The sequence below is a fragment of the Schistocerca piceifrons genome, chromosome X (genome assembly GCF_021461385.2).
Source record: "Schistocerca piceifrons isolate TAMUIC-IGC-003096 chromosome X, iqSchPice1.1, whole genome shotgun sequence".
NCBI lineage: Eukaryota > Metazoa > Arthropoda > Insecta > Orthoptera > Acrididae > Schistocerca > Schistocerca piceifrons.
Window position 1 is genome coordinate 4,897,443 of NC_060149.1, and position 144,179 is coordinate 5,041,621.

A 144,179-nucleotide genomic window follows, 5' to 3' on the forward strand; every position below is an offset into this window, starting at 1 on the left:
TAAACGGCGTTGTTTGCTGTTTATTGTATTTATGTATTTTTTTTTAAATTTGGGATGTGTTAATATGTTATTTGTTTGCGTGTGACGAAATTAAGTGCAGGCCACGTCCAATTTGTGTTCTTATTCAGTCACGTAATCGTGTGCTCTCTTGATTAGGGGACGGGTGTGTTATTTTTGTATTGTGTGGATTTTTTCTTGAACTATAAAACTATGGATATGTGCAGCCGTGTAAAAAATAGTAGTCGGGATAATCAGGACGACAGTAGCAACAGGATGAATGCAAATGATGAGCCCGTAGAACACATGGAAAACACGATGCTGAACTCAGTCGAACAAATGGAAGCAGTAAAAAGTCACGTTGATCCATATTGTCACCAATTACAAGACATGGAGGATCTAAATAGCAAACAGAATAAATCCAGTATGGAGAAGGAAGGTAATGAACCAACCAATAACCAGTTTAATAGTATGGGAGTAGACATGGGGGTGCTCTTACAAAATATCATGGGGCAATTAGCCAAGATCGACGAGATTCATATATCTACGATAGAGGCTAATCAACAGACACAAAATCGATTGGAGGTGAATGAGAAACGATTTGAGAAACTTGAAAATAATGTCGTGAATAATGTAAAGGAATTTCAGACTACATTACGTGAAGAAATAGCCGCAGAGATATGGAATACGGTCACTGTTGTGGAGCAACATATCGGGCATGTGCAAAATTAACAACTAAGACTGAATAACGTGGTCGAACAGCAGGCGCTAATCATAACGGAGAAATTCCAGGCTTTGGAAATTCAGGTGCAAAGGGACCGCGCGGAGCTATTGTCTATGATGCAGGTAGTGGAACCGCAGTGGCCAGAGGCCATTAAGACCCAAGTGGACCTCAATAGCAGCACGATTAGTGCTCTGCAAGACGAGTTGGAGAAAAGCAAACAGGGAAACGCTTCTGAAACCGAGGATATAAGAAATGAGATCGCGAATGTTGCAGAAATGGTAGGGAACTGTTCGGCGGCAGGTGCTAGCGAAAACACAGAAGAGGTGCGATGCTTGCTGAAGTTCCAACATGGACAATATTTAATAAACCAACAGCAAGCAGGAATAACCCGTGATTTAGTTGAACGTATAGGGGACCTCGAAACACGTGTTGAACGTAGTCGAAAGGTCCCCGGACGTAATAAACACACGAAAGTGCGGACAAAGACTCCGAGCACGAGGACGTGTGGAACAGAAGCGAAAACGAGGACGCAGGAAACTCATGGGGGCGAGCAATGAATCTACACGGGCGTTCTCCACGAAAAGAAAGGGAGCATGTGGATTTCAAACCCTTTCTTTCGATGAGAAAGTTCGATGTGTTTAGCAACGCAAGTGATGGGATCCACCCCGTTGCATGGACGCACCAATTTGTGTTTGTGTTGCCTCCATCGTGGCCCACCTCACACAAAAGGGAATTTATGTGCAATTTTCTAGTAGGGGAACCCGCCACAAGAATGAGAACCGTGGCGCGTAGTTGTGGCACGGTACGCGAATTCACGGCAGCTTTCCTTTCGGCCTACTGGTTAGAAGCCAGACAGGACAGGATAAAACATAAAATATTCATGATACCTTTCCTAAGAAACTCTGGTTTCACGAGCACAGCTCGGCTTTTTGATCATATGGTATAGGCGAATCAGTATCTGTATGAACCGTTCGGACCAGCAGAGCTGATCTGGGTTTGGTTAACTAAACTGCCTGCACGTATGCGCCACATCGTCCTTGCTGCAAGATGCAAAGATGATGTGGAGGCTTTCAAAGGAATTCATCAGGAACTTGAGGACGACTCGGAAGCGTATACATCTAATTATGCGGGTGAACCCTGTAGTGAACAAGTACAAAAGACGAACTGGGGCGCGAACGGAACCGACCACGGATTGATGATCGACGTAGCAGAAACAATAATAACGGGTTGCAAAACCGTGGGGATAACTGGAAGAATGGGTTCAATAGGAACCGACAATTTGGTAATGAACGAGTATAAGGAAATCACGTTACGAATCCCAGAAACGGTGGAAATCGTGATCAAGAATCCAGAAATCAACCAGGCAGAGAACGCAATGCGAATAGGAACAGGGGTGCGCGAGTACCACCAGGGGTGCAAATTAGGCCGCCGAATCCCGCACACAATCACCAAATTGAAAATGAGAGGCAAGAACTTTGACGCAAGCCTGGCGTGGAACGGAGCGAAACTGCAAATAGCACGGACACAAGTATTTTGTACTTGGGGAACGAAGACATACTGGACGATTTATTACGGGAGGCTCCAGGTAGAGAATTGGCGGTAATTACGCCCGTTGTAACGATTTGAATTGGTGAATTGAAATTAAGATGCATTCTGGACACAGGGAGTCCATATTCAATTATTGACGAAGACACATTCACGCAGTGCGAGGAGAGGGGAAATTGGTCTATTCTTCCGGTGCGAGGGACAAGAGTAAGGGGAGCGATTCACGGGAAAAGCGTGGAAATCAAACGACGAGCTCGGATTAACTTCACACGAAGGTTACGAGTTTGAATTGAATTTTTATATTGTACCGCTCATGCGGGTGGCGGTCATTCTGGGTGTAATGCTATTGTAAATATAATACTGCCATTAATCTGTATATTTAAAAAAAATTTTTTTTGTTCCATAATAATTTTGAAAAATTAAGCAAATACCATAACAAGAGTAAGCTTTTGTTAAGTGTAGTTTATCTGTTTAAAATAACCTCTTTGACGTACGTGGAATAAATGTATTAAAATATATTTTGTAAATAATTATGTAATATTTCAAGCACAACTGTAATTAATTAGGTCAATCTTGTATGTTATGTTGTCATGCAATTGTAGATGATTCATACATAGGCTTTCTGTAAGCAGAAGTGTAAATTGAAAAGGTGTAGGGATCATAGGCAGAACGGAACTCCGCTCTGTAGTGGTGGAATGGAAAAGGTGCTGTGGTGCGCGAGTGAGAATTGGCGCGCGAGTAGCATACAGTCGGTAGCTGCCCTGCAAGTGGGGGAACACGCATTACGTAGGTCAAGCACTAGACGCCGCGAATTTACCTGCAAGACTGGGTTTTGGCCTCGGACGTGTTCTACGTGATTGGCGCAGTACGGCAATAAATTAATAGCTCAGAAATTTGCAATTTTATCGTCGCCACCAATAGGAAGACAGAGCTATGTACATCAAGAGCCGTATCGGCGCAATGTTACTACGCAGCACCGTCTCACTCCACCTTCGACATCAGTAACAGGCAAAGTACTTTATTTAGAAGTGTATCACAGTATGAACCATCCATCAGCAATCAGTAGAATATGAGTGTTAAATGTACCTTTGTGTTTAACCGTGATGTTCCTATGTCATTTACCTCAGTAGGATCCTTACCTAAACGAATTTGTTCCGAGTATGCTGATGTTTATTGAAGCCTGAATAATAGTAAATTACTGGCAATGGTACTGTTTTGCTAGTAAATTCTGAAAATCATTATTAAATACTAAAGTTTGCACGTATCAGTTTAAGGGCCACCGCCTTGCGTGACCATGAGGATTAGTAGCATTTCTGAAAGTAAAGTACCATAATTGTTTAACTGTAACAATCTTAACAGTTATTGTTCGTGTTGTTTCTCCATGTCAAAGGAAGCCAGACAAATATTGGTGTTAGTAAAATGTTAACAAATAACAGTCCTAAAGAACTGAAATTTAGTCGTGCTAAATAATAGTTCTGGTCATGTGAATTATAGGTATAAGTTAAATATTTTTTTGCATCCTTGCTGAAACATATGTGTGTCTTCTTTTAAATAATTACTGAAGTGTAGTGATAAATTCGATAAGTAACAGGAAGTCGGATTAATAGTACTTACTGCCAAGTGACCGTAGTAAATGGAAATTAAGTGGTTGTGTTTAAATTACGTAGGAAGTGTGACTTCATCTTTTTGTGTAGACACTGTGCCCGATTTGGGCTGGCGGCCGTTTTATTAAGCGAAACAGTTTATTGTTATAGCAGGCTTTGTCTGATAAAAAGTTTCCAAACGTAATTATTCTCACTGCTTTTCCCACAAACTCTATGATTCGGAGAAAAATAGTTCGATACTTTACCATTGCGTTGAACACGGTTAAAATCTCTCTCCGAGAGTCGATGGTTTGGTGTGTTAGTGTTGCGTGATTTTGTGGTGGTGTTCCTGCTGCTACTTGCTACACAGTTCTGACATTCCGAATCGCGGATCTTCCGTCTTTACAGTGGTAGAACTTAAACGTTCTGGTACCGTATTGACGAGAGCGCGAAAGTACCTTCGCATAGGGACCGATTTTTTGTGTGCACGTGATGTAAGAATTAATGTTAGTGGTGGATTTATGACGGCGGAGGTTCATGGTAACCCCGTCAGTTTAAATTTTGATGAGCGCGTGCTGCGCAATGAGAGTGAAACGAGCTGCCTGATATTTTCCGTTTGTACCGAATCGCAATCCGAACTCGAGTTCAACGTTACCCTGGTGGATGCACCGGTTTCGATGTTCTCTGAGCCACGTCAGGATGTTAGTTTTGGCAATAATCTGAACGAAAGGATCTCCTGTTCCGAAAATGCGGATAGGGACTGTGAAGCTTTGCGTCGGATTATATCAAACCACGCAAGTGTATTTGTTGAAACACCAGGTGCAATAGAGAGTTTCAAATCATTTTGAGGTAATGAAGAAGTGCTGTATATAAAAATGTAGCTGTATATGTAATTGTTGTTTCTATCTAAAACTTGTGTTAAAGGTAGCTTTTCTACTAGCAGACTGTCGAGGCAGCAAGTGATACGGCAAGTAATGAGAAGAGGGGACAGGAGACTGCTATCCATGGTGACAGAGAGTTACAAATTTAAACTTGTTTTGTTTTATTAGTATGCCAAACAACAGTTTATTGCAAATGAGTAAATGAATGTAGTAGCTTTAGAGAATATATAAATGAGTTAAAATAATGACATGTGGTAATAACAATCTTTCTTTTTTTGAACAGGAAGTTTTTTATGTAAGATTTACCAGTGAAATAGTGTAGCACTTAGATTTATGTTTAAAGAAGCGCAAATCAACAATGTCACTCGATACCAGGAACCAGTGTCACCATGCCCATAGGGAAAGGGCACACCACGAGCCTGGATAGTGGTGGTATTCAGAATCTTGCATGTAGCGCAAATGTAGTAGATTAGTAGAAGTGTTCTGTGTAATTACAAGTAGACTTTGATTGTGCTTTGATGAAGATAGTAGTTAAAAGTGACTTGGATAGTAGTTAAAAGTAGGTAGTAGATGCTGGAATATCACTAATCAATTTCCTTGTGTTGTCTACACCTCTTCAAAAAAGGTGATCACAACCATATTGACAGAGCTCAAATATTTCTCTTTTAGATTGTTGTTTTGTTTGTGAATCTACATCTACATCTCCATTTATACTCCGCAAGCCACCCAACGGTGTGTGGCGGAGGGCACTTTACGTGCCACTGTCATTACCTCCCTTTTCTGTTTCAGTCGCGTATGGTTCGTGGGAAGAACGACTGTCTGAAATCCTCCGTGCGCGCTCTAATCTCTCTAATTTTACATTCGTGATCTCCTCGGGAGGTATAAGTAGGGGGAAGCAATATATTCGATACCTCATCCAGAAACGCACCCTCTCGAAACCTGGACAGCAAGCTACACCGCGATGCAGAGCGCCTCTCTTGCAGAGTCTGCCACTTGAGTTTGCTAAACATCTCCGTAACGCTATCACGGTTACCAAATAACCCTGTGACGAAACGCGCCGCTCTTCTTTGGATCTTCTCTATCTCCTCCGTCAACCCAATCTGGTACGGATCCCACACTGATGAGCAATACTCAAGTATAGGTCGAACGAGTGTTTTGTAAGCCACCTCCTTTGTTGATGGACTACATTTTCTAAGGACTCTCCCAATGAATCTCAACCTGGTACCCGCCTTACAAACAATTAATTTTATGTGATCATTCCACTTCAAATCGTTCCGCACGTATACTCCCAGATATTTTACAGAAGTAACTGCTACCAGTGTTTGTTCCACTATCATATAATCATACAATAAAGGATCCTTCTTTCTATGTATTCGCAATACATTACATTTATCTACGTTAAGGGTCAGTTGCCACTCCCTGCACCAAGTGCCTATCCGCTGCAGATCTTCCTGAATTTCGCTACAATTTTCTAATGCTGCAACTTCTCTGTATACTACAGCATCATCCGCGAAAAACCGCATGGAACTTCCGACACTATCTACTAGGTCATTTATATATTGTGAAAAGCAGTGGTCCCATATCACTCCCCTGTGGCACGTCAGAGGTTACCTTAACGTCTGTAGGCGTCTCTCGATTGATAACAAAATGCTGTGTTCTGTTTCCTAAAAACTCTTCAATCCAGCCACACAGCTGGTCTGATATTCCGTAGGCTCTTAATTTGTTTATCAGGCGACAATGCAGAACTGTATCGAACGCCTTCCGGAAGGCAAGGAAAATAGCATCTACCTGGGAGCCTGTATCTAATATTTTCTGGGTCTCATGAACAAATAAAGCGAGTTGGGTCTCACACGATCGCTCTTTCCGGAATCCATGTTGATTCCTACAGAGCAAATTCTGTGTTTCCAAAAACGACATGATACGCGAGCAAAAAACATGTTCTAAAATTCTACAACAGATCGACGTCAGAGATATAGGTCTATAGTTTTGCGCATCTGCTCGACGACCCTTCTTGAAGACTGGGACTACCTGTGCTCTTTTCCAATCATTTGGAACCTTCCGTTCCTCTAGAGACTTGCGGTACACGGCTGTTAGAAAGGGGGCTAGTTCTTTTGCGTACTCTGTGTAGAATCGAATTGGTATCCCGTCAGGTCCAGTGGACTTTCCTCTGCTGAGTGATTCCAGTTGCTTTTCTATTCCTTGGACACTTATTTCGATGTCAGCCATAAACTTGGAATGAAGCTCTCTTTGCTTTCGCAGTAGTTTCCTAATTTTGATGTTGAATCACGGTGGGTTTTTCCCATCCCTCACAGTTTTACTCGGCACGTACCTGTCTAAAACGCATTTTACGATTGCCTTGAACTTTTTCCATAAACACTCAACATTGTCAGTGTCGGAACAGAAATTTTCGTTTTGATCTGTTAGGTAGTCTGAAATCTGCCTTCTATTACTCTTGCTAAACAGATAAACCTTTCTCCCTTTTTTTTATATTTCTATTAACTTCCATATTCAGGGATGCTGCAACGGCTTTATGATCACTGATTCCCTCTTCTACACTTACAGAGTCGAAAAGTTCGGGTCTGTTTGTCATCAGTAGGTCCAAGATGTTATCTCCACGAGTCGGTTCTCTGTTTAATTGCTCGAGGTAATTTTCGGATAGTGCACTCAGTATAATGTCACTCAATGCTCTGTCCCTACCACCTGTCCTAAACATCTGAGTGTCCCAGTCTATATCTGGTAAATTGAAATCTCCACCTAAGACTATAACATGCTGAGAAAATTTATGTGAAATGTATTCCAAATTTTCTCTCAGTTGTTCTGCCACTAATGCTGCTGAGTCGGGAGGTCGGTAAAAGGAGCCAATTATTAACCTAGCTCGGTTGTTGAGTGTAACCTCCACCCATAATAATTCACAGGAACTCTCCACTTCTACCTCACTACAGGATAAACTACTACTAACAGCGACAAACACGCCACCACCGGTTGCATGCAATCTATCCTTTCTAAACACCGTCTGTGCCTTTGTAAAAATTTCGGCAGAATTTATCTCTGGCTTCAGCCACCTTTCTGTACCTAGAACGATTTCAGCTTCGGTGCTTTCTATCAGCGCTTGAAGTTCCGGTACTTTACCAATGCAGATTCGACAGTTTACAATTACAATACCGATTGCTGCTTGGTCCCCGCATGTCCTGACTTTGCCCCGCACCCTTTGAGGCTGTTGCCCTTTTTGAACTTGCCCGAGGCCATCTAACCTAAAAAACCGCCCAGTCCACGCCACACAACCCCTGCTACCCGTGTAGCCGTTTGCTGCGTGTAGTGGACTCCTGACCTATCCAGCGGAATCCCAAACCCCACCACCCTATGGCGAAAGTCGAGGAATCTGCAGCCCACACGGTCGCAGAACCGTCTCAGCCTCTGATTCAGACCCTCCACTTGGCTCTGTGCCAAAGGTCCGCAGTCAGTCCTGTATATTTACTGAGATCGTGGAGTAAGACTCAATTGATGTGTGAGCACAAGCTCATGTGTGATTCACATTGTATAATTCACCTTATCTCTGATGAGGTACTCGTGTTTAAGCAAATCAGTGCATTACACACTTGACAAAATTTCTTTACTGGGAGCACTGAATAATTGGTTAACAACAAAAAAAAGTTTTAACGTGATAAATTTTAGACTTGTTATAAGATTTTTTTGTGCTTCGAGCTAGTAAACATCAAACTTCTAGTACATTAGAATCCTATATCATTATATTTGTATTTCCGACGGAATTGACAATCAGGGATCAAGACTTTATTGGAGTAGTTACTTGATAAATGTTACTATATGAAATCCTACTGGACCACTCAAGTTTCATATTTTAATGATGTTGGTAAGGAACAATGTGAAATGATGGAGTTTCGAGACGGGAGTTATTGTATAAACATTTTACTGTTTGCCCAAATTTTTGTCAGTGCAGAATTGTTTGGGTGTAGCATCCAGACGTGGAAAGTGACAGTGGGAGCCCAGCAACAGAAGACAGCAGGGCCAGAGAACTTCCAGTCTGGCCAGCTGGTGGCCCGGCGCGCATAGAGGAAGAGGGGCAGTTACCACTACCTTCCCCTCCTTCCGCACACCGGGCCGGTGAATCAACCAGATGCAGTCCGCGCGCGCGCCATCCGCATAGCCGGACCAATGCAGCCTGTCCGGTGGCGTACACACAAATAGTGGATGACAGGCGCTGTGGAAAGATGGGGATGGTGCAAAATAGCCGATGACCTCTGCTGCCTAGGATGGCGTGCAGAAGACCCATTTAGCGCCATCCTTGCGCGAGGACATCTTACTCACCACAATGTCACCTCGTAGTTCAGGAGTAGCCGCTCCTAGACTTTCGTGGCACAACATACTGGTCGGTGCTGTGTGCTGCAGAGGGTGGCACAAACGAGAGCCAATCAGTGTCGCTCTCTTGTCAGAGCATCCACATGACCAAAACCAGCTGTAGCCACAAGAAAATTACCTAACAATGCCAATACAGAGGACGATATAACCGTCACAGGCGGAAGCTGCGACAACAAATTACCACTCGACGTTTCTCGTAGACGATAGAAGCTGGGCGAATTCTCACGGATGTTGCTCTGTAAGGAGAACAATTAAAGTCGTTGGAGTAACAGACAGTTGGATACACCACTGCGAGTTAGTTCGACAAGTTGCCTCCATCTCCGTGTAAACACAAAGAAATGTGATTGTGCAGTGCAAATATCCGTATTGCGGCGGCGCGTTTCTTTCCGTCCCTTTACAACGGAACTGCACCTACCTGTGAACATTGTCCCAGCAGATCATCAGTAGGAAAGCCGAGGGAAACCTACTGTACTTCGACGTGAACCAGGCTGCAATTTAAGTCACTAATCTACGTATCGGGAGAAAGTTTTTACACAAATGAAGGTTTGGAAATTTTGTCCTCAATTAATATATTCTGAAACTTAGGTGAACAAGTATCACTGCCAAGCTTTGGACACAGTTACTCATAATCCCTTTCACTCACGTTAGCAAGTTTATGGTGTTGCATTTCCCGAAAACGTGATAGCTACAAAAATACTGATTGTTTTTGATTGATAATGATCGTCAAATATTAAGTCTGTCGGTACCAAATTCAGTCAGTTTTTAGCCACCGACCTGCTAAATACGCCACGTGGAATATATGTCTTTTCTCGTCACAAAATTCACTTAAAAATTCCGAAATTTCTACACACACATCGGAATAATTATACCGTCACTTTCCAACACTTTTGATGTATGAAACACTGCTAGATCCGGCAACTTATCGCTTACATCGAAACTACTACTACACACGTCCGATCTGGTTCATGGCTAGCCTTCAACTCTTCTCTAGAATACCCTCAGTCTTCTCTACCAGCAGAGAAAGGCGCGCGGAGAATATTGCTTTACCATTGGTCAGTTTACTCAACAGCCAATAGCAAAGCAACATTCTCCCGTGTCAGTCCGCGCTTTTCATCAATAACCAATCGCAAAATATTAAACCTAACGACTGCACTTTTTTCCGACATCATTATCTAATATGCTGAAGTTTTGTTTATGCACAAAGCTATTTACTACTGTTATTTATACTTGAATTAACTTTCCCTTTACCATAAACTTACTTTGCAAATCTATTCTACAAAAATCCCCTTTGTCCATATCATACTTCTTCGAAATGTTCCCACACTAAATCCCACTACATAATTCGTTAAACAATTATCTTCATATTAACCTTAAACCATACTCACGCATAATTCATACTGCTAAAACATATTTATAACATTTTACATACACAAATAAAACATCATAACTCTTTATGAAAATACTAGAAAAGTTTATGAAAAACATTCTATAACTTTAGTGCACTCTAGTGGGCACAATCGAAACTAAAATCACAGTCCCCCTATCCTATATTGTCCTCCATCAGCTGATACATCGACTACTTGCGCTTCCAGTCTCATGTCACCATCTGCCACTATCCAGCTATGAGACACATCTCCCACTTAACCGCCTCCAAGGCAGGATCGTTATACGGCGCTACGCCTCAGTATGACAAGTAATTTTTGTAAACATGTGTGCAATTTGTTTAGCATTTTCTGTCTCATCCATCGTTCTGATGAAAGAAAGACAGAGTACTTTCACAAATTATTACTTAAACATATTTTAGGAGTTTCCTTTTTAAGGAACCAAGGTTTCAAATAATGTATTTTACAAAGACACATTGTAATGTTGTTGCATTAATTTGTTCTGAAAGCGGTGATGATATTCAAGACCATAAAAGTGGGTTAAAAGCTGTGAGCTATCAGAGGAAGTTAACCTTGCATTACAGAGCAGCTGTTTCACCAGGTATCCAGTCTAGCTTACCAAATTCCCAACCAGACTAACATTAATTATAATCTTTTAATCGTCATACAACAACCAGTGATATATATATATATATATATATATATATATATATATATATATATATATATATATATATATATATATAAAGAGAATTTAAACAAAAAGAAATAATCAGTTTATATTTGGAAATTTATTTTAACATTGATCACTGAAATTTCAGCATATTAAACTTGATTCATAACTAAACTGGTGCCTTATTTAGGATTGTGCAGATGTGAGTTTGTAATCTTACGGAACACATCTAATAGGGAGCCAAGATTGGGATACTACATACAACACTGCATTCATAAAATAACACACGAAGAACGTTGAAACTTATGCAAGAGGAAATTAACCACAACCAACCGATTCAATTTTCAGCCAAAGAAGTTGCGTTCGTAGCGCAATCCTGTCCATCATGTAATTACCACACAATGATATACTAAATTCATACTAACTCTCTGTGAAATCTTCCCAAAAAGAATAGCTGAGGGCTACTTTGATGATTACACCACATGCTTCACGTGGTGAACTTGCTTTACACAAAGAGTGTAACTCCACAATAATTTTGATAATTAAAATAAATTACATCGAAAAACAATTTACAAAAAAAAACCTCGAACTGGTTACTATCGTCTTACTGTTAACCTGATGGGTCAAACAATTGTGTAAGCACATGGTACTGGTCTCACAAAGTACAAAAATGGTTCAAATGGCTCTGAGCACTATGGGACTTAACATCTATGGTCATCAGTCCCCTAGAACTTAGAACTAATTAAACTTAACTAACCTAAGGACAGCACACAACACCCAGCCATCACGAGGCAGAGAAAATCCCTGACCCCGCCGGGAATCGAACCCGGGAACCCGGGCGTGGGAAGCGAGAACGGTACCGCACGACCACGAGATGCGGGCTCACAAAGTACACCCCACGTGGGTTGAACATAAAGAAAAGTTGCTATATTGAAAAATACTTTCAAGACAAGACGTTATAACCTCACGCACATTTGCATTGAAGATTGATGATCTTAGTTAGAGTTACTGATCAACACGTGGTTCCACTTTACTCAAAAAGTAGTGACATTGCAACTATCGGAAGATATTCTGAACTTGACAGTCTAATTACACTGTATTCCAATTTAAGACAACATTAGATATTTTACAGCTAAACCTGAAATATAGGTGATTAAATTTTCAGTTAGGCTGAACTTAAGAAATCCATCGTCCTATGGACTTAGGAGACACGTGCTTAGCCGGAGATTTTACCACTTCAGACGCTCGCCGTGGACAGACTGACCTGGGCTCCTACCGAGCGTGCTTAACAGATACAAACGGAAGTGACCAGAGAGGCAGCTTCCTATACCAACATGACGAGGGACGGACAGGACCATACTGAGAATAGAAACCTCTCTGCTTTTAGAAAGCGTAGCTACCTGTTCCGTCGTTGGTCCTACTGTTATCAAGCAGACAGGCTTGTCTGCTACCATCTAGAAATACATTTGCTCATTCATCCTCTCACACAGAAGGGAAGGGGGATGACAGTATCTTATCATATACAGTTTATAAAAGAAAGTGGATGTAGTTCCCGTATGAGACTGTGTGACATGAATTACATATAAACTGTGTTTTAAAGGGTAGTAGTGTGACAGATCGTTCTTGTTTATGTGTAAAAGTAACACGTTTCACTGCTCAATCTCCTCCCAGATAGTCAGAAACACCACAGTAAATTTAGAAGAGGAATTTATGCCATAAATGACAACAGATTTAAGAAATTAACATGAAAGGAATCCAACAGAGACCCTTCATAACGCCAACGCTCCGGGAAAAGACTGTGCAAGGAATTTTCTGGCCATGCTAGGACATTCCCAAGCAGGCTTCTCACACCCAAGTTAAACCAGAAATGTAAAGAAAAGGCAAAAGGTCACCAGCTACTTGCTAAAACACAATAATTTCAACACATCTTTAGAATCTACAAATTTCACAGAGAAAAAAAACAATCTGTGACACCTATTTAAAAGATATTGTAGACCTAATTCGGTCAGCAAGTAAAAACAATGGTCCTTGTGACATAAATATGAAAACAATTTCTGGTTGTTACTCTTATGGAGTTCACCAGTATTTGCTCATTGTTAGAGCCAACAGATCACAGGAAATTTTATGGCTATTTATTAACAAGTAAAATTGATGAAAATAGCAAAGGTGCCACAGAAATTTTAAAAAATGAAAAAAACATCGGTATTATAAAGCAGAACATTACAATGCACAATCCGCAAAAGCAAAAAAAAAAAAATTATAAGAGAGAGAAACATGTTTTACAAAGTGGTTATCGCAAAAAAATTTATATCTTATAAAACTAATAATTTGTAGAATTAAAATAATTTTGTGGCACTAATTAATTCATTCTACTATATTTCAGTTAGTTAGCAAACAATGACCACTGAAACTACAATTAATTATGTGATTGTTACCCTTATGGGGTTCCTCACTATAATTATGCCCCATGAAAAGGCTAATCGATCACAGTCCAATGAGAATGAATAGCTGTCTGACTGATAAACGAAGCAATGCCACAGGAATGAATTTACGAAACAAAATATCATAAATCTAACACATTACACAAGAATAAACATTGATCAATAAAACAGCTCTGAAAGTGCAATAGTCAACATCTAAAAAAACACCAATAAATAAAACACCTGCAAAATACAAGAGTCAAAGTGTAAAAAAAAAACAATAAATAGAATACCTGCAAAATACAAGAGTCAGTCTAATAAACACCAATAAATCGAACCCCTGCAAAACACGACTCAAACTTTCTCTGATAGTATCACACGTATATGCATTGGACTAAGAACCGCATAATCACTGTTCACTGGCACACTCAGTAGTTCCACTGTTCCGAGGCACAATATAAGAGTGGGGGGGGGGGGGGGGTTCATCGCCGCAGCTGTCAATAGGGATTTCTGTCCATCTGTTGTGTGGAATCCCGCTGTCTCTCCCCTCTCATGAAGTTTCTCTTCGTGGCCCGTGTCACGTACATCTGGATTTGGTTCCAGGTTGATATTCCTGGGCAAGGATAACACTTAATGGCTCTTCTTTGTGCCACCCTTAGCTACCAGAGAACACCGAACTATGATTTACTGTCACTTGACAGTGGGCATCCGCCAGGAAATGTTGATAGGCGTCGTTGAAGTCTGCCAGTTTCTCTGGACAGTATGAGTCAAAAGACTCCAAGCCCCTTGTGTTGTTACATTCTTGACTTGTCCTCAATTGGCTCACCGGTTTCATATTCCTGGACGAGTATGACACCTAATGGCTCGTGATTTCCCTAAATCACTCCAGGCAAATGCCGGGATGGTTCCTCTGAAAGGGCACGGCCGACTTCCTTCCCCATCCTTCCCTAATCCGATGAGACCGATGACCACACTGTCTGGTCTCCTTCCCCAAACCACCAAACCAACCAACCAACCTAATGGCTCTTCTTTGTGCCACCCTTAGCGACCAGAGAACATCGAACTATGATTTACTGTCGCTTGACAGTGGGCATCCGCCAGGAAATGTTGATAGGCGGCGTTGAAGTCTGCCAGTTTCTCTGGACGGTATGAGTCAAAAGACTCCACGCCTCTTGTGTTGTTACATTCTTGAGTTGTCCTCAATTGGCTCGCCGGTTTGATATTCCTGGGCGAGTATGACACCTAATGGCTCTTCTTTGTGCCACCCTTAGCGACCAGAGAACATCGAACCATGATTTACTGTCGCTTGACAGTGGGCATGTGTCAGGATATGTTGATAGGCGTCGTTGAAGTCTGCCAATTTCTCTGGACAGTATGACTCAAAAGACTCCACGCCCCTTGTGTTGTTACATTCTTGAGTTATCCTCAATTGGCTCTCCGGTTTTATATTCCTGGGCAAGGATGACACTTAGTGGCTCTTCTTTGTGCCACCCTTAGCAACCAGAGAACACCAAACCACGATTTACTGTCGCTTAACAATGGGCTTTCGCAAAGAAATGTTGATAGTCGTCGTTGACGTCTGCAAGTTTCTCTGGACAGTACCTGTCAAAAGGCTCCACGCCCCTTTATCTCCTGTCTTCGGTCGTTTCACCGCGGCCGTCTCGTCACGGTCGTGTGCGTGTTGTGCGTTGCCAGCAAATGGATTTCCGCGCGGTGGACTGCTCGGCCATCTCTGGTCATCACCTCCATGAAGGGCCGCACTGGTGCGGCCGGCCATTAGCTCCAGGTGCAAGGGAAAGTGTACCCTTCATTTGTTGTCGACCGCGCTCCCGAAGTGGCCCGGTTGACAGTGTGTCCTGCTGGGAAACCCGCCTGTTTACAACTAGTCCTCCTCCTCGCTGCTCCCGCTTTCTCGTAAGAGTTCAGCCGGTTCGTTTTTACGTTCTCAACTGCATTCACAGAAATTGTTCATCATAGTTATGTGATTACAAAATGTCATACATAATACCATAATTTTTAAGAAAAAAAGTGAAACTTAATTTTTTAAAATAAAAAAGTCACATGAATCGACAATATGAAAATAAAAGTGAAATGACTTGACATTATAAAGAATAATAGTGAAATGACTTGACAGTATAAAAATAAAAATTAAATGAACTGACAATATAATATCTAAATCCACATCACTAATGTGGTTCACTTGCGTTTTAAGAAATCAAATGCTACTTATTAATTCACTAAAATCAATAGGATTATGCCTAGTGGACGTATAGGTCAGGACAGCATAAGGTTCACATGTCATTTACACAAACACATGCACACCTGTTGTCTATTCTACAAACTGACTACCCATAAACACGAATTACACAAAATTTTACTTCAATCCACTACTAGTTAATCCAACAAGCTACTTCAATGCTACACCAACACAGTGTTTATACCACTACAACATTGTTCTAATTCGTCCTCTTCCTGACGCTCGTGGCATATGTCTTGTCACATGATAAATATGGAGAAGCTTTCCTTAAACATACATAGTAAAATAAACAATGGTTATTTACACGCCAAAACATTTATACTAATTAACACACCTGATAAGAGACTCGCAATTATACATTTATCATACTCATATGTTTATCCATAAAACAGTAAGACAATTTCATCTAAAATTACGTTATCACAAGAATTAATAACATAGATGACTCTGAGAAGGGTAAAAATATTTTCATCATACAGGTTATACTACATTTTCTTACCCATTTTGCTGCAATTTCGTTCCTTCTTTAAGTTACGTTTCGCTTCCAAATCAGTTATTTCGCCTGTGGTGGTTATTCTGGATTCATTTCTGATGAATGGCAAAATAGTGGTCTCCTCTATTCTGTAAAACAGTTTCATCTTAACATCCTATTGAACTTACAACTGACACAAAAGATCCGAATCCTCCTGTAGTTTAAACGACAAATGTTTTGCTTCATCCTTATTACATTAAACCAAGCTTTCCTTCGGCCCCTTAGTCAAAATTATTTAATCTTCCTCTGCCGTCAAGAGGGAAATTTCCTCAGTACAACTCATATAGGCTGCAGTGCATCCTGCACCAGCGAAAACAGTAAGCTGTAATGCTCACAGCACCAGCAAAACACATAAACGGCACTTTTCTCGGACAAGTATTAACGCAGAGTAATTTTTCAGGCTCTGGTTCAACATAAATCAAGACTACAAAAAGGATCCATATTTCTGTACCATTCTCCATTTGCTGGAAAACTGCTCGACATTTGACTGCCATAATACCATTTCAGGGCCACGTAAATTACACAAACCCCAACTCTTCCTTCACCTTGAAGGGAATCAATCTACTTACGAAATCCACAGACAGCACTTTACGTGCTCAGCTATAAAGAACAAAAAGGATATATCATCAATATTAACATATTAGCGCATATTGGGAAGCCATTGGTTAAACAATCGTATTATCGCATCCTGTTTTCAAGATTCCAAACTTACTCATTCCTTTCCAGAGTTCTCCTATCTTAAAATATTCATGCAGCACGCATACTATAGTAAGAGACCCTCATTTATACTGGCAGATATAGAATAGTAATAGATAGATAGTAGCACTGAAAGCAGAAAATTGGAAACAAGGCTACTAACAGCTGGGGTCCTGGGTTTGCCAGACCCATAATACCTCACAGATCGGATATTCCCCTGAGTTTTGCATTAATTCAACACAGATCTTGCTTCTCTCAGGAGCGACTCTTTTCAATTTATACAGGAAACCCATAAACAGCATTTCACTTGTTCATGAAAAACCTTTTATCTTCACATTTGAACCAACCTAAATCCTAATTGCACAAGGAAAGAAAACAAAACTAAAAACATCACTTTAATCAATCACATAGAAACATCTTTATCATTATTTTTACCAACATATTATTCAAAATGCATATCTCACAAATGTTAACCAATCAATTCATTCTCCTCTCTATACACCCTATGTACTCATTTGCCACGTCACTCATTTGTTCCGATTGGGCGCCTTCTGTGCTGATCGTTTGTCATTGCCGGTTTTGTTCATTTCCATTTGCTGGATTATGTCTAGGGTTAGCTGGCCGAATTTCAACATCATGTGGTGCTCCGCCTACAATCCTATTCCCACCATGTTCGTCGTAGTATCGATTCTGGTTGCCGTACCTGTTGCGTTCACGATCTTGTCCCAGTCCTCGATCATTTCCGTTCTTCCACCTGTGTTCGCGACTGTTACCCCAGTTTATATACATCCGGTCCCCATTATTGTTCTGTTCGCGTCGCGACGACCAGTCACGCCGTTGATTAGTACTACGGCCACGACTGCGCTCACACTGCTGTGCCCCGTAATAGCTTTGTGCCTGATTAGGCGGGCATTCTCCTGTATTGTATTCCAACTCTTGGAGAAGTGCCTTAAACGTTTCCACGTCCTCTTTGCATCGTCCCACAAGAATGACGGGGCGCAAGTGCATAGGCAATTTGGTGATGCACATCCTAATTAGTTCCCGCAGGTCCGTATGGATCATATAGAAATTGATTTGCCTGCAGCATGTGGTCGAATAGGCGTGCTGGGCTGCCGAAACCAGACTGGTTCAAATTTGGCAGCATAATTATGCCATGCTTGACACTATCTTGTGCCGCTTCTGACCAATAGGCGGACAGAAAGGCTTCTCGAAACTCCCAAGTGGAGTTGCAGTGACGCGCTGCTGACCTCATGCAAATCGCCAGTTCGCCTTCCAAATAGCCACACATATATTCTACCTTATGTGAATCGGCCCAATCGGAGGGAAGACAGAATTCAAATTGCTTGAGCCAGGCTCGTGGATGTATTCCTTTTTGCGAATTTCGAAATATCTCAAACTTTCTCACTGTAAGGAAATGTTTGAAATCAAATCCCCGCATTTACTCCCGGCGAGGCCCTTCAATGTTTCTATTTTTCTCATGTCTGCCCCTCAAAATACATTCTTCCCTGTCGTCAAAATCTTCCTCGTGGCCGGAGTCCCTCTCTGCACTGTGCGTACGGCTATTTTTAGTGCTATTGGCGAGTTCCGAATCACACCCAATCCGGCTTTCCAGATGTGCCACGCATTCTTGTAATTCGCCTGTTACAGCTTTGTGCCGCCTGTTCATTTCGAACTGTCCCTTCTGAAATCCAAGAAGCGAATGGACTTCTTTGGTCTCTACGACCGCTACCGGTATAGTATTGTTATCGCTCTCCATCACCTTCATCGTGCCTACGATGTCTGATAATGCCGCAGTCTTATCATGTATTTGTCTGTTGTCCTCCGCCCCAGTCTGCTTCAACTGTTCTACTTGCTGTTCGGGTGCGTGAATCACTTGACTGTTGTCCGCTACTGTGTTGCTAACGGACGCAGGACAATGCGTTTCCGCCTCCTGGACCCTCGAGAGTACCTGCTGCTGTTCCCTTTGGCATTCTTCTCTCAGCGCTTGGAAATTCCTAAGTAGCTGTTCTTCGCTCTCTTTCGATTCTGTATCGCGACTCCGCTTGCCCTGTTCTAAGGCTTGCAGACGGTCATTGATTTGTTCAAATGTACGGCCTAATTCATTCATAATATCACTTTTTATTTCACTTGCCAGATTGTTTATTCTTTGTGAGATATCATCGGACATTCTCTGCATCGACTTGTTTATTTTTTTTTGTCTGCTGGATTAGTTTCTCGTCTATTTGTTCGCCTAGTTCGCGGATCTATTTTTCAGATTTCTCTGCCATTAGTTCGTCTAGCTCTCGGATCGATTTTTCAGATTTCTGCGTCATTTGTTCACCTAACTCTCGAATCGATTTTTCAGATTCCTGCGTCAGTTGTTCGCCTAGCTCTGGGATCGATTTTTCAGATGATTCTTTTTGTTCTCTGAACGATTTTTCTGATCTCTCTGCGTTTTCTTTATTTTGTTGCAATAAGGCTTTCATGAGTTCTGCCAAATCAATTTGGTTAGTAGGAGGCAAATTAATTTCTGGCTCTGCTGTGAGCCCATTCGTCCTGTTTTGCTTTTCGTCTGAAGTATTCCCCATTGCATTTTCGGAACCGTCCGACGCGTTAATATTCGAAATCAAATTATCCCCTTGGTCCATGTTGCTTAAGTTGTTGGACCGCCTACTTTTAGCTTGGTTACGAGTCTGCATTAGTTCAATTTATACCCGGTACGCAACACACTAATCACAATAAATGTTTCCCCCCAAAACTACGACAGTTACACGAAAGGTACCCAACCTAGTATGCACTTTTTCACACGCAAAACAAATTTTTGTCTTTGATCGAAGAAGTGCAAATTTACAAACGAGAAAAAAAAACACACACACATATAAAACACACAAATATAGAAAACAAAAGAACAAGACAAACAACACAACGCCGCTCAACAACGCCGTGAATCATTTGAAAGTCTGCTCAGAAACAACGCAGAAGTTGTTTGAGCGCTGCAGGGGAAAAACGTTTAAGAGATTCCAGAGTCTAGCGGAATCACAGAACAGGGTCGCCACGTGTAATGTTGTTGCATTAATGTGTTCTGATTGCGGTGCTGACATTCAAGACCATAAAAGTGGGTTAAAAGCTGTGAGCTGTCTGGGGAAGGTAACCTTGCATTACTGAGCAACTGTTTCACCAGGTATCCAATCTAGCTTACCAAATTCCCAACCAGACTGACATTTATTATAATCTTTTAATAGTCATACGACAACCTGTGATATATATATATATATATATATATATATATATATATATATATATATATATATAAAAAGAGAATTTAAATAAAAAGAAATAAATCAGTTTATATTTGGAAATTTATTTTAACATTGATCATTGAAATTTCAGCATATTAAACTTGATTCATAACTAAACTGGTGCCTTATTTAGGATTGTGAAAATGTGAGTTTCTAATCTTACAGAACACAACAAATATGGAGCCAAGATTGAGAGACTGCATACAACACTGCATTCATAAAATAACACACGAAGAACATTGAAACATATGCAAGAGGAAAGTAACCACAACCAACCGATTCAATTTTCACCCAAAGAAGTTACGTTTGTAGCGCAATCCCGTCCGTCATGTAATTACTAAATTCATGGTATACTAAATTCATACCAACTCTCTGTGAAATTTTCCCGAAAAGAATAGGTGAGGGCTACTTTGATGATTACACCACGTGCTTCACGTGGTGAACTTGCTTTACACAAAGAGTGTAACTCCACAATAATTTTGATAATTAAAATAAATTTCATCGAAAACCAATTTACAAAAGAAAAACCTCGAAATGGTTACTATCGACTTACTGTTAACCTGATGGGTCAAAAAATTGTATAAGCACGTGGTACTTGTCTCACAAAGTGCACCCCACATGGGTTGAACGTAAAGAAAAGTTGCTATATTGAAAAATATTGTCAAGACGAGACGTTATAATCTCACGCACATTCACATTTAAGATTAATGATCTTAGCTAGAGTTACTGATCAACACATGGTTCCACTTTATTCACAAAGTAGTGACAAAGCAACTACTGGAAGATATTCTGAACTTCACACTCCAAATACACTGCATAGCAATTTAAGATAACATTAGATATTATACAGCTAAACCTGAAATATAGGTTAGGCTGAACATAAGAAATCAATTGTCCTACGGACTTTGCAGACACACGCTTAGCCAGAGATTTTACCACTTCAGACGCTCGCCACGGATGGACTGCAGTGGGTCCCTCCTGAGGGGTGCCTCCCAAATTCAAGCGGATGTGACCAGAGACGCAGCTTCCTATACCAACATGACAAGGGACGGACAGGACCATACTAAGAATAGAAACCTCTTTGCTTCTAGAAAGCGTAGCTACCTGTTCCGACGTTGGTCCTACTGTCCTCTAGCAGACAGGCTTGTCTGCTACCATCAAGCATGCATCTAGAAATACATTTGCTCATTCATTCTTTCACACAGAAGGGAAGGGGGATGACAGTATCTTATCATATGCAGTATATAAAAGAAAGCAGATGTAGGTTTCGTATGAGACTGTGTGACATGAATTACATATAGACTGTGTTTTAAAGTGTAGTAATGTGACAGATCGTTCTTGTTTATGTGTGAAAGTAACACGTTTCACTGCTCAGTCTCCTCCCAGATTGTCAGAAACACCACAGTAAATTTAGAAGTGGAATGTATGCCGTAAACGACAACAGATTTGAGAAATTAACATGAAGGGAATCCAAGAGAGACCTAAAGTGTATTGTTCGACTTTTATTGAACCATTTTAATTTTTAAAACGAACTATCATGAGTGATGACTGCGTAATTGAGAGGTTTAATAGCTTCTTTACCCTTCATGATGAAATTCGATCAACGGCAGAAGTATTAGAGCAGTGACGGAAAAAATTGACTGTTGAACTGAGATGAAATTATCATTTCCAGTAGCGTAATTTAAGGTTAATAATGCTAACTGGTAAAATTTATTTAAAAAGGCTATATTATCGCATCCTAAAACAGTTTGGCAGCATTATTTCTTTTCACAGTGTTGTGCTAGGTGCATCATATTTTCGAGATTATGTTGTTTAAATAATTTATACTGCTATATTTGTGCCCGCTTAATAATAACGTAGTGTGCATAACAGTGTGTGTGAATGTTTTCCTGTGAGTATGTCAAATTATTTGCTACGTAACTGTAACGCTGATACTGCTTATTATAGATCATTGATCAACCCTCGCTGCACTATTTCACTTGAAAAGAACACATGAAGGTAGAGTGCTCGCATTACTTCTGGTTGAATTTTTTGTTGTAACACGACGTTGCGTTTCTCATAAGCTCAAAATGGTTCAAATGGCGGTAAGCGCTATAGGATTTAACATCTGAGGTCATCAATCCCCTAGACTTAGAACTACCTAAACCCAACTAACCTAAGGACATCACACACATCCATGCCCTAGGCAGGATTCGAACCTGCGACCATAGCAGCAGCGCGGTTCCGGACTAAAGCGCCTAGAACCGCTCGGCCACCGTGGCCGGCATTTTGATAAGCCTACGGTCAATAATTTGTACTATGAAAGGTATTTACATATTAAAACCTGACAGCCGCGTTACTAACTGCCGTAGGTATTACATTTATTATTTGGTATAGCAGTGCAGTGTCTGTCTGGCTCTGAGCACTATGGGACTTAACATCTATGATCATCAGTCCCCTAGAACTTAGAACTGCTTAAACCTAACTAACCTAAGGACTGCACACAACACCCAGTCATCACGAGGCAGAGAAAATCCCTGACCCCGCCGGGAATCGAACCCGGGAACCCGGGCGTGGGAAGCGAGAACGCTACCGCACGACCACGAGCTGCGGACTAGCAGTGCAGTAAAACGCTGTGACATGTGTATGAAAGGCTCAACCGACCAGTGAAAGAGAACATCAAATACACATCACATTTCCAACATTTGTTTTTCGTCAACACACTATCGTTGTCTTTTGATTTGCAATGTGCAATAGTTAACACTGAATATGTAATGATCACCCGTCATTATTTCGACGTGACTTACTGGCAGTATGTTTCCGGGTTTCCAGCGTCTAAAGAAGATTGGTTGGTAAAGCCCCGAAATGTTATGGACTAAAACTGGCTCGTCAACTCGGTAGGAATCCCGAAAACATACCTCTAATTTCTAGAAATGTTTTTTATTCACTACCAAGTTCGTAACTCTTGTAGTGTTGATCAGCCGTCTCATCATATCGTCGATGCATCCAAAGAACTGAAAGACAGTAGGATAGCTAGAAAAAGTCCACAAGAAGGAAGTTTCAGATGTTGGGGGGCGGCCACGGAGCCCGTCACATCGACCAATGACTGTTCTAATTTTTTTAGTAAATTAATTAAACTGCATAGAGGATACGGCTCGCGGAAAATTAACACCTTCGACATGGTGTGGCTTATGATTTACTAAATAAATCATTTATTTCATACGATTGTGAAGCGGAAGTGTAGCTGCGGATTGATAGGCTTCCCTTCTTATCAACCGTGCAGGGTCAGTTATAGCTGCGACTCTCTGCAAAATACCGAGCGAGAGGGCCCAGTATTTAGCACACCGGAATCGCTTTAGGGAAGATGACGGGTAAAAACTGGGTCCAGCCATCCAGATTTAGGTTTTCTGTGATTTCCCTAAATCGCTTAAGGCATATACCAGGATGATTTCTTTGAAAAGGGCACGACCGTATTCTTCACCATCCTGACGTAATCCGAGCTTCTGCTCTGTCTCTAAGGACCGCTCTGACGACGAGAAGATAATCTCTAATTTTCTTCTTTCCTTCCTCCTTTGCAAAATTACCTAAAGTTCTAAGCAATCCTAGTGTTTTTAAACGTGCTTCCTCGTCTTGTTTTTCTCTTTCATATGATATTATTGAGTACATTTTTAATATATTATTTCTGGTTTTATTATTTCGGTAGTTTTGAAAAGATCGCAGCCACCTCTGGTTCGTGATGCCACATTATCTGCAAAATCCCTATGCAGTAATCCTTCAGTTTATCTGGTGCCTAGCTTGCCGTTGTGGCCGAGCGGTTCTAGGCGCTTCAGTCTGGAACCGCGTTACCGCTACAGTCGCAGGTTCGAATCCTGCCTCGGGCATGGATGTGTGTGATGTCATTAGGTTAGTTAGGTTTAAGTAGTTCTAAGTTCTAGGAGGCTGATGACCTCAGACGTTAAATCCCACAGTGATCAGAGCCATTTTAACTAGTTTTATCTGGTGCCCACCTGACTACGTGGACGATACATCCGCCAATAGCGGTAGCTAAGCAGTTGCTTGCTCAAATATGAGAGCTTTGGGATAGTCCCTGCTCATTACTTTTGCACGCCTGCCTCCCTACTTGTTCCATTAGTGAAATTCGCTCGCGCATCAGCCGCGCCTTTCGTCTCACACTGTTAGTCAAGGACCTTTAATACGTAAAACACTTAAAACAGTGATTTTCCCTTTGAGGTGCATGTTGTGAATTACTAGGACAGACAGGAAAATAAACAAATAAACGATTAAATCGAGGAACCGACTGGAATGAAAGACGTAATTATAACTACAGTGTATATGAAATAGCGATAGTCGGGGCAATATATAGCCAGGCAAATTGCTGGTATATGGACCAAGTATGTTTTTCGCTGGGTTCTAAGAGATAAGAAAAGAGACAAAGATTTAATGGAAAGTGAGTAGGCCACAGCGTCGTCAGCAAGCATTCTCATTGTGCTCTGCTATGTCATATATACTGTATGCCTATTGAAGAAGTAAGTGGCTCTGCTAAGCTACCTCGAGCACAGAAAATATCAATTTCATGCCTTATGAGCATTCCCAATATCCAACATAGAGTACTGGCTTTGTGTTAGGGTAACATGCATCGAGATAATCGCATACATGCGAAGACCTTCCGTATAACCATAATTTGTTTATTATTTGACAAAGTGGTACAGAGAAGAATTTAGGAAGATGGAACCCACCATCCGCCTGCGTCTGGTGGAGACCCCGAGCGTTGAACGTGGTAATGGTTAACCGGTAAATATGGTCGTTATCCATATTAGGGCTGGCTTCTCCCGGCGGTGGCCTGGAGGGCCGCCGTCACCGCTCCCACGAGGACCGGTAGCTGCGTCATCAGCTGGTCGAGCGACCGCAGAAGCGGGGCCAGCTCGGTGGTCTCTTCCTTCGCCGTTTCGGGAAGGTTTGACTCCTTCGCGACGTTTCCCGCAGTCGGCAGCGGAGCGGCGTGCTGGGAACGCCCTGCGCGGGCGGCAACCCCCCCTACAGCCGCGGGCGCCGGCAAGCCGGCATGCCCGACTGCAGGCGGTGCCGCGGCGAGGGGAAGGCAGCTGCGACGGCTGCGGTGCCGGGCGGCCTCCCCTGCGAGCGGCCGTGGCCTCTCGGAGGGGGCGGCCGGCTTCCCCTTAGCGACGTCCGCCAAGCTGCGGCTCGGGTTTACGCGGTTGGCGAGCTTCCCGCGCTCGAATGCGGCGACGTGGTCCCCGTTACAGTTGCAGCACGTCGGTCGGTCCTCCTTCTTCTTCGGACAGTCACGCGAAGGATGGTTCTCGGCGCACTTGCAGCAACGCACATGCATCCTGCAGAACTTTGACGCGTGGTCCGTGCGTTGGTAGTCGAAGCACTGGGCTCGCCTGCGTTTCGCGCAGAGTGGCTCGACTTTCACGTCGAAGTCGGCAATGTTTTCGACCTGAAATATTTTCCGGTTGTCCAAATTGTCGACTGAAACCACAAGGAACGAGGGCGTGTCCCTGTGGGTCCTGGGCGACCTCATCGGTCCGACGTGACGGGTCTGGAAGCCGAGTTCCTCCAGCTGCCGCTGTAGGAACGCCGGTTCCATCTTCAGCGGCAGGTGACGAACGACGACCTTCAGCTGCTTCAGCTGCTCCGTGCTCTGTGTGAAGCAGTACAACTTCTCGGTCTCACAGAGTTGCACGACTTTCGCATGGTCCTCTATGCACTCTGCTCTGACCTCGTATATGTCGGTCCCCGCGAACATCTTGCGCGGTTTTGCGACGGAGTAGAGCTTCTCTCTGAGCTCGCCGTACTCCTTACTCCACTGGATGGTAATCAGCGGAGGGCGGCGGGGCGGTTTCGTCGCCGTAGTCGGTGTTGTCTCGTTCCCGTCGGTCTCGGCTACTTCCGGTAGGTCTGCAAACTGGTTTGCAGCCTCGACCTGTTCTGGCGTCACCGGTCCAAACGACCTGGGTCTCGCTGTGTGGCGCCGGGAGGGCGCGGTGAAGCCTTCTTCATCCGGCTTCCTCGGCGATGCGGTCGTCGTCCTGCGGCGTACCCTCCTCTTCTTCCGCCTGGCGCGACCAGAACTTGCCTGGGTGGAGGTAGTGTCCTCTACGGCCGCGGCTGGGCGCTTCCGTGAGGTTTTCTCGACTTCGGCAGGCTCGTCAGGTGTTGCCAGCCTGGACGTTGGTGAGGGCGTGGCGGCTTCAGTAGCCACCACGGCTGGTGCCACTGCTGGTGCGGCAGCTGTCGTGGCAACTGCGACAGACAATTGCTTGTCGCGACCCACAGGTACCAGGGACCAGAGTCTCGTTAGTACCTCCACCCTGTCCGCATCGGTTCCCATGGCCAGACGTTGCATGCAGATGCAGTTCTCATCGGGAGTCAGCATGACCAGGGCGGCGGCAAATTCCTCCTTTGTCAGGGGGATCGGCGGCTCGATCCGTCGTCTCGGCAGAGAGAGTGTGCGGGCGTGGGGCCGTCCGTTCGCGGAAGTTTCCACGTCCGTCCGACGACCGCGAGCAACACTCTCACTCGTCGTCCTCGTCGGTGATGGGGGGCCAGACGCTGCCGTCGTCCGGGAAACTTCCCTTAGTCCCCCATCTGCCTCACACTGCGTCTGTCCGGAGTGATCGTCTCGTTCGAGCTCCTCCTCCATATCGTAACCCCGAACACGACGATTTTGCCTCTTTTGAAAGACACGACAATTTGCTTTCTCAGAGAATGGGGTCACGCCACGTGGGTTTTGCCACACGAGTTCCTAAGGGCCCTTGCAGGCTTATGTCGACTCTGAAAAAGAAAACGCTGGTTAGCGAGAACACGCAAGGCGAGTAGCCAATTGCGTGACCCCGCGCAACCGATCGCTGCAAAATCACGAGCGAGAGGTTTGCCTCGGCAGCTTCACCACGGAGCGTCCGCACATTTCGGCAGCCACAGCGCGTGTGTGTATGCGTGCGTGTCTGAGCGTCTCCGCTGAATCTCCTCCTCTTTATACTCTGATCGCTTTCCACCCCTTCCCCGCGTCCTCCGCACGTGGCGCTCCGTGGAGGGGTGGTGGGGAGGGGCGGGTTGCACGCTGCTGGATGCGAACTGTGGACCATCAGATGTCCTGTGGGCTTCGTCGGGCGCGGAAGTCGCTTTGGGTCGGCGCTGTGCTTTTAGTTGGCTGAGTGCTGGGTCCCAGGCCTTGCTGAGGTTGAACCCCGCGTCTCTGTTGATCAGCCCATCAGCTACACGTATTTCAATCGCCTCCTTCAGAACACAGTCCCAAAAAGACGAGGCCTGCCGTACAACTTCCGTTTTCGTGTACTCCATAGTATCGCCAGGATCCATGTAATGTTCCGCAACCGCAGATTTTGTAGGTTGCTTCAGTTCAGTGTGCCTTGTGTGTTCCTGGTATCTTTCTTCGATTGTCCGACAGTTTGCCCGATGTATGCGTGACCACATTTACACGGAATACGGTAAACACCCGGTTTGCGGAGCCCCAGGTCATCTTTTACTGTACCTAGGAGGGCACGCGTTTTCGCAGGTGGGCGGAAGACACATTTGATGTTACATCAAGCCACAATTGTACCGATTTTGATGGATACTTTGCCAGCGTAAGGCAGGTACGCCATTGTCCTCTCGTCCTCTTCGTTCTCTCTCTGCTGGGCTTGTGCATTCTGCCAGAAAGCACGTCGAATTTGACTCTCGTTATATCCGTTCTTCTTGAAAACTTTCTAAAGGTGGTTAAGTTCTCCTTGTAGGCTTTCCTCATCCTATATTGCGCGCGCCCTGTGCAGCAGTGTTCGCAGTACACCCTCACGCTGTGAAGGATAATGGCAGCTGGTAGCGTGGAGATACAGATCAGTGTGGGTTTCTTTCCTGTATACACTGTGTCCAAGGTGCCATCCGCTTTGCGCTTGACTAGGACGTCCAGAAACGGGAGTTCTCCATTCTCTTCCACCTCCATGGTGAATTTTATGTTAGGATGCAGAGAATTCAGATGATGGAGAAACTCCTAAAGTTTTTCTCTTCCATGTGGCCATATCACATATGTGTCATCAACATATGTGTAAAAGCACATAGGCTTCAGTGCTGCAATTTCCAGTGCTTTCTCTTCGAAGTCATCCATAAACAAGTTTGCTACCACCGGTGACAGGGCAACACCATCCGTTTGTTCGTAATAGTTTCCATCAAACAGAAAGAATGTTTATGTGGGGACAAATTCGAGAAGACTAGTTATTGTCGGGTTGAATTTCCCCCTAACCAGTTTAAGACAGTCATCAAGCGGCGCTCTGGTGAAAAGTGAGGCCACATCGAAACTTACCATGAGTTCCTGGTCACGGAGGTGCAGCTCCTGCAGCCGTTGAATGAAATGTACAGAATTCCTGATGTGATGCTGATATTTCCCGACGGGAGGACTTAGTTCCTCCATTAAATATTTGGCTAGATGGTACGTTGGAGCGCCTGTGTCGCTGACGATAGGGCGCAAAGGAACATCCTTTCGTGCACCTTCGGTTACCCTTAGCCTTGGGGGTGCAGCAGCTCGAGGTCGTTGCTTCTTGACGATTTCCTTCGGCAGGTACTGACGTAGGAACTCAATAGTCTTCTTTTTCACCCTGTTGGTCGGGTATCCCTTCAGTTTTCTGTATGCTGGATCCTCGAGTATGTCGTACATTTTGTGTTTGTAATCTGATAATGGAAGCAGTACAGGTGTATTTCCTATATCTGTGGGCAAAATAACGGAAGTGTTATGGCAGTCCTCGTCTTTTTGGGACCGTTTTCTGAAGGAGGCGTTTGAAATACGTGTAGCTAATGGGCTGATCAACACAGACGCTGGGTTCAACCTCAGCAAACTCTGGGACCCAGCAATCAGGCAACTAAAAGAACAGCGCCGACCCAAAGCGCCTTCCGCGCCCGACGAAGCCCACAGTACATCTGATGGTCACAGTTCGCGTCCAGCAGCGAGCAACCCGCCCCTCCACACCACCCCTCCACGCAGCGTCATGTGCGGCAGGACGCAGGGGAAAGGGGTGGGAAGTGATCAGAGTATAAAGGGGAGGAGATTCAGCGGAGCACGCACGTCACGCACTCCGCTGCTCGCTGCGTCTCACTTCGTTACCGTCGCTCGCGCACGCCAACGCAACCAGCCCAACGCCATGCCAAGAAGCCGGAATGGAGGACGAGGCAAGATTGCTGCTGCTGTGGAGCTCCTGCTAATCGCAGTCGGGAGCAACGGTTGCGGCAACAAGAAGAAGAAGCGGAAGCCTGTGGCAAAGTTATAGTGCTATAAGTGTGAAAAGCTTGGACACATAGCCAAGGAATGCGACGGTGTGGTTGCGTGTGTTAAGTGCGGGAAACCGCACGACACGCGCAACTGCACCAAACCGAGGGGTACTGCAGCGCTGTGCGTAAATTACGGTGGCTCGCACGCCGCAAACACGCGCAGCTGCAGCTATCTAAAGACGTGGAAGCAGCGGAAGTTGGCCACCACACACGATGAGGTGTCCCAACAAGAAGAAAAGGTGGACACCCCGCCCTCCTGCCTTAGTAGGGGAAGCGTGCTGCGCCACCAAGACGACGTGGACGCCTTCCGCCAAGCACTGCTCGAAGCCAACGAGGACGCAATCACCGCGCTCAAATCCGCCATGGCGGAGGAGACAGCGTCCCTGAGAGGGGAACTCGAAGAGACGCGTCAGGAGGTGACCCAGCTAAGGGTCACCTTGTACCTCGCGTCCCGCACGACGACGGACGTGGCGCCGACCCCCACCTGTACGGGGGTAGACGCGGCAACACAAACGACCGCCTCCCTGGCCGACGCGGCAACGCTGGTTGCTAGGGAGGTGGTCATACAGTCGGGGAAAACCGCCGACAACAAGGAGACGGCACCCTCGGAAGCAGTCGTCACTCCTGTCTCTGCGGAAACGCAGACGACACAGGAAGTGCCGATGCAGACCGAGGGAGAAGAAGAAGGCGAGCCGTTCGAGTGCCTCCCCCTCCCCAACAAGAACTGTGTGAGGGAGGTGCTCACCAAGATCGCCGATTCCCTGCGCGACGGTATCTATCCCCATCATGGCCATCCTTACCCTTTCACAGTAGACAACATCCCTCCCTTTCGTCATAAACCTTATCCATTCCACTGGGGGTGCGAACCCTTGAACCAGAAGCTGCACGGGAGGGAAGTCGTCAGGCGTGCAGATCTGGAGCTCATAATCACGCACCCAATCTTCACGGACGAGGACTGGCTGTACATCACTGACCAAAGGCAGGCATCTACATCCAGACACATACGCCGCCAGTGAACTACTCCCGCCTGAAGAAAATAAAATTTGGGCAGCCAGGAAGCAGTAAGAAGAAGAAGAACAAGAAGCCGCCGGAATCAGCCGGCAGATAAGTTCCTGAATCCACAGAAACCAGAGGCCAGACCAACAGGCGAAGAAAAACATTCCCAACAGAGAGGACTTCAGGAGTAACAGCTGAAACAGCTTAAACTCCGCTACCTCGGGCCAAGGCGGCCCGTCAACCTATCCAGGCAGTCGGGAGCAACGGTTGCGCCAACAAGAAGAAGAAGCGGAAGCCTGTGGCAAAGTTCACATGCTCAGGGTAGGTTCATTGGTTATCAGATGACGTAGAACTACTGAAGTTCAGGTTTGCTGGTTCACTCTTCCCTTGAAATATACCATTTGGAGTTCATTCTATCGTGTAGCTGTTGTAGCTCAATATCCAAGCTCCTGTCCTCGGTTGGAGAGCAGTGTAAATGACAAATAGTCTTTCCATATTTGACGATATGTATGGCACTTTGCGATGTTTAGTTGTCGTTGCAGTATGTTGATCAGTATAAAATAGTTTATTACTGCAGAAAGTGTAGCCTGCAAAAGGAAAAAAAAAAAGTTAACGATGCTTCGATACCGGCGGCATCAGTAACTCGGCGGGTAAATTCGATAAGAGCCACTCATAATGCTCGATTCATTCACATTTTTGTGCTGGGATATAGCAGGCTCCAAATAGCGGAGGGAAGTTTGTGTGTGTTACATACAGGAAGGGTAACATGTGATGGACTGGGTACCACGTTAGGTCAGCGAGGAAGACTGCATTCGGCGTTATTTTCGTAAACATGTTCTGTTAGGGCAAGAATTTAAGTGCATGCAAGCTGAGACATCATGAAAGCGAGCGTTAACTATTTCTGGGACACTATACTATTCCCGAGAGGTCGACTTGGCTGTTATTTTTTACAGCGCCATATTATGTAAGAAGAACACTGACAGCCTTTTAGATGGCGGATCGCCACATGGACGTTTCGCGGATAAGTAACGCTACCGCGGTACACACGGCTGGACGCAGCTCGTATGTTCTGTTATGTCGAAAGTAGTCTGTGCTATTCTGTCATCAGCGATGAAGACAAGTGCCGATCGCAGGTGTCTGGCATATGAGACAGGCGTGAGTCCGCCTCGGAGTTCTGTGATGTCGGTATAACAGAGACTGTTTACTCGGAATTTGAGGCAACTTTCACCTGCGACCAGCGGCGGCTTGCGGCTGTGCGCGCCCGGGGAGAATCTGCACCGGTGTTTAGGTGAACACATATTTCGATAGGAATTTGTCAGGCGTCAAGCATGAAAGGGATGTCGCCGCCTCATGTCTGAGAGCAGCTTTGCATGATCTGCCAGCTGTCACTTTGTAGGGACTGCCGCTGATCACCTGTTTGGTCCAGTGGACAGGGTGTGCCGTGCGTTGATTGCATTATTTTAGGAGCGGGTCTGTAGACCTTGCTATGCGTTATTTGGACAGTTTACGAGTTGATTTCGTGTCTGCGCATCTGTGTACTGCATTATTTGTTAACATTTTGCAGGTCTGTACTGAAACTATTTACGGAAATTAGGAGTTGTTTGAGTGTCTGCAGACTGTGTATTGTGACCCCAAGCACATCAGGGCTCGTGTTTTTTGTCAGAGTGATAAATATACTCCATTCCTAAATAAAGATTCCAAAAGAAATAGAGTGCACTCCTTCCTTACTCTGCCTAGCAGCCCAGCGCAGACTGAGTTGTTTTCGCGCCATTTTCCCCCTACAGATCACGATACTGGATAACGTCACAGGAGGGATGACAGCACCATTTGGTGTGTACTAGGTCAGTTGGACTCTAGAGCTCGTGGTGGAGAGACTGTCTCCAAAATAAAGTCTAATGTTCAGAGTCGTTTTCCTGCCATTTCCCCCCATAATCGTGGGTTACGTCACATTGGAGATGACAGCGCCCTCTGGTGGCAGTATTGTGTATTAGGTCAGTTGGAGTCTAGATCTCTTGGTGGAGACAGTGAATGCAAAATAAAAACACGTTCAGCACTGGCAAAGTTGTTATACCGCCATTTACCCCCAAACCCTAGGGTTATGTCACAAAATGGACCTAAATTCAAATATCCCACCAGGTGCTACGATGAGGTGATATAGGTTAGCGGATGTAGTCCAAATGCCCTTTCTTTCCTGCCATTTCCTTAGGTGTGATGCATTATCCAGTTGGAATTTGAACTTCCCGCCCTTTTCGGGGCCGTGGAGGGGTGGGGAGGGGGGTGGAGTGGAGGGGGTAGGTTAGTGAAGGTATCCCAAGTGGCCTTGCCGCGACTTTCTTAGGTTGGTAGAGCTTGCATTGTCCTGATGGAATTTGAACTTCCAGCCAGTAGGGGGGGGGGGGGCGGTGGTGGCACTTTCCTGCCAAAATTCAAACTTCCTGCAAGGGGTGTGTGACAGGGGGTTTGGCAGTTGCACCATCAATGACGTCACGGACGCCATCTTGGATTACCTACTTTGGGTTGATGTCCTTGTCTTGAGTGACCTACTTTGTGGCAACGTCCTGGTCTGGGGTGACCTATTTTGTGGTGGCGCCAACCTTGTCCCCCTACTTACAGCAAGGCGGGTGTAGTAACTGTCGACCATGCAGGGCTCTGAGTTTGGAACATCCGAATCTTCGATCTGCCATTTGAAGTTCCGCCCACCCTTGTCGTGAACGCACTGCGGCCTTACGGGGAAGTACTAAGTCACATGGAAGAAAAGTGACATACGTTCGACAGGTATCCTGTGATGAATGGAATGTGTCAGGTCCGAACGAACTGCGCAAACACATCCCATCGTACGTGACCGTTTCTTGCTGTCGAGCGATCGTCTTTTAAGACAGTCAACCTCGGACTTGTTCAGGGTGCGGGCAGGAAGGGCCTGTACACTCTGAATGCCTGCAGCAACGTCTCGTCCAGATACCACGTGCAGACCCGATACCTACATCGCAACCGACAACGCTGCCTATCACGTACGTTGAGGCAGCAGGGAACATGCAGGACTCTGCGTTTGTAACATCCGAATTTTCGTTCTGCCGTTTGAAGTTCCGACCACGCTTGTCGTGAACGTGTTGCGGCCTTACGGGGAAGTACTAAGTCACCCTCCGTTTCAGTTACCGATCCCCGCAGGCCCGGGTTCCGCACCAAGGCGACCCAACCTCAATCGGAACCGTCGCCGTTCTCGACAGCAGTGATCACGTCTGCACTCCAATCGTGTAAGGAAGGAGAGCATCAGAAAATCGATTCGAGATGGGACATGGAGCTGCGGGAGGTACCCATTCTTTGTCGTGAACCACAGGATGCGGACACGCGTTCCTGCGGGAAGAAGTCGCCGAAGCGACGAAAGAAGAGGAGGCTGTCTTCAAGAAATGCTTCGCCAGATGGTGACACGTTACAGGAGGATGAGGAAATCCATCTACGGCCCGGGCTGTGGACCTCACTCCAACAGTTCCTGGTTCACTGCTGGCAACGTCCTCCCAAAGACGAAGCCAAGTTGACGATGCTCAATTGACCGACGAGACCTCAGGCGATTTTGCGGCTAAGACAGATGAACGCCATGCGTTGCCAAACGTACCACCCCTAAAGCTTGGTGATTGGGCGTCAGAGATGGAGACGAAAAGAATGATATCAGACAAGAGCGACAACCAGATGCCCGTGGCTGGCTTTTCGTCGGACGGGCATCTTCTCTCAGCCGATCAATAATATTTACGTTACGGATGGCATGGACGGTCGGACGGACGACGTGGCGCTTTCTGGCTTAAGCGACTGCAGGATACGACATCGTACTATCAAATGACCCATGTGTATCGGTAGGTACAGTAAACGTCAGCGGCATTAGTTCCACAATCAAAACCCAGTTGTTAAAGGACATGATTCGGGCGGCGGACATTGATATCGTGTTCCTTCAAGAGGTACGGCCTGATCTGCGACTGGATGTTTATGGATACGCATCTTACGTCAACCCAACTTCCGACGGTGGTGTTGATACGGCCATACTACTACGAGATGGCATCGAACCAATGGATATTCAGTATTTGCCATCAGCGAGAGGCATTGCGCTCACCATCGGCGCAGTCCGACTTGTGGAAGTGTATGCCTCGTCTGGTATTGCGAAGCGTCGAGAGCGAACACTATTACTCCACTGAGGTAGCTCCATTGTTTGAAGGCGCTACAGAGCACTTGGTGGTGGGCGGGGACTTTAACAGCGTCTTACGCTCGGAGGATCAGATCTGTCACCATGTCCCATGTCCAGCCCTTCATGCTATGGTCAGGACTCCCGCTTTGCGTGGTACATGGACACTAATCCACGGTGACCGATGCGGATATACACACATCACCAGCCACTCGGCCAACAGCTTGGAAGGGAATTACGTCTCCCGAGGTCTTTGGCAGTGACTGTCGGTGCTGAGATGTGGCCCACTGCATTTACCGACCATCAGGCCTTCATCTGCGCCGTGACTCTTCCACGACAACAGACGAGCCGTAGTAAAGGACCTTGGTTTCTTCACGTCCACATTCTCCAAGAAGAGGCTTGCCGTGTAGCCGTCACTACTACCTGGCACAAATGTGAGCGACGGCGTCATATCTATGATTCCACAACACGATGGTGGACATACTGCGCCAAACCAGTACGCTCATGGCGTATGGACGAAAAAGGGCCCTTTGTCTCCGATGGACCTCTGAGTTTTACTACTCGCACTTGCGAGAACTAGCGTCGCAACAGCCACCGCCTGTGCGCAAAATGGTTGTCCACCAGACACAGGCATGGCTTCTGCATAAGTTAGCTGACAGATTCGACGGCACACGGGTTCGAGCGGGACTGGAAGATTCCATCCTAGAAGAACGTGCTTCTCATTAACACATTGTCAGAGAACGAAGACACTGTAAGAGATTACTCATCACGGCAATTACTTATGTGGGCGGGCAAAGCGCAGGGACACACAACGCCGTGCCCTCACAAGTTAATACCACATTCTCAATCTACCAGACCAACGGCGTGACAATGACATTGAACACGTCCTGCACGACCTTTCACTTTCATGTAGGGCGCAAGGCGACGCCACATTCTTGGAGGCTGTCACATGGGAAGAAATGCACATGGCCTTATCGCGTGGCGCGAGAAACAAATCCCCTGGATCTGATGGGCTTCCGCTTCAATTTTATAGCACCTTTTATGACCTGATAGGGGAAATTTGGAGGCAAATGTGCTGCAAACTCCTGGATCCGGACTTTCGAGTCCCCCACCCGCGCGAATTTTCGGAGGGTATTATCATCCCCGTGCCAAAACCAAACAGGGGGTGCAGACCGCCATACTTTCGGCCGTTTACGTTAGTGAATTCGGATTACAAGCTGTTCCCTCGCATTCTTCGTGCTCGTCTACTAGCTACAGTCAAAGATGGCATTCATGCCGACCAAACATGCTGGGAGGTGACAGTAATACACACACGACACTGCTGGGAGGTGACAGTAATACACACACGACACTGAGGTCGTATAGAGATGTGATGGCGCTCATGTCGGCATGCCGATTAGAAGGCGTTCTCATGGCAGTTGACCTAGACCACGCATTTGACCGAGTTGAGCACCATTTCTTGTAGGCCGTCTTAGAGAACATATGACTGTCCTCAATATCGGCAAGTGTAATTCTCCGTCTCATTCACGGAGCCCCTTCCGCAGTCCTGGTGAATGGCTCGACACCGTTCACTATCGAGCGCTCTGTGCGACAGGGATGTCCTCTGTCAGCCTTTCTCTTCGCCGTTGCCCTCGAGCCTGCACTTCACGGTCTACGACAGCGTTTGCTGGGCATTTGTCTCTGGATTGTCCATTTTAAATGTTGTGCCTATGCGGACGATGTCGTTTTCTTGGCGAGGTCGGCAGAGGATATGAGCTGAGCGATTTGCGTGGCTTCAGCGATAGGGCGAGGAGGTCAGGAGCCGTATCAACCTGCCAAAGTCGCACCACATTGATGTGGGCAGAGGACTGAATATAAGTACGCCAGTACCCATTACCAAAGTCCGGGCGATGAAATGTTTGGGAGTGACCTTCCGTGGGAACGTGCAGCGTACAGCCGAAGATACGTATGGCAGACTACTTAATGTGATCCGCACACAAGTTCGTCTCCATAGCTTTCGGTCACTTGACTTGATCATGCGGGTACATTTTGTCAATGTCTACCTCGCTCCGAAACTTAATCATTACACACACGTTCTCCAATGGCTGCTACGGTGCCTGCCAAGTTCCAGGCGGCCTTCCGTCATTTCGTCAGCGAGGGTAGGGCGTTCAAGAACCGTTACGAGACGCTAACGTTGCCCACACTTGCAGGCGGCATTGGAATGATAAACGTACACAACAGGGCGCGCACTCTCTCCCTGCGGACGATGCATCGCCTACGTACTTCGGACAAGGACACCCTCCCTGGTACACTGATTCAAGAGGTGGTGCCTCAGTCCCTCCGTCCGCCGATTCCTGTTGGACGTATCGCGCCAGCACTCTGTCACATTTGCACCTATCTTGTCGACATGAGTTATCTGTTGGATGTCCTACCGACCACGCGGCATCCTAGAACCAGGGACTTCTACCGCTGCTTTCAATGGACGCTGCCTGTTAATGTGGTTGAACGCTGCCATCCGGCGGTTGGCTGGAGGTGGGTGCGGAGTAACATACACTCCCCTTTCCTTCCCACCACGGTCAGGGCGCTGTGGTATGCGATAACGACTGAAAAATTCCCCACCCGACAACGCCTAAACATTATACATCTTGCCAAGGACCCTCTCTGTCCCAGATGCGCCGCTGTAGACACCGACATGCACCGTTCCATTTGTGGTACGGCTGCCGACTGCTGGCTCTTCACGCGGCACATATTGGCTTTGTTGCTGCGCAGGGTTGTTAGATTTTTGGCATTATTCAGCGAACAACTACACGGTTTTACGGCGCAAAGAGTCATACGGTTCGCTCTTTGCAAATTACTTGGAGTCGACGTTTACGCGCCCTCCAGACGTTAGGGTGTACCGGGTGTGAGAAGAGACTGAGATATAGCACGTGATGGACTGATAAGAGGCATCAACGGTAATTATGGGGTAATGGAAACGCCGTTTTGCTAAGGCCTCCCGTCGGGCAGACCGATCGCCTGGTGCAAGTCTTTCGAGTTGACGCCACTTCGGCGACTTGCGTGTCGGTGGGGATGAAATGATGATGATAAAGACAACACAACACCCAGTCCCTGAGCGGCGAAAATCTCCGACCCAGCCGGGAATCGAACCCGGGCCATTAGGTATGACATTCCATCGCTCTGACAACAGCTACCAGGGGCGGACAATTATGGGGTGTTTCACCCTTGCTGAATGAGAGGATAACCAGGATATACCGCCGTCTGGCTATTGTGGACATCACCGAAAGAGGATAAAAAAAATAAAAGATAAGAAAAGAATTACAGATAAGAACATAACAAAAGATCGAAAGCAAATAAAATGTAATAAAAGTATTGTACCCCTTCCTTTATCCTTTTCTTTTTTAATAAAACGATCAGAGGAGTATTTAATTTTTGTTCGTGGGTGAGGCCTGAAGTGGTGGCAAACAACCGTCCTAGTTAGCTTTTAGGGTGAAAGCGGCGGTAACACTACTTTTGTTTTTTTTTTTAGGTTAGATAGATTTTTGGGGTTAGTATGGGTGATAGGTAACAACGCAAGGAGTGGAGGAGGTCTAACGAATATTTTAAAAAAAAGATAAATAAATAGAAAAGAAAAAGAAAAGAAATATGGTAGAGAACTTGCCCGCGAAAGGCAAATGTCCCGAGTTCGAGTCTCGGTTTGGCACACAGTTAATTCTGCCAGGAAGTTTCAATCTGACTATGATTTATTAGACTATTTCTTTTCAGTGAATCTAATTAAAGTGGTTGATATCCTTATGGGTGGGAGAGTAAGCCACGGTACTCCATCAGTCCACCCCAGTGGTGCCATCCCCACGTAACTCACACTTCTCAATGACAGCCCTCCTGAGGTCATTGACTGAGTGAGGACGAGCCTTTTGAGAGCACACTACATGTTCCATCTGGTCCCAGGCTTGATCACTGGGTTCATGTCTGCAAACACTTCATGAAATTCGATTCAATAGTTTCCTGCTTCTTAGAACCAGCTAAAAGAAGGGAGGAAGACCAAGGTTTAACTTCCCGTGATTTAAAGGCCACTGGAGACACAGTATTAACTCGGAGCTTTTCAAGTATATTAAAGGAAATCGGCCTAGCCCTTTCAAAGGAACCATCAGAACATTAGCCTAGAGCGATTTAGTAAAACCTCAGAAAAGCTAAATGTGGATGGCTAGATGCGGATCTGAACCGCCGTCCTCCAGAATACGAGTCCATTGTGCTAACCACTGTGCCATTAGCTCGATGGCAACGTGTTTACAAAGTAGGCGCGGCGTACTGATGCATTATCGTCTCTAAAGTAGAATCCATGGCCGAAATTTTGACAGTAGAGCTGGACAAAAGGTTGCAAGATCCTGTACTGATACTGCGTAGCTGACAAATTGTCCTCGACAGTGAAGAGAGGTGTCGGACATATGCATATGGTACAGGTCCGAAACATGACTAATCCACAACCCTGCTGATCCCGTGCGATGAGACATGCAGCGGCACCTCTAGACACTTTTACAACAATCATCACAAATTCTGTGTCCGTTGGTGATGAAAATGCAAAGCCACTGATCCAGGTTCCATTACACGTGTCCCCATTCGCACCACCTTCGCGCACTAGTGTGGTGGGTGTTCATACTGTTGTTCGTAAGGGGTGCTTAGAGGTATATTGATCGTGTAGAGACAGCTGCATACGGCCTGGCTCAATACAACCACAGAACCGGCCTCGGGAAAGGCAGGGGAAAATTGTGTTGTATTCTGATGGAATTAAATACCTGGTGTAATTGGTAGGTACCGGTCATCACCTGATGATGTTGGCCACGGATGACCATCACGAGACTTTTTTGATAGTTCTGTGTCTCAGTGTAGCGGCTGGATGATCTAACGATTTCACTGCGCTATACACCAATTCTGAGGACATTTTCACTTGCCGAGAACCGTTACTGCCGTAAAATGATGGTGTGTGCTCGGTATAAACTAGAAATGATCCACTGAAGCATTTTAACACACTGGCTTGTGTCCACAGCCGCATTATCCCATTCACAATTACAGACATCGCGCTCTTTGAAATGGTACTGGGAATGCTAGTATCCTTTCTCTTCAATTTCACAGGTGACTGTACTCAGCTATTTCCTGTAGTCTGAAGAGTATTGAGAATGGGTTTTTAGATCAAAACACCAAAATTGTGCATGTTATGACGTTGATGCAAAACGTGTTTGAAGCGGTTTATTTCATTCGTGGTAGAGTAGCCTACGAGCGCTGCTGTTCCGACATACCCTGTGGAAGAAAGTTTTGTTGTAGTGTTCGGAGGTAATACGAGGTTACCACCAGGGTAACGGAAACAAGGGATGGGAAGGAACACCTTTTGCATCCACGCTTTTCGTATGTCTGGAAGACTCACTCAATATGTTGAACAGGCTTTCCGGCCACACCTTGGGGAAATAGGCTGCAAAAACGGCAAAATTTGGCGCATACAGAGAGGAGAGCTGCATGTTCTCTGGGTTCCGAGGACATACTTGTGTAGACGGTGGCAGCCAGCCAAGGAATATCTAAGGGAACTGGTTTAAATAATCGTGTTTCAAAGACCATAGTCAAATCTTTACAACTTTTCTCCCAGAGTAACTTCGGCTGTGCCTTCGTGAAGTAAGCCGCCTGCCTTTTAGAACCGAGGTAGTTCTGGCCTGTTAAAACTGCAGACATAAGACGTCTGGTAAAAACAGCTGACAGGAGACGTCTTCAGCTCTCTGCTGAAGTTGTTGGTGAATGCACGGCACCGGTTTACCCAATGGCACCCTTGATATACGGGTCACGTGTGTGGACGCTGTAGGATTCTGGAGAGCAGAAAACAGTCGCTTCTCCCTCTTGTGATCCGGACCTCGACTAGAACAGACGTCTTTCTCGGATGCCAGAGCCTCTGGCTCCGCGCTAAGCGAACGGCAGCTAGCAGGGCGTAATACCAACCACCTCGACCCCGTTGCCTACTTACTTTAGTTTGGTCTATCTCCAACATTGGCCTACACCTTCAATTTTCCTATTTCAGGCGCGCCCCACGCGTTCAGTATACTGAAATACATATTTGCTCTATATTTGACCCAATTTCTTTTTCTCATTGAATATCAGCCATGGACGCCACTCCCAAGTCCTGACCACTCGGATATCTCCACATTTGTGGGGCGGGGGTCAAATAAGCCTAGAAGTCGTTACTTTAGTTGCATGTTTACTGAAAGGCATTTAACTCGTCTGTGCATGCTTTACACATACCTACACAGTTCACAAGAGCCTGAAAACAATTTTTGTGGTCAGCCAGAAATCGATGAAGAACATACCGAATATAATTTGCAGTCTGCGAACCCACATTACTCTTTTTACTCACTGAAATAAATTGTTGCTAGTTGCTATTTACTCAGCAGGGTCAGTAACCATGACAACATTAAGAGATTTGAGTTCTAACTGATTGATATATTCTTGAAAGGCTCATATGCACAAAATATAAAAACATGTCTAATAATAATAATAATAATAATTTCCCTATAGAAAAGAGCGCTATTAACAGCTCAGAGATAACCTATATTGGAAGTTCCAAGTAAAGTGGTCTATTGGTCTATGACCCCGACTTTTTTAAAGTGGAAAATAGTCTCGCCACTTGCCATGTAGTTTTGTCAACATTACGGGCGGCATACCAACAGCTACTTCCGTGAAATCTAAGCGATCCAGGACTGTCTACAATCCTTGCGAGTTGCGAGTTCACTTCTCACTTCTACTTTTACCTAAAGCGCTTTTGGTAGCTGCCCGGCTCTGACGTCATCCGAGACACAGCGCACGCAGGAGTTTGACTGACGCAGACAGATTGGTCTCTCGGTGTGAAGTGTCTCTTCTAACAGCCTCTCCGGCCGTATTTATATATGGGAGTAGGGGTCCTCCAAACGGAACATCTGCTATCAACCACTCCAGGCACAAATAGCACTATGTAAGTGGTCCTTTCTTCACGTACGTGTTGATTAACAGCTCTGTCGTTTAGCAGTTCTCAATCTTCTTAATTTTTATACCAATAAAGTTAAGTTTTCTTTAATTGCTGGAAAAAGTTTTAGCTCGACTGCATTTAAACCTTGCCGGCTAGAATTTTCAGAACGGAACTGACAGTAGATCATGACATCTGCACAACCTCTTTAAGTTTCATTGTATTCATAGTAATTTATAACACATTCTCGAAACTTGGTACAGCTGTTTTAGCATTATGTAATCGAGTGCTGTAATTAGGGCTTTCTATTACATATACAAATGTTATTCTCAAATGTGTGTGAAATATTATGGGACTTAACTGCTAAGGTCATCAGTCCCTAAGCTTACACACTACTTAACTTAAATTATCCTAAGGACAAACATACACACCCATGTCCGAGGGAGGACTCGAACCTCCGCCGGGACCAGCCACGCAGGCCATGACTGCAGCGCCTAAGATCGCTCGGCTAATCCCGCGCGGCTACAAATGTTACTTAATCTATCATGAATAAGGACGTTTTCGTTCCAGATTTGGGTTTTTGTACATAACTGGAAAACTAATTGAGGTAACTTACTGGTGTTACGTAGTTAACGTTTTTATATCTAAATGAGGCTACATACGTATTTTCAACTTTATGAGTCTAACATTTTGCGCCTTCGATTTTTCGGAAGAACACTGCTTTTGACCCAAAAATTGCTCTGATCAGGTTGAGGCATACAACTTTAAAATGTGACATAATTTTAAGTATTATGACCAATTTTAAGCTTTCTTGTGTTATTATTTAGCTCAACTTACTTTTTTGTCTTACATTCGTATAACATATGAATGTGGTCATTCTGAGACCTTACAATATTAACATTAATGTGTTTAAGCACACACTGACTAACTTTGAAAAAGTTATTTCAGTTTTTAATTTCACTCGTAGGTTAAGGTGCAATCCTTGGTGTGTTAATCACAAGTGCGTTATGATGACATGGTGCTGGTCTAGTGAACTAGCTTAAGCCCTAGCATCCTTTCTCACCTCTATACCTCTTGAAATGGTACAGTGCTTGTTTCGCTTCATCACCCAACATTTATTTTTGTGAAAAAAATTATTTTTGAACAGAATTAAATATTGGAAACAAGACATATTACTACAGTTGTTCTTTTTTAAATGAATACGAATTTAGTTAAGTTTTCCTTAATACTACTCTCACAAAATTAACCGCTTATATGTATATTATAAACACAATGTAGTGGATTTTTACAGATCACATACATTAAGTAACATAGAAACATGAAATAAAATTTTCGATTATTACAAAATTAATATTGTGATTTAGGATTTTCAGTCTTTAGCTGAAAGGGGAACACACAAAAAATCTCACTCTTACATAGCTTTTCAGTACTCACTCATTTAACCACAGCCGTAGGCAGTGTGGTGTGTGTGCTTATGAACCACTTTCACTCAATCATTTAAGGTAAAGGGTGTGAAGTCCCTATGGTTGGTGTCCTTCTCGACAGTATTACAAAAAGGAGAAGGGTAGGAGTCACTGTGGTAGGTGTGCTTCTCGCTTTCTTCCCTAATACAGCTTGGAGACTGCCTTTTATGAAACATTCACATCCCTGAGAAACAGATAACGTAGTTTTAGCTTCTGTTCTCTACTTAGATCTAACGGAGAACAAAACACATTCTATGCTCTGTTTTCGTTGTAAAGGTTTGAGAAATCACCAGAAAGATATATACTTTTAAAAATAACTTTTTCAAAATAATTATCTGCAATATGTCGCTCCATAAAATCGTGGCGTTAGTCTACCACACTTTTACTAGTTACATCTTTATTAAGCTTGAATCAGGAAATTACCATTTTATTCTTAAACGGATCAATTATGCTCTGAAAGTCAACAAGGGTTTTTAGAATAGTCACATTCCTCTCTAGCCTCAAATTTACGTCATTACAATAGATGTTGTTTTGCTCAGGAAATCGAGTAACCTTCGTAATCTCAATTTTCATATGGCTCAATTATCGTATGCACTAGTATAATAAAGAAGTAATTCGTCTGAAAACAGTTACTTTGGTTTGTTACACAAATAACTAAAAAGCTGATTTTGTTATTACATGCCATTACTTTGCAGGGTGCATTTCTTAACACATTCGTTTATGTGTATTGTCGTCTTTATGTCTCAGCATTTATCTGTTAACTGACCATCTGTCTTAAGCAAGAATACGCCTTTCTGAACCCTTTTTTACGCCAATTTTCCATCATTTTACCTTGTATGTAAGACTACTGACTTCATTACTCCTGTTTCTCCACATTTTCATCGATTCGTATATTCCACTTTACTATATATTTCGGCGCTTATTTCTCCCATTTATCTTCGTCAGCCTACTGACCTCATTATTTACATATATTTTTGGTGTGATCCTCACACCACATTCATACACCTACTTTCATTAATATTGAAACACCCTCGCTTTCTTCTATTGGCACCATATTATTACTGTCTGTTACCTCTAGACTACCTTACTTCCAGCTAGCAAGTTATTAATGTGTGCAGAGTTTTATCTTTCAGATTTTATGAATTTTCAGGTTTTATTACTTCTCTTAACGCAAAGTACCTGTTTTTTGTTGTAACTAATCAGTTTCGTGGATCTTATTTATTACTTGTGTACTTTAGTCATTATTTTTCTGTCACTGCTGCTCATAAGTTACCCGTTCTTATTTTAACATTTAGAATTTACTATTACAAACTTAATAAGTCGTCATTTGGGCATAGTCATTTTTGGGAATAATTTTTACTTACTTAGAAGGTATTACAAACTAATAGCATATCAATAACATTGAGGGCATCTATTCATTACTTACTATAGATAGAACAGAAAATGTGAATGAAACTTGAAAGGTAATTAAAGTTTCATCCACCTGGGACCGCAAAGTCCGCTAAACTGAGTATCCGCCAAAGAGTGGAAGACTCCCTGCATAATGTCATTTCTGTCACTTTTGAAAGGCTTCAGATCTACAGTGTTTCGTAGACCTAGTTCTCTTCTACTTTTCGGGTATTCCAATCGGTATGCGTTTAAATGAGGCTTAACTTTTATCCTGAATGGTCCTTGATCTGTTTCTTGCAGGATATAGTTCTCTTCCACATTAGCATCCTGCACATTGTTCCCAAATTCAGTCGTTACTCTAATAGGCAGTTCCCATGCTTCATTATTGCTGCCGACGTAATTTTCAACGAAAGGGTACGTAGTCACTCTAGAATCCGGTAAACTAAACACTTTGATCAAAGTCGGCTCTGATCAAAGTCAATCTTTCCATGACATTTAGTTAAAAGGTCTGTACCAGTCAATATTTCTACACATAAACCGAGCACGATTAACAAGGATGATCTATTATTATGTTGAAACTTTTATGATGTTATCCACACCAATTAGTATCAAAGATTCATGCTGTACTGCTCTAGAAACTTTTCCAGCTGAACCTATTATTCTTAAACCACTTTCTTTCATGACAGTTAACTCATTCTTATTAGGAATAGAATTCAAGAGTGCTTGGAACAAGTCACTTGCTTTGAGGCCAATACCAAGAAGACAACGCACTGTTAGTCCTGAGATGTTACTTTTTATGACAGGGGGTGTTATTTTAGTCTGAACAGATTCCTCATGAAAGAATTCTAATAAACCTTTTTCAATCTTTCGCCAATTAAAGTAGTTTTATTCAGCTGAAAGTACATATATGCTTAGATTCACGGCGTCATCAAGCTCTACACCCGAAGCTGCCGTTTCTAACCTGTCTACCAATTTTAAATCGAAGCACTTGACGACTTGCGCTATTTTCGTTTTCTGCACGTCAGCTAAACTACTCTGTAACACTATCGTCTGCCTTTCTAGTTTTTTGGAAGTTAACAGAGCTATTAGGTTGCCTGTCCTCATCATTATTCCTACCCCCTTCATCGAACAACTCCTCCTCCTCAAAACCTGGCGAAACTGTCTCTACTTCCTCTACCGATTCCTTAACCTTCAGACTGCTACTATTGTCGAAAAAGTCAACCATCACTTCATCTTCGTCCTCTTCTGATTTAAACCAGTTAATTAGTTCATCCCTATTATCTGTAGCGTTTTTCTTCCCTCTTATCTCATTTATCTTATGTGTCGAAAATACTGTCAATTAGATAATGAGCGTGGTTTAGCACGTTACAGGTACTATCTGTCCCTATTTCGTCACTCGTGTTAGCAGTTTGCGTGTACTGACTGACTGTGGTCAGTGTTTTTGTTACTGTCTGTGTTACTGTCTCCGTATGGTGAGCACCAGGACTTAATTTTACACTCGCGGCCTATTACGTTCATTTCATTCAGAATAAGATCGGGCAGCATTCTGCTCTCCGTCTTCTCTCAGCTGTATATTATTTATATTTCCGCCTTCGTCATAATAATTATTGCGAAAGGACGGTGGTGTCTTGTCCCCCCTTCATCTACCATGGCCGTGACCACGATAATTAGATGTGTATTATAAACTTCCATACTTCTAACATTCACATCCCCACTATCATTATTTCGGTTGTTTAGATGACTGTTAGAGGACCTATTGTTATTCTGCACCTGCTCCTCAACAGGAGTTATTCTTTCCACTCGATCCTGGTACTCATTGAATCTATCCATATTATCTCTAGGTGCAGAAATGATTCTTTTCTGTCAGTACCAAGGCCACTTACCGTCTAGTTCCATGACCATCATTTCCGGTTGCATCTTTTCTCTCAGATGTGAGAGGCGTGAAACCCATTTTCTAGAAAACGTTTTTACTGATTCACAACCTCGAGTAAGCTTTTCACACTCCCAAACGCTCTCAAAACATCGTTTTGTTTGTTGTGTGACCAGCACTCATTAAGAAATGCATTGTTCAATTCAGAGAGAGTTTTGCATCTAATCATTACGTCAGCTGAACATCTCAAAGCATCTTCTGACAAATGACTTGTTATGAAAGAAACTTCCTCACCATGCATTTGGTAAAACATCCTCAAAATCGTTCCAGAACTCTAAAGGGTAAATTTGTTTGTCTGGATCGAAATTTAAAAACTGACGACATCCAATGAAAGCGGTGTCAACTGAAGCAACATTTGAGGAACTACCAGAGGTTACTTCATTTTCTAGGTTAGTAATATTGTGTATTGTGTGTATTGAACCAGGGACCTAGAAACGACGTAGATGCTTTGTCCCCGCCATAGCCTTCAGTGGTTCACAACCCCACAACAAGCTACAGCAGTCCACTCAGCCCACCAAATCCAGGGTTAATGTGCAGTTCAGCCCCCAGTGGACAACCCCCGGGAACGTCTCGTACCAGACGAGTTAACCCCCATGTTTATGTGGTAGAGTAATTATGACGTAAGTAACTGAGGCTGAATAAGGGGAACCAGCCTGCAGATGGAAAACCACATTAAAAACCATCCACGGGCTGGCCGGCACACCGGACCTCGACACTAATCCGCCGGGCGGATTCGTGCTGGGGACCGGCACGCCTTCCCGCTCGGGAAGCAGCGCGTTAGACCGCACGGCTAGCCGGGGGGGCTTAGTAATATTAGCGTTTAGTTCTTGTACTTGTAATTTTACTGCTTCCAGTCTCTCAGAGAACTTTTTCTCAAAATCTGCACATAATTTCACACTGTCGAACTTTACTTTGCAAGTAGGCTGTTTAGGTTTTTATGTTGGTAACGCCATGTAGCGCTCTATATGAAAATCACTGACTGTGCTGTGTGAAGGCTGTGGTTGGTTTGCATTGTTGGAGTAATATTCGCCATTGTAGTGTTGGGCAGTTGGCTGTTAACAGCGCGTAGCGTTGCGCAGTTGGAGGTGAGCCGCCAGCAGTGGTGGATGTGGGGAGTGAGATGGTGGAGTTTTGAGAGCGGATGATCTGGACAGACAGTAAATTTGTAATATTGGATATCATGGACTGATATAGATATTATGACTTTTGAACACTATTAAGGTAAATACATTGTTTGTTCTCTATCAAAATCTTTCATTTGCTAACTATGCCTATCAGTGGTTAGTGCCTTCAGTAGTTTGAATCTTTTATTTAGCTGGCAGTAGTGGCGCTCGCTGTATTGCAGTAGTTAAAGTAACGAAGAGTTTTGTGAGATAAGTGATTTGTGAAAGGTATAGTTTAATGTTAGTCAGGGCCATTCTTTTGTAGGGATTTTTGAAAGTCAGATTGCGTTGCGCTAAAAATATTGTGTCAGTTTAGTGTTGATCAGAATAGGTAAAGAGCGAAATTTCTGAGTACGTTCAGTTCTGCTCAGCTGTTTGAAAATCAAATAGTGTAAGAGTTTTATCTGCATAGTAATTCATTAATTTTTCTAAGGGGACGTTTCATATGTCGACCCTTGGCCGAGGATACCTCACTGGAATCTTCTGATTTTTTTCTTGTAGTTTCTGTAATTAGTGTAGCTATTGTTTATTCCTAGCGCGTAATTATAGAGAGAAATTCCTTTGTAGTTGTAGTTTTTCACTCTTGTACAGAGAACAGTTGTAGCACGCATATAGATTTGCACCACGTATTTCGTAGCTGCGCTTGCAATTAACTAGATATTATTTTCAGTGCTATGTTAATGTGTTCTTTTATTTTTGCTTTTCAAATTGTGTTTTTCTGTGTTATCGTGTGTAATATTGTGACAATAATGGCGTGTGAAAAAGTAAGCTCCAAAGTAAACTGAGAAATAATAGTGACGACGAGCGTAGCTTATCAGCACCACTGTGTAATGAATTAACAGACATTCAAAGTAGTAATTTGGTAATTGTGCATAGGGAAATGGAAAGGGCGGCAAATAATGGCGTAGACAGTGAAACAAGTAGTGAACAGGGAAGCATTACCGATCGATCGGTCGGCAACAGCTCACCTCATGAATCCGAAATGACAGAACACATGATCTCAAATACTGTAGACTCAGGTTTTGGGTCCTCACCGTTTTCTCAAATGAGTCAAGACACATTTTCTGCTTGTCAAATTGTAAATGTTGCCGGTGAAAATGCACTGTCAAAAAGCATAGAGAAACAGATTCCAGATATTAATACATTATTATTGCAATTAATGCAACAAATGGAAGAAAATCAGAGACGAACACAGCAAAAGCTTCAAAAGTTAGACCCAATGGAACAAAATCTTCTGAAGTTAGACACCACGCTTGAACAAACACGTGAAGATTTAACTACTGATTTAACTACTGAGTTACATAACATTGAATTGAAATACCAAAAAGTCTGTAATGACGTAAAAACACAAATTTATGAGCATTTTCAACCTATTTTTTCGCGGCCTGAAAATGCATTACAGAATCGCGAGGCAGGCATAAAAGAACTGCAAACTATTGTTCATGAAAATCACGAGACCTTGCGGGCTAAAATTGACTCAGTTGCATCTACCGATTCGGTTACGCTACTTGCAAAAACTCAGGAAAACATAAAGGACACAGTATATACTCTGAAAATTGGTTCATAAAGACACAGGGAGGAAATTAGTTCATTATCAGAGAAAGTAGTCGAACTTTCGGATCAGCTAAATAATGTATCTACGAAGGAAGATGATAATCTGAATGACACAAGACCGGTAGTCTTTAGTGACATAGAAGAGTACGAACGAATTCGGAAATCTAAACAAGGTCAGAATCCAATTAATACGCAACACCAAAGAGAAATCCGGGAAGTACAAGATCAGTTGGCACAAGTAAGACAAGAATTACATATTTCAGTGGATACTCGCGCTCCAACACGGGAAGAGGGACTTAGAAATACGGAAAAGCAACAAAATAATAACACAGGGCATTTCGGAAATTATGAAAGAAATTAGTAAGGTGCACCAAATTTTGTGAGGAAACCGCCGACACGACCTAACAATGACCGATATGCAACTCGCCGACGCGATGATTTTGACTATAAGCTGTTTATTGCTACACGTAAATTCAAAACATTTAAGAATTCCGGCAACGACATTCATCCACAAGCGTGGCTTCATCAATTCTCTCATTGTTTTCCTCCCAAGTGGTCATTAGAGCACAGATTAGAATTTATGTGTGGCTATTTAGAGAATGAAACAGCTCTAAGTATGCGATCAGTCATTCACGATTGACACAGTGAAGGAGAATTTTATCATGCCTTCCTCTCAGCTTATTGGTCTCAAGCTATACAAGACCGAGTAAGACATAGCATCATAACGATGAAACATTTCGAACAATCTGAATTTTCCAGTCTGGTGAATATTTTGAAGACATGTTGCACAAGAATCAGTACCTGCCTAACCCATACAGCCCCTCAGAACTCATCCGCATTTGCCTAATCAAATTGCCTGAACATTTACGACATACTGTTTTGGCAGGACGTTGCAAAGACGACATTGAAGCTTTTCAGGGACTGTTACAAGAATTGGAAATTGACACTGACAATCGCGGGACGCGAAAACAGGAGCACAAAAATTACAGGTCACATCCGTCACAATTCCGCGATGAAAGAAATAATAACTGGACAAGACAAGGCTATTTTTACAACATAAATCTTGACCAAAACAGACACCACCCATATGACAACCGTTAGCAGAGTAGTGATAATTACAGGGAAAGATCACCTCTCCGTGGTAATGACTATCACAGACACGATCAGAGAAACAGACAATATGGGAACCAAAATAATTATTATCAAGGGAGACAGAATAACTTCAGATGCAACGGTCCACTGTGCAGTGGTAATTCAGGGAGAAATTCTCCACCACTTAACCGACAAGAAAGAAACTACAGGAACTACCGACATGACGACAGATGATATAATCATCACGACAGACCTGAATTTCATCAGAACTGGCGGGATTCAAACAGGGCTGGGCCCTCTCGACAAGGTGAATTTGTAGAAGTTAGGTCTCCTAATCCCAAAAAAGACGCGCGCCAACAAAGAGACAGACAATGACTCGCGCCGCAGCAGCCACGTGCGCCGGCTGGCTCAGAGAAAAATAACGTAGACGCTAACATTGAGAAAAATTTAAGTATTCTTTACCAATGTACCATATACCACATGATAATTCCGTTGAAGCTGGAGCTCTGCATAGAAGGAAGAGTAAAGGCTTGCACCACATTTCACATGTAAAACCGTTTATTGAAAGATAATCTGCTTTTTAACTTTGTCTTTGCCATAAAACTTTTCACTTCACGTTACTAGTATGCTTTGTCAGACTTAGAAACTGTTAACATGCAACAATGTTTGAAGTTAAATATCCAGTCAAGAACCAAGAGAACTTATTTAAACAGAAATTACGAATGCATTCTTATAGTGAACAGATGACACAGTGTTGTTATTTGTACATTCTTGCTTGTTAGTTGCACTATTATGTAACGACTATCAGGCTTACATACTAAGAACATATAACAGTGCTGCTAATGAGATTTTATGCAACATTTTGGTTTACTTGAAAATACATTATGGATTTAAAGTGCTTTCTGAGAGATACCAGATGACACAGTGGTTAGTTTATTTGACAGATACACAACTATATCACGACGCTACTAATGTGTAACACAGTTTACATTGTTGCTTTTGCGGTGTATCTGTTTTATATCTGCACAGTTTTTCTGAATTCTTCTGGAAAGTAAAACATGTTTTAGTAGTAATTTTGTGGTATAGCTACAATGAGACAGCCTTTTTTGTAGCACAACAATACGTTACAGTGTAGTGCTTTCTTGATCACGGAATTGTACGTAATAACTACGATATCTATACGCATAGCATTTTGCTTTTGTTTATTACGAGGTAAGTACATTGACTTACACAGAACTTTGCTTATGGACGACAATAATTACGACACTTGGCACATTTTTTACCCTTAAGTAATGACAGAGATTATGTTACAACAAGACGCACAATTTAGCGCAGCAGTACAAGTATTTGAGTGATTAATTTTGTACTTAAAACATTTATTTTTAAAGATTTTTGAGTGGCAAAGAAAGTTTTCGGTGATACATTTCATTCCATGGCTGTAATCTGTAACACCGGAGGGTATAAATATATTAATCCTCAGGGGGGGTACACGCCTACTTTGTGTACCATGTGTTTGGCAAGCACAAGGAGCCCTAGCTAATATGGTATTTGCTTATACAACTTTACGCATCGATACCATATTTCTCTAACACATAAATTACACAGCTATCTGATCATTTAACTGAGAGAGACAAACATTTATTTTCCTACATCAGTGACAGATGTTTACGTAATTACACAGTTGGATAACTTTACACTTATGAAATTGTATTTTGTCTGTACTTTGTGAACTGTTCATATTTTTTTTTTTTTTTGGAACCATTGTGATACTATGAGAGCTTTGAATGTCACATTTGGTATTGGGTCATGATTTTTAAAGTACGTTTGAGGTAGATGACACTATTGAAATGAGCAGAGAATTTTTTTTAGGTTTTGCAATTATTGCACAAAGCTAAGATATTTTTGAGATTTGGCTGAGGTGTTATTATTACGACGACGATGTGTATTATGCTTTTGAGGTATGTTTATGATCAATGAGCTGATGCTATATGAAGAATCTGATTAATCTATCTATTTATTATGATGAATTATTGAAGGCGTGTTGATGAATATGAATATGAACCTGTGTAAAAGGTAAGGAATAAGGAGTAGTGGTTAGGGACTCTGGTTTATGAAAAGGATGTTGGAAACCAAGAATCGTACTTTAAGACTTATGAAATGTGTGTACATACGTGAATGTTAGTTACCACAATGCTGACAAAACTATTTAGACACTGTTATATATGAGATTTTGTTTCTACACACTTCTAATGTAAATTTCTAACCTTTGAATTTTTTTATTTTTTATGAGACTGTCACTGTAGTGGAAACTGCTGCCGTAAATATTTCAGCAAAGAAGGTAGATGATCTTGACGTAATGTGCTTTGGAGGCCCATCTGAGCGGCAGTCACATGGGGAAAAAAAGCCATTAGTGTGTGCCTTTCAGAGGCACAGGTGGAGAAAAAAAGAGAGGCCATTAACCTCGCTATTGACATTCCTTTCTAGAAAGCATCGCAAATACGACACGCTCATTACTTGGAAAGATACTTACATCTGCACACATGATTATGACAAGCGTCTTTCTACAAGAGTTGAGAGGATTCCTACTAACTTATGAAATGTCACATGACTATTGAATGATATTTTTATGCTTTACTTTGCACATAGTTGCTTATTTCATTTGATATCTGATTTCCAGCTGTGTTGCAGCATTGGTTTTATAAAATAAAATTAAATGCATTTGCTAATGTGAACACTTTCTGTCAACAGATCTATTAAATAATAATTTTATGATCTACATTCTTCGAAAAAGGAGCGCTTGGAAAGGAAAGAACAATAAGAAGGGACTAATAACAGTAACTGCATACATAATTTTCTTTTCAAGTACTTGGTAAATTTTTTTGTAGAATAAGTTGTGATGCACCACTTTAATTACATAGACATTAAGATGTGTATAGACGTTTCCCTTATCTGCATTGTTTTTTTAGTGTACTATTTTTTTTGCTTATGGATTTGTCATGATTAGATATAAGTTATTGCATTTGCTGCTGCTGTTTGCCAGGCATAGTGTTACTGAATTTCACTTTGTATTACTCTGTTAAGCCAGTTTTACTACTGATTTATTTTTCTTGTTTGATGCACAGTGGCTTGCCAATTTGTATTTTTTGTCATTGCTGTTTGTGTTAATTAGTTGTGTGTTGCTGCATTGCCTCGCCGCTTAGTATACATATCTGAGCTCAGTAGATTTAAGTTAGCTTAAGATGGGGTAGGCTATGTAAGAGAATGGGTTGTGATGAATTGGAAGAAATGCATTGAGAAGCTATAAGAAAATGGTTCGGCCAAAAATGTAGTGTACAGTGGAGAAAAACTATTTCTGAAAGAGGATGTGAACGGAATACAGAAAGCATGCTTGGATAGAATTTTTTTTTTTGGTGGAAACAAATGTTGAAATAAGAGGAAAGATCTACGGAATGAAGTTTTGGGTTGGTCTGCAGTACCAAATCTCACACTGAAAACAAACCCTGTCCTGTACTTTTGTGTTATTACGCTATGTGAATTTATGTTTTTCCTGTCTTTATGTGTTTAGCTAATAAGATTTACGTTGTAGAATTTTTATGATAATATGTTATTTACTTTGTAAAGATGTTTAGACATTATTAATTCTGTTCTGTTTCAATGCTCATATGTGAAATTAATGTTTCGAAAACTATTCTCATTACTTATTTACTTATGTGATAATTCCTGTAACACTGATGTAGATGTTTATTTCTATTCTTTTGTAAAACCTGTATTACTACAAATGCTATCTGTACTATTATGTTCCTTAATGATGTATCTTGTACCTTTGTAATTGTATTCTTATGTTGTAAATTTATAATTGTATAAACACTTTTGATGGCTCACCAATACCATCATTTCTACAAGGACTGCAGTGGGTCTACACCTTTGCTGACTCACATTATTTCTACAAGGACTGCAGTGGGTCTGCACCTCTGGTGGCCCACCAATACCATAATCTCTACCAGGACTACAGTGGGTCTGCTCTGTGATGACCTACTTGCCAGTATTCTTCAAAACTTCGACTGACTCTGGTGTGGGTTTGCTCTGTTGTGGCCCATTACCTGTCCGCATGTCAAGAGTCAGCACTGACTTTCCGTTGGAAGGACAACACTACTTCTTCAAGACTGCATGGAAATCCACTACTTCCATGTGCATTTTCTTTTACTGCTCAGACTTTGAGAAAAACAATGCAATTTTACTGTGATGAACGATCAGGACTGTCTTTATGGACTGTGAGAAAATTTTAACTTTTGACCAACCTTGTATCAATAAGTGTGTGCATTTGATTTCTTTGTTATTGTAATTGTCAAAACATTTTAACAAATATGTATTGGCCAGTGCACAAAACAATTTGTAAAATTTTTTGTGGGGAGCATGGGGGCTATGCAAGTAGACTGTTTAGGTTTTCATGTTGGTAACGCCATGTAGCGCTCTATATAAAAATCACTGACTGTGCTGTGTGAAGGCTGTGGTTGGTTTGCATTGTTGGAGTAATATTCGCCATTGTAGTGTTGGGCAGTTGGCTGTTAACAGCGCGTAGCGTTGCGCAGTTGGAGGTGAACCGCGAGCAGTGGTGGATGTGGGGAGTGAGATGGTGGAGTTTTGAGAGCGGATGATCTGGACAGACAGTAAATTTGTAATATTGGATATCATGGACTGAAACAGATATTATGACTTTTGAACACTATTAAGGTAAATACATTGTTCTCTATCAAAATCTTTCATTTGCTAACCTTCAGTAGTTTGAATCTTTTATTTAGCTGGCAGTAGTGGCGCTCTCTGTATTGCAGTAGTTCGAGTAACGAAGATTTTTGTGAGGTAAGTGATTTGTGAAAGGTATAGTTTAATGTTAGTCAGGGCCATTCTTTTGTAGGGATTTGTGAAAGTCAGATTGCGTTACGCTAAAAATATTGTGTCAGTTTAGTGTTGATCAGGTGGATTTACATTTGTTGATAGGACATTTGTGTATGTGTTATGTTACGATATTTTGGAGGAACTTACGGCACTGTCTAGTGGAGAAACAAAACACTATTTCAAAAGATGGTTTTGGGTTTCTTTTGACAACAAAACTAAACGTGTATCTAACAGTAAACATAAAAATAAGTAAAATAAAGTACCTCCAGTGGTCACAGGTTCCTTTCACTGTCGCAACACATCTCATGTCTGCTGTCACATTTTGTAAACAAATATGTAGTCGGAAACTATTGGTTGCACGGATCGTATAGCAGAAGAGAAAACATTATCACAAAGTACAAAGAATTTACGTCCTAACAACATTATTACAGAATTAATTTTTAAGGGATCTGGAGGTGTTGTCTGAGGTGTTAAATACATTCGTTCTAATAACATCGGAAACTGGTACTAACGTTTCTTATGTTAGGTGACTCTCCACACAGTCTAGATAATGATAGCTGTGGGAGATTCTAAACTATTAGTGTAAGATCCAAAGAAATGCTCCTAACAGAGAAGACTATCCATATAGTAACCAGAAACTGACAGCAGTGATATTTTACGATAGATCTAAACGTATAACACAAGGATAGGCTAATGAGGAATGAAGGCAGTGTAAATGTTGCAGCAGACAAGAAACTCAAATCCAACAAGACAGAAAATGAAGTTGCATGAAAGATTATTTGTGCAATACTCAGTATCAGGGGTGGACATATACTCGAAATAGGGTCATTCAGTCGATCACGAGACTTTCCCCCAGATGTAACCGAAAACTGTCGGGGAAACAGCTGCGCGTACAACTACATCTACATGGATACTCTGGAAATTACGTTTAAGTGCCTGACGGAGGGTTCATCGAACTACCTCCACAACAATTCTCTGTTATTCCAATCTCGAACAGCGCACGGAATAAACGAACGTCTATATCATTCAGTGCGAGATCTGATTTCTCTTATTTTATTATAATAATCGTTTCTCCCTATGTAGATCGGCGCCAGCAAAATATTTTCACATTCAGAGGATAAGACTGGTAATTGAAATTTCGTGAGAAGATTCTGCTGCAATGGAAAGCGCCTTTGTTTTGATGATATCCACCCCAAAATCCTGTGTCATGTCAGTGACACCCTCTCCCCTATTTCTCGATAGGAAAATACGTGCTGCCCTTCTTGGAACTTTCTCGATGTACTCCATCACTCTTATCTGGTAAGGATCCCACACTGCGCAGCAGTATTCTAAAAGACGACGGACGAGCGTAGTGTAGGCAGTCTCTTTAGTATATCTGCTACATTTTCTAAGAGCCCTGCCTATAAGACGTAGTCTTTAGTTTGTCTCCTCCACAACATTTTCTACGTGTTCTTTCAAATTTAAGTCGTTCGTATTTGTAATTCCTAGGTATCTAGTTGAATTTACGGCCATTTGATTTGACTGATTTATCGTGTAACTGAAGCCTAAGGGATTCCTTTTAGCACTCCTGTGGATGTGCTCACACTTGTCGTTTTTAGGTTCAACTGCCAATTTTTGCTCCATACAGACATTTTTTCGAATCGTTTTGCAATTTGTTTTGCAAATGTCCAGATGTGTGTGAAATCTTATGGGACTTAACTGCTAAGGTCATCAGTCCCTAAGCTTACACACTACTTAACCTAAATTATCCTAAGGACAAACACACATACACATGCCCGAGGGAGGACTCGAACCTCCGCCGTGACCAGCCGCACGGTCTATGACTGCAGCGCCTAAGACCGCTCGGATAATCCCGCGCGGGAATTTGATGATTTTACTACTCGATAAACAACAGCATCAACTGCAAACAATCTAAGACGCCTGCTGAGATTGTCTCCTAAACCGTTTATATAGATAAGGCACAGCAAAGGGCCTATAACACTAGTATAAGACTAGTATGTTCCCGGATCATACTGCCATAGTCGCATGTGACTTTCGTCATCCAACAATTGATTAGAACAGTTACAGATTTTTAAGTGGAGGACATGACAAGAAATCCTAAGGAACATTACTAAATGACTTTTCTGAAAATTCCCTACAAAATATAGTTTGGGAGCCGTTCCATGATGTAAATATATGGGATCTAATGGCAAAGAATAGATCTGACTTCTTTCCTCGTCGAAATTAACCATGATGTGATTGTAACAACAACGCGTACTGAAGTTCAAACGACAAAGTACTATAAGAATGTAGAGTCTCGTGGAGATAGAATTGTATAAAACCCGATGATATTTAGTTCAAAACGAGTAATAATGTGTTCAGAAAAGTAGATAAGGAGGTAGTAACACCATATCTCAACGAGCATTTGAAAACGAAACCTAGCACTGTAGATAGAAGGATGCTAAATGAAACACGTTTGTCTGTCAGAAGGTCAACTAGTGAAGCCTTGAATGATTACTGTAGCAGAATATTATCGAAAGATCTCCCGCAAAAGTAAAAGAAGTTCTTCTAACACGAAAAGGCTATCAGTGGCACTATAGTTAGTCTCCAGACAATCATGTATGACGTAGGAATTTAAATGAGTTAAACAAACCAAGATGAAAAATGATGAAATTCGTTTCCACATGCCCCTTGGGAAAATCCAGGAGCAACGCTGAATGATAAAGATATTTGTGTTAGTGGTGTTGCGAAACAGCTAAAAACACTAAAATTGGACCAAGCTCCAGGGCCCGAATGAATCCCTGTCAATGTCTACACAGAATTTGCTGAAATACCCCTCTTTTAACCATAATTTACAGGTGGATATCTCGAACACTGATGTAAGGTGTCAGGCAAATCCAACACTTTCCATGAAAACCCTGATATGATAAGTGTGGTGTCACCGCCAGACACCACACTTGCTAGGTGGTAGCTTAAATCGGCCGCGGTCCATTTAGTACATGTCGGACCCGCGTGTCGCCACTGGGTGATCGCAGACCGAGCGCCACCACAAGGCAGGTCTCGAGATACGGCCGAGCACTCGCCCCAGTTGTACGACGACTTTGCTAGCGACTACACAGACGAAGCCTTCCTGTCATTTGAAGAGAGACAGTTAGAATAGCCTTCAGCTGAGTCCATGGCTACGACCTAGCAAGGCGCCATTAGCCTTACATAGTTTGAAAGTTATCATATAAAATGTCTCAACAAGAAGAACGTTGTAAACCAATGAGGAATTAAAAGATAAGTATTCGAGGAGCTGCATACTTTTCTTATTAGAATTCAATTCTTATCCTGTTCCAGACTTGACGCCAGTCGGCGTGTGTGTACACGTGCCTTTCGGCTCCCTTCTCAGTGTGGCGTAGCTAGCTTGTTACGCCACAACAATAAGCAAATCCAGTAGTATGTCACATAGCTCCGAATAAATCGTGATATTAAATTAACCAAAGTAATACAAGTAACGAGGAGCAAATGGAATACCACAGACTAACACAAGAAAGCCTAAATGCATGTCATACCTTCCCACCGTGAGACAGACGCAGTTCCGAGGGGGGAAACGAGAAAAGAAGCCGAGAACGGAACCGTGTTAAGCTAGAAGGCCCTACGATAAGGGACGGACACCCACGTTGCCAGCTAACCTCCAGGACCACCCCCCAGCCCATGTTAAATGCTAGAGGCCTCCAGAAGAACAGTATAGATCTTACGATAACACTAAAAGGGCCACACCAGCTGCAAGTCTTAGCGTGAGACTTTTTCACGCCTCTGTTACGTTGCAAACTTTAAAAACATTGCTCCACCACGAAAAGTATAACGTTTCTCATTGGATACTCTGAAGTTTTGTAAGGGGAGCTTAAGGTTATCATTGAGACCCTGATTGGTCAGATGAAAACACAGCCAGATAGTTTTTTAAACCAACTTCGGTAAATTGCAGTAAGGAGAAGTTAGGAGAGAGTTGCTTCGGAGACGGCGAGGTGAGCGGAGCTGTGCTGTCCGCCGCTCCCGGACGAACACCGACAAGGTAATGAACGCACGCGATGCCGCATAACAGTGCATAAAGCTTCATTCAGAACTGCAGAAGTCTCATCTGTTACACCCTCTTTTTGCGCAATACTAGTGTCGATCGTCAATTAAAGCTCATGGTGTTCACATTTGACACTTGAAGTAAAAACCTGAAACGCGATGATTTTTCTGTTATATAGTTATTGAGAAATAAGTAATTAAAGATAATTCAGGGTCACTAGACGATTTTGATAGTTTTCTCTTTTGTGAAACTTAATTTAAACATAAATTATAGATGTGATATGGCATAGGTCATCCTTCAATCCATTGTAGAACTTGGAAACCCATTCAGGGAATATTCGTTCACATTTTGTTGAACGCAGTTGGCTTTTACCATCCTGTGTTAAAACATTTCCTTTTATCAATAGTGCAATTTATAGACAATGTTTTGTGAGTAGAATAAAATTTCCAATGGTAAACTTAACTGATTTTTCGACGTTATTTTACCAGCTAACTAAAAATAGGAAAGCCTTGAACCCCTTCCACTAAATTTAGTTAGTATTAAGTTTCTTTTACAGGGAGAGCAGTGGAGCTGACGCTGAAATCATTAAGTATTTGGTTATATCATCGCTAGTCTCACTGAACTCTTCTGAATTCTACATGTCATGTGTGGTCTGGCGTCTCCTTACCAGCAACAGGTCCCAGGTTCCGACTAGTCAATTCCCTAAAAAACACGCTCAGAGCGTCGTTGCGCGAAAGTGGTAGGGAGACACGATATAGAACAAACAGACACCACGCAGAATGTTAGACACGGGTAATGTATCACGAAGCAAATACCGTCCGCACTGGCGGAATGTTACGTGATACCTAGTACTTATACGTTTGTGACTATTGCAGCGCCATCTATCACAAAGCGAAAAAAGTGGTCCAACTAAAACATTCATATTTCTTTTCGTACTTTTTTTAAATTTTTTTTTTCACTAGCTGCTTATATTTTATGACCCACCGTCTAATTTCTTATGGTGGGTCGTATATTGCCACTTAGCCGCTGTGACTGTGTCCGGGGTCCGCAGTGACTGAAAGTAACACCACACCGGCTCCCGTCCCCACTCACACCGTTGCCCGTGTCCCGCCACGTGGAGACGGGCTCTGTTTAGATCCATTTGACATCTTTCTTTTTTGTGCAGCATTTGAAAAAATTATAACTAATACAAAATCAAGTAAGATATTAATAAACAAAACGAAATCAAATATTTAGAAAGAAGGAAGGAAGAGAACCGAATAGAGAAGTTATTGGTATCATATTGCCCGTCACCTAGTTGTGGGCGGCGGCCCGGGTCTTAGAATGACCCTCAAGACGCTGGCCGTTGCTCACCATGCCTTTAACATCTACCATCCTAAAAAACTACCTTAACTAGAAGAGATTAGGGTACGTTAAAGCTAGAAACTAAGACTAAGACCTCCATGTCCAGCCTGCTAAACTATTTACGATATACAATAGAGAGTTAACTGATTTTGTGCTTGACTCGGAGTTGCTAATGAAAGGGTACTCGTGGTAAAAGTGATAAGGTAATGACGCTAAAGGTTTGTGTTGAGCCTACAAGGCTCCTAGTAGAGTACATCAGGCGCAAGCACCTCCCGGCCCCGCCGACAACACGACCTGAACGGTGGTTTTCCCCGATCCACCATAGGTATCCGTCGGGTTGGGCTCAAAAGAGAGGGACCACAATTAAGATCCTTCCATACAGACTGTGCGCTGCCTCTTAACGGAAGGCGTAGGTCCCTTGAAGAGGTACCTAGCTTTAAGCTCTTATTGGACATGGAGATGCTGTTAACTATTTATATATGAGGTGCAATCTGTTTTTAGGATTTTGTGTGACTTGTGCACCTCTTGTCGGTTGTTCCACTCTGTTCTTTGAATTTGACTTGGTTGACACTATGGATCATCCGCGCTGGACGCTTCAATATCTGTGTTGGTGCCCTGGTCTGTATCCGTTTCTTCTTCATCACTCGTGGTGCTAATCATATCTGTCTCCCCCTGTTCGTACTACACGAATATGCAATAAAATGGGGGCTCCTATTCAAAAAAACGCAGTTGGTATCCGTTTGACCTATGGCAGCGCCATCTAGCGGGCCAACCATAGCGCCATCTGGTTTCCCCCTTCAAGCTAGACGAGTTTCGTTCTTTGTAGTTTTTTTCGTTTGATGCTTATTTCGTGAGATATTTGGCTCGGTCACTATCAGTGGACCACCCTGTATATGAAGGGTAAAAAAACAGACCAATGTCCTTAACGAAAGTTTGCTGCAGAATTCTTGAACATATTTCAAGTTCGATTATAATTAATTTTCTTGAGACAGAAACCCTCCTGTCCACTAATCAGCCCGGATATAGAAAGCATCGCTCGTGCGAAACAGCTTTTCCTTTTCTCACATAACATAATACGAATTACGCGTTAAGCGCCAAAAGAAGATTCCAAGTTCCTAAAATCATTTGACTTAGTGCCCCACTGCAGAATGTTAACGAAGGTACGAGCATACGGAATAGTTACCAGATATGCGAGTGGCTCGAAGACTTCTTATGTCATACAACCCAAAACATTGTCGCGTTTGTCAGAGGAAAGAGTATCGTCAGGAAGGCCCCACAGAAGTGTATTAACACCGCTCTTATTCTCTGTATCCATAAATGACCTGACGGATACGGCGAGCAGCTGTCTGCCACTGTTTGCTGATGACGCTGTAGTCTGCACAAAAGTATCATTATTGAATGTCTGTAGAAGGATAAAGAATGGCTTAGACAGAATTTCTATTTGGTGTGATGAATGGCACTGACTGTAGAAATATGTAAGCTAATGCATATGACTAGGAAAAGCAGTCCTGTAATTTTCGAATACAGCATTAGTGGTATGCAGATTGACACAGTTACTTCGAATAAGTATCTGGGCGTAACGTCGCAAAGCGATACGAAAACGGAGGAGCAAGTAAGGACGGTGGTAGGGAAGGTGAATGGTCGACTATTTTATTGGGAGAAGTTTAGGAAAGTTTAAGTCATCTGTAAAGGAAACCGCCTATAGAACACTTATGCAACCCGTTCTTGAGTACTTCTGGAATGTTTGGGATCCAAATCAGGTCGAATTAAAGGAAGACACTAAGTATTTCAAAGGCGTGCGGCAAGATTTGTTACCTGTAGGGCCGCTCAACAAGTGTTCCCGAGGTGCTTCGTGAGCTCAAATGGGAATCGATGGAGGGAAGACGAGGCTTTTTTCGCGAAACACTATTGAGAGAATTAAGAGAGCCGTCATTTGAAGCTGACTGCAGAAGGATTCTACTGCAGCCAACGTACATTTCGCGTAAGCACCACGAAGATAAGATAAGAGAAATTAGGGCTTATACGGTGGCATATAGACAGTCGTTTTCCCCTCTCTCTATTTGCGATTTGAAGAAGAAAGGAAGTGGGTAGCAATGGCATAGTGCTTCCGTGAAAAAAACGTGAAAAAAACGTCTCTTCTACTAAAACCTCTCCGCTTTTCATATGTTGTGAGTATTGACCAAAACATGAAAAATAGGTGCAGTGAATATGACCTCTAAAACGCATACCTTAAGGACAATGAGCGTTTTTTCTTGTTAGCCACTGTGAAACACATCTCTTCCACTGACCAAGTGATCACAGCGCTTACTACACATTTTTACCAGAATTTTTGGCTGCGAATAGTTGTTCCTGTCAAATCTCTTAATATTGGCCATTACTCCTGGGACAGCCTGTATGTCAGCTCTTTCCATCCCCAAGTCGGGTCTTGCTTTACTATCTCATAGTTTTTCGTCATTTCAAACCATCTCGACTAATTTTACAGTACTCTTTCAGACCACAGCTATCTACATCCACATCTGATCTCTGCAGCCCCCTTGCGATGCGTGGCGGCGCGTAGTTAGTGCACCACTTCCGTCCTTTCTTGTTCCAGTCAGGAATGATTTGCAGGAACAGCGATTTCCGGTAGGCCTCTGTGTGGGCTCAAGTCTCTGTGTTTTTATCTTGATGGTCTTTTGGAGAGATATACGTAAGAGGAAGCAATATATTGGTTGAATCTTCAAGCAACGTTCGCTCTCGGAACAATAAGCCACAGCCGATGCAGAACGCCTCTCTTGCAACGTCTGCCACTGGACTCGGTTCATCATTTCCGAGATACTCTCGTGTTTACTAAATGAACCTGTAAGGAAACGCGCCGCTCTTCTTTGGATCTCCTCAATCTCCTCTATGAACTTGTGGTGTCACAAGGCTTAGGCCTGTCCCACCCCTCATTAAAGCGACCAAGACTTATACGAATAATTGTAAGAACAGTTATTATTATTATGTTCTTTAAATTTGTTTTTGTGTTTTAAGAAATACTGTAGGAAGAAAGTTTATTTATGTTGCAGATAACGTGGAAGACGTTGCTCAACGATCACCACGAAAGTTGGACGTAGCGGCAAGTGGGCAAGGAATAAAACAAATGTTGCAAACTACCACGAGCCATGGAAGAGCCTGGGGCGCGAGGGCGTCGAGCTTCCTAGGTCGTTGTTGGACAACGTCAAAGGAAGAGATATTCTGCTTTCTCTTAATAAACAGATCGATCGAGTCTTGAAAGGTTCTTATGAAACGTATAGGTGGGTTACACATTAGGTGCGACCCGATGCCTGTAATACTTCCACAGTTATTAAAAAGTTGCTTAGCCGCAAAACCAATAGTTCATCATTTATAAAAATAAAAAGTAGTAAAGCTTTAGGAAAGGAAGAGTTGCGGCGTCAGAACGAAAAGTGATACATCGCTCAGCAGCGAAGAAGGACGTAAACCGCGGGCGTTTCGTGGTGAAAACAAATCAACTAAATAAATAGTAAGTCTATAATTAAGCATAAAGCCACGTAACACTGCAAACTCTATCGGTTACGGATTCCATACTGACGAACAATATTCAAGTATAGGTCGAACGAGAGTTTAGTAAGTTACCTCGTTTATTGAAGGACTGCTTATCTACATCTACATCTACATCTACATGGATACTCTGCAAGTCACATTTAAGTGCCTGGCAGAGGTTTCATCGAACCACCTTCACAATTCTCTATTATTCCAATTCGTATAGCGCGTGGAAAGAACGAGCACCTATATCTTTCCATACGATCTCTGATTTCCCTTATTTTATCGTGGTGATCGTTTCTCCCTATGTAGGTCGGTCTCAACAAAATATTTTCGCATTCGGAGGAGGAAGTTGGTGATTGAAATTTCGTGAGAAGTTTCCGTCGCAACGAGAAACGCCTTTCTTTTGATGATGTCCAGCCCAAATCCTGTATCATGTCTGTGAAAATATTTCGCGATAATAGAAAACTTGCTGTCTTTCTTTGAAGTTTTTCGATGTACTCCGTCAGTCCTATCTGGTAAGGATCCCATACCACGCAGCGGTATTCTAAAAGAGGACGGACAAGCGTAGTGTAGGCAGTCTCGTTAGTGGATCTGTTACATTTTGTAAGAGTCCTGCCAATAAAATGCAGTCTTTGTTTAGCCTTCCACACAACATTTCTGTGTGTTCCTTCCGATCGATCCACTTTTATTGCTTCCGTACGCGTACTCCTGGATATTTTATGGCAATAAGTTGCATTCTAACACAAATATGTAGCGCAATCATTTTTGTTACACGCTTGTAATTTGTAAATTATTTGTATCCTAGGGCAACTCACAGGAAACCAATGTATAATCTGTATTGATGAAAGCATGAAAAAACCGTCTGATGATGAATTGTAAACAATTCTAAACCGGTAACGGTACTTTTTGAAATAAGTAACTTAAAACCAATTAGTTCCTGGTTACTGTACACCATCAACAACCTATAAAAAGTTATTTGTCCTGCCATAATAATGTGTAACTTAGTTTTTGAAGTCACTTCGTAACAGATCGGAATTTTTCTATCAGTTGACGTCGAGGAGAAATTCAGTGATCATAAGGCTGTGACAGCATCAACGACTACGGGTGTTACAAGGACTCTCCCCCATGTCAACCAATCAACCAACCAACCAACCGATAGCGCGCGGCCATTTCAGTCGTAGTTGCCGGTGTCGTGGTGTTAACATTGGCACATGCATGGGTCGTCGGCTGCGAAGGTCCATCGTTAGGAGTGTGCAGTGCACTGTGCTTTCAGACACACTTGTACTCTGCTCAGCACTCAAGTCTGATGTTAAATCCACCACAGTTCGCCGCCTGTCTTGCTTGACCAGTCTTCCCGGCCTACGATGTCTGATATCCGTAATGAGCGGTGGTCGCCCAAACCCAGAACGTTTGGTCGTGATTTCACCTTGGTTTCGCCACGTGCTGAAGCCATTCACTATAGCACTCCTCGAACACCGTCATGTCGTGTAGTTTCCGAAATGCTAGTGCAGAGCAACCGGCCATCACAAACTGCCCCCGGTCAAACTCAGATAGATCGCGCAACTCCACCATTCCATAGCCGGACAGCGCGCTCACGGATACTAAATGCACGGTGCGTGTGTCTGACTAGCAGTCATTCCTCGCCAGGTGACGCTGCTATCGGCTGGGCGGCTTTATATCGATAGTAGGTCAGTGGAAATAATGTTCTGTCTGATCAGTGTAGAAGACATCCTCATCAATTTACACTGACTCACAGCCACCCACCCACACTCTCACTAACACACACGCATAGACACACACACGCACACACACACGAATTATTTACTATTAAAAATTGTAACGACAAGAAAGTTAGAGAAAATAGCCACTCATTGATTTGCGGCAAAATTTCCTCTCTTGTATTGTTTTGTTTCACGGTTATTGCATATCTTCACTCCATACTGCCTTTGAGACTCCAGGACTTTCTGGGAGGAGCTGCCATCATTCGCTTTTTCGTCTTCTTGACCTTGTGTGGTTGCCCGACGGGGATCTAAATGCGGATCTCAGAAGAGCGCAGTTCACCCTATTTTCACTTCAGTACTCCCCTTATTGATGATTTGTCTATATTGTTCCAGTCGGTATTTCTCAATTTTTTTTTTTAAAACGACTATACGTCAGTCCCAATTGATATAAGAGAAGACAACTAAAAACAGGGACGTGGAAAAAGGGCTAAAGAAGACACCATACAGAAACGGAGGTCCAAAACTAAACGTTAAATGGCCTTCGCCATATTGCTTTGGCGGATAAAAAGTAAAACGCGGTCGACAGCCTGCGCATCATTTGCTAAAACGGCTCTTTCAAGTCCTTTACTGTCTCTTACAGACTTACGATGTCCTGCAATTTTTTTTTGTTCTCTTTGAGCTTTAACTATTTATCCAGATTTCGTCTTGGTTTCTTTCACAGTTATCTCGATGTGCCGGCTGAGTAATATTGAGGATAAGCTACAACACTGTCCCCTTCCGTCACAACTATGTCTTCCATTTAATGGTCCACGAGTCTTATAAATGCAGTCTGGCTCCTATACAAGTTATAAATAACCTTTATTTTGCCGCTGCTACCTCCAGAATTTCAAAGAAAGTCGTCCACTGAACAATGTCAAAAACTTCCACAAAATAAACCAATGCCATAATGGTACATTTGCTTTTCTTCAACCCATCTTCTTGGATAAGTCACAGGGTCAGTATATCCTCACGTGTTTTTACAGTTAGTAAGTGTTATGTTCCATTTATCATTTGCGCAATTAACCACAGTGATATGAGACGAATCATTTTACATTCACATTACACATTAACATGTAACTATTACTACATCCTGAACTTTTACCAGTTTTTTTACAGATTCGAATTAGTTATTCGTACCTACCGACTCTTACTTATTACTTAAATAGAAATTGATCTACGGATTAGAAGGAGTTATTAAGGAGAATGTTTTTCAGTTTTCCTTTCAAATTTCACTTTTCTCTCTGTAAGATATTTTATTTCATTCAGTAAGTGAGTATAAATTATACTGGCAGCATTGTGCACCACTTTTTGTGCTAAAGACAACCTTAAAGCGGAATAATGAATCTCATTTTCCTTGTAATTATGTATGTCATCCACCATTGGAATTATATGGCTTATTTACAGTGAGGGAATAAATATACTGCGAAGCAGTAATCAAAATGCCTATCTCCTCGAAGAGCACGTTTTTGAGCAACGAAAACTTTCTTTCTTAAACATGAGTTACCCCAGAAAATTCTTCCATTAGACGTTACTGAACGGAAATATGCGATAAATGTTAACTTACTGATTTTTCTCTGCCCAGATCTGCAATGATTCAAAGTGCAAGTGCGAATGAACTGAATGATTCGAGGAGTATTATATAATATTGAGATTATATAATATTAATCGGTCCGACTTTGCACAGGGTATCTACGGTCAGACGACTTGTCTGCCTAAATGGTTCAAATGGCTCTAAGCACTATGGGACTTAACATCTGGCCGGCCGGAGTGGCCGGGCGGTTCTAGGCGCTACAGTCTGGAACCGCGCGACCGCTACGGTCGCAGGGTCGAATCCTGTCTCGGGCATGGATGTGTGTGATATCCTTTGGTTAGTTAGGTTTAAGTAGTTCTAAGTTCTAGGGGACTGATGACCTTAGCAGTCCCATAGTGCTCAGAGCCATTTGAACCACTTAATATCTGAGGTCATCAGTCCCCTAGAATTTAGAACTACTTAAACCTAACTAACCTAAGGACATCACACACATCCATGGCCGAGGCAGGATTGGAACCTGCGACCGCGGCAGCAGCGTGGTTCGGGACTGAAGCGCCTAGAACCACTCGGCCACGACAGCCGGCAATTGTCTGGTGTAGCGGTAATTTTGTTAACGGACCACAGTGTAGGTTCATGACAAAAATTTAGAGGACATCGTAAAATAAGTTAACAGTTTCAGCAGTGCACACCCGGGACGAAAGACTGTTACGTTTTCCATATTTAACTGGCGGTTTGAATGACAATGATAAGTGCTACGAGTTATCCAACCAGCCAGCCAGCCCGCATGCACAATTCAGTTGCATGCGCGCTACGCCATTTGCAGTCTGGCTAATTGCAGTGTCACACCGGAGCGAGCTAAATATTCTGTGTGGCCTTTTCCTGCGTTTCCACACATAACTTCGCTACGAAACACCATCATCCACACAACATCGCTGGGATGCAATACCTGTCACAAAACAGTGGTATAAAGCACCCCATACCACGCAAATCCGCTGCAAAGCACCTTCTGTCACACACAGTCGGTACAGAGGAGATTCTGCCTCACAACGCTGTACCAATCTTCCTGCCCAAACAACACTGGTAAGCAAGGCCCTCCACCACGCAGCATTAGAGCGAAGTACCCTTTGCTATTTAACATGGATAAGGTGCACCCTCTGCGACTAACGTTGGTACAAAGCACCCTGTGCCACGCAACGTTGATACGGAGCACCGTCTGCAAGACAACATTAGTTAGAACCACCCTCTGCCGTTTAACGTTGGTATGAAGCACCACGTAACAACGGTACAAAGAACCCTCTGCCATGGAACATTCATTCGAAGCACTATTTACCATGCACAATCGGATCGCCGCACCAGTCACCTCGCAATATTGTACGAAGAAAACTCTGCCAGACACTATCGGTACGATGCACACTCCACCCCCAAATGTTGTACAAAGTGTGCCCGTCATGCAACATTGGTGGGAACCAAACTCTACCACACAACATTGGTAAAGCACTGTCTGCCATGAAAAATCGCTGCACACATCAGTGTGAAGTACTTTCAGTCGAAAAAAAATGGTGCAGAGAACCCGCAGCCATGTAACATGGTAAAATGCACTCTGACATGAAACAGCACTGAAATGTAACATCGGTACGTAGCACTCTCTACCACAAAGCATCGGTAGTCTGTAAGCTTTCCAGCCACGCAGCACTGGCAATGGCATGAAGAACACTCCGCAACATAACATGGCTACCAAGCACCCTCCACCAAACAACAAAGGCACGAAACATCCTCTGCAACATAAAATTGGCAGGAAGCAGAGTCCATCGCACAGCACTGACAGGAAGTACCCTCTGCAACGTAACATAGTTATGAAGCAGCTTCGTAAAACCACATTGGTGTACAGCACATTCTCCTATGCAACATTGGTACAAAGCACCCTCCGCCACGCATCATTAGTGTGAAGTACTTTCAGTCGCTATAAAATGGTGCAGAACACCCTATGTCATGTAACATGGTAAAAAGCACCCTGCTATGAAGCAGCATTGCAAAGTAACATCGGTACATAGCACTCTCTATCAGAAAGCATCAGTAGTCCGCAAAGTTTCCAGCCACGCAGCACTGGCATTGGCGTGAAACACTCTCCGCAACATAACATCGCTACCAAGCACCCTCCACCATACAACTATGGTACGAAACATCCTCTGCAACGTAAAACTGGAAGGAACCAGAGTCCATCGCACAGCACTGACACGACGTACCCTCTGCAACAAAACATACCTACGAAGCACCTTCCGTAAGACAACATTGGTGTAAAGCACTCTCTCCAGTGCAACTTTGGTACAAAGTACCCTCCCCCACGCAAAATTAGTAAGAAGTACTTCAAGTTGCCATAATGGTGCAGAACTCCCTCCGCCATGCAATATGGTTAAAAGCACCCTGGCAGGAACGACCATTCCCATGTAACATCCCTCCATAAAGCTCCCTACCACAAAGCATCAGTAGTCTGCATGGTATCCGGCCATAATTAAGAAGCACATTCTGTAAGAGAACATTGGTGTAAAGCACTCTCTCCCATGAAACATTGGTACAAAGCACCCTCCGCCATACACCATTAGTGTGAGGTACCTCCAGTCGTTAAAAACAGAACACCCTCTGCCATGCAACATGGTAAAAAATACCCTGGCAGGAAGCAGCACTCCAATGTGACATCCCTACATAAAGCTCTATGTCACAAAGCATGAGTAGTCTGCAAGGTTCACAGCCATAGTTAGGAAGCACCTTCCGTAAGACAACATTGGTGTAAAGCACTCTCTCCCATGAAACATTGGTACAAAGCACCCTCCGCCCTACAACATTAGTGTGAGGTACCTCCAGTCTCAAAAAAATTGTGCAGAACTCCCTCTGACACGCAACATGGTAAAAAGCACCCTGGCAGGAAGCAGCACTCCAATGTGACATCTCTATATATAGCTCTCTACCACAAAGCATCAGTAGTCTGTAAGGTTCACAGCCATAGTTAGGAAGCACCTTCCGTAAGACAACATTGGTGTATAGCACTCTCTCCCATGAAACATTGGTACAAAGCACCCTCCGCCGTACAACATTAGTGTGAGGTACCTTCAGTCGCTAGAAAATGGTGCAGAACTCCCTCTGCCATGCAACATGGTAAAAAGCACCCTGGCAGGAAGGAGCACTCCAATGTGACATCCCTACAGAAAGCTCTCTACCACAAAGCATCCACAGTCTGCAAGGTCCACAGGCATAGTTAGGAAGCACCTTCCGTAAGACAACATTGGTGAAAAGCACTCTCTCCCGTGCAACATTGGTACAAAGTACCCTCCGCCCTACAACGTTAGTGTGAGGTACTTCCAGTCGCTAAAAAATGGTGCAGAACTCCCTCTGCCATGCAACATGGTAAAAAGCACCCTGGCAGGAAGCAGCACTCCAATGTGACATCCCTTCATAAAGCTCTCTACCACAAAGCATCAGTATTCTGCAAGGTTCACAGCCATAGTTAAGAAGCACCTTCCGTAAGACATCATTGGTGTGAAGCACTCTCTCCCATGAAACATTGGTTCCATGCACCCTCCGCTGTACAACATTAGTGTGAGGTACCTCCAGTCGCAAAAAAATGGTGCAGATCTCCCTCTGCCATGCAACATGGTAAAAAGCACCCTGGCAGGAAGGAGCACTCCAATGTGACATCCCTACATATAGCTCTCTACCACAAAGCATCAATAGTCTGCAAGGTTCACAGCTATAGTTAGGAAGCACCTTCCGTAAGACAACATTGGCGTAAAGGACTCTCTCCCGTGCAACATTGGTACAAATTACCCTCCGCCCTACAACATTAGTGTGAGGTACCTCCAGTCTCAAAAAAATGGTGCAGAACTCCCTCTGCCACGCAACATGGTATAAAGCACCCTGGCAGGAAGCAGCACTCCAATGTGACATCCCTACATAAAGCTCTCTACCACAAAGCATCAGTAGTCTGCAAAGATCACAGCCATAGTTAGGAGGCACTTTCCGTAAGACAACATTGGTGTAAAGCACCCTCTCCCATGAAACATTGGTACAAAGCACCCTCCGCCATACAACATTAGTGTGAGGTACCTCCAGTCGCTAAAAAAAGTTGCAGAACTCCCTCTGCCACGCAACATGGTAAAAAGCACCCTGGCAGGAAGCAGCACACCAATGTGACATCCCTACATAAAGCTCTCTACCACAAAGCATGAGTTGTCTACAAGGTTCACAGCCATAGTTAGGAAGCACCTTCCGTAAGACAACATTGGTGTAGAGCACTCTCTCCCATGAAACATTGGTACAAAGCACCCTCCGCCGTACAACATTAGTGTGAGGTACCTCCAGTCGCTAGAAAATGGTGCAGAACTCCCTCTGCCATGCAACAGGGTAAAAACCACCCTGGCAGGAAGGAGCACTCCAATGTGACATCCCTACAGAAAGCTCTCTACCACAAAGCATCCACAGCCTGCAAGGTGCACAGGCATAGTTAGGAAGCACCTTCCGTAAGACAACATTGGTGAAAAGCACTCTCTCCCGTGCAACATTGGTACAAAGTACCCTCCGCCCTACAACATTAGTGTGAGGTACTTCCAGTCGCAAAAAAATGGTGCAGAACTCCCTCTGCCATGCAACTTGGTAAAAACCACCCTGGCAGGAAGCAGCACTCCAATGTGACATCCCTACATATAGCTCTCTACCACAAAGCATCAATAGTCTGCAAGGTTCACAGCCATAGTTAGGAAGCACCTTCCGTAAGACAACATTGGCGTAAAGGACTCTCTCCCGTGCAACATTGGTACAAATTACCCTCCGCCCTACAACATTAGTGTGAGGTACCTCGAGTCTCAAAAAAATGGTGCAGAACTCCCTCTGCCTCGCAACATGGTAAAAACCACCCTGGCAGGAAGCAGCACTCCAATGTGACATCTCTATATATAGCTCTCTACCACAAAGCATCAGTAGTCTGTAAGGTTCACAGCCATAGTTAGGAAGCACCTTCCGTAAGACAACATTGGTGTATAGCACTCTCTCCCATGAAACATTGGTACAAAGCACCCTCCGCCGTACAACATTAGTGTGAGGTACCTCCAGTCGCTAGAAAATGGTGCAGAACTCCCTCTGCCATGCAACATGGTAAAAAGCACCCTGGCAGGAAGGAGCACTCCAATGTGACATCCCTACAGAAAGCTCTCTACCACAAAGCATCCACATTCTGCAAGGTCCACAGGCATAGTTAGGAAGCACCTTCCGTAAGACAACATTGGTGAAAAGCACTCTCTCCCATGAAACATTGGTACAAAGCACCCTCCGCCGTACAACATTAGTGTGAGGTACCTCCAGTCGCTAGAAAATGGTGCAGAACTCCCTCTGCCATGCAACATGGTAAAAAGCACCCTGGCAGGAAGCAGCACTCCAATGTGACATCCCTTCATAAAGCTCTCTACCACAAAGCATCAGTATTCTGCAAGGTTCACAGCCATAGTTAAGAAGCACCTTCCGTAAGACATCATTGGTGTGAAGCACTCTCTCCCATGAAACATTGGTACAAGGCACCCTCCGCTGTACAACATTAGTGTGTGGTACCTCCAGTCGCAAAAAAATGGTGCAGAACTCCCTCTGCCATGCAACATGGTGAAAAACACCCTGGCCGGAAGCAGCACTCCAGTGTGACATCCCTACATAAAGCTCTCTACCACAAAGCATCAGTAGTCAGCAAGGTTCACAGCCATAGTTAGGAAGCACCTTCCGTTAGACAACATTGGTGTAGAGCACTCTCTCCCATGAAACATTAGTACAAAGCACCCTCCGCCATACAACATTAGTGTGAGGTACCTCCAGTCGCTAAAATATGGTGCAGAACACCATCTGCCATGCAACATGGTAAAAACCACCCTGGCAGGAAGCAGCACTCCAATGTGACATCCCTACATATAGCTCTCTACCACAAAGCATCAATAGTCTGCAAGGTTCACAGCCATAGTTACTAAGCACCTTCCGTAAGACAACATTGGCGTAAAGGACTCTCTCCCGTGCAACATTGGTACAAATTACCCTCCGCCCTACAACATTAGTGTGAGGTACCTCCAGTCTCAAAAAAATGGTGCAGAACTCCCTCTGCCACGCAACATGGTAAAAAGCACCCTGGCAGGAAGCAGCACTCCAATGTGACATCTCTATATATAGCTCTCTACCACAAAGCATCAGTAGTCTGCAAGGTCCACAGGCATAGTTAGGAAGCACCTTCCGTAAGACAACATTGGTGAAAAGCACTCTCTCCCGTGCAACATTGGTACAAAGTACCCTCCGCCCTACAACATTAGTGTGAGGTACTTCCAGTCGCTAAAAAATGGTGCAGAACTCCCTCTGCCATGCAACATGGTAAAAAGCACCCTGGCAGGAAGCAGCACTCCAATGTGACATCCCTACATATAGCTCTCTACCACAAAGCAACAATAGTCTGCAAGGTTCACAGCCATAGTTACTAAGCACCTTCCGTAAGACAACATTGGCGTAAAGGACTCTCTCCCGTGCAACATTGGTACAAATTACCCTCCGCCCTACAACATTAGTGTGAGGTACCTCCAGTCTCAAAAAAATGGTGCAGAACTCCCTCTGCCACGCAACATGGTAAAAAGCACCCTGGCAGGAAGCAGTACTCCAATGTGACATCCCTTCATAAAGCTCTCTACCACAAAGCATGAGTATTCTGCAAGGTTCACAGCCATAGTTAAGAAGCACCTTCCGTAAGACATCATTGGTGTGAAGCACTCTCTCCCATGAAACATTGGTACAAGGTACCCTCCGCCACGCAACATCAGCAAGAAGTACTTCAAGTCGCCAAAACGGTGCAGAACTCCCTCTGCCATGCAACATGGTTAAAAGCACCCTGGCAGGAAGGAGCACTCCCGTGTAACATCCCTACGTGAAGCTCTCTACCACAAAGCATGAGTAGTCTGCAAGGTTCACAGCCATAGTTAGGAAGCACCTTCCGTAAGACAACATTGGTGTAAAGCACTCCCACCCATGAAACACTGGTACAAAGCACCCTCCGCCATACAACAATAGTGTAAGGTACCTCCAGTCGCGAAAAAATGGTGCTGAACTCCCTCTGCCATGCAACATGGTAAAAAGCACCCTGGCAGGAAGCAGCACTCCAATGTGACATGCCTACATAAAGCTCTCTACAACAAAGCATCAGTAGTCTGCAAGGTTCACAGCCATAGTTACTAAGCACCTTCCGTAAGACAACATTGGTGTAAGGCACTCTCTCCCATGTAACATTGGTACAAAGCACCCTCCGGCACACAGCATTAGTGTGAAGTACTTTCAGTTGCTAGAAAATGGTGCAGTACTCCCTCTGCCATGTAACATGGTAAAACGTACCCTGGCACGAAGCAGCACTCCAACATAACATCGGTACATAGCACTCCCTACCACAAAGCATCGGTAGTCTGGATGGTTCAAAATGGTACAATAGCTTTGAGCTCTATGGGACTTAACATCTGCGGTCATCAGCCCCCTAGAACTTAGAATTACTTAAACATAACTAACCTAAGGAGATCACAGACATCCATGCGCGAGGCAGAATTGAACCTGCGACCGTAGCGGACACGCGGGTCCACACTGATGCGCCTAGAATCGCACGGCCACACCTCCGGCGGTAGTCTGCAAATAATTCCAGCCATAGTTACGAAACACCTTCCGTAAGACAACATTCGTGTAAAGCACTCTCTACCATGCAACATTGGTACAAAGCACCCTCCGCCACACAACATTAGTGTTAAGTACTTTCAGTCGGTAAAAAATGGTGCTCAGCTCCCTCTGCCATGTAACATGGTAAAAAGCACGCTGGCACGAAGCAGCACTTCAGTGTAACATCGGTACATAGCACTCTCTATCACTTTTTTAAAGAAACAGCTTTTAGTTTTTTTTTATGTACTTCCGAGTTGTGGAAGCAACTTTTGGAATATTTACGTGCGCAATTTGTTTTCTCTAGACACTGTTGGCAGCAGTGTATTTAGACAGATAAGTAAAAACAAAGGGCTCTCGAAACAAAAATTTATTTTTACGGTTACTACAGATTTTTGAAATATTTATTCAGCCAGTCGGTCACAATTTGGCAGCTGAGACGGCGCCTCCTGGAGAAGCTGCGGTGGCGCCTCCTGCGGCTGCGGCGGGCTTGTCTGGGGCTTCGGCGGCGTTGTCTGCCGCTGCGACGCCGGTTTCTCCTGCCGCTGCGCAGCTCACGGTGGTCATCGCGCGTCGCCAGCTTGTATCGGCCGCTGCGGACTATGAGTGTGCCGTCCTCCACGCCCCTCTTCAACGTTATTTGCAGCAGCCGCTTGTTCATCTACACAAAAGCATCCGCCTTAGCCTCAGAACTGCGCTTTACGCAACGCTGACCGCGACAGAATGACAAACATTTGAGCTAGCGCGCGACTTACCCCTACAGCGGAATCAGTGTTTGACTGCAGCCACGATCTGATTTGAGTCATGGTTGAACCGCGGCCGTCGCGCAGTTCTCTGAGAGCTTGCGAGACGACGTCGATCAGGCGGCGCCCGTCGCCGCTCGCGTTGCCGCCCCGGACCTTAGGAGACATCTCTAATGGCTGGAGAGACAGAGCCGCAGAAACTGTTGCCCGGTAACGCACTGCGCTTACTTTTATAGCTTAACAACAATGCCGGAGGTCGTTTCCAGGGAAATGACTGCAGACGTCATTTGCCTATCCCATTGTTTACCTCACGCGACACACGTGTACGAAACAGCTAGACGTTTTCTCAGACAGGAATTAGGATAGTTACGCGCAAAAACTGTAGATTTTTTGCGGATGGATGCATTGCAGTTCCTTGTGTATCCTATTGCCTGCCGGTCACCAAGCAAATGTTGCGTGGTGGAGGGTGTTTGTAATAGATGTTACGTGGCAGGGGCGCTCTGTACCAATGTTGAATGCCAGAGAATATTTCGTACCACGGTTCTTTGTACCGATGTTCCAGCCATTCAGCTTGCATATATAGCGTGATGGAGGGTGTTTCTTACAGATGTTACGTGGCAGGGCGCTCTGTGCCAATGTTGAATGCCTGAGATTATTTCGTACCTGTGTTCATTGTACCGGTATGGTATGGCAAGTAGCGTTCTGTATCAGTGGAAGCTGGCAGCGGGTGCTTCGGAATGACGTTACGTACCGGAGGGTAAATGATACCAGGGCTGCGATTTGAAGTGTGCTTCCTATCGTTTTAAATAAACGAGGGAACTTTATAATGGTGTAGCGGGGCAGACTGCGCTCTGTACAATGTTATGGGTAGTTTTCTCAGAAGGGAATGTCGTAGTTCCGGGTAAAAATTGTTGTATCTTTCCGGATGGCTTCATTGCAGCTCCTGTTGTATCCTATTGCCTGCCTTTCATAATGCATATGTAGCGTGGTGGAGGGTGCTTCTTACCCTTGTCACGTCTCAGGGGCTTTCTATAACAATGTTGAATGCCTGAGAATATTTCGTACCAGGGTCCATGGCACCGACGTTAGTGCCATCCAGATTGAATATGTAGCGCGGTGGAGGGTGTTTCTTACCATGTTAAGTGGAAGAGGCCCTCTATACCGATGTTGAATGCATGAGAATATTTCGTACCAGGGTTGTTTGTACCGATGATCCAGCCATTCAGCTTCCATATGTAGCGTGGTGGACGGTATTTCTTACCGACGTTACGTGGCAGGGGCGCTCTGTACCAATGTTGAATGCCTGACAATATTTCGTACCAGGGGTCTTAGTACCATTGTTCCTGCCATACAGCTTGCATATATAGCGTGGTGGAGGGTGTTTCTTACCAATTTTACGTGACAAGGTCGCTCTGTACCAATGTTGAATGCCGGAGACAATTCCGTACCAGTGTTCTTGGTACTATTGTTTGACCCATTCAGCTTGCATATGTAGTGTGGTGGAGGCTGTTTCTTACCGATGTTAGGTGGCTGGGGCGCTCTGTACCAATGTTGAATGCCTGAGAATATTTCGTACCACGGTTCTTAGAACCGGTGTTCCTGCCATTCAGCTTGCATATGTAGCGTGGGGGAGGGTGTATCTTACCGATGTTACATTGCAGGGGCGCTCTGTACCAATGTAGAATGCCTGAGAATATTTCGTACCAGGGGTCTTAGTACCATTGTTCCTGCCATACAGCTTGCATATATAGCGTGGTGGAGGGTGTTTCTTACCGACATTACGTGGCAGGGGCGGTCTGTACCAATGATGTATGCCTGAGCATATTTCGTTCCACGGTTCTTAGTACGGATGTTCCTGCCATTAAGCTTGCATACGTAGTGAGCTGGAGGGTGTTTCTTACCGATGTTATGTGGCAGAGGCACTCTGTAACAATGTTGAATGCCTGAGAATATTTCGTACCAGGGGTCGTAGTACCATTGTTCCTGCTACACAGCTTGCATATATAGCGTGGTGGAGGGTGTTTCTTACCAATTTTACGTGACAAGGTCGCTCTGTACCAATGTTGAATGCCGGAGACAATTCCGTACCAGTGTTCTTGGTACTATTGTTTGACCCAATCAGCTTGCATATGTAGTGTGGTGGAGACTGTTTCTTACCGATGTTAGGTGGCTGGGGCGCTCTGTACCAATGTTGAATGCCTGAGAATATTTCGTACCAAGGTTCTTAGAACCGGTGTTCCTGCCATTCAGCTTGCATATGTAGCGTGGGGGAGGGTGTATCTTACCGATGTTACATTGCAGGGGCGCTCTGTACCAATGTTGAATGCCTGAGAATATTTCGTACCAGGGGTCTTAGTACCATTGTTCCTGCCATACAGCTTGCATATATAGCGTGGTGGAGGGTGCTTCTTACCGACATTACGTGGCAGGGGCGGTCTGTACCAATGATGTATGCCTGAGCATATTTCGTTCCACGGTTATTAGTACGGATGTTCCTGCCATTCAGCTTGCATACGTAGTGAGGTGGAGGGTGTTTCTTACCGATGTTATGTGGCAGAGGCACTCTGTAACAATGTTGAATGCCTGAGAATATTTCGTACCTGGGGTCTTAGTACCGGTGTTCCTGCCATTCAGCTTGCATATATAGCGTGGTGGATAGTGTTTCTTAACAATTTTACGTGGCAAGGTCGCTCTGTACCGATTTTGAATGCCGGAGACAATTTCGTACCAGTGTTCATTGTACTGTTGTTTCACCCATTCAGCTTGCATATGTAGTGTGGTGGAGGCTGTTTCTTACCGATGTTAGGTGGCTGGGGCGCTCTGTACCAATGTTGAATGCCTGAGAATATTTCGTACCACGGATCTTAGTACCGGTGTTCCTGCCATTCAGCTTGCATATGTAGCGTGGGGGAGGGTGTATCTTGCCCATGTTACGTTGCAGGGGCGCTCTGTACCAATGTTGAATGACTGAGAATATTTCGTACCAGGGGTCTTAGTACCATTGTTCCTGCCATACAGCTTGCATATATAGCGTGGCGGAGGGTGTTTCTTACCTATTTAACGTGGCAAGGTCGCTCTGTACCAATGTTGAATGCCGGAGACAATTACGTACCAGTGTTCTTTGTACTATTGTTTGACCCATTCAGCTTGCATATGTAGTGTGGTGGAGGCTGTTTCTCACCGATGTTAGGTGGCTGGGGCGCTCTGTACCAATGTTGAATGCCTGAGAATATTTCGTACCACGGGTCTTAGTACCGGTGTTCCTGCCATTCAGCTTGCATATGTAGCGTGAGGGAGGGTATATCTTACCGAAGTTACGTAGCAGGGGCGCTCTGTACCAATGTTGAATGCCTGAGAATACTTCGTACCAGGGGTCTTAGTACGATTGTGCCTGCCATACAGCTTGCATATATAGAGTGGTGGAAGGTGTTTCTTACCGATATTACGTGGCAGGGGCGGTCTGTACCAATGTTGAATGCCTGAGCATATTTCGTTCCACGGATCTTAGTACGGATGTTCCTGCCATTCAGCTTGCATACGTAGTGAGGTGGAGCGTGTTTCTTACCGATGTATCGTGGAAGAGGCACTCTGTACCAATGTTGAATGCCTGAGAATATTTCGTACCAGGGGTCTTAGTACCGGTGTTCCTGCCATTCAGCTTGCATATGTAGCGTGGGGGAGGGTGTTTCTTACCGATGTTACGTGGCACGGGCGCTCTCTACCAATGTTGAATGCCTGAGAATATTTCGTACCACGGTTCTAAGTACAGGTGTTCCTGCTATTCAGCTTGCATATGTAGTGTGGGGGAGGGTGTTTCTTACAGATGTTACGTGGGAGGGGCGCTCTGTACCAATGTTGAATGCCTGAGATGATTTCGTACCAGGGGTCTTAGTACCGTTGCTCCTGCCATTCAGCTTGCATATATAGCGTGGTGGATAGTGTTTCTTACCAACTTAACGTGGCAAGGTCGCTCTGTACCGATTTTGAATGCCGGAGACAATTTCGTACCAGTGTTCTTTGTACTGTTGTTAAACCCATTCAGCTTGCATATGTAGTATGGTGGAGGGTGTTTCTTACTGATGTTACGTGGCAGGGGCTCTCTGTACCAATGTTGAATGCCTGAGAATATTTCGTACCACGGGTCTTAGTACCGGTGTTCCTGCCATTCAGCTTGCATATGTAGCGTGGGGGAGGGTGTTTCTTACCGCTGTTACGTGGCAGGGGCGCTCTGTACCAATGTTGAATGCCTCAGAATATTTCGTACCAGGGGTCTTAGTACCGGTGTACCTGCCATTCAGCTTGCATATATAGCGTGGTGGAGGGTGTTTCTTACCAATTTTACGTGGCAAGGTCGCTCTGTACTAAAGTTGAATGCCTGCGAATATTTCGTACCAGTGGTCTTAGTACCGGTGTTCCTGGCATTCAGCTTGCATATATAGCGTGGTGGAGGGTGTATCTTACCAAATTTACGTGGCAAGGTCGCTCTGTACCAATGTTGAATGCCGGAGAGAATTTGGTACCAGTGTTCTTTGTACTGTTGTTTCACCCATTCAGCTTGCATATGTAGTGTGGTGGAGGGTGTTTCTTACCGATGTTACCTGGCAGGGGCGCTCTCTACCAATGTTGAATGCCTGAGAATATTTCGTACCGTGGTTCTAAGTACAGGTGTTCCTGCCATTCAGCTTGCATATGTGGCGTGGGGGAGGGTGTTTCTTACCGATGTTACGTGGCAGGGGTGGTCTGTACCTATGTTGAATGCCTCAGAATATTTCGTACCAGGGGTCTTAGTACCGGTGTTCCTGCCATTCAGCTTGCATATATAGCGTGGTGGAGGGTGTTTCTTACCAATTTTACGTGGCAAGGTCGCTCTGTACCTATGTTGAATGCCGGTGACAATTTCGTACCAGTGTTCTTTGTACTATTGTTTGACCCATTCAGCTTGCATATGTAGTGTGGTGGAGGGTGTTTCTAACCGATATTACGTGGCAGGGGCGGTCTGTACCAATGATGAATGCCTGAGCATATTTCGTTTCACGGTTCTTAGTACGGATGTTCCTGCCATTCAGCTTGCATACGTAGTGAGGTGGAGGGTGTTTCTTACCGATGTTACGTGGCAGAGGCACTCTGTAACAATGTTGAATGCCTGAGAATATTTCGTACCAGGGGTCTTAGTATCGGTGTTCCTGCCATTCAGCTTGCATATATAGCGTGGTGGATTGTGTTTCTTACCAATTTTACGTGGCAAGGTCGCTCTGTACCGATTTTGAATTCCGGAGACAATTTCGTACCAGTGTTCATTGTACTGTTGTTTCACCCATTCAGCTTGCATATGTAGTGTGGTGGAGGGTGTTTCTTACCGATGCTACGTGGCAAGGGCGGTGTGTACCAATGTTGAATGGCTGAGAATATTTCGTTCCACGGTTCTTAGTACGGCTGTTCCTTGCATTCAGCTTGCATACGTAGTGAGGTGGAGGGTGTTTCTTACCGATGTTACGTGGCAGGGGCGCTCTGTACCAATGTTGATTGCCTGAGAAAATTTCGTACCAGGGGTCGTAGTACCATTGTTCCTGCTACACAGCTTGCATATATAGCGTGATGGAGGACGTTTCTTACCAATTTTACGTGACAAGGTCGCTCTGTACCAATGTCGAATGCCGGAGATAATTCCGTACCAGTGTTCTTTGTACTATTGTTTGACCCATTCAGCTTGCATATGTAGTGTGGTGGAGGCTGTTTCTTACCGATGTTAGGTGGCTGGGGCGCTCTGTACCAATCTTGAATGCCTGAGAATATTTCGTACCACGGTTCTTAGTACCGGTGTTCCTGCCATTCAGCTAGCATATGTAGCGTGGGAGAGGGTGTATCTTACCGATGTTACATTGCAGGGGCGCTCTGTACCAATGTTGAATGCCTAAGAATATTTCGTACCAGGGGTCTTAGTACCGGTGTTCCTGCATTCAGCTTGCATATATAGCGTGGTGGACGGTGTTTCTTACCAATTGTACGTGGCAAACTCGCTTTGTACCGATTTTGAATGCCGGAGACAATTTCGTACCAGTGTTCTTTGTACTGTTGTTTCACCCATTCAGCTTGCATATGTATTGTGGTGGAGGGTGTTTGTTACCGATGTTACGTGGCAGGGGCGCTCTCTACCAATGTTGAAAGCCTGAGCATATTTCATTCCACGGTTCTTAGGACGGATGTTCCTGCCATTCAGCTTGCATACGTAGTGAGGTGGAGGGTGTTTCTTACCGATGTTACGTGGCAGAGGCGCTCTGTACCAATGTTGAATGCCTGAGAATATTTCGCACCAGGGGTTTTAGTACCGGTGTTCCTTCCATACAGCTTGCATATATAGCGTGGTGGAGGGTGATTCTTACCAATTTTACGTGACAAGGTCGCTCTGTACCAATGTTGAATGCCAGAGACAATTCCGTACCAGTGTTCTTTCTACTATTGTTTGACCCATTCAGCGTGCATATGTAGTGTGGTGGAGGCTGTTTCTTACCGATGTTAGGTGGCTGGGGCGCTCTGTAACAATGTTGAATGCCTGAGAATATTTCGTACCACGGGTCTTAGTACCGGTGTTCCTGCCATTCAGCTTGCATATGTAGCGTGGGGGAGGGTGTATCTTACCGATTTTACGTTGCAGGGGCGCTCTGCACCAATGCTGAATGCCTGAGAATATTTCGTACCAGGGGTCTTAGTACCATTGTTCCTGCCAGACAGCTTGCATATGTAGCGTGGTGGAGGGTGTTTCTTACCAATTTTACGTGACAAGGTCGCTCTGTACCAAGTTGAATGCCGGAGACAATTCCGTACCAGTGTTCTTTGTTCTATTCTTTGACCCATTCAGCTTGCATATGTAGTGTGGTGGAGGGTGTTTCTTACCGATGTTACGTGGCAGGGGCACTCTGTACCAATGTTGAATGCCTGAGAATATTTCGTACCACGGGTCTTAGTGCCGATGTTCCTACCATTAAGCTTGCATATATAGTGTGGTGGATAGTGTTTCTTACCAATTTTACGTGGCAAGGTCGCTCTGTACCGATTTTTAATGCCGGAGACCATTTCGTACCAGTGTTCTTTGTACTACTGTTTGACCCATCCAGCTTGCATAAGGTGTGTGGTGGAGGGTGTTTCATACCGATGTTACGTGGCAGGGGCGCTCTGTACCAATGTTGAATGCCTGAGAATATTTCGTACCACGGGTCTTAGTACCGGTGTTCCTGCCATTCAGCTTGCATATGTAGCGTGGGGGAGGGTGTTTCTTACCGCTGTTACGTGGCAGGGGCACTCTGTACCAATGTTGAATGCCTCAGAATATTTCGTACTAGGGGACTTAGTACCGGTGTTCCTGCCATTCAGCTTGCATATATAGCGTGGTGGAGGGTGTTTCTTACCAATTTTTCCTGGCAAGGTCGATCTGTACTAAAGTTGAATGCCTGCAAATATTTCGTACCAGTGGTCTTAGTACCGGTGTTCCTGCCATTCAGCTTGCATATATAGAGGGGAGGATAGTGTTTCTTACCAATTTTACGTGGCAACGTCGCTCTGTACCAATGTTGAATGCCGGAGGCAATATCGTACCAGTGTTCTTTGTACTATTGTTTGACCCATTCAGCTTGCATATGTAGTGTGGTAGAGGGTGTTTCTTATTGATGTTACGTGGCACGGGCGGTCTGTACCAATGTTGAATGCCTGAGAATATTTCGTTCCACGGTTGTTAGTACGGACGTTCCTGCCATTCAGCTTGCATATGTAGCATGGGGGAGGGTGTTTCTTACCGATGTTACCTGGCAGGGGCGCTCTGTACCAATGTTGAATGCCTGAGAAGATTTCGTACCAGGTGTCTTAGTACCGGTGTTCCTGCCATTCAGCTTGCATATATAGCGTGGTGGAGGGTGTTTCTTACCAATTTAACGTGGCAAGGACACTCTGAACCTATGTTGAATGCCGGAGACAATTTCGTAGCAGTGTTCTATGTACTATTGTTTGACCCATTCAGCTTGCATATGTAGTGTGGTGGAGGGTGTTTCTTACCGATGCTACGTGGCAGGGGCGGTGTGTACCAATGTTGAATGCCTGAGAATATTTCGTACCAGGGGTCTTAGTGCCGGTGTTCCTGCCATTCAGCTTGCATATATAGCGTGGTGGATAGTGTTTCTTACCAATTTTACGTGGCAGGGTCGCTCTGTACCGATTTTTATTGCCAGAGACCATTTCGTACCAGTGTTCTTTGTACTATTGTTTGACCCATTCAGCTTGCATATGTAGTGTGGTGGAGGGTGTTTCATACCGATGTTACGTGGCAGGGGCGCTCTGTACCAATGTTGAATGCCTGAGAATATTTCGTACCACGGGTCTTAGTACCGGTGTTCCTGCCATTCATCTTGCATATGTGGCGTGGGGGAGGGTGTTTCTTACCTCTGTTACGTGGCAGAGGCGCTCTGTACCAATGTTGAATGCCTCAAAATATTTCGTACCAGGGGTCTCAGTACCGGTGTTCCTGCCATTCGGCTTGCATATATAGCGTGGTGGAGGGTGTTTCTTACCAATTTTACGTGGCAAGGTCGCCCTGTACTAAAGTTGAATGCCTGCGAATATTTCGTACCAGTGGTCTTAGTACCGGTGTTCCTGCCATTCAGCTTGCATATATAGCGTGGTGGAGGGTGTTTCTTACCAATTTTACGTGGCAAGGTCGCTCTGTACCAATGTTGAATGCCGGAGACAATTTCGTACCAGTGTTATTTGTACTATTGTTTGACCCATTCAGCTTGCATATGTAGTGTGGTGTAGCGTGTTTCTTACCGATGTTACGTGGCAGGGGCGGTCTGTACCAATGTTGAATGCCTCAGAATATTTCGTACCACGGGTCTTAGTACCGGTGTTGCTGCCATTCAGCTTGCATATATAGCGTGGTGGATAGTGTTTCTTACCAATTTTACGTGGCAAGGTCGCACTGTACCTATGTTGAATGCCGGAGACAATTTCGTACCAGTGTTCTTTGTACTATTGTTTGACCCATTCAGCTTGCATATGTAGTGTGGTGGAGGATGTTTCTTACCGATGCCACGTGGCAGGGGCGGTGTGTACCAATGTTGAATGCCTGAGAATGTTTCGTTCCACGGTTCTTAGTACGGCTGTTCCTTCCATTCAGCTTGCATACGTAGTGAGGTGGAGGGTGTTTCTTACCGATGTTACGTGGCAGAGGCACTCTGTACCAATGTTGAATGCCTGAGAAAATTTCGTACCCGGGGTCGTAGTACCATTGTTCCTGCTATACAGCTTGCATATATAGCGTGGTGGAGGGTGTTTCTTACCAATTTTACGTGGCAAGGTCGCTCTGTACCAATGTTGAATGCCGGTGACAATTCCGTACCAGTGTTATTTGTACTATTGTTTGACCCATTCAGCTTGCATATGTAGTGTGGTGGAGGGTGTTTCTTACCGATGTTACGTGGCAGGGGCTCTCTGTACCAATGTTGAATGCCTGAGAATATTTCGTACCACGGGTCATAGTACCGGTGTTCCTGCCATTCAGCTTGCATATGTAGTGTGGGGGAGGGTGTTTCTTACCGCTGTTACGTGGCAGGGGCGCTCTGTACCAATGTTGAATGCCTCAGAATATTTCGTACCAGGGGTCTTAGTACCGGTGTTCCTGCCATTCAGCTTGCATATATAGCGTGGTGGAGGGTATTTCTTACCAATTTTACGTATCAAGGTCGCTCTGTACTAAAGTTGAATGCCTGCGAATATTTCGTACCAGTGGTCTTAGTACCGGTGTTCCTGCCATTCAGCCTGCATATATAGCGTGGTGGAGGGTGTTTCTTACCAATTTTACGTGGCAAGGTCGCTCTGTACCTATGTTGAATGCCGGTGACAATTTCGTACCAGTGCTCTTTGTTCTATTGTTTGACCCATTCAGCTTCCATATGTAGTGAGGTGGAGGCTGTTTCTTACCGATGTTAGGTGGCTGGGGCGCTCTGTACCAACGTTGAATGGCTGAGAATATTTTGTACCAGTGGTCTTAGTACCGGTGTTCCTGCCATTCAGCTTGCATATATAGAGTGGAGGATAGTGTTTCTTACCAATTTTACGTGGCAACGTCGCTCTGTACAAATGTTGAATGCCGGAGGCAATTTCGTACCAGTGTTCTTTGTACTATTGTTTGACCCATTCAGCTTGCGTATGTAGTGTGGTAGAGGGTGTTTCTTACCGATGTTACGTGGCACGGGCGGTCTGTACCAATGTTGAATGCCTGAGAATATTTCGTTCCACGGTTGTTAGTACGGATGTTCCTGCCATTCAGCTTGCATATGTACCGTGGGGGAGGGTGTTTCTTACCGATGTTACGTGGCAGGGGCGCTCTGTACCAATGTTGAATGCCTGAGAAGATTTCGTACCAGGGATCTTAGTACCGGTGTTCCTGCCATTCAGCTTGCATATATAGCGTGGTGGAGGGTGTTTCTTACCAATTTAACGTGGCAAGGACACTCTGTACCTATGTTGAATGCCGGAGACAACTTCGTAGCAGTGTTCTTTGTACTATTGTTTGACCCATTCAGCTTGCATATGTAGTGTGGTGGAGGGTGTATCTTGCCGATGTTACGTGGCAGGGCACTCTGTACCAATGTTGAATGCCAGAGAGTAGTTTGTACCAGGGGTCTTAGTGCCGGTGTTTCTGCCATTCAGCTTGCATATACAGCGTGGTGGAGGTTGTTTCTTACCAATTTTACGTGGCAAGGTCGCTCTGTACCTATGTTGCATGCCGGGGACAATTTCGTACCAGTGTTCTTTGTACTATTGTTTGACCCATTCAGCTTGCATATGTAGTGTGATGGAGGGTGTTTATTACCGATGTTACGTGGCAGGGGCGCTCTGTACTAATGTTGAATGCCTGAGAATATTTCGTTCCACGGTTCTTAGTCGCGATGTTCCTGCCATTCTGCTTGCATACGGAGTGAGGTGGAGGGGGTTTCTTACCGCTGTTACGTGGCAGGGGCGCTCTGTACCAATGTTGAATGCCTGAGAAAATTTCGTACCAGGGGTCGTAGTACCATAGTTCCTGCTACACAGCTTGCATATATAGCGTGATGGAGGATATTTCTTACCAATTTTACGTGACAAGGTCGCTCTGTACCAATGTTGAATGCCGGAGACAATTCCGTACCAGTGTTCTTTGTACTATTGTTTGACCCATTCAGCTTGCATATGTAGTGTGGTGGAGGCTGTTTCTTACCGATGTTAGGTGGCTGGGGCGCTCTGTACCAATCTTGAATGCCTGAGAATATTTCGTACCACGGTTCTTAGTACCGGTGTTCCTGCCATTCAGCTAGCATATGTAGCGTGGGAGAGGGTGTATCTTACCGATGTTACATTGCAGGGGCGCTCTGTACCAATGTTGAATGCCTGAGAATATTTCGTACCAGGGGTCTTAGTACCGGTGTTCCTGCCATTCAGCTTGCATATATAGCGTGGTGGACAGTGTTTCTTACCAATTGTACGTGGCAAGGTCGCTTTGTACCGATTTTGAATGCCGGAAACAATTTCGTACCAGTGTTCTTTGTACTGTTGTTTCACCCATTCAGCTTGCATATGTATTGTGGTGGAGGGTGTTTCTTACCGATGTTATGTGGCAGGGGCGCTCTCTACCAGTGTTGAATGCCTGAGCATATTTCATTCCACGGTTCTTAGTACGGATGTTCCTGCCATTCAGCTTGCATACCTAGTGAGGTGGAGGGTGTTTCTTACCGATGTTACGTGGCAGAGGCGCTCTGTACCAATGTTGAATGCCTGAGAATATTTCGTACCACGGTTCTTAGTACCGGTGTTCCCGCCATTCAGCTAGCATATGTAGCGTGGGAGAGGGTGTATCTTACCGATGTTACATTGCAGGGGCGCTCTGTACCAATGTTGAATGCCTGAGAATATTTCGTACCACGGATCTTAGTGCCGATGTTCCTACCATTAAGCTTGCATATATAGTGTGGTGGATAGTGTTTCTTACCAATTTTACGTGGCAAGGTCGCTCTGTACCGATTTTTAATGCCGGAGACCATTTCGTACCAGTGTTCTTTGTACTACTGTTTGACCCATCCAGCTTGCATATGTTGTGTGGTGGAGGGTGTTTCATACCGATGTTACGTGGCAGGGGCGCTCTGTACCAATGTTGAATGCCTGAGAATATTTCGTACCACGGGTCTTAGTACCGGTGTTCCTGCCATTCAGCTTGCATATGTAGCGTGGGGGAGGGTGTTTCTTACCGCTGTTACGTGGCAGGGGCGCTCTGTACCAATGTTGAATGCCTCAGAATTTTTCGTACTAGGGGACTTAGTACCGGTGTTCCTGCCATTCAGCTTGCATATATAGCGTGGTGGAGGGTGTTTCTTACCAATTTTTCGTGGCAAGGTCGATCTGTACTAAAGTTGAATGCCTGCAAATATTTCGTACCAGTGGTCTTAGTACCGGTGTTCCTGCCATTCAGCTTGCATATATAGAGTGGAGGATAGTGTTTCTTACGAATTTTACGTGGCAACGTCGCTCTGTACCAATGTTGAATGCCGGAGGCAATATCGTACCAGTGTTCTTTGTACTATTGTTTGACCCATTCAGCTTGCATATGTAGTGTGGTAGAGGGTGTTTCTTACCGATGTTACGTGGCACGGGCGGTCTGTACCAATGTTGAATGCCTGAGAATATTTCGTTCCACGGTTGTTAGTACGGATGTTCCTGCCATTCAACTTGCATATGTAGCGTGGGGGAGGGTGTTTCTTACCGATGTTACCTGGCAGGGGCGCTCTGTACCAATGTTGAATGCCTGAGAAGATTTCGTACCAGGTGTCTTAGTACCGGTGTTCCTGCCATTCAGCTTGCATATATAGCGTGGTGGAGGGTGTTTCTTACCAATTTAACGTGGCAAGGACACTCTGAACCTATGTTGAATGCCGGAGACAATTTCGTAGCAGTGTTCTTTGTACTATTGTTTGACCCATTCAGCTTGCATATGTAGTGTGGTGGAGGGTGTTTCTTACCGATGCTACGTGGCAGGGACGGTGTGTACCAATGTTGAATGCCTGAGAATATTTCGTACCAGGGGTCTTAGTGCCGGTGTTCCTGCCGTTCAGCTTGCATATATAGCGTGGTGGATAGTGTTTCTTACCAATTTTACGTGGCAGGGTCGCTCTGTACCGATTTTTATTGCCAGAGACCATTTCGTACCAGTGTTCTTTGTACTATTGTTTGACCCATTCAGCTTGCATATGTAGTGTGGTGGAGGGTGTTTCATACCGATGTTACGTGGCAGGGGCGCTCTGTACCAATGTTGAATGCCTGAGAATATTTCGTACCACGGGTCTTAGTACCGGTGTTCCTGCCATTCATCTTGCATATGTGGCGTGGGGGAGGGTGTTTCTTACCGCTGTTACGTGGCAGGGGCGCTCTGTACCAATGTTGAATGCCTCAGAATATTTCGTACCAGGGGTCTCAGTACCGGTGTTCCTGCCATTCGGCTTGCATATATAGCGTGGTGGAGGGTGTTTCTTACCAATTTTACGTGGCAAGGTCGCTCTGTACTAAAGTTGAATGCCTGCGAATATTTCGTACCAGTGGTCTTAGTACCGGTGTTCCTGCCATTCAGCTTGCATATATAGCGTGGTGGAGGGTGTTTCTTACGAATTTTACGTGGCAAGGTCGCTCTGTACCAATGTTGAATGCCGGAGACAATTTCGTACCAGTGTTATTTGTACTATTGTTTGACCCATTCAGCTTGCATATGTAGTGTGGTGTAGCGTGTTTCTTACCGATTTTACGTGGCAGGGGCGGTCTGTACCAATGTTGAATGCCTCAGAATATTTCGTACCACGGGTCTTAGTACCGGTGTTCCTGCCATTCAGTTTGCATATGTAGCGTGGGGGAGGGTGTTTCTTACCGATGTTACGTGGCAGGGGCGCTCTGTACCAATGTTGAATGCTGAGAAGATTTCGTACCAGGGGTCTTAGTACCGGTGTTGCTGCCATTCAGCTTGCATATATAGCGTGGTGGATAGTGTTTCTTACCAATTTTACGTGGCAAGGTCGCACTGTACCTATGTTGAATGCCGGAGACAATTTCGTACCAGTGTTCTTTGTACTATTGTTTGACCCATTCAGCTTGCATATATAGTGTGGTGGAGGATGTTTCTTACCGATGCCACTTGGCAGGGGCGGTGTGTACCAATGTTGAATGCCTGAGAATATTTCGTTCCACGGTTCTTAGTACGGCTGTTCCTTCCATTCAGCTTGCATACGTAGTGAGCTGGAGGGTGTTTCTTACCGATGTTACGTCGCAGAGGCACTCTGTACCAATGTTGAATGCCTGAGAAAATTTCGTACCAGGGGTCGTAGTACCATTGTTCCTGCTATACAGCTTGCATATATAGCGTGGTGGAGGGTGTTTCTTACCAATTTTACGTGGCAAGGTCGCTCTGTACCAATGTTGAATGCCGGTGACAATTCCGTACCAGTGTTATTTGTACTATTGTTTGACCCATTCAGCTTGCATATGTAGTGTGGTGGAGGGTGTTTCTTACCGATGTTACGTGGCAGGGGCTCTCTGTACCAATGTTGAATGCCTGAGAATATTTCGTACCACGGGTCTTAGTACCGGTGTTCCTGCCATTCAGCTTTCATATGTAGTGTGGGGGAGGGTGTTTCTTACCGCTGTTACGTGGCAGGGGCGCACTGTACCAATGTTGATGCCTCAGAATATTTCGTACCAGGGGTCTTAGTACCGGTGTTCCTGCCATTCAGCTTGCATATATAGCGTGGTGGAGGGTGTTTCTTACCAATTTTACGTATCAAGGTCGCTCTGTACTAAAGTTGAGTGCCTGCGAGTATTTCGTATCAGTGGTCTTAGTACCGGTGTTCCTGCCATTCAGCCTGCATATATAGCGTGGTGGAGGGTGTTTCTTACCAATTTTACGTGGCAAGGTCGCTCTGTACTTATGTTGAATGCCGGTGACAATTTCGTACCAGTGCTCTTTGTACTATTTTTTGACCCATTCAGCTTCCATATGTAGTGAGGTGGAGGCTGTTTCTTACCGATGATAGGTGGCTGGGGCGCTCTGTACCAACGTTGAATGGCTGAGAATATTTTGTACCAGTGGTCTTAGTACCGGTGTTCCTGCCATTCAGCTTGCATATATAGAGTGGAGGATAGTGTTTCTTACCAATTTTACGTGGCAACGTCGCTCTGTACAAATGTTGAATGCTGGAGGCAATTTCGTACCAGTGTTCTTTGTACTATTGTTTGACCCATTCAGCTTGCATATGTAGTGTGGTAGAGGGTGTTTCGTACCGATGTTACGTGGCACGGGCGGTCTGTACCAATGTTGAATGCCTGAGAATATTTCGTTCCACGGTTGTTAGTACGGATGTTCCTGCCATTCAGCTTGAATATGTACCGTGGGGGAGGGTGTTTCTTACCTATGTTACGTGGCAGGGGCGCTCTGTACCAATGTTGAATGCCTGAGAAGATTTCGTACCAGGGGTCTTAGTACCGGTGTTGCTGCCATTCAGCTTGCATATATAGCGTGGTGGAGGGTGTTTCTTACCAATTTAACGTGGCAAGGACACTCTGTACCTATGTTGAATGCCGGAGACAACTTCGTAGCAGTGTTCTTTGTAATATTGTTTGACCCATTCAGCTTGCATATGTAGTGTGGTGGAGGGTGTTTCTTACCGATGCTACGTGGCAGGGGCGGTGTGTACCAATGTTGAATGCCTGAGAATATTTCGTACCAGGGGTCTTAGTGCCGGTGTTCCTGCCATTCAGCTTGCATATATAGCGTGGTGGATAGTGTTTCTTACCAATTTTACGTGGCAAGGTCGCACTGTACCGCTTTTTATTGCCGGAGACAATTTCGTACCAGTGTTCTTTGTACTATTGTTTGACCCATTCAGCTTGCATATGTAGTGTGGTGGAGGGTGTTTCATACCGATGTTACGTGGCAGGGGCGCTCTGTATCAATGTTGAATGCCTGAGAGTATTTCGTACCACGGGTCTTAGTACCGGTGTTGCTGCCATTCTGCTTGCATATATAGCGTGGTGGATAGTGTTTCTTACCAATTTTACGTGGCAAGGTCGCACTGTACCTATGTTGAATGCCGGAGACAATTTCGTACCAGTGTTCTTTGTACTATTGTTTGACCCATTCAGCTTGCATATGTAGTGTGGTGGAGGGTGTTTCTTACCGATGCTACGTGGCAGGGGCGGTGTCTACCAATGTTGAATGCCTGAGAATATTTCGTTCCACGGTTCTTAGTACGGCTGTTCCTTCCATTCAGCTTGCATACGTAGTGAGGTGGAGGGTGTTTCTTACCGATGTTACGTGGCAGAGGCACTCTGTACCAATGTTGAATGCCTGAGAATATTTCGTACCAGGGGTCGTAGTACCATTGTTCCTGCTATACAGCTTGCATATATAGCGTGGTGGAGGGTGTTTCTTACCAGTTTTACGTGGCAAGATCGCTCTGTACCAATGTTGAATGCCGGAGGCAATTCTGTACCTGTGTTATTTGTACTATTGTTTGACCCATTCAGCTTGCATATGTAGTGTGGTGGAGGGTGTCTCTTACCGATGTTACGTGACAGGGGCACTCTGTACCAATGTTGAATGCCTGAGAATATTTCGTACCAGGGGTCTTAGTACCGGTGTTCCTGCCATTCAGCTTGCATATATAGCGTGGTGGATAGTGTTTATTACCAATTTTACGTGGCAAGGTTGCTCAGTACCGATTTTTAATGCCGGAGACCATTTCGTACCAGTGTTCATTGTACTATTGTTTGACCCATTCAGCTTGCATATGTTGTGTGGTGGAGGGTGTTTCTTACCGATGTTACGTGGCAGGGGCTCTCTGTACCAATGTTGAATGCCTGAGAATATTTCGTACCATGGGTCTTAGTACCGGTGTTCCTGCCATTCAGCTTGCATATGTAGCGTGGGGGAGGGTGTTTCTTACCGCTGTTACGTGGCAGGGGCGCTCTGTACCAATGTTGAATGCCTCAGAATATTTCGTACCAGGGGTCTTAGTACCGGTGTTCCTGCCGTTCAGCTTGCATATATAGCGTGGTGGAGGGTGTTTCTTACCAATTTTACGTACCAAGGTCGCTATGTATTAAAGTTGAATGCCTGCGAATATTTCGTACCAGTGGTCTTAGTACCGGTGTTCCTGCCAATCAGCTTGCATATATAGCGTGGTGGAGGGTGTTTTTACCAATTTTACGTGTCAAGGTTGCTCTGTACCTATGTTGAATGCCGGAGACAATTTCGTACAAGTGTTCTTTGTACTATTGTTTGACACATTCAGCTTGCAAATGTAGTGTGGTGGAGCGTGTTTCTTACCGATGTTACGTTGCAGTGGCACTCTGTACCAATGTTGAATGCCTGAGAATATTTCGTACCAGGGGTCTTAGTGCCGGTGTACCTGCCATTCAGCTTGCATATATAGCGTGGTGGATAGTGTTTCTTACCAATTTTACGTGGCAAGGTCGCTCTGTACCGATTTTTAATGCCGGAGACCTTTTCGTACCAGTGTTCTTTGTAGTATTGTTTGACCCATTCAGCTTGCATATGTTGTGTGGGGGAGGGTGTTTCTTACCGATGTTACGTTGCAGGGCCGCTCTGTACCAGTGTTGAATGCCTGAGAATATTTCGTACCAGGAGTCTTAGTACCGGTGTTCCTGCCATTCAGCTTGCATATATAGCGTGGTGGAGGGTGTTTCTTACCTATTTAACGTGAAAAGGTCGCTCTGTAATAATGTCGCATGCTGGGGACAATTTCGTACCAGTGTTCTTTGTACTATTGTCTGACCCATTCAGCTTGCATATGTAGTGTGATGGAGGGTGTTTCTTACCGATGTTACGTGGCAAGGGCGCTCTGTACCGATGTTGAATGCCTGAGAATACTTCGTTCCACGGTTCTTAGTCTCGATGTTCCTGCCATTCAGCTTGCATACGTAGTGAGGTGCAGGGTGTTTCTTACCGATGTTACGTGGCAGGGGCGCTCTGTACCAAAGTTGAATGCCTGAGAAAATTTCGTACCAGGGGTCGTAGTACCATTGTTCCTGCTACACAGCTTGCATATATAGCGTGGTGGAGGATGTTTCTTACCATTTTTACGCGACAAGGTCGCTCTGTACCAATGTTGAATGCCGGAGACAATTCCGTACCAGTGTTCTTTGTACTATTGTTTGATCCATTCAGCTTGCATATGTAGTGTGGTTTAGGCTGTTTCTTACCGATGTTAGGTGGCTGGGGCGCTCTGTACCAATGTTGAATGCCTGAGAATATTTCGTGCCACGGTTCTCAGTACCGGTGTTCCTGCCATTCAGCTTGCATATGTAGCGTGGGGGAGGGTGTATCTTACCGATGTTACGTTGCAGGGGCGCTCTGTACCAATGTTGAATGCCTGAGAATATTTCCTACCAGGGGTGTTAGTACCATCGTTCCTGCCATACAGCTTGCATATATAGCGTGGTGGGGGGTGTTTCTTACCGATATTACGCGGCAGGGGCGGTCTGTACCAATGTTGAATGCCTGAGCATATTCCGTTCCACGGTTCTTAGTATGGATGTTCCTGCCATTCAGCTTGCATACATAGTGAGGTGGAGGGTGTTTCTTACCGATGTTACGTGGCAGAGGCACTCTGTACCATTGTTGAATGCCAGAGAATATTTCGTACCTGGGGTCTTAGTACCGGTTTTCCTGCCATTCAGCTTGCATATATAGCGTAGTGGAGGGTGTTTCTTACCAATTGTACGTGGCAAGGTCGCTCTGTACCGATTTTGAATACCGGAGACAATTTCGTACCAGTGTTCTTTGTACTGTTGTTTCACCCATTCAGCTTGCATATGTATTGTGGTGGAGGGTGTTTCTTACCGATGTTACGTGGCAGGGGCGCTCTCTACCAATGTTGAATGCCTGAGCATATTTCGTTCCACGGTTCTTAGTACGGATGTTCCTGCCATTCAGCTTGCATACGTAGTGAGGTGGAGGGTGTTTCTTACCGATGTTACGTGGCAGAGGCACTCTGTACAAATGTTGAATGCCTGAGAATATTTCGCACCAGGGGTCTTAGTACCGGTGTTCCTGCCATACAGCTTGCATATATAGCGTGGTGGAGGGTGTTTCTTACCAATTTTACGTGACAAGGTCGCTCTGTACCAATGTTGAATGCCGGAGACAATTCCGTACCAGTGTTCTTTGAACTATTGTTTGACCCATTCAGCTTGCATATGTAGTGTGGTGGAGGCTGCTTCTTACCGATGTTAGGTGGCTGGGGCGCTCTGTACCAATGTTGAATGCCTGAGAATATTTCGTACCACGGGTCTTAGTAACGGTGTTCCTGCCATTCAGCTTGCATATGTAGCGTGGGGGAGGGTGTATCTTACCGATTTTACGTTGCAGGGGCGCTCTGTACCAATGCTGAATGCCTGAGAAAATTTCGTACCAGGGGTCGTAGTACCATTGTTCCTGCTATACAGCTTGCATATATAGCGTGGTGAAGGGTGTTTCTTACCTATTTTACGTGGCAAGATTGATCTGTACCAATGTTGAATTCCGGAGGCAATTCCGTACCAGTATTATTTGTACTATTGTTTGACCCATTCAGCTTGCATATGTAGTGTGGTGGAGGGTGTTTCTTACCGATGTTACGTGGCAGGTGCACTCTGTACCAATGTTGAATGCCTGAGAATATTTCGTACCAGGAGTCTTAGTGCCGGTGTTCCTGCCATTCAGCTTGCATATATAGCGTGGTGGATAGTGTTTCTTACCAATTTTACGTGGCAAGGTCGCTCTGCACCGATTTTTAATGCCGGAGATCATTTCGTACCAGTGTTCTTTGTACTATTGTTTGACCCATTCAGTTTGCATATGTAGTGTGGTGAGGAAGTTTCTTACCGATGTTACGTGGCACGGGCGGTCTGTACCAATGTTGAATGCCTGAGAATATTTCGTTCCACGGTTGTTAGTACGGATGTTCCTGCCATTCAGCTTGCATACGTAGTGAGGTGGAGGGTGTTTCTTACCGATGTTACGAGGCAGGGGCGCTCTGTACCAATGTTGAATGCCTGAGAAAATTTCGTACCAGGGGCCGTAGTACCATTGGTCCTGCTATACAGCTAGCATATATAGCGTAGTGGAGGGTGTTTCTTACCAATTTTACGTGCCAAGGTCGCTATGTACCGATGTTGAATGCCGGACACAATTTAGTACCAGTGTTATTTGTACTATTGTTTGACCCATTCAGCTTGCATATCTAGTGTGGTGTAGCGTGTTTCTTACCGATGTTACGTGGCAGGGGCGGTCTGTACCAATGTTGAATGCCTGAGCATATTTCGTTCCACGGTTCTTAGTACGTATGTTCCTTCCATTCAGCTTGCATACGTAGTGAGGTGGAGGGTGCTTCTTACCGATGTTACGTGGCAGAGGCACTCTGTACCATTGTTGAATGCCAGAGAATATTTCGTACCTGGGGTCTTAGTACCGGTTTTCCTGCCATTCAGCTTGCATATATAGCGTGGTGGAGGGTGTTTCTTACCAATTGTACGTGGCAAGGTCGCTCTGTACCGATTTTGAATACCGGAGACAATTTCGTACCAGTTTTCTTTGTACTGTTGTTTCACCCATTCAGCTTACATATGTATTGTGGTGGAGGGTGTTTCTTACCGATGTTACGTGGCAGGGGCGCTCTCTACCAATGTTGAATGCCTGAGCATATTTCGTTCCACGGTTCTTAGTACGGATGTTCCTGCCATTCAGCTTGCATACGTAGTGAGGTGGAGGGTGTTTCTTACCGATGTTACGTGGCAGAGGCACTCTGTACAAATGTTGAATGCCTGAGAATATTTCGCACCAGGGGTCTTAGTACCGGTGTTCCTGCCATACAGCTTGCATATATAGCGTGGTGGAGGGTGTTTCTTACCAATTTTACGTGACAAGGTCGCTCTGTACCAATGTTGAATGCCGGAGACAATTCCGTACCAGTGTTCTTCGAACTATTGTTTGACCCATTCAGCTTGCATATGTAGTGTGGTGGAGGCTGCTTCTTACCGATGTTAGTCGGCTGGGGCGCTCTGTACCAATGTTGAATGCCTGAGAATATTTCGTACCACGGGTCTTAGTACCGGTGTTCCTGCCATCAGCTTGCATATGTAGCGTGGGGGAGGGTGTATCTTACCGATTTTACGTTGCAGGGGCGCTCTGTACCAATGCTGAATGCCTGAGAATATTTCGTACCAGGGGTCTTAGTACCATTGTTCCTGCCAGACAGCTTGCATATGTAGCGTGGTGGAGGGTGTTTCTTACCAATTTTACATGACAATGTCGCTCTGTACCAATGTTGAATGCCGGAGACAATTCCGTACCAGTGTTCTTTGTACTATTGTTTGACCCATTCAGCTTGCATATGTAGTGTGGTGGAGGGTGTTTCTTACCGATGTTATGTGGCAGGGGCGCTCTGTACCAATGTTGAATGCCTGAGAATATTTCGTACCACGGGTCTTAGTACCGGTGTTCCTGCCATTCAGCTTGCATATGTAGCGTGGGGGAGGGTGTTTATTACCGCTGTTACGTGGCAGGGGCGCTCTGTACCAATGTTGAATGCCTCAGAATATTTCGTACCAGGGGTCTTAGTACCGGTGTTCCTGCCATTCTGCTTGCATATATAGCGTGGTGGAGGGTGTTTCTTACCAATTTTTCGTGGCAAGGTCGCTCTGTACTAAAGTTGAATGCCTGCGAATATTTCGTACCAGTGGTCTTAGTACCGGTGTTCCTGCCATTCAGCTTGCATATATAGCGTGGAGGATAGTGTTTCTCACCAATTTTACGTGGCAACGTCGCTCTGTACCAATGTTGAATGCCGGAGACAATTTCGTACCAGTATTCTTTGTACTATTGTTTGACCCATTCAGCTTGCATATGTAGTGTGGTGGAGGGTGTTTCTTACCGATGTTACGTGGCACGGGCGGTCTGTACCAATGTTGAATGCCTGAGAATATTTCGTTCCACGGTTGTTAGTACGGATGTTCCTGCCATTCAGCTTGCATACGTAGTGAGGTGGAGGGTGTTTCTTACCGATGTTACGTGGCAGGGGCGCTCTGTACCAATGTTGAATGCCTGAGAAAATTTCGTACCAGGGTCGTAGTACCATTGGTCCTGCTATACAACTTGCATATATAGCGTGGTGGAGGGTGTTTCTTACCAATTTTACGTGGCAAGGTCGCTCTGTACCAATGTTTAATGCCGGAGACAATTTGGTACCAGTGTTATTTGTACTATTGTTTGAACCCATTCAGCTTGCATATGTAGTGTGGCGTAGCGTGTTTCTTACCAATGTTACGTGGCAGGGGCGGTCTGTACCAATGTGAATGCCTCAGAATACTTCGTACCACGGGTCTTAGTACCGGTGTTCCTGCCATTCAGCTTGCATATATGGCGTGGTGGAGGGTGTTTCTTACCAAATTTTACGTGGCAAGGACGCTCTGTACCTATGTTGAATGCCGGAGACAATTTCGTAGCAGTGTTTTTTGTACTATTGTTTGACCCATTCATCTTGCATATGTAGTGTGGTGGAGGGTGTTTCTTACCGATGCTACGTGGCAGGGGCGGTGTGTACCAATGTTGAATGCCTGAGAATATTTCGTTCCACGGTTCTTAGTACGGCTGTTCCTTCCATTCAGCTTGCATACGTAGTGAGGTGGAGGGTGTTTCTTACCGATGTTACGTGGCAGGGGCGCTCTGTACCAATGTTGAATGGCTGAGAAAATTTCGTACCAGGGGTCGTAGTACCATTGTTCCTGCTGTACAGCTTGCATATATAGCGTGGTGAAGGGTGTTTCTTACCTATTTTACGTGGCAAGATTGATCTGTACCAATGTTGAATTCCAAAGGCAATTCAGTACCAGTGTTATTTGTACTATTGTTTGACCCATTCAGCTTGCATATGTAGTGTGGTGGAGGGTGTTTCTTACCGATGTTACGTGGCAGGTGCACTCTGTACCAATGTTGAATGCCTGAGAATATTTCGTACCAGGAGTCTTAGTGCCGGTGTTCCTGCCATTCAGCTTGCATATATAGCGTGGTGGATAGTGTTTCTTACCAATTTTACGTGGCAAGGTCGCTCTGCACCAATTTTTAATGCCGGAGACCATTTCGTACCAGTGTTCTTTGTACTATTGTTTGAACCATTCAGTTTGCATATGTAGTGTGGTGGAGGGTGTTTCTTACCGATGTTACGTGGCAGGGGCGCTCTGTACCAATGTTGAATGCCTGAGAATATTTCGTACCACGGGTCTTAGTACCGGTGTTCCTGCCATTCAGCTGGCATATGTAGCGTGGGGGATGGTGATTCTTATCGATGTTACGTGGCAGGGGCGCTCTGTACCAATGTTGAATGCCTGAGAAAATTTCGTACCAGGGGTCGTAGTACCATTGGTCCTGCTATACAGCCTGCATATATAGCGTGGTGGAGGGTGTTTCTTACCAATTTTACGTGGCAAGGTCGTTCTGTACTAATGTTGAATGCCTGCGAATATTTCGTACCAGTGGTCTTAGTACCGGTGTTCCTGCCATTCAGCTTGCATATATAGCGTGGTGGATAGTGTTTCTTACCAATTTTACGTGGCAATGTCGCTCTGTACCAATGTTGAATGCCGGAGACAATTTCGTACCAGTGTTCTTTGTACTATTGTTTGACCCATTCAGCTTGCATATGTAGTGTGGTGAGGATGTTTCTTACCGATGTTACGTGGCACGGGCGGTCTGTACCAATGTTGAATGCCTGAGAATATTTCGTTCCACGGTTGTTAGTACGGATGTTCCTGCCATTCAGCTTGCATACGTAGTGAGGTGGAGGGTGTTTCTTACCGATGTTACGAGGCAGGGGCGCTCTGCACCAATGTTGAATGCCTGAGAAAATTTCGTACCAGGGGTCGTAGTACCATTGGTCCTGCTATACAGCTAGCATATATAGCGTAGTGGAGGGTGTTTCTTACCAATTTTACGTGGCAAGGTCGCTCTGTACCAATGTTGAATGCCGGACACAATTTAGTACCAGTGTTATTTGTACTATTGTTTGACCCATTCAGCTTGCATATCTAGTGTGGTGTAGCGTGTTTCTTACTGATGTTACGTGGCAGGGGCGGTCTGTACCAATGTTGAATGCCTGAGCATATTTCGTTCCACGGTTCTTAGTACGTATGTTCCTTCCATTCAGCTTGCATACGTAGTGAGGTGGAGGGTGTTTCTTACCGATGTTACGTGGCAGGGGCGGTCTGGACCAATGTTGAATGCCTGAGAATATTTCGTACCACGGGTCTTAGTACCGGTGTTCCTGCCATTCAGCTTGCATATGTAGCGTGGGGGAGGGTGTTTCCAACTGCTGTTATGTGGCAGGGGCGCTCTGTACCAATGTTGAATGCCTCAGAATATTTCGTACCAGGGGTCTTAGTACCGGTGTTCCTGCCATTCAGCTTGCATATATAGCGTGGTGGAGGGTGTTTCTTACCAATTTTACGTGGCAAGGTCGCTCTGTACTAAAGTTGAATGCCTGCGAATATTTCGTACCAGTGGTCTTAGTACCGGTGTTCCTGCCATTCAGCTTGCATATATAGCGTGGTGGAGGGTGTTTCTTACGAATTTTACGTGGCAAGGTCGCTCTGTACCAATGTTGAATGCCGGAGACAGTTTCGTACCAGTATTATTTGTACTATTGTTTGACCCATTCAGCTTGCATATGTAGTGTGGTGTAGCGTGTTTCTTACCGATGTTACGTGGCAGGGGCGGTCTGTACCAATGTTGAATGCCTGAGAATATTTCGTTCCACATTTCTTAGTAGGGATGTTCCTGCCATTCAGCTTGCATACGTAGTGAGGTGGAGGGTGTTTCTTGCCGATGTTACGTGGCAGGGGCGCTCTGTACCAATGTTGAATGCCTGAGAATATTTCTTACCAGTGTCCATTGTACCGAATTGGTATGGCAAAGGGCGTTTTGTATCAGTGGATGGTGGAAGCAGGTGCTTCGTAATGACGTTACGGAGCGGAGGGTACTTGATACCAGGGCTGCGTGTTGAAGTGTGCTTCCTATCATTTTTACATGATGGAGGAAACCTAATAATGGTGTGGCGTTGAAGACTGCTCTGTACCACTGCTATGGGTAGTTTGCTCTGAAATTAATGATGGTAGTCCCTAGAAAAACTGTAGATTTTTTCCGGACGATTGCATTGCTGGTCCTTGTGTATCCTATTGCCTGCCATTCACCACGCAAATGTTGCGTGGGAGAGTGCGTTTCTTACCGATTTTACGTGGCAGGGGCGCTCTGTGCCAATCTTGAATGCCACGGAATATAACGTAACATGGTTCAATGCACTGATGTTGTATGCAGACGGTATTTTGTACCCGTGGATTCTTGCTGCTGGTGTTTCGTAATGACGTTACGTAGCGGAGGGTACTTGATATCAGTGGTGCGTGTTGAAGTGTGCTTCCTATCAAATTTAAATGACAGAGGGCCCTTAATAATGGTATTTCGTGGCTGGCGGTGCTCTGTACCAATGTTATGTGCAGTTTTCTCAGACAGGAAAGATGGTAGTTCCGCACACAAACTGTAGATTTTTTTCGGTTGATGCATTGCAGCTCCTTGTTGATCCTAACGCTTTCCATTCATCATGCAAATATTGCGTGGTGGATGGTGTTTCTTACTGATGTTACGTGCCAGGGGCGCTCTGCACCAATGATGAATGACTGAGAATATTTCTTTCCAGGGTTCTTTCTACTGATGTTGTATGTCAGAGGGCATCTTGTACCAGTGGAGTCTGGCAGCGGGTGATTCGTAATGACGTTACGTAGCGGAGGGTACTTGATATCAGTGCTGTGTGTTGAGGTGTGCTTCCTATCTATTTTAAATGACAGAGAGTACTTAGTAATGGTATTTCGTGGCAGACGGTGCTCTGTACCAATGTTATGTGTCAGAGGGTGGCTAATGCCAGTTTTGCATGGTAGAGGGTGCTTTCTACAACCTTTATAGTTGTCGTGTGCTTCATACCGACTATCCGTCTCAAACACTCCTTCACACGCTGCTACTGATTGCTTATCCTGTTATCTAGTATTCACGATATTCGTACACACTGCTGCTATACATTTTCATAGCTGTAGCATATATGAATGAGTGTAAGTCGAAGACAAAAGTCTAGGTGCTATGGATGAGTTGCAACTACTCGTTTACCATTTTTTCTGCGATTCGCGATGCTCGTGTACATTACTGCTACCTATTTCTCCAAAGCCGAAGAAGGCCCTCTCCAAGCTGGCTTCTAATATTTTGGTTATTATTCTGTACATAATTCGTGTCAATGTTTCGGATCAATGAAATATTAAGCTGATGGTTTGGTAAGATACATGTCTGTCAGACTACTATCCACAGAACTCACTAGTGTGGAATGAACCAAGCCATGATAATGAAAGATATTGCCAAAGCACACAGCATATTTGCTAATGAAATAACGCATCTGTGAATTGTCTTTCCCTTTCACAGCAGTTTCCTTGGAATTTGCACTGACATGATGCAGTTTAACAGAACCTGCCTGATTAACAATGCAGATACACCTAATTATCAGGAAACGTAGCGTTACTCCGCGAAAATCTACGATGATTAAGGGGCGTGAAAATAACTTTTCATTGATTTGGTCATCATATTTATGTTTATGTTTGTAAGTGCACCACCTTATTAATCTTCTTCTCCATTCGTCCGTACTTTAACTTATCGATGGCAGCAGCTGTTAAAATAATGGGAGATTGTACCACATGCAGCTTCAGAGTTTGATTGCAGTTCCTCTGTGACGTGAATACCCGTTCCGTTTAAGTGCCTCTTTCTTTTTACAGGACACCCTGTGTCTCTGGATGCTGTGTGACGTGAAGCTGTGTGGTGATTGGAAATAATTTCCTTGCACTGTTCCTCTAAATATCACCTTAGCACTTGAAAGTAGTAATCGGCGTTAACTGTGGCACCATGTGAAAATTCGTTGTGATATGTTCCCTCCTTTCGTAAAGGGAGAGATAATTGTTTCCTATTAGATGCTTTCCTGTTCCAATGTTCGTTGAAAGAAATGCATCTTCGGTGGTGATTTCATGTAGCCTTTTCTCCCTTATTAACCACAATGGAAATGTTGGTTATTGTTGACTGTCCATGGTGCTCTAGTCTTTACATTTGTGTGCACATTGAATAGCATACACTTCTTGTATCGACTAGTGTGTTTTTCAAAGAGACATAATATGATGTGAACTAAGTTTACGAAAATTACGGACACAGGAGGACTTGGCCGCAGTTCATGAACAGCTGAAATTTGTTTTGGCTATAGTCAACCGTCGTGAGGCCTCTGCCTGGATGTGTAGCAGCGGCGGAGCATCTGGCGGACGCGTGGGACACCTGAGGTTTCGTTTGATTTGAACATGGGCTCTGTTGCAGAGGAACATTCCAGTGGACGGCCACGGAGGATATGTCCTACCGCAGGGTGTGGGCGGGCGGCCGCGCCTACAGCAAGGTCTCACCAGGTGCACGGGGTGGTGATGGAGGGGGGGAGGGGGGGAGGAGAAAAAGGGGAAGGGACTTCTGGTTATCAGGAGCTCCAATGTTAGGCTTTTTATAGAGAGAGAGATAAATACGGTTGAGCCGTGCGAAGAAAGCCAATGTGCGTTCGTTAAGTCTACCAGGAGCCTCATCTCGGACGTGGAGGATCCTTTGCTTGGGGCTATGAGGCGAGGAGAACGCAGTCGTCTGGAAGTTGTGCCTCACGTCGCCACCACTGATTCCTGTTGCTTGGGTTCTGAGGCCATCTTCAGTTCATGCGTGCAGCTGTCGAAAATGATAAAGGTTGCTGGCTTCGCGTGTGTGGGGGCAAGTAGAACTGGCAGTTGTTAGCATTTTCCCAAAGTTGACCGGGGCCCTTAGGTTTGGAGCCGTGTGGAGAGTCTAAAAGGACATCACTCACAGTCATGCCTGAGGCATGATTCGAAACTGTGACCGTAGCAGCAGCGCGGTTCCGCACTCAGGCGTCTAGAACCGCTCGGCCATCTGCATTGATCGTATATCGAAAGGACAGATTCGATACTAAAAGGGGGGGGGAGTATTTAATGCAGTCGATAAAAATAATGTCCGAATTAGGTCAATTTTGTGTGTGACTGCAGTTATCTAGACGACTACAGCTGGCCTTGATGATGTGTTAACTTTAGGAAGTTTTTACTGGCCACCGATTCTCCCGTTGTAGTTATAAAATAATCCAAAGAAAGTTTACGCTCAGTGGCGCTGAAATAACCAGATCATGCAATATTACCTGGTCGCAAACTTAAAGTATTGCGTATAGGGTAGGACATCTATGGTTTCATTGCAGGCGTACAGGCAGCAGTCTTGCGAAGTGCTTCTGAACACGTTTTCCAAAATCTGTCTTGAGTAGTTAGATCGACAGCCCAATGGAAATATTTTTTACTTTGCCGCTACAAACAGACTGGATTTATCAATGGTGTCAGTATAGAGACAGGGATTATCGATCATGACATCATCACAGCGAAGATTGTTGCTAAAGTTGAGAAATCAGCCAATGATTGTAGAGTATTTATGCCAGAAAGAGCAGATACGCCGTAGCTAGCATTCCACTTAGTGAATGGTCATTATTTAGTTCCAGTATTATGGAAATAGAGGAATTATGGGCAAAGTTTAATCGGGTTGTTAAGTCCGCTCTGGAGAAGTATCGGCCGATTAACGGGATTAAGGATGGAAAAAACCCACCGCGGATTAGTAAAAAAATTGTGAAAGTGCTAAGTAGGGAAAAATTTTTGCACTCTCCGATCAAAACAGAACATGTAAATGACGTCCATCAAATGTTAGTAGAGCTTACGACGTCTGTAAAATGATGGATGCTCGAAGCACACATTTAACCTTACTATGAAGCGCACAACACAACTATGTAATACCCTCTGTCACGTAAGATTGTACAACGTATTCTCTGGGCATGCGAAAATGGTGCGAAGCATCCTGTGTCATTTCCTTCGCAGCCCGGCTAAACCTAGAGGCTAAATACCTACTCGTTGGGAGCACCGACGTTAGGTGGGTAACGGAGCTCCTCAGGGAAGTAACAGACAGCTCGGGAAAAAATGCCAGTGTACACTCAGTATATTTTCCGGTAGTATTCTTGCCCGAGAAGTGGAGGAGGCTCTGCTGACGTCTATCGAGTGCACTGGGTACAACCGGCTGCGAATCGTGCCTCATGTCGGCATCCGCAGGTGGAGACCTGAAGGGTTCCCCTTAATAGGTCAGGCATTCAACACAAGCTGTAAGTGTTCCCTAGTATAACGGAGTACGTTGGACGTGCACATGGGTGGTGTTTATTTTAGGGGATCCTCCAACTTGGGGACAGAGATGAACTTCCTGCCGAAAACGAAGTTACATCAGCCACATTATCCTCAGAGAATGCCCGTTGTTACAGACCGAAAATGGAAAAGAATAGTATGATATTAGTAATTGCAGTATCATCCATGGTAAAGCCCCAGAGTTAATACCGCTTTTTGAAACTCATAATGTCCAGATAGTTTTTAGTAGCATCTAGCAAGGTTATTACGGATTCCAACTTGCAGAATTTCATGAATAAGAATTCTGATCATGCCGTTGTAATAGGGGTGACTTCAGCTTGCCAAGTGTAGATTGGGAGCGTCATGCTATCAAAACTGGTACGAGAGGCAGGGATTTGAGTGACATCGTTCTGAATGTCTTGTCCGAAAATTACCTCGAGCAGATGGAGAACCAAGTAGCTTTTTTTTCGGATCGAAGCACCGCTACTCCTTGTTTATCCTACTGCCAGCCATTCATAACGCTAATGTAGCGTGGTGGCGGGCGCTTCTTACCAATGCTACGTGGGAGGGTTGCTCTGATGCAACGTTGAGTGCCTGAGAGTATTTCGTACCGGCATACTTTGTACCGATGTTTTGTGGCATAGGGTGCTTTGTAGCAATGTTGTCTAGTGGAGGATGTTTTGTAACGACGTTAGTAGCAGAGGGTACTTCGTGTTAATGCTGTGTGGTGGAGTGTGCATCATAACAAGTTTACGTGGCAGAGAGTGTTTAATAATGGTGTTTCACGGCAGAGGGGTCTTCATTCCAACACTGTGTGGCAGAGAGTGGTTTGTAAAAATGTTGAGTGGTGGAGAATGCTTCCTGAAACGTTTTGAGGTGTAGTGTGCTTGACACGGACTGTACGAGGCACAGATTTCATCGTAAAATGCTGCTAATTGTTCATTCTGTTGTCTGCATTCACTAGATTCGTGTAAACTACTGCTATACATTTTCAGGGATATTGCATTCAAAGACAAAAATCTAGTTGGTGTGGTCGCGTTAAAATTACTTTGGGATTCACTATATTCATGAACATTACAGCTACCCATTTTACATATTTTTCCATGAATGAAACCGACCTTTCCAAGTTTGCATCTACCATTATCTGCTCTTCTTTAAATAATTCGTATCAGTGTATTGCATTAATGACATATTAAACTGATGGTTTGGTAGGATACACTCCTGTCAGACTAGGATGCAAAAAAATCTTTAATATCGAAGACACCCTGCCGTGAAAACTAAAGATATTACCGATGCACGCAGATTATTTGCTCATGAAGTTACGGAACAGGTAATTGTCTTCCACTTTGATTGAAATTTCCTTGGATTTTGCGCTGTCATCATACGCCTTAGGAGATCCCACCTAATTAGGAAAGGAGACTGTAATCTCCCTCTCCGTCCTAATTCCAGTTATTGTCCACAATAAGCAAAGCATTTTATGAAAAATTAGAAAGGAGCGAGGAGTACAATAAACTATCTAGTTAATTTAGCTCTTCTTTTAGACTTCGCTCCAGTTCTACTTGTCCGCAGCTCGTGGTCTTGCAGTAGCGTTGTCGCTTCCCGCGCACGGAATCCCGGGTTCGACTCCCGGCGGGGTCAGGGACTTTCCCTGCCTCGAGATGACTGGGTGTTGTTGCGTCGTCTTCATCATCATCATCATCATCATCATCATCATTATCATCATTCATCCCCATTACGGTGCTAGGAAGGCAATGGCAAACTACCTCCGCTAGGACCTCCTCTATATAAGACGGATAAAGAGTTGACCCACAAAATTACAGATCAGTAACGTAAACATTGGTTTGCTGCAGAATTATTGAAGATATTCGCAATTCGAGTACAATAAACTTGCTTGAGATGGAAAATCAGCTGTCCACAAATCAGAACAGTCTTAGTAACCATCGTCGGTGGGAAAGTCAGCTTGCCGTTTCTCGCATGATATCCTGAGAACTATAGATACGGGGCAACATGTGGATTCCATATTCCTAGATTTCAGAAAAGCGTTTAACACGGTACCCCACTGCAGACTGTTGACGAAGATACGAGCATATGGAACAGGTTTCCAGATATGTGAATGGCTTGTAGACTTCTTAAGTAATAGGAACCAGTACGTGTTCTCGACGGCGTGGGTTCATCAGAGACAAGGGTAGCCGCAGGAGAGTCCCAGGGAAGCGTGATATAACCGCTGTTATTCTATGTGTACATAAATGACAGTGTGAGCAGCAATCTGCTGCTGTTTGGTGATGATGCTATTGTGTGGGGGAAGGATACAAATGTAGGAGGATACAAAATGAGGAGGGAGGAAGAGGAGTTTAGTGTTTAACGTCTAATCGACAACGAGGTCATTAGAGACGGAGCACAAGCTCGCATTATGGAAAGATGGGAAGGGGAATAGGCCGTGCCCTTTCAAATGAAACATCCAGATATTTGTCTGAAGCGATTTAGGTAAATCACGGAAAACGTAACTCAGGATGGCCGGACGCGAGTTTGAACCGTCGTCCTCCCGAAAGCGAGTCCATTGTGCTAACCACTGCACCACGATACTTGTTTGCTTGTTGCTACTCTTCTTCTTGCATATACTGGTAGGGGTGCTTCCCTATGCATTGCGTCTGTAACCCCTACCGGTCTATGCAACAAGAAGAGTAGCAACAAGCGAACTAGTACTAGCTTGTACCCTAGCCGACCACATCGGTTGGTGTTGGAGGAGAAGAGTAATCGAAACTAACATACTTTTAACAGTGAAGTGTATTGCAACATCATGGAGAAGCATCTACACAAAATTAAAGTGAATTCGTAGTTTCAGGCCCTTTTGTAGCTTTAGATGGCTAGGACGATTGGATATAAGTAAGCAAGGGAAACTGATACCCTGAGATCACTCTGTTTGTAATGATCGACTCCAATACGAGGTGGATGCAAAACTATGTTGAATTAATTTCCTGTAGGTGGAAGGTGATAGTGACACATTCAGCCGCTTTTTGTCAGCCGTTTGGGGCTTTGCACATGGGCAAGACATTCCTGTCAAATGCGAACTAAGTAAGGGGCTAGTGACATAGACTGATGATGATGATGATGTCACATACTTCGAGGAGCGTAGGGGACGATGCGGGAGACCCGCGCCGCCGACTAGGCAAGGTCCTAGCGGAGGTGGTTTGCCATTGCCTTCCTCCGACCGTAATGGGGATGAATGATGACGATGAAGACGATACAACAACATCCAGTCATCTCGAGGCAGGAAAAATCCCTAACCCCGCTGGGAGTCAAACCCGGGACCCCGTGAGTGGGAAGGGAGGACGCTACCGCAAGACCACAATCTGCGGACTGACGTAGAGTACTCTTTGTAAAATCAAATTGTAATTCCATCCAGACCTGGCAGCTTATTTGTTTTCAAGTCTTTCACTTGCTTTTCTACGCCACATATACCTGTTGCAATGTCCTACATAAAGGAGTCTGTCCGATGCTAGGACGACGATATGTTCGTACGATTCTCCTGATTGAAGGATTTCTTAAACGTGAAAGTTAAAACTTCAGCTTTGCTTTTGCTATCTTCTGTTGTCTAACCAGATTGGTCAACGAGTGACAGGATAGAAGCCTTCGACCAGCTTAGCTATTTTATGTAGGACCAAAGTTTTCACAGGTCCTCTGCTATATCCTTTGCTAAGGTACTTTTCGTATACTTCGAGCATTGATCTTTTTACAGATGCACGAATTTCTATTAACTTCTGCTTCGCGCTATTGGAGCGTTCTCTCGTGATCCGAGAGTGCAACAGTCCTTGTTTCCTCAGAATTTTCAGAACTTTGTTACTATACCACGGTGGGTCTTTTACGTCCTTAACCCACTTACTTGGCATATACTTCTCCAGAGTGTGTTTTAGAATCGGTTTAGACTTTGTCTATACTTCCTGTACTTCTACCACACTGAAACTAAATAATGGCCATTCACTAAGTGGGAGGCCAGCAACGGCTTATCTATTCTTTCTAGTAAAAATACTCTGCTAACCTTCTCAATTGATTTGTTAACTTTGTCGCTATGATGATATCATAATCAATAAGGCCTGTCTCGATACAAACACTATCGACAAATTGTTCAAATGTCTCTAAGCTCTATGGGACTTAACAACTGAAGTCATCGGTCCCCTAGACTTAGAACTACTTAAACCTAACTAACCTAGGGACATCACACACATCCATGCCAGAGGCGACCGTAGCAGCAGCGCGGTTCCGGACTGAAGCGCCCAGAACCATTGATAAGGTGAAGCCTGTTTGTAGCTACAAAGTCGAAAATATTACCATTGCGTGTGGGTTTGCCGAACTAGCTGCTCAAAATATTTTTCGGAAAACGTATTGAAAAGTACTTCACGAGACTTCCTGTAAAGACTGGAGCACAATGGACAGTCCTGTACGTAAACCCAGCAATTAGTCCATGGACGTCCCAGTCTATACTCGGTAGTTTGTAGTCGCCAACAACTAAAATTGCATGATCTGAGTACTTCCGCACGACTGAGTGAAGACTTTCTTGAATGGTTCTATAGCTATCCAGGTAGAAACATGCAACAGCTAACTTGCTATCACCTAGACTTGTTATACACGTCCAGATAACTTCACAGTCGTCCATAAAATCGACCTCATTCGGTATATTTTTGACGATTGCAAAGAACACTCCCCCCTCCTATGGCTCTAATCTGTGCTTCCAATTCACTCTCCACGGCTCGCGAAATGTTTCAGAGCTTCTGCATTCCGACTGGCGAGTATTCGTCAGAGTACCTCACACTTGACTCCACAAGTACTCTGTTACCCAAGTACCTGCTTCCTTTGTGTAGTACACCACTGACCTATCAAGAGGAGTCATATAACTCTCCGCCTGATACTGCAGGTCCAGAAATCTGCAGCCAAGATCGTCACAGGGTCGACGAAGGCTTTGGTTGAAATCCTGCATTCGTTTCCGATTAACTCGGGGGACAATGTTGCAAACTGCGAGCTCGGCTTGCCTCCCGCACGCGACACTAGCAGCCTTCATTTCAGTCAGCTGTCGGTATGAATTGAGGATAGCCTCAGAACCCAAGCAGCAGGCGACATTTATGCAGACGTATGGCAGAACTTGTAGCCTACGCACACTTCACGCTTGACAGCCGCAAGCAAGACCTCCATCACATGTCAGATTGGCTTTCTTTCCAGACCTGAATGTTATCTCCTTAAGAGGCCCTATAACGTTTCACACCCCGGATTTCTTGATAAGCAAGCCTCTGTCTCATGTGTCTGTACAGACCCTTATGAAGTAGCGGCCACCTGTCCAGTGACAGGGTGAATGGTGTCGCGAATGGGTCGCGGATGTGAGTAGAAGTGCATAAGTTTGCATAAGATGAACATGTATGAAAGCAACCTAACGTCAGCCAGGGCGCTGGGAAGCTGGAGAGGTTGCGTTTTTGTGGCAAGGGACGCTGGAGCTACATGACCAGCTACGACAGAATGTTCTGGAAGGACGACATGACACGGGAGACTCGCGTGATCCCGCGGGATTGCATCAGACGGGACTATATAAGCAGGGCCGCTAGTGCTGCTAGGGATTCCCTTCGACAGTTGCGTCAGACGCTGGACCTGAGTTTCTTTGCCGTCGGGACGGGTCTTAGTTTCTCGCGGCTTTTAGCTGCACAGAGTACATGCAGGATTGCCCAACTTACATTCAATGTATTGGTGTCTCTTAAGGTACGACAGTGGGGTTATCCTACCTCGAGTTTCATCTCTGCTATTTCATCAGAAGTATCCGTCCATTATCCCACTGAGTTCCCTTTTCTGCAAAGAATTTCCAGCTTGTTTTACAGAACCAGGGCTTCGAGTTGGACGATCCACCTCAATACTGTATTTAGCGTCTACCTCCTGATCCGCTGGCAGGAAACTACAGACGCGACAATGGGCGACACCAGACTGCCAACTTCCACAATGGGCTCTGTTTCGAGCGACGCGAATGCGACACTAGCCCTCACTCATCCTGTGGTGAGGGCAGATACCTCGCGACGAGTCCACTGGAAGTTACCTCGACAGCATAGCCCGTGGCGGAAACAAGAGAAACCTGAGGTGTCCGACATTACGCTCCAAATGCTCCGCCACCGCTGCACCCCGAGGCAGAAGCCTGAAGAAAGCTGACCGTAGCCAAAACAACCTTCAACTGTTCGTGAACTGCGTCCAGATCTTTCTGCCACCGCAGTGTTGGTAACTCAGTTTACTTAATTTTATGTATCTCTTTAAAAACACATTTGTCAATATGAGAGGTGTATGTTCTTAAATGAGCACCCAGAGGTCAAGAATGGGCAACCATGGATTGTGCAGAGCAACGAAACACTTCCATTGTGGCTGATAAGTGAAGAAAGGCCACATAAAATCACTACCAAGGTGCATTTCTTTTAGCACCGTGTCCGACGAACGATTGAACAGGAGACAACCTAAGGGGAAACAGCTTTCACTCCTTTTATGAAATGAGGGAATATATCACCACGAATTTCCACGTGGTACCGCGGTTAAAGCTGATTACAACTTTCAACTGTTAAGTTGAAATGTAGAGGAACACCGTGTAGAAATGGTCTCCAATATGGCGATTAACGTCAACAGTTCACGTCACAAGGCATCGAGAGTTACATTGCCCTTTAGAATGAAAAAGGCCTTAACCGGTAAGAGTATTCACGACACAGAGGAGTTGTAATCGAACACTGAAGCTGTATGTGGCATAAACTCCCAATATCTCACGATTTTAAAGCTGTTTCCTTTAATAAATGAAAGTGAGGAAGAGGTAATTAGCAAAAATTTGTAGGTGGTGCCTTTAAATGCATAAAACGTTAAATATAAACAGTTAACTAAATGAACAAGTTACTTGAACGCCACTCTCTCTTCATAAATTTCCATGGAGTAACGATACGTTCCCTGATAATTAGGTGTGTCTTGTAACGGGACATCCTCCTCTAGCATTACTTTTCCTCAACAGCAGCAGTCGATCCCAGTATTATTTTTCGAATTTTGCCCACGTCAGTATTATCTCAGCCGCCTTTTTCAAAACTTTCATATAATTATATGCAGTGTTGTTGCCGTGGTCTTTAGTCCAGAGACTGGTTTGATGCAGCTCTCCATGCTACTCTATCCTGTGCAAGCTTCTTCATCTCCCAGTACCTACTGCAACCTACATCCTTCTGAATCTCCTTAGTGTATTCATCTCTTGGTCTCCCTCTACAAATTTTACCCTCCACGCTGCCCTCCAATATTAAATTAGTGATCCCTTGATGCCTCAGAATATGCCCTACCAACCGATCCCTTCTTCTAGTCTAGATGCGCCACAAATTTCTCTTCTCTCCGATTCTATTCAATACCTCCTCATTAGTTATGTGATCTACCCATCTAATCTTCAGCATTCTTCTGTAGCACCACATTTCGAAAGCTTTTATTGTCTAAAGTATTGATCGTCCACGTTTCACTTCCATACATGGCTACACTCCATACAAATACTTCCAGAAACGACTTCTTGACACTTAAATCTGTACTCGAAGTTAACAAATTTCTCTTCTTCAGAAAAGCTTCCCTTGCCATTGCCAGTCTACATTTTATATCCTCGCTACTTCGATCACCATCAGTTATTTTGCTCCCTAAATAGTAAAATTCATTTACTACTGTAAGTGTCTCATTTCCTAATCTAATTCCCGCAGCATCACCCGATTTAATTCGACTACAGTCCATTATCCTCCTTTTGCTGTTGTTGATGTTCATCTTATATCCTCCTTTTAAGACAATGTCCATTCCGTTCAGCTGCTCTTCCAGGTCCTTTGCTGTCTCTGACAGAATTACAATGTCATCCGCGAACCTCAAAGTTTTTATTTCTTCTCCATAGATTTTAATTCCTACTCCGAATTTTTCTTTTGTGTCCTTTACTTCTTGCTCAATATACAGATTGAATAACATTGGGGATAGGCTACAACACTGTCTAACTCCCTTCCCAACCACTGCTTCCCTTTTATTTCCCTCGACTCTTATAACTGCCATCAGTTTTCTATACAAATTGTAAATAGCCTTTCGCTCCCTGTATTTTACCCCTGCCACCTTCAGAATTTGAAAGAGAGTATTCCAGTCAACATTGGCAAAAGCTTTCTCTAAGACTACAAATGCGAGAAACGTAGTTTTGTCTTTCCTTAATCTATTTTCTAAGATAAGTCGTAGAGTCAGTATTGCCTCACGTGTTCCAACATACGGACGCACTATATGTTATATTTCAAACTAAAATTTATGAAAAGAAATTACTTTATTTTCGATGTTACATTCCGTAACTACTAGCTCTGATGGTACAGTTAAAACAAATTTGAAATTACGAATTATTTGGCACACTTAAAATTTCTATTATTAATCACGCAATCTAGTACTGTTTACTATGTTATTTCTGGATTCATTTATGAAATAATAATCGAAATTAATAGAAATTCATTTGTCAAGAAAAAATTGTAAACCATTTGGAATATGGTTACTACCGTAGAGTGAAGTAGTAGTACGCTCGCCTCTGATGTGATCGGACGTATTTTTGTATTTTGGGCGAATAATGTAATTTTGGCTTTGTTAATGTGAAAGTTCAAAAGACTGTATGATATACTAAAAGAAATAAAATATATTAACGTAACAACAAAAATGCTGCAACAACAATCTTCAAATTTATTTAGATCGATTCAACCATGAGGCCCTAAAATGTGTGAATTTCAGCTTCTAGGATCAGGCCCCTAGACAAGTAGAACTGGATGGAACTCTACACGAAAAACTAAGTAAACTAGAAAATTTATTGTAATCTTCGCTCCTCTCAAATTTTTCGTAAAACACTTTGCTTATTGTGGACAATAACTGGAATTAGGAAGGAGGGGGATCTCCTAAGGCGTATGATGAGAGCGCAAATCGAAGAAAATTTCAGTGAAGGTGGAAGACAACTACCAGATCCGTAACTTCATGAGCAAATAGTCTGCGTGCATTGGTAATATCTTCAGTTTTCATGGTTGGGTGTCTTCAATATTAAAGAATTTTGTGCACGCTAGTCTGACAGGTGTGTATCCTATATATTCAGCCAGGCGGTCACAATGCGGCAGCTGAGACGGCGCCTGCTGGAGAAGCTGCGGTGGCGCCTCCTGCGGCTGCGGCGGGCTTGTCTGGGGCTTCGGCGGCGTTGTCTGCCGCTGCGACGCCGGTTTCTCCTGCCGCTGCGCAGCTCACGATGGTCATCGCGCGTCGCCAGCTTGTATCGGCCGCTGCGGACTATCAGCGTCCCGTCCTCCACGCCCTTCTTCAGCGTAAGCTGCAGCAGCCGCTTATTCATCTACACAAAAGCATCCGCCTTAGCCTCAGACCTGCGCTTTACGCAACGCTGACCGCGACAGAGTGACTAACATTTGAGCTAGCACGCGACCTACCTGTATAGCGGGATGAGTGTTCGACTCCAGCCAGGCTCTGATTTGTGTCATGGTTGAACCGCGGCCGTCGCGCAGTTCTCTGAGAGCTTGCGAGACGACGTCGATCAGGCGGCGCCCGTCGCCGCTCGCGTTGCCGCCCCGGAGCTTAGGAGACATCTCTAATGGCTGGAGAGACACAGCCGCGACCTACTCGAAACGTTGTCGCGCAGAAACTGTTGCCCGGTAACGCACTGCGCTTACTTTTATAGCTTAACAACAATGCCGGAGGTCGTTTCCAGGGAAATGAGTGCAGACGTCATTGCCTATCGCATTGTTTACCTCCCGCGACACACGTGTACGAAACTGCTAGATTTTTTGTGGATGGATGCATTGCAGCTCCTTGTGTATCCTATTGCCTGCCATTCACCTTGCAAATGTTGCGTGGTGGAGGGTGTTTCTTACTAATGTCACGTGGCAGGGGCGCTCTGCACGAATCTTGAATGCCATAGAATATTACGTACCATGGCTCATTGCACCGATGTTGTACGCAGACGGCGTTTTGTAGCCGTGGAGTCTGGCAGCGGGTGTTTCGTAATGACGTTACGTAGCGGAGGGTACTTGATACCAGCCGGCCGGTATGGCCGTGCGGTTCTAGGCGCTTCAGTCTGGAACCGCGAGAAAGCTACGGTCGCAGGTTCGAATCCTGCCTCGGGCATGGATGTGTGTGATGTCCTAAGGGTTAGTTAGGTTAGAGTAGTTGTAAGTTCATGTGGACTGATGACCACAGGTGTTGAGTCCCATAGTGCTCAGAGCCATTTGAACCATTTTCTTAACTTGATACCAGGGCTGCGTGTTAACGTGTGCTTCCTATCATTTGTAAATGAACGAGGGACTTAATAATTGTGTAGTGTGACAAAGTGTGCCCTCTAGCAATGTTATGGGTAGTTTTGTCAGAAAGGAATGATGGTAGTCCCTAGAAAAAACTGTAGGTTTTTTTCCGGACGATTGCATTGAAGATCCTTGGGCATCCAATTGCCTGCCATTCAGCACCCAAATGTTGCGTGGTAGAAGGCGTTTCTTACCGATTTTTCGGGGCAGAGTAAGTCTGTACCAATCTTGAATCCCATAGAATATTACGTACCATGGCTCATTGCACTGATTTGTAAGCAGACAGCGTATTGAACCCATGGATTCTGGCAGCGGGTGTTTCGTAATGACGCTACGTAGCGGAGGGTACTTGAAACCAGGGCTGCGTTTTGAAGTGTGCTTCCTATCATTTGTAAATGAACGAGGGACTTAATAATGTTGTTGTTGTGGGTTGGCAGGAGAGCCAACACCGGGTTACAAGAGGAAGCCTAAAGGCACGCGTTTTAGCTCACGCAGGCTGGCGTGAGGTCTGGAACAGGACAAGGAAATTAGAATTTAGAAAAACGGACGTAGCTGGTGGAATACTTAACTTTAATCCATTAATGGTGAACGTCGGTCTGACGGTACATGAATCACAAGATCAATAGCAGCTGATAATGGCGCCTTGCTAGGTAGTAGCAAATGACGTAGCTGAAGGCTATGCTAACTATCGTCTCGGCAAATGAGAGCGTATTTTATCAGTGAACCATCGCTAGCAAAGTCGGTTGTACAACTGGGGCGAGTGCTAGGAAGTCTCTCTAGACCTGCCGTGTGGCGGTGCTCGGTCTGCAATCACTGATAGTGGCGACACGCGGGTCCGACGTATACTAACGGACCGCGGCCGATTTAAAGGCTACCACCTAGCAAGTGTGGTGTCTGACGGTGACACCACATTCCTCCCCCGCAAATCGGGGTACGATTGTGGCATAAGGCTTCCGCCCGCCGTGGGGAGGACATATTAGACGAGGTGGGGAGCCTAACAACAGGCGAGGCTGTGCCACCCGCACCCTGCCATTCGGACCGCAGGGAGCTAGGAAACGCCTGAAAACCTGCTCCAGGGTGCACGCCAACATGCGGTGTATGCGCCCGCGGAGAGACAGGAGGGGCCGAAGGGTCGACCTCCATCGGGTCGGGGCACCTGATGGGCGAAGACGACATTTGGTCCGGAGCGGGCAAGAGTTCCATGTCGGAGGACAACTGGTCACGGGAAGCGATCGGCGGCGCGTGACCGAGGAAGGCGCCCAGCGGTTGCAGCGACGCGTCCACTGTGGGCGTCGCCGGCGGGAGAACAGGCTGCGGCGGCGGCGCGTCGCCATGGGGCAAAACGGAAGGCAGCGTCGGTAACACCTGGGGCTGAGGCGAGCCAGTAGATCGGTCTCCAGGGCGCTGACCGGACGGCACCGTCGCTGAAAGCAGACGGCGAGCGGCAGATCCCATGCGACGACAGAGGCGCAGCTGGTTGAGATGCTGGCGCACCTCACCAGAGGCCCCCAAAACCAGATACATAGCGCGTCCGAGGCAGCGAAGAATGCGCCCTTCGAGCCAACGCCATGAACCTCGGTAGTGACGATAGTAGACAACGTCGCCTGGAGCAAAAGCAGGTGTCTACCGCTGCACAGGAACCTGATGCGGCGGATGTAGCAAAGACATCAAGGTTCGATGAGGGCGACCATGGGGCAACTCAGCCGGCGAGCGACGATCTCGGGGCTGAGAGCGATACGAGGATAAAAAGAGCAATAACGGCTCGGACGTCAGATTTTGAATACCATTGGCCTTGCAGAGTGACTGAAATTCTACGGACATGAATTGAGGGCCATTGTCGGAAACAATAGTCTGTGGAGGACCTTCATATCAAAAGATAGCAGATAACGCTTGGATGGTGGCAGATGATGTCGTGGAAGACATCTGGACAACAAAAGAAAAAGTACTGAATGAATCTACCACAACCAACCATCGAGCATTCCAGAATGGACCAGCAAAATCGATGTGTAAGCGTTGCCAAGGGGAAGTGGATTTTGGCCATGCAAAGAATTTCCGCAGTGGGGCTGATTGTCGTTCGACACACACCATGCAAGAAGAGCACATATTCGTAATCGCGGCATCGATTCCGAACCAAGTACAGTGCTGACGAGCAAGATTTTTCGTTCTCACTATACCCCAATGTCCTTGGTGGAGAAGCTGTAAGACAGAGGACTGTAACGAACGTGGTACCACGACCCTGGACTGATCATTATAAGATCGCAACAGCAAAACACCACGTCGAACAAAAAGTCTCTCCTTGTGAACAAAAAATCGGAGAACCAACGGATCCCTGATCCGTGACTTTGACATGGGCCATTGCGTAGCAACAAAACGCAGAACGGTAGCAAAAACAGGGTCAGCAGCTGTGGCTGTAGCTACACGACGAAAATCAATCGGAAAAGATTGGACCACGTCATCGGTTTCCGCATCAATGAACATGCAAGCAAGTTCGGAGGAATCGAATGCTCTATCCTCAGCAACAGGCAAACGGGACAACGTATCGGCGTTTCCATGCTTAGCAGTGGAGCGATACAAGATATCGTAACGATACTGCGAGAGGAAAATAGACCAGCGAATGAATTTCTGCGCTGTACGTGGAGGTATAGGCTTGTTCGGATGAAAAAGCGATGTCAAAGGTTAGTGGTCTGTGATGATGGTAAAGTGACGACCATAAAAGAAATCATGAAACTTTGTAACACCAAATACGAGAGCCAATGCTTCTTTCTCGATCTGTGAATAATTTCTTTGCGCAGACGAGAACAATTTGGACGCAAAGGCAATAGGGCGATCTTGCGATCCATCTTTGTGCGCAAGCACAGCACCGATCCTGAAATCCGATGCATCCACCATTAACAAATGGGGCTTCTGGGGATCGAATGGCCTAAGGCAAGTATTGGAAAGCAACGCCGATTTCAACTGGCGAAAGGCGCGTTCGCATTCCGTCGTCCAGACAAACGGAACACCTTTACAGCGTAAGCGATGAAGCGGAGCTGAAATGGAAGAGGCATGCGGGATATATTTATGATAATATTTGATTTTTCTCAGCACACTCTATAGCTGCTTCAAATTCTGCGGCGAAGGCAAGTCTTGTATATCACGGAGGTGCTCGGGACTGGGATGTATGCCTTGGGCATTGAGTACATGTCCCAGGTAGGGCAAGTCTCGAGCAAAAAACACACATTTGTCCTTCCGCAAGCGAAGACCATTTTGTCGCAAGACCTGAAATAATGTTCTGAGATTGGCTAAATGTTCTTCTTCCGTCTTTCCGGAGATCACAATATCGTCCAGATAGTTTGCTGCCGTAGGGACCGACGCACAAATAGTTTGTAGATATTGCTCAAACAATGCAGGGGCGGATGTACACCCGAATGGCAGTCCTTTGAATCGATACAAACCAAAAGGCGTGTTAACCACCAAAACGCGCTGGGATTCTTCGTCCACCGGCATTTGCAAGTACGCATCTGCTAGGTCCAACTTCGAGAAATATTTATCAGGGCACAGTTTGTCAAAAAGATCTTCCAGACGGGGTAAAGGAAAAGTTGCAATCACTAGTTGTGAATTCACTGTTGCCTTGAAGTCCACACAAAGTCTCAATTTTCCGGAAGGTTTTGGCAAAATTACTAAGGGTGATGCCCAGAGAGAAGCCTGCTCACGTTCAATTACACCTTGTGATTCCAAATCATGTAATGTTTTTGTGACCTTATCACGCAATGTGTGGGCAACATTGCGCGCTCGGATAAATTTCAGTTGCGCGTTTACTTTCAGTTCCAAATGTGCTTTATGCTTCTTAGCGCAACCAAGGCCCGGTGCAAAAATGTCTGCAAATTCTTCACATTGACGAGAAACACTGTCTGAAGGCACAGTCTGGTTCACTGATAGGACCTGATTTACGACAGACAAGTTAAACCACTGAAATAAATCGAAACCAAACAAGTTCACTGCAGAAGAAGAACGAAGGACGTAAAATGACACAAGTTTTGTTTGTCCTTTGTATGTTGCAAGAAGGCTGCACTGTCCTAATACAGGGATATCTTGCCCTGAATAGCTTGTTAACTTAACGTTTGCGGCACGCAACGGAGGTGTGCCCAGCTGTTTGTACGTATCTTGATTGATCAGTGAAACTGCAGCTTCGGTATCGAGCTGGAATGGTATCACTTTGTCGTTAATGTCCAAATCTACAAAAAGTTTATTGTCCTGCTGACGACAAGAGCGACTGTCTCATGCAACGTGAACTGACACTGGTTCATAATCACTTGCGACTTGACGGGATTTCCGGCGATATCGACGCATACTATTGGTGGGACGAACACAGTGATTGTTAGAGAGAGTGGCACTGGGCAGAGTGGTATGAAATACATGAACGTCCATGGGTGAAGTTTCACGAGCCTGAGTATCCTTGGTTCGAATTCGGTGCGAAGCAAAGGGCCTGGAATGGTTGTGAGTTTCCGATCTGAGCTTTTTCTGGCAAACACTCTGAACATGTCCTTTTTTATTACAGAAAACGCAAATAGCCTGGCGTGACGGGCAATTCTCACACGAATGTCTAGTAGCACTGCATTTGCTTGCCTGCGCGGCACACGTGGCTGAGAGCCTGGCGGCAGCGGCGCGGCCGGGCGCGAGGGCAGTTTACTGCTCCGCGCAGCTCGCCCGGCGGGCCAGTTAACCTGACACACGGGTGGCGAAGTTTCAAACGATTCCTGAGCAAAGTCAAGTGTGTCCTGCCGTTTCAAAATCTGTTCCCTTATACGAACATAAGAAACGTTCTGTGCAATGACATCACGTACCATAGTATCTGAATGAGGGAGTCCACATTGACACTCAACAGCACAATCCATAGTAAGACCTTGCAAGGTTGCAACCCACTCCTGATTAGTCTGACCTGACGTACGTTTTGTATGAAAGAAGGTATACCTTCTCGCAACCACAATGACGGATTCTTTGAAGTAGGCATCTAATGCAGACAAAATTTCGTCATAGGACAGAGTTGCTACGTCGTGTTGGGGAAATAATTTGACGATCACATGGTATGTTTGGACCCCTACTGAGTACAACAAAAATGGCTGCCGCTCGTTACCTTGAATTCTGTAGGAGGCGAGATGGAATCCAAATTGGCGTGACCACTCCATCCAGCTTTCCAGTGCAGCATCAAAAGGACGAAAAGTTGGTGCAACTGCGTGTTGTGGCTGTGTGTGCGGTGGAGCGGTGGCTGCCGCATCGTTTGGCATTGCCCGTTGACCCTGGACGGGCTGTCCAAGAGCATCCAGTGAGGCCCGCGTCTGCTGATTCTGTAAGGGATAAAATTCGGATGTAGATCTGGAGATTGTGGCGAAGCCGTTACACAAGTAAATCAGGGCAATATCGATAAGAACGCGGATTGGCCTCGTCGCCAAATGTTGTGGGTTGCCAGGAGAGTCAACACCGGGTTGCAAGAGGAAGCCGAAAGGCACGCGTTTTAGCTCACGCACGCTGGCGCGAGGTCTGGAACAGGACAAGGAAATTAGAATTTAGAAAAACGGACGTAGCTGGTGGAATACTTAACTTTAATCCATTAATGGTGAACGTCGGTCTGACGGTACATGAATCACAAGATCAATAGCAGCTGATAATGGCGCCTTGCTAAGTCGTAGCCAATGACGTAGCTGAAGGCTATGCTAACTATCGTCTCGGCAAATGAGAGCGTATTTTATCAGTGAACCATCGCTAGCAAAGTCGGTTGTACAACTGGGGCGAGTGCTAGGAAGTCTCTCTAGACCTGCCATGTGGGGGCGCTCGGTCTGCAATCACTGATAGTGGCGACACGCGGGTCCGACGCATACTAACGGACCGCGGCCGATTTAAAGGCTACCACCTAGCAAGTGTGGTGTCTGGCGGTGACACCACAGTTGTAGTGTGGCAGACTGTGCTCTCCACCAATGTTATGGGTACTTTTCTGAGAAAGGAATGATGGTAGTCCCTAGAAAAAACTGTAGATTTCTTTCCGGACTATTGCATTGACTGTCCTTGTGTATCCTATTGCCTACCATTACCCACGCAAATGTTGCGTGGTAGAGGGCGTCTCGTACCGATTTTACGTTGCAGGGTCACTCTGCACCAATCTTGAATGCCATAGAATATTATGTCCCATGGCTCATTGCACCGTTTTGTATGCAGATGGCGGTTTGTACCCATGGAGTCTGGCAGCGGGTGTTTCGCAATGACGTTACGTAGAGGAGGGTACTTGAAACCAGGGCTGCGTGTTTAAGTGTGCTCCCCATCATTTTTAAAATGAACGAGGGTCTTAATAATGTTGTAGTGTGGCAGACTGAGCTCTCTACGAATGTTATGGGTACTTTTCTCAGAAGGGAATGATGGTAGTCCCTAGAAAAACTGTGGATCTTTTCCTGATAGTTGCATAGTAGGTCCTTGTATATCCAATTGCCTGCCATTCAGGACGCAAATGTTGCGTGGTAGAGGGCGTTTCTTACCGACTTTACGGGGCAGCGTCGGTCTGCATCAATCTTGAATGCCATAGAATAATACGTAACATGGCTCATTGCACCAATTTGCTTGCAGAAAGCGTTTTGTACCCTTGGAGTCTGGCACAGGGTGTTTCGTAATGACGTTACGTAGCGGAGGGTACTTGAAACCAGGGCTGCGTGTTGAAGTGTGCTCCCTATCATTTTTAAATGGAGAAGGGACTTAATAATGATGTAGTGTGGCAAACTGTGCTCCCTACCAGTGATATGGTTAGTTTTCTCAGAAAGGAATAATGATAGTCGCTAGAAAAAACTATAGATTTTTTCCGGACGATTGCACTGAAAGTCCTTGTATATCCAATTGCCAGCCAATCAGCACGCAAATGTTGCGTGGTTGAGGACGTTTCTCACTGATTTTACGGGGCAGGGTCGCTGTGTATCAATCGTGAATGCCATGGAATGTTACGTCCCATGGCTCATTGCACCGATTTGTATGCAGACAGCGTTTTGTACCCATGGAGAATGGCAGCGGGTGTTTCGTAATGACGTCACGTCGCGGAGGGTACTTGATACCAGGGCTGCGTGTTGACGTTTGCTTCCTAACATTTTTAAATGAACGAAAGACTTAATAATGGTGTAGTGTGGCAGACTGTGCTCTCTACCAATGATATGGGTAGTTTTCTCAGAAAGGAATGATGGTAGTCCCTAGAAAAAATTGTAGATTTTTTCCGGACGATTGCTTTGAAGGTCCTTGTGTATCCTATTGCCTCCCATTCAGCACGCTAATGTGGCGTGGTAGAGAGCGTGTCTTACCGATTTTACGTGGCTGGGTAACTCTGCACCAATCATGAATGCCATAGAACATTACGTACCATGGCTCACTCACCGATATGTATGCAGACGGCGTTTAGTACCCATGGACTCTGGCAGCGGATGTTTCGTAATGACGTTACGTAGCGGAGGGTATTTGAAACCAGGGTTGCGTGTTGAAGTGTGCTTTCTATCATTTGTAAATGGACGAGAGACTTCATAATGTTGTGGTGTGGCAGACTGTGCTCTCCACCACTCTTATAGGTAACTTTGTCAGAAAGGAATGATGGTAGTCCCTAGAAAAAACTGTAGATTGTTTTGCAGACGATTGCATTGAAGGTCCTTGTGCATCCTATTCCCTGCCATTCAGCACGCAAATGTTGGGGATGGAGGGCGTTTTTTAATGATTTCACGGGGCAGGGTCGCTCTGTACCAATGTTGATTGCCATAGAATAATACGTACCATGGCTCATTGCACCGATTTGTATGCAGACAGCGTATTGTACCCATCGAGTGTGGCAGCGTGTGTTTCGTAATGACGTTACGTAGCGGACGGCACTTGATACCAGGGCTGCGTGTTGAAGTGTGCTCCCTATCATTTTTAAAATGAACGAGGGTCTTAATAATGTTGTAGTGTGGCAGACTGTGCTCTCTATCAATGCTATGGGTAATTTTCTCAGATAGGGATGATGCTAGTCCCTAGCAAAAACTAGATTTTTTCCTGACGATTGCATTGAAGGTCCTTGTGTATCCTATTGCCTGCCATTTAGCACGCAAATGTTGCGTGGTAGAGGGCGTTTCTTACCGATTTTACGTGGCAGGGGAGTTCAGCATCAATCTTGAATGCCATAGAACATTATGTACCATGGCTCAATGTACGGATTTGTATGCTGACAGCTTTTTGTACCCATGGAGTCTGGCAGCGGGTGTTTCGTAATGACATTACGTAGCGGACGGCACTTGATACCAGGGCTGCATGTAGAAGTGTGGTTCCTATCATTTGTAAATGAGCAGACTGTGCGCCCTACCAATGTTATGGGTAGTTTTCTCAGAAAAAAATGATCGTTGTCCCTAGAAAATCCTGTAGATTATTCCGGACGTTTGCATTGAATGTGCTTCGGTATCCAATTGGCTGCCATTCAGCACACAAATGTTGCGTGGTAGAGGGCGTATCTTTTCGATTTAACGTGACAGGCGCGCCCTGCACCAATGTTGAATGCCATATAATATTACGTGCGATGGCTCATTGCACCGATTTGTATGCAGACAGCGTCTTGTACCCATCGAGTGTGGCAGCGTGTGTTTCGTAATGACGTTACGTAGCGGAGGGTACTTGATACCACGGCAATGTATTGAAGTGTGCTTCCTATCATTTTTAATTGAACGAGGGACATAATAATGGTGTAGTGTGGCAGACTGTGCTCTCTACCAATGTTATGTGTGGATTTCTCCGAAAGGAATGATGGTAGACCCTAGAAAAAACTGTAGATTTTTCCCGGACTATTGCATTGAAGGTCCTTGTGTATCCTATTGCCTGCCTTTCAGCACGCAAATGATGTGTGGTAGAGGGCATTACTTACACATTTTACGGGGCAGGGTCACTCTGCACGAATCTTGAGTGCCATAGAATATTAAGTACCATGGCTCATTGCACCGATTTGTTTGCAGACAGCGTTTTGTACCCATGGAGTCTGGTAGCGGGTGTTTCATAATGACGTTACGTAGCGGAGGGTACTTGATACCAGGACTGCGTGTTGAAGTGTGCTCCCTATCATTTATAAATGAACGAGGGACTTCATAATGGTGTAGTGCGGAAGGCTGTGCGTTCTACCATTGTTATGGGTAGTTAATAAGAAAGGAATGATGCTAGTCCCTAGAAAAGACAGTAGACTTTTTCCGGACGATAACATTGAAGGTCCTTCTGTATCCTATTGCCTACCAATCCCCACCAGTATGTTGCGTGGTAGAGGGCGTTTCCTACCGATTATAAGTGGCAGCGTCGCTATGAACCAATTTGAATGTTATAGAATATTAAGTACCATGGCTCATTTAACCGATTTGTAGGCAGACGGCGTTTTGTACACGTGGAGTCTGGCAGCGTGTGTTTCGTATTGACATTACGTAGCGGAGGGTACTTGATACCAGGACTGCGTGTTGAAGTGTGCTCCCTATCATTTGTAAATGAACGAGGGACTTCATAATGGTGTAGTGCGGAAGACTTTGCGTTCTACCAATGTTATGGGTAGTTAATAAGAAAGGAATGATGCTACTCCCTAGAAAAAACAGTAGACTTTTTGCGGACGATAACATTGAAGGTCCTTCCGTATCCTATTGCCTACCAAACCCCACCACTATGTTGCGTGGTAGAGGGCGTTTCCTACCGATTATAAGTGACAACGTCGCTATTAACCAATATTGAATGCCATAGAATATTAAGTACCATGGCTCATTTAACCAATTTGTAGGCAGACGGCGTTTTGTACACATGGAGTCTGGCAGCGTGTGTTTCGTAATGACATTACGTAGCGGAGGGTACTTGATACCAAGGCTGCATGCTGAAGTGTGATTCCTATCATTTTTAAATGAACGCAGCAGGACTTGGCCGCAGTTCATGTACAGCTGAAATTTGTTTTGGCTATAGTCAACCGTCGTGAGGCCTCTGCCTGGACGTGTAGCAGCGGCGGAGCATCTGGCGGACGCGTGGGACACCTGAGGTTTCGTTTGATTTGTACACGCTCTCTGTTGCAGAGGAACATTCCAGTGGACGGCCACGGAGGATATGTCCTACCGCCGGGTGCGGGCAGGCGGCCGCTCCTGCAGCAAGGTCTGACCAATCGCACGGGGTGGTGATGGAGGGGGGGGGGGAGGAGAAAAAGGGGAAGGGAATTTCTGGTTATCGGGAGCTCCAATGGTAGGCTTTTTATAGAGAGTGAGATAACTACGGTTGAGCCCTGCGAAGAAAGCCAATGTGCGCTCGTTAAGTCTACCAGGAGCCTCATCTCGGACAAAAAGAGATGGGGCCCCTCCACGCCCGCACCAACTTGGTGACCAAACCAAAAGCTCTACTGTCACCTCCGTAAACATGTTAGTTATCTAGTAAGTGGATCACAGGATGCTGGGCTGTGATGTTATCCGTGCGTCTGGGTAAGACTACGCGTTAACATGGTCCATCAGGTGATAGATGGCTCGTGCCGTGGGAAAAAATACCTCTGCGACAGTGGGATGGGTAGTAAGAGCAGTAGTGGCTTACTAGCTGCGAAAGTTCATGCAAGGTTGGATTTGCTAGTATGGGTATTATGCATCATTACCGTGGCCAGCGATGGCGATGTATCCCAGTTGCTGCAGCCGCTACATTCCTGAAACAATCAAGATCGTTATACAGTAGTGGGAGATCGGCCATAGTTTATCTCACTGTGTGGGGGGTGTGTGGAGCTTGTCTGCATGCAGTGTACGGTACGGCTTCCCTGCGTGGAGCCAGTTATTCGGCCGTGTATTCCAGCTGGATATCCACTAACGGCGTCTGATTAACAGGGGCTCACCTGTACCGTTATGTTTGCGTATGGTTGGCCATAGATGTTAGGTCCTTACAAGTATGTTTTTTGGTCTTTTATGTTTCCATCTATGGTTGTGGTCGTAGTTCCCTGGGGAACGGGTTCTGCGAATGTCTGCGGTTTCTGTATAGTCTTGTGGTGAGTTTGTTGATTACCTCCGTGAGAGTCTCAAATCGGTATTCCCGGTGAAGGTCCGCGATGCCTGTGTATCGTGGAGCATTGCTTATGATTTTGAGTACTTTGTTTTGTATGAGCTGCAGACGGCGCAGGCGTGTAGGCGCAGCGTATCCCCAGACGGGAGCTGCGTACGCCATCAGGGGTCGGATAAGTGTCATGTACATGGACCTCGACACCCTTCTGTTCAGTGTGCTACGCCTGCTGAGCATAGGGTAGAGCTTTTTGAGCCTCGCGCAAGCTCAGTTGGTCATGTGTTGCATGTGGTCCGCCCAGAGTAATTTCCGGCCCAGCCAGACACCGAGGTATTTGACTTTCTCACGGAAACGTATTGGACGTGCATGTAGAGTTATTGGTCTGCAGTATCGGTTTTTGCGCAGTTGCTTCGGTCTTCTAGTGAACAGAACGGCTTCGCACTTGTCGACGTTTACTCTAACACGCTATTTCTCCAACCAAGGCTCAACCACTCTGAGTGCAGTCTGTAGGCGTGACGTAATGTTTGATGGTTTCCAATCTTGCGCGAGGGTGGCTGTGTCATCCGCGTAGATGGCCATCGTTGTGTTGTGTGTGGTTGGGAGATCGTTTATGTAGAGGTTAAACAGTAGGGGCCCTACGATGCTTCCCTGGGGTACTCCCGCGTGTATACCGTGTCGTGTTGATTGTTTTCCCTGCACGTCAGTGTTGAAACTCCTGTCTGTGAGGTATGAGTGTATCAGACGCACCAGTCCGTCGGGGAGTCCCGCGTCGCTGAGTTTGCGAATGAGGCCGTTGTGCCATAGACGGTCGAAAGCCTTTCGATGTCCAGGGTCACAGCCCCAGTAGCTTTGTTTATGTTGAAGCCATATGTTATATGTTCAACGACCCGTAAGAGTTGTGGAGTAGTGATTCCTGAAGCCAAATTGTTCCGGTCGCAGGATGTCATTTGTTATGAGAAACACCTTCTCAACAATCTTACTGAGAGAGCTCAGAAGGCTGATAGGCCAGTAATTTTGTGGGAGGCTGTGGCCTTTCCCCGGCTTCCTGAACATCATGACCTTGGCCGTCTTCCAAAAGGCGAGGAAGTGTTGGTGTTTTAGTATGGCATTCGTTATATGTACTCAGTGGCTTTGTCCGTGAACTCCTGGAGGACACGGTTTTGAATGTCATCATGACCAGGGGCTTTCCTAGCAGCGGAATGCATTATAGCCCAGGAGACTTCGGCTGTGCTAGCATGTCGAATGTCGTCGCGCGATGGTTGGGCTAGAATGCGTGTAACCTCTTGGTCAGTAGCAAGTGTGAACACTGGATCTGATGGTACCAGGTTTGGTGTGAATGACGCTGCGAGTGTGCGGGCCATTAGTTCTGCTTTCTCTTCAGCTGAGTATGCAAAAGAAATGGCTCTGAGCACTATGGGACTCAACTTCTGAGGCCATTAGTCCCCTAGAAATTAGAACTAGTTAAACCTAACTAACCTATGGACATCACAAACATCCATACCCGAGGCATTGTTTGTGCGGCTTAAGCTTAGTCTCGCTCAGTAGCGCGACAAGGATTCCCTTGCGCTCCATGAACGCGGCAAATTCTGCCCTTTTGTTGTGGATCGAGTCTGCATTCCAGAACAGGATCCGTGATAGTGTGTGCGGGTTTGCGTTATGGGCCGGGTGTGGTATATTATTCGTGTAAGAGTGTGAAAGAGTGTTGTGATGGCAGTGTGTATGACAGCCCAGTATTGCCCGGGTTCGGCGCTCATGAGCTGGGTGATGAGTGTAGTGACGGCCGTCAGCACCTTGGTAAGGATTTGAACGGTCGTGTGTCGAGGGAATAGTGTTTCCAGTATTCTCCCAGGTGATGTGTTGGTGTTGGGTGTGGCAGCCTGAGGTGCTGTTGTGGAGTTAGCGGCCGCTTGTGCGGGTATTGGTGTGTTGTTAGGAGTGGCATTTGTGTGTAAGTTTTGTGGCAGCGGTTGTGGCGCCTGTGTTACTTCTGTGGTGAGGGGGATGGTAGTGTGAGTTACAGTCACGGTGTCTTATTGACTGTTTTCCTGTGTGTTATTGTTCTGGTGTTGCTGGGTGGCCTGTTGTGGTGATTTCGTGTTCCCCGCCCAGTGTTTACGTGTACGTCTATTCCTCCTCTGGGCTTAGGGTTCTGGGGGTTCTTGTGTGGATGTGTTTTCTTGTATAGCGCGCGTTTCTTCGCAGCACGTGATTTCCGGGAGTGGGGTCGTGTTGTTTGGGGGCATAGGTGTTGGTACTGATGCTTGTTGGTTTTCAGGTGTCGTCTGTGGCTGTTGTGTAGCTGTAGCAGCAGTTGTTTCATCTCGGACGTGGAGGACCCTTTGCTTGGGGCTATGAGGCGAGGAGAGCGCAGTCGTCTGGAAGTTGTGCCTCACGTCGTCACCACTGACCCCTGTTGCTTGGGTTCTGAGGCCATCTTCAGTTCATGCGCGCAGCTGTCGAAAATGATGGAGGCTGCTGGCTTCGCGTGTGTGGGGGCAAGTAGAGCTGGCAGTTGTTGGCATTGTTCCCAAAGTTGATCGGGGCCCTTTGGTTTGGAGCCGTGTCGAGAGTCTAAAAGGACATCACTCATAGTCATGCCTGAGGCAGGAGTCGAAACTGTGACCGTAGCAGCAGCGCGGTTCCGCACTCAGGCATCTAGAACCGCTCGGCCATCGGCATTGATCGTATATCGAAATGTGAGGTGGGGGGTATTTACTGCAGTCGATAAAAATAATGTCCGAACTAGGTCGATTTTGTGTGTGACTGCAGTTATCTAGACGACTACAGCTGGCCTTGATGATGTGTTAACTTTAGGAAGTTTTTACTGGCCACCGATTCTCCCGTTGTAGTTATAAAATAATCCAAAGAAAGTTTACGCTCAGTGGCGCTGAAATAACCAGATCATGCAATATTACCTGGTCGCTAACTTAAAGTATTGCGTATAGGGTAGGACATCTATGGATTCATTGCAGGCGTACAGGCAGCAGTCTTGCGAAATGCAGCTGAACACGTTTTCTGTCTTGAGCAGCTAGATCGACAGCCCAATGGAAATATTTTTGACTTTGCCGCTACAAACAGACTGGATTTATCAATGGTGTCAGTATAGAGACAGGGATTATTGATCATGACATCATCACAGCGAGGATTGTTGCTAAAAATAAGAAATCAGCCAATGATTGTAGAGTATTTATGCCAGAAAGAGCAGATACGCCGTAGCTAGCATTCCACTTAGACAGTGAATGGTCATTATTTAGTTCCAGTATTATGGAAATAGAGGAATTATGGGCAAAGTTTAATCGGGTTGTTAAGTCCGCTCTGGAGAAGTATCGGCCGATTAACGGGATTAAGGATGGAAAAAACCAACCGTGGATTAGTAAAAAAATTGTGAAAGTGCCAAGTAGCGAAAGACTTTTGCACTCTCCGATCAAAACAGAACATGTAAATGACGTCCATCAAATGTTAATAGAACTTACGACGTCTGTAAAATGATGGATGCTCGAAGCACACATTTAACCTTACTATGAAGCGCACAACACAACTATGTAATACCCTCTGTCACGTAAGATTGTACAACGTATTCTCTGGGCATGCGAAAATGGTGCGAAGCATCCTGTGTCATTTCCTTCGCAGCCCGGCTAAACGTAGAGGCTAAGTACCCTACTCGTTGGGAGCTCCGACGTTAGGTGGGTAACGGAGCTCCTCAGGGAAGAAGCAGACGGGTCGGGAAAAAATTCCTGTGTACACTCAGTATATTTTCCGGTAGTATTCTTGCCCGAGAAGTGGAGGAGGCTCTGCTGACGTCTATCGAGTGCACTGGGTACAACCGGCTGCGAATCGTGGCTCATGTCGGCATCCGCAGGTGGAGACCTGAAGGGTTCCCCTTAATAGGTCAGGCATTCAACACAAGCTGTAAGTGTTCCCTAGTATAACGGAGTACGTTGGACGTGCACATGGGTGGTGTTTATTTTAGAGGATCCTCCAACTTGGGGACAGAGAAGAATAGTACGATATTAGTAAATGCAGTATCATCCATGGTAAAGTCCCAGAGTTAATACCGCTTTTTGAAACTCATAATGTCTAGATAGTTTTTAGTAGTATCTAGCAAGGTTATTACGGATTCCAACTCGCAGAATTTCATGAATAAGTTTTCTGATCATGCCGTTGTAATAGGGGTGACTTCAGCTTGCCAAGTGTAGATTGGGAGCGTCATACTATCAAAACTGGTACGAGAGACAGGGATTCGAGTGACATCGTTCTGAATGTCTTGTCCTAAAATTACCTCGAGCAGATGGAGAACCAAGTAGTTTTTTTTTTCGGATCGAAGCATCGCTACTCCTTGTTTATCCTACTGCCAGCCATTCATAACGCTAATGTAGCGTCGTGGTGGGGGTTTCTTACCAATGCTACGTGGCAGGGTTGCTCTGCTCTGCAACTTTGAGTGCCTGAGAGTATGTCGTACCGTCATACTTTGTGCCGATGTTGCGTGACATAGGGTGCTTTGTAGCAGTGTTGTCTAGTGGAGGATGTTTTGTAACGACGTTACGTAGCAGAGGGTACTTCGTGTTAATGCTGTGTGGTGGAGTGTGCTTCCTACAAAATTTACGTGGCAGAGTGGGTTTAATAATGGTGTTTCACGCCAGACGTGTCTTCATTCCAACACCGTGGGGCAGAGAGTGGTTTGTAAAAATGTTGATTGGTGGAGGATGCTTTCTAAAACGTTTTGAGGTGGAGTGTGCTTGATACGGACTGTGCGAGGCACAGATTTCATCGTAAAATGCTGCTAATTGTTCGTTCTGTTATCTGCATTCACGTTTCGTGTAAACTACTGCTATACATTTTCAGGGATATTGCATTCAAAGACAAAAATCTAGATGCTGTAGTCGCGTTAAAATTACTTTGGGATTCAAGATCTTCGTGAACATTACAGCTACCCATTTTACACATTTTTCCATGAATGATACCGTTCTTCTCCAAGTTTGCTTCTACCATTATCCGTTCTTCTTTAAATAATTCGTATCAGTGTATTGCATTAATGACATATTAAACTGATGGTTTGGTAGGATACACACCTGTCAGACTAGGATGCAAAAAATTCTTTAATATCGAAGACACCCAGCCGTGAAAACTAAAGATATTACCGATGCACGCAGATTATTTGCTCATGAAGTTACGGAACGGGTAGTTGTCTTCCAGTTTCATTCAAATTTCCTTGGATTTTGCGCTGTCATCATAAGCCTTAGGAGATCCCACCTGATTAGGAAAGGAGACTGTAATCTCCCTCTCCTTCCTAATTCTAGTTATTGTCCACAATAAGCAAAGCTTTTTACGAAAAATTAGAAAGGAGCGAAGGTTACAATAAACTTTCTAGTTAATTTAGCTTTTCGTGTAGGCTTCGCTCCGGTTCTACTTGTCCGCATCTCGTGATCTTGCAGTAGCGTTGTCGCTTCCCGCACACGGGGTCCGGGGTTTGACTCCTGGCGGGGTCAGGGATTTTCCCTGCCTAAAGATGACTGGGTGTTGTTGTGTCGTCTTCATCACCATTATCATCATCATCATCATCATTCATCCCCATTACGGTGCTAGGAAGGCAATGGCAAACTACCTCCGCTAGGACCTCGCCTAGTCGGCGGTGAGGGTCTCCCGCATCGTCCCCCACGCTCCTCCGAGTATGGGACCTCATCATCATGAGTCTACGTCACTAGCCACGTACTTAGCTCGCACTTGGCAGTAATGTCTTGCCCAGTGCAAAGCCCCAAACGACTGACAAAAAGAGTAGATGACTCCCCTATATAAGACGGGTAAACAGCTGACCCACAAAATTACCGATCTGTAACGTTAACATTGGTTTGCTGCAGTATTATTGAAGATATTCGCAATTCGAGTACAATAAACAAATCAGAACAGTCTTAAATGGTTCAAATGCCTCTGAGCACTATGGGACTCAACATCTGAGGTCATCAGTCCCCTAGAACTTAGAACTACTTAAACCTAACTAACCTAGGGACATCACACACATCCATGCCCGAGGCAGGATTTGAACCTGCGATCGTAGCAGCAGCGCGGTTCCGGACTGAAGCGCCCAGAACCATCGATAAGGTGAAGCCTGTTTTAGCTGCAAAGTCGAAAATATTACCATTGCGTGTGGGTTGCTGAACTAGCTGCTCAAAATATTTTTCGGAAAACGTATTGAAAAGTACTTCACGAGACTGCCTTTACGTAAACCCAACAATTAGTCCATGGACGTCCCAGTCTATACTCGGTAGGTTGTAGTCGCCAACAACTAAAATTCCATGATCTGAGTACTTCCGCATGACTTCAAAAATCAAATGTGTGTGAAATCTTATGGGACTTAACTGCTAAGGTCATCAGTCCCTAAGGTTACACACTACTTAACCTAAATTATCCTAAGGACAAACACACACACATACCCATGCCCGAGGGAGTACTCGAACCTCCGCCGGAACCGGCTGCACAGTCCATGACTGCAGGCAGCGCCTAAGACCGCTCGGCTAATCCCGCGCGGCTCCGCATGACTGAGCGTAGACTTTCTTGAATGGTTCTATAGCTATCCCGGTAGAAACATGCAACAGCTAACTCCCTATCACCTAGACTTGTTATACAGGTCCAGATAACTTCACAGTCGTCCATAAAATTGACCTCATTCGGTATATTTTTGTCGATTGCAAAGAACACTCCCCCCTCCTATGGCTCTAATCTGTGTTTCCAGTACACTTTCCATGCCTCGCGAAATATTTCAGAGCTTCTGCATGTCGACTGGCGATTAGTCATCAGAGTATCTCATACAGTCGCCTAGCCTAAAAACCCCCATTTTGACTCCTCAAGTACTCGGCTACCCAAGTACTTGCTTCCTTTGTGTAGTACACCACTGACCTATCAAGAGGAGTCATATAACTCTGCGCCTGATACTGTAGGTCCGGAAATCTGCAGCCAAGATCGTCACAGGGTCGACGAACCCTTTGGTTGAAATCCTCCATTCGTTTCCGATTGACTCGGGGAACAATGTTGCAAATTGCGAGCTCTGCTTGCCCCCCGCTCGCGACACTAGCAGCCTTCATTTCAGTCAGCTGTCGGTATGAATTGAGGATAGCCACAGAACCCAAGCAACAGGCGACATTTATGCCGACGTGAGGCAGAAGTTACAGCCTACGCACACTGCACGCTTAATAGCCGTAAGCAAGTCCAGTTTCACATGTCAGTTAGGCTTTCTTTCCGGTCCTGAATGTTATCTCCCTAAGAGGCCCTATAACATTCCTATCACCGGAGCTCTTGATTAGAAGCAATCCTCTCATGTGTCTGCACGGACCCTTCTGAAGTAGCGGCCACCTGTCCATTCACAGGGTGAATGGTAACGTGAATGTGTCGCGGATGTGAGTAGAAGTGCATACGATAGCATAAGATGAACATGTATGAAAGTAACCTAACGTCAGCCAGGGCACTGGGAAGCAGGAGAGGTTGCGTTTTTATAGCAAGGGACGCTGGAGCTACAAGACCAGCAACGACAGAATGTTCTGGAAGGTTCTTACGACCGATGTTCCTGCCATTCAGCTTGCATATGTAGCGTGGTGGAGAGTGTTTCTTACCGATGTTACGTGGCAGGGCGCCCTTTACCAATGTTGAATGCCTGAGAATATTTCGTACCAGGGTTCTTATTACCAATGCTGCTGCCATTCAGCTTGCATACGTAGCGTGCATGAGGTTGTTTCTTACCCATGTTACGTGGCAGAGGCGCTTTGTACCAATGTTGAATGCCTGAGAATATCTCGTACCAGTGTTCTTTGTACCGATGTGGTATGGCAAAGGGCGTTCTGAATCAGTGGAATCTGACAGCGGGTGCTTCGTAATGACGTTACGTAGCGGAGGGTATTTGATACGTGGTCTGCGTGTTGACGTGTGCTTCCTATCGTATTTAGATTATTGAGGGGACATAATAATGGTGTAGCGTGGCAGAGTGTGCTCTGTACCAATATTATTGGTAGCTTCCTCAGAAAGGAATAATGGTAGTTCCGGGCAAAAACTGTTGTTTCTTTCCAGATGGCTTCGTGGCAGCTCCTGTTTTATCCTATTGCCTGCCATTCACAATGCAAATATAGCGTGGTGGAGGGTGTTTCTTACCCTTGTTACGTGGCAGGGGCGCACTGTACCAATGTTGAATGCCTGAGAATGTTTCGTAGCAGGGTTCTTAGTACTGATGTACGTGCCATTCCGCTTGCATATGTAGCACTGTGGAGGGTGCTTCTTACCCATGTTAAGTGGCAGAGGCGCTCTGTACCGATGTTGAATGTCTGGGAATATTTCGTACCAGGGTTCTTAGTACCGATTTTCCTGACATCCAGCTTTCATATGTACCGCGGTGGAGGGTGTTTCTTACCAAGACTGGTTTATGATCATCTAATATTGTAAGGTGTCAGGCAAATCCAACACCTTCCATAAAAACCCTGAAATGATAATCAAATCCAGTAGTATGTCACATAGCTCCGAATAAATCGTGACATTAAATTAACCAAAGTAATACGAGTAACGAGTGAGCAAGTGGAATACCACAGACTAACACAAGAATGCCTAAATGCATGTCATACCTTCCCACCGTGAGACAGACGCAGTTCCGAGGGGAGAAACGAGAACAGAAGCCGAGAGCAGAAACGTGTTAAGTTAGAAGGCCCTACGACAAGGGACGGACACCCACGTCGCCAGCTAACCGCTAGGACCACTCCCCAGCCCATGTTAAAGCTAGAGCCCTCCAGAAGAACAGTATAGGTCTTACGATAACACTAAAAGGACCACCACAGCCGCAAGTTTTAGCGTGAGAGTTTTTCGCGTCTCTGTTACGTCAGGACTACCCCCAAGCCTATCTTAAAAGATAGAGCCCTCCAGAACAACAGTATAGATCTTACGATAACACTAAAAGGGCCACACCAGCTGCAAGTTTTAGCGTGAGACTTTTTCGCAAACTTTAAAAACATTGCCCCACCACGAAAAGTATAACGTTTCTCATTGGATAGAGTGAATTTTTGTAGGCGGAGCTTAAGGTTAACATTGAGACCCTGATTGGTCAGATGAAAACATAGGCAGATAGTTTTTTTTAAACCAACTTCGGTAAATTGTAGTAAGGAGAAGTTGGGACAGAGTTGCTTCCGAGGCGGCGAGGTGAGCGGAGCTGTGCTTTCCGCCGCCCCCTGACGAATACCGACAAGGTAATGAACGCACGCCATGCCACATAACAGGGCATAAAGCTTCACTCAGAACTGCGGAAGTCTTATCTGTTACACCCCCTTTTTGCGTAATACTAGTGTCGATCGTCAATTAAAGCTCTTGGTGTTCACATTTACCACTTGAAGTAAAAATCTGAATCGCAATGATTTTTCTGTTATATAATTATTGAGAAGCCACATCAGCCACTGTAATTTACGACAAGTTAGATAAGCAATTAAAGATAATTCAGGGTCACTAGACGATTTTGATAGTTTTCTCTTTTGTGAAACTTAATTTAAACATAAATTATAGATGTGATATGGCATAGGTCATCCTTCGATCCATTGTAGAACTTGGAAACCCATTCAGGGAATATTCGTTCACATTTTTGTTGAACGCAGTTGGTTTTTACCATCCTGTGTTAAAACATTTCCTTTTATCAATAGTGCAATTTATAGACAATGTTTTGTGAGTAGAATAAAATTTCCAATGGTAAACTTAACTGCTTTTTCGACGTTATTTTACAGCTAATAAAAAATAGGAAAGCGTTGAACCCCTTCCACTAAATTTAGTTAGTATTAAGATTCTTTTACAGGGAGAGCAGTGGAGCTGACGCTGAAATCATTAAGTATTTGGTTATATCATCTCTAGTCTCACTGAACCCTTCTGAACTCTACATGTCATGTGTGGTCTGACGTCTCCTTACCAGCAACAGGTCCCAGGTTCAAATTAATCAATTCCCTAAAAAACACGCTCAGAGCGTCGTTGCGCAAAAGTGGTAGAGAGACACGACTTAGAACAACAGACACCACGCAGAATGTTAGACTGTACTTAGTAGTTGCAAATTACTCGTTCCACATCATTACGATTTATCGTGGAAATGATCCATGGAACAGGAAACTAACTAACTAACTAGAAGAAAGCAGTATCCAACTCGTCGACAACAATGTACAGAAGAAAGGCACGAAACTACCGTCCAATATATTTCACATGCACTTGTTGTAGGATGTTCTTTTGATGGCCAATTGCAACTCCACCTCTTTCCACGGAAACTGGACTGTCTGTGCGGGGTACGATATGAAATATATATATATATATATATATATATATATATATATATATATATATATACATATATTTAGTGTGGTACGTTTAGAGGGGCGTATCGTTCTAAAGGAAGGCATGGAATTTATATTGGAACAGGTTCTTGGACATATTCTGAGTTAGAATATAATAAATTTCCTTGAGAGCCGAAAGTTTATGTCCACGAATGAGCACGGTTCTAGAAAGCATCGCTGGTGTGAAACTCAGCTTGCCCTTACTCACATCTCATACTGCAAACTACGGATGGCAGATTCCGTATTTCCAGATTTCCGAAAAGCATTTCACACGATACCCCACTGCAGACTGTTAACAAAGGTACGAGCATATGGCATAGGTTGCCATAATAGTGAATCACTCGAAGTCATCTTGAGTAATGGAAGCCAGCACGTTGTACTCGACGGCGAGTGTTCATCAGAGACACGCGTATCGCCAGGAGTACCCCCCGGTGCTGTGATAGGACCGCTATTAGCTTCTGTACACAATGAAACGTCTCGAGAAGATCACCCCTTTAATTCGACTCCCTCTCTAACCGATCATATTTTTAAGGGACGGAAATAAATTCCCATAAGACCAATGCAACTTTATCCCCTTTTCCCGACCAGTTACCACTCTTTAAATTACGATGTCCTCCCGTTAAGACGTCCACAAACAAACTATCATACAAGCGGGAATTACAGTACTGTATTACTGTAAGGATTCTCGTCGACAATGTGACGCAACAGTCTCTAAAATTTCTTTTTCATTCGTGCTTCTAATAGAAAAAATTTCTGATTTTTCCGCTTTAGTGAGCAGTCATGGCTATTTCAAGTAAAAGAAAACTTGTTGTTCTTTCAATAGAACAGCGAATTTCTGTTATTAGAGTAAGTGAGAAAAGAAAAAGTTAGAGAGTGAGTTTAAATGTGGAAAATGTCAAATACAGGTTACAATTGCAAATCGCGGCAGGTACGTTAAGGGATGAGAAGGAAACACAAAAAAAAAAGAAATTCAAAGAAAAGGTAGAGGCAACCATCTGAAGACTTTAATAATGCTGTTTTAGAATGGTTTAATAGAGACCTTGTCAAAGGATTACCTATTAGTGGACCGATGCTACAAGAGAAAGCTCTTAAATTTGCTTCCGATCTTCAAATTCGTAATTCCAAAGCAAGCAACGGCAGGTTAGACCGATTTCGAGTTTGACACTGTATCACTTTCCTAACAGTCTGTGGAGAAAGTGCAGAAGATAATCAAGATGTATCCGACTGAAAGTCGAGACTTAGTGTAATTACAAGTGTCTACTGTGATAGTGACATTTAGGACATAGATGAGTCTGGTCAGTGCAAAGGCGGAAAAACGGCGAAACAAGGATTCTCGATCGGTTTTTATCCTAACCTTTGTGGGGAAAAAGAAGAACCACTATTGATACGCACAGAAAACTGTCCACGGTGATTCACAAACAACGAAATTCCCTTGCTTGGTGTCTGTTGGCATGCCAATAAAAATGTATAGACGGCATGTGACCCTTTTCGTTCTCGACTGAATAACTGAAATTCCAAAATGAGCACCTACAAACATAAAATCCAACTTTTTGTAGATAGTGCACCATGTCATTGCAGCGAAAAGTTATCAAATGTGGTAGTAAATGTTTTTCCTCCTAACACAAAATCGTGTGTTCAGCCTCTTGACCGAGGAGTGATCTGACCTTTTAAATTAAATTACCGACAGAAGCTTCTGAATACCTGAGTTGCAAAAATGGGCAAAATCACATCCGTGTATGACCAGCTAAGTCTGTGACGGTAGATGGTGCTGTCAGCTGGGTTAAAAGTGTGTGGAATGAAGTGAAAAACAAAATAATTGAAAAATGCTTCATTAATTTTGGTTTTCAGTCTTGACAAAATGTGGACGCAGGAGAAGAGGGTGTCGATGAATCAATAAAGATCCTCAGACACCTGTGGTATGCTGCAGATATTGAACTGAACATTTATACAGTGAACGAAGAAATTAAACGCTTCAGTCGTGGTGTTAACTGGGAAGACTTCGTTGCGAAAATGAACCCAGATCCTCAGTGTAGTGGCATCCAAAACAGTGACAGTGAAGAGAACGCAATTCCTGTAGAGGCAATCCCATTAGGCGATGCCTTACATAGTATTGTAACACACAAGTCCTTTGCCTCTGAGCTTTCCAACCAGAAATGACATAGTTACGGTCTGAGGTGGAAAAGAAATATAAAAATTTGATTGTAAACAAATGTATGAGAAAGTGTGTGCAGATGCCAGTTTCGTGTATTTTACTATTTAACCGAAGTGGTCGGCTTAAAGAGGTCACACTGTACATAAATGATCTGGCGAAGAGAGAAGGCAGCAATCTGCGGTTGCTTGCTCATAATGCTGTGATGAATGGGAGGCGTCGTCGCTGTGGCTGCATGCATGCAAGATGACTTAGACAAAATTTCTGCTTTGTATGATGATTTGCAGCTAGTTCTAAATGTATAAAAGTGTAAATTAATGCAGATGGGTCGGAAAAACAAAGCCATAATGTTCGAACACAGCATTAGTAGTAGTGTGCTGCTTGACACAGAAACATCGTTTAAATATCTGGGCGTAACGTTCGAAAGCGATATGGCATGGAACGGGCATGTAAGGATTGTGGTAGGAAAGGCGAATAGTTTCACTTTGTCTTGCCACATTACTTCTTTTAGATATAACGCTCTGGCATGCAACACTGGACAGCATAAGTTTTCCATAGAATCGTGTTCGCTTCCTGCTGCCTTGGATGTTGGACATTACATGAATACAGCTGAGACGTCCATTCCTTCTGCATCAACAACTGTACTCTGTCAGTCACTATGAAGAGCGTGGCAGACGGAACCTATTAATCATTTTTTCCTGTTACATACCACATCGAGTGTGGAAAGAATGATTCCTTGCGAGAACTTTGGCATGCCTAATTTCATCTCTATGACTTACACTGAGTAGATACATAGGCAGTTGAAGAAGATTCCTAGTTGTTGAGTTGAAAATTGGTTGTAACTTCTTAAACAAATTCTCTCAGAATGTAAAGCGTCTTTCCCGCAGTGTCTGATAGTTAAGGTTTTTCAACTTCGCTGATTTACTCTCGCCGCTAAAACACCGCCCTTCGCAAAGCTCGGTATCTCCGTCAGTTCCGCGTGATATGATATCATGCACTTCAAAAGTATGCAAATAATAGCCTCCCAGTTGATCTGTATGCAATGCCTTCTACAGATAAACTACAGTTTAGTAATAGCTTACTAAAAAATCGTGGCCTGACATTTTCTTAGCTTCCAACTGAGTGTATGTAGTCACTTCTTCGTGCCAGTTCATATCTCTTCACATTGTTTATTTTGAATAACACATTGTTTAGTTTGAATAACACGACTACTAAACTGTTAAGGACACCGGTAGATCGAATATTTGCCACAGTAATTCCGAACATTAAGGAAGCGTCCCTGTGAGGGATTCAGTACTTCAGGAAGATGGAAGCTTTACACTATCGAAACATTTTTTCGTGAACATGGTGAAACCCGATGCTGTGTTGAGATTCCTTGACCACCGGAAGTGATCGGTAGAGAAGAACAGGGAGTGTAAAACTCATAAACAATGCACCGAAGTGTACTCTTTCGGTGCGAACGTAGCATCCGCCCGAGGAACCATTTCGCTGGATTTGGACAGCAGGAATTAGTGTACGCGACGAAATTGATATTTAACGTAATGGACGTTGCAATGTGTTTACTGGCGCACTCGTGTACGAGTGCTTTTGAGCTTGAACATCGGTATATCACGGCGCATATTTTGATTTGATTGCGAGATGTCCTAAACGTTAAATTGGTTTCCGTTGGCAAAGGTCGGTGCTTTACAGCCAACTAGTACCAATTTGTGCTCAAGCAGACTATTTCCGCTTGGCTTCGGTGTCGTAATCAGATAGAATTGCGCGCAGCATACCGAAGTTATTTCACAAGTTGCCTAATGCAGATCATACACACAAATTGTACAGTACAACAGGTGAATTAACAGTTTCCAATTCCTTATTGCTATTTACAGGGTGATTCAAACAGAAAAATAGGTGTTTCAGTTGTTTATTTCAGAGGAACTACGGAAGACATAAAGACAATGCGCATGTAAGGAAGGTTCAGTTTTATGTTTGCAAAGACACTCTACCGTGCACTCGACATGAGCACCATGCGTTGTTGGAGAAACATTAAAACCGTAGTCCATTTCATTCCACATACCAATCAACAGGTTCCTGTTTATTGAATTACAGCTTCATCATTCCAGATCTCGACTCTTGAACAAAGACTCTGTCTTTCCTACCCATCCACCCACCCACCCACCCACACACACCCACACCCACACACACACACACACACACACACACACACACACACACACACACACACACACAGAAAAAAAGCAACGTGTGAAAGAAAAGGTATGGTGACTTGAAAGCCAAAAGCAGTGAACAAGATCTTTTTGTGGTGTTGGTAAGATAACGCCACACCCCAAGGTGAAAGTAAGGCTGAGCGCCGTCATGCATCAAAATGAAATCATTGTAATCTCCGTGAAGATGTGGAAACAACCAGTTTTGCAGCATGGCCAGGTATGACACTCCTGGCACATATTCCTGTGCAAAAAAGAAAGGCCAATAAACTTTGTGAACAGAAACCACACAAAACACACTGCTTCGCTGAGACTTTTTTATGTTCAGCGACGACGGTTTACTTTATCATAGAGATAGAACGTTGATTCGTCCGAAAAGATAAGTCGTTCGGAAGAATCGTCCTCTGCCATATCGTGGAGAACCGAAATGCAAAATTCATACCCACTGTTACGGTCGCCGGGACGCAGTTGCTGAAGTAACTACAACTTTCAGGGCTTTATATGCAGGAGTCGTTTCAGAACACGCCACACCGTTGTTCGTGTGAAAGGGTCTCGGACATGCTCGACCTTTTCATCAAATGTGAGTGGGTGACAAGTGCTCTTTCCTTCGCACATGCAACCAACTTCCAAGAATTTTGTATACCAGTCGTAAATCTACTTGTAGAGACACGGCTTCTTGCTGAATCGACGGCTGAGTGCTCGCTGGACTCGAACAATGGACTGAGTTCTCGCAAATTACAACACACAGAATAATTTCTCCTGTGGTGTTGTCACTATGTTCTTACAAAGGAGGAAAAGCGCAGCTGTGTCAAAACCTTGAACGTTCCTCCATCCAGTGGAATGCTAAATGTGTTTCTATCTTTTATACTTCGTCTGTAAAAAACAGTTGATATCTGTTATTTCTTTTTGAATCACCCCCTAGTTTGGGCTGGAAATGGGGTTAGTCGATGTCAGGAAATGAAGATGAAAGGAAACATCCTTGAAGAAGAAATTCGATCTGGCGAGTCTTCAGTAAATTAGTCACCTTAATTCGTCGTTGAATATAGACCAATGTTCTGTCAAAAAATGCCTTCTTCATCTTTCCGTATGTTTCCCATTAAGTGTTCTGTAGGTAGCGTTATCTTCCTTATTTCTTCCACCGCTTTCTTTTTTTTTTCTGTTGCCGCAGCATTGAGGATAAAATCGTCCGTACGTAAAGTCTGCAAATACGCCAACTGCATTGTTAAGCGAGTACTTCGAGGAAGCGTGAGTTCCTGTTGTCGGACCGAGTGCAAGAATTTTATCATCAACATCATTTTATCGTCATCACTATAAACCTTCTATTTTAATACGACACTCTGCAAACTATCGTCATTTTCTCCTCCGTCGCTGTCGTCAGATTCAGATCGCTGCATATAGGAAGCGATGCTTCTTGCTCATAGGCGTCAATAACTTCTCCTTCATCTTTAGTATACTCCCAAAGCTACTTCCTAACACAACTGTCATTCATACCACTGAACTTCATGGGGAGGACACTGTCACTTGCCTTCGTTTATGTACATAAACTACTATTATGCGGAGCATTCAACTTGCGCTATCTGATTATCACAGTCGGATATCGAGGAAATATTTACAGAACTTTTACAAATGTCAGTCTATAGCGCAATGTTTCAAATGCTGTGCAAATAGTTAGTACGCAGTCGAGAGAGCACTCATGCTGTATTCAGTGTGCCGCCCATTTATGGGTCACTCAGACCTCAGCATTCTGCAATGGTGCTCGTCGAATAAAAGTCTATATCTCTGTGATACGTTCCAGATTTAATGTATCGTTGACCGGGGAGCACGTTAAACAATGTTCTGTTTACAATAAATTTTATTTATATTTTGAAATCATCAGTTTCCACGGTTTCAAGGGTCATATTCAGATCGAAAAAAAAAAATATTAAAATTTATCTGTATATATATGATTTGACATATGACATATAAAATGCGGAGCGATTATAATTGAAGCTCTAATTTTAAAAGGCTGTAAAAAAAGAACCACTGCTCAGAATTACGTCATATTTGAACGGAATATTATCGAAGTAGAGAAAAACGCCATGAAAAAAATATTAACGACAATTTTACCATTATATGACGCTGTAAGCGGAAGCATACGCAAAATAAAGGAGACGGGATATACAGCTCTTCCTCAGTTGCGTCTGAGATGCTCAGCAAGACTGTCTCAAAGCAGGCTCGTGCGCTACTGGTAAAGAGCGGTGACTGCGCCAGTAGCTCTGCACAAGTTCCGCTCAATCAGGGACATGATAAAAGGCGTAGGTCCGTATCTGTCAACGGCCTGGAGAAAATGGTTGCGATATTCGGAAAGACTGGGTCTTTCGAAGTGCAGTATGGTACAGGCAGGAAAAAAATTAATCCAGCGTCAGTTGAAACGTGACCACAGCATTTCAGGAGTGCTCGAGCTGTGGTGTGCAAACGCACAGTGCACGGTAAATTGCCCGAGGTTTGGACATGCCAGTGAACAAGGCGCATAAACTTATATGAAACATCCTACAATGCTACTCATACAAAATTAACCATGTTCAGCAGCTGCTTCATGCTGAGCTGCCAATAAAACAGACATTGTTCTAGAATTTCTTGCTCTCTTCGAACTGGGCAATGAATGGCTATGGAACACTTTGTGGATAGATGAAGCCTAGTACTACCTCCAAGGACACGTCAACAGACAGAATTGCAGAATATGCGCTACATATTCTGAATGTGGCACCTGAAACACTCAAATCTGTGATGAAACATGCTGTTTCTTGATTTCAACTGGTGACAAGTAACGGTGGATAGCATACTGAACATGCCTTGCGCCAGTCGCAAGACAATTAGAATCGATTTCGTTGGTGCTTTTTGTGCAGCAATTACTACCCGATTTGATTATTGCATCGTATGTGGCTTTTAGCCTCAGGACGATAAAAAACCGATGTCATTGTTTTTA